The sequence below is a fragment of the Gymnoscopelus microlampas genome, assembly GCF_963454915.1.
Source record: "Gymnoscopelus microlampas genome assembly, chromosome: 11".
Lineage (NCBI taxonomy): Eukaryota > Metazoa > Chordata > Actinopteri > Myctophiformes > Myctophidae > Gymnoscopelus > Gymnoscopelus microlampas.
The window spans coordinates 31,897,944-32,042,122 of NC_139948.1; the positions used below are offsets into that span (position 1 = coordinate 31,897,944).

The following is a 144,179-nucleotide window of genomic DNA, read 5'->3' on the forward strand; positions in this document are numbered from 1 at the left end:
TACAAGCAGTGGTGGCTTATCCAACGGGCTTGAGGTGCTGAAGCACAGGGCACCAACCTTGGGGGGGGGCACCAAACGGCGTGAAGAAATAGCCCCAGCAGCTTTGAAGGGAAATATGGCATGAAAATATTAAGTTCCATCCTCCGGGACTCTCGAGCTGGGGTGATTTAGTTATAAAGGATGACAACCCTGGGCAAACAAAAAACGTGTTAAACTTGTGGGAAATGTTTCCAGAAGAAAAAAAAATTAAGCAAGAAAAATAGGTCAGAGCAGCTGTACACAGAGGCAGCAACAAGTTCTTGCTTTGTCAAATTTACACCTAAGTCAACTGAATGGCTCGAGGAAATATCACAGAAACACAACCCCAGTGAATCCAAGTGATCAGCAAGGCCCAAAACCAAGTGAAACACGAAGTGAATTAAATCTATAAACAACAGCCAGCTAGAATTACAGTTGGAAATGGCCTTTGGGAGAACTTGTTGTTGAAGGTAGAGAAATAACACATTCTGTCAGAACACACAATGTGCACAATATCGTATTCTCCCTCTTTCAACACAGTATAATACAGTGTTCATTTAGGCCAACAAAGTTAAATGAACACTTTAATGTGCATGTAGTGGCTAATGCTGTTATTCAGTCAAAAAGTCAAAAAACACAAAATGTGATAATCATGGCTACTTGTTTTTACTTCTCAAAGTTAGCAGAGTCAGTTAAATGTACATTATCAAAAAAAGGCCCAACATTTCCACTTCTCCTCAACCTCCAGAGACATACAAAAAAAGGACAACCCAGGACAGTATAAAGCTGCACATTTTTGTACCAGATACTCACAATAATAAAATATGCAATGCTACATTAAGTGGTTAAAAATACAAAGGGGAAAAAGTATATTGATTTTTTTAAAACATCTTTAAAGAATATACAATGTTATTTTTTTCTCAACTAGCCAAGATTTTTAGTAGAAAGTGCATTCTATACAACAAAGAAAAGAGGAGGAGAATCATACAGCCAATTGGAACAAAGACAAGCACAAGACAAGAGGAAACTCCATAAGAGAATCCCAACAAACAGCAGGCTGCACACTCATATCCTCAGTATTGATTTAACTCTGGGAGTTCAATGTCAGTTAAATTAACACTCAGGATTTTACTTATGAATTGCAGAAGAAGCTGGGAGGGACTAGTGTAAAACCACCAAAGCAGCAGGACTGTCACACTATGGGGGCAGGTCCATATTAGAGTGAAAGTAAATTTCTTAATCACTTAAGCACTGTTTTATACATTGGGTATTCAAAAATAGCTGATCTAATCCCCTAAAAGTCAAACATTTTCATCTATAAACATGCCCAAAATAGGGTCCATGTGGTAAAAAAAGAAAGAAAATAAAACTGAAAATAAAAACACATGCACAACCTAAAAGAATTGTCCTTCGTTTGCCACGGCCCCTTCCACACTATCCACCTCCAATCTGATTCTCCTCCTTTTCCCTTTGCCTAAAAACATCCGCTCACCAAATTAATCACCACCACCGCTGTCTCCAATGCAGCCAAAAACATCACTCTCTGCTTCCACAATGCATTGTCAGTCCCTCCCTTCCCTGCGCCTCACTCACGCAGCAGTAAAGTGCAGAGGATACACACAAATGAAAAGTCTTTAAACAAAAAAACAAAACAAGAGACAAAGATCCATACTGCAAAAGAGGCCGAAGCACAGTAGTGAACCAGGACAGGGGACATTTTGATAAGCAAACACTGTGGTATTAAGATCCACAGAAATGGCAGGATACTTGCAGGTCTAAAAACCAGGAGGGACACATAGCTTATCAAGTTTGAACCACTCTAAAGGACTAAATGCCAGCAAGGCAGTAGATAGGTCATGCTGAATTTAATGCTATTGGTCATTTCTGGTATCCCTAACATACACAAATATTGGGGTAAGTTGTGTAAAAGCAGCGCACAAGAGCACCGGGGAGTCAGCCAGACAGACACTGACATACACATGTGCGCACACGCACACACACACACACACACACACACACACACACACGAACAATGCTCATTGTTGCTCCTGAACACTAATCTCTTAACAGCCGCTCCCATCAAGCAACTAAAACCATTCCAAATACTCAAGAGGCCTTTTCTACCATTTCCTCTCATTTTGAACACATAACATTCACACAATTGGGACAGTACATTAATAAAATGTAATTTCTTGTGATGATTTGAGTATGCTATCTATACAAGAAATGTAAGTGTATTAGAAACAATATACAAATTGCCTTTTAATCTCTAACATTTCCTATGATGTGCTAACCACAGTATATCTACACTAGAGATGAGAACCATTCATTAGTTTGAAACTGAGGAGAGCATATTTTCTGAGAATGTAATGTGCTAACCACAGTATATATCTACACTAGAGATGAGAACCATTCAATAGTTTGAAACTGAGGAGAGTAGATTTTCTGAAAAAACATTGTTTCTATAAAACATCGATAAACAGCATCGAGCCTTTGCCATCATTCCAGATAGGAAACATTCAATAGGTTTTGACACATATTTGCCTGTGTGTAAGAAACTGTCAATGGGTGTGTACAGTATACTGTAAGTAAATTAAGAAAGAAAAACTAGATTACATAAAAAAAAGAAAGCCCCACACCAAACTGTGGAACATAGATTGATCAGAATATGCATATTAATCAGTTAAGAACTGTGATGAGTAAAGGTCCCAAGTCTGTGTACTGTATCATGTCAAATGACCTTAAACCCGTATCATTTGGACAGCAGCCAAGGGAAGCAAGGTAGAGGAGAGAGAGTTACGCACAATTTATACTTTGTTGTACAAAAGTTATGTGCCAAAAATTGCTGATCTACAAGCTCACAACGCGTCGTATGGTAGTGTTCAGTATTCAGTCGAGTGAGTGATGTACAGTATTAGGCATTTTCATTGCATGCAGCAATTGTCATTGCCTTTCAGCTTTCACATGGGCTCACATCTGCTAAATGTAGGTTCACCTCATTGAGGGATCTGTTAATTTGTCAAGTATCCTGTGGTTTTGGTCAGTTGATGTTCAACAGTTACTCAGTTTTGAGTAACTGTGTGTCTTAGAAAATGTTCATATGGGCCAATATGTAATTAAGTGTACAGAATGAATGACATTAAACATGTCCTTCCTTGTCAATTATTTCCACTATGCACTCTTGAAAAGAGAGACTGCTTAAGAGTTTGTTACATTACCTTGCATTTGGTACTTATCAAATGCAATGCAAATGCTGAAAATCCAAATCCAGTGCAAATACTGAGAATAAAAATACACGTTTGGCAATAATCACCATGCAAAATCTGTTTTGTTTCTCTCTTTCTTATTGTAGCATTGTGCATCCGCAACTCATTGTGAGCTTTTAGATAGGCTACTTTCGGCGTGCGACACCATTGTACGATGGAGCATAAATTGGGCATGAGAGAGTGTGAGAGAAGAGATATCCAAGTGGGGCCATACTGTATGTGTGACCCCCTCACAGTGGCAGTATTTGAGTCACCTGTTATCTAAAAGCAACAGTACTGAAAGCCGAGGTTTGAGAGGCTTGAGTGAGTAAATGTGAGGGTTGTGTGCCTGGGGCTAATTAAGAATCACTATCTCTATTCTTTTGTTCATAAAATATGTCCGTCCAGAGGTGAGCTCAAAATGGAGACTTTAAACCATGTTATACTTCTGTATCATGACGCAATACACATATAATTATATTAATTACACTATGAACCTCGAATGGAAAAGCGAAGTTAAGAACTCTATGCAGTATTGGAATGGAAAGCACCATTACACAATCATATGAATCTCTGTACCAGACTCTGCCTGGACCTAACTAACCCAGGTGTCCTATTAACCCCCCACCCACGTGACCTATAGCACTGCATCTTGTACTACTGCTGTTGACAATCTGAAGAATAGCAGCCCCTGCGTCAAAGGACAGACAGAGGTTCTTGTTAGAAGCGTTTAGGACATTCATCGCACAGAACTGTGGGAATTTACACGCATAACACACTGAGCAAATGCTTGGACTTGCAACCATTAGTTGTACTGATATACTAAGATTAAGGTCTGTTGACCTTACTCACAGGCGCGAATACGAAGGAAAAACTCAACGTTAAACGTTCCCATCTGTTGCGAAAGGAATTCTACTAATGAATCTCATCAGATTTCCTAAGAATGTTCTCATGAAAATGTTTTTCAAAACTGTAAAATACATATATGTCAGTTAAGTGTGGTATCTAAGTAGGCTTCTCAGTTATCTAACGTAACTGAGGTGTACTGAGGGTATATTAGTCTTTCACAAGCACCCAGGTATGTTTACTTTGCATGTAATGTCCCTTGCCATGTTTGAGGGGGGTCATCCAAGTCTAGTGACCGTACAGTTTAAAGGAGCACGTCTTCCATTTTCAACTATATCTTCATATAATTGGTCCTCACTAATGCTTATTATAAAAAGGGGCTTCTGTCTACTTACTCTGCATCTCATTGGTGGGCTATGGACAGTTCAGAAACCTTCCTACCAATGACATCATTGACAGGGGGATTCCAAACTAATAGAAACTACAACCTTTCTCTTCCTGGAAATTTAGCATGCTGAAATATAAGCATTGTCCTTGCATTAATTAAAAAGAAATAAAGTTTGAAATCTTGTTTCAAAAACTTGCCTACCAACGATGATATCACTGGTAGACAGGTTTCTGAACTGTCAACAGCCCTCCTTTGAGACACAGAGCGAGTAGATGGAAAATGTGAGATATCATAGTGAGCATTAGTGAGGCGGACCAACTATAAGATACCGTTTAGAATGGTTGAAGTGCTCCTTTAAGAGAAGCTGAGGCAGGACCAGGTACTGTATGTAAGAAGAAAGAGGTGTGGTCCGGTGTGTGGGCTAGTAGGCCTGGAACATAGTTCAGTGGTGTTGGGGGGCTCCCGGGCCTTTGTCAGGGGGGGGCATGTGGTGCATGTAACCGCCGTCTTCGTGCCCGCAGTGGTTGAGGGGCTCGCTCTTGAAAAGGGCCGGGGGTGGGGGCAAGTGGGAGACAGGGGGCACGGACAGGTGGTGGTGGGGGTGGGGGTGAGGCGGGGCGTGCTGCTGTATGTTCGGGAGGTGCTGCTGGGCTGCGGAAGGGTGCGTGTGATGTTGGGAAGGGGTCGAGTGGAGATGCAGGTGGGAGAAGGGGTGTCCCATGGGGCCTCGATGAGGCACAGCCCCTGCTGACGGACTGAGGCCCAGCGGGATCGGGGCAGCGGCAGCCGAGGGGCCTGGGCCGGAGGACGAGGAGGAGAGGGTGTTGGCAAAGATCCGGAGAGGCACAGGAGGGCCGCCGGCCTGTAAGACCACAGGGCTGGTGACCCGGAAGCACTTCTCCTTGTGGGCCTTGAGCATGTTGGAGAAGCGGAAGCGCTGGCCACAGACCTCGCACGGGTACGGCTTCTCTCCTGTGTGGGTTCGACGATGGCGCTTCATGTTGGGCCGGCTGGTGAAGCTCTTCCCGCAGATCTCACAAATGAAAGGCTTCTCACCTGCAGGGTTTCAGGAAAGGGTAGATAGATGAGGGGGAGATCGGGGAACAGCAGAGATAAAACACAAAATATCCCAGTGAGGGAGAAAACAAAATTGAATGCGTGCCTTGCAATCGACTCCTTTTAGAGTTAAACTAATGGTCTCTGTTAAGGGATATTAAATATAGTCTAACCATAGAGATCATAGGACTCTCACATTACACAATTATGTGGATCCCGGGATCCACATAGAAACAGCATGTCTTTAATGTGGATCTCAGACTTGGCTCCAGTGTGGATCTCAGACTTCATGTGACCAGCGTGTGACATCAGCCATCTTACTATGACATATCTATGAAGTATCACTTTGGACAAGGTTTCAGCTCAATCACAGCCACATTGATGTCCATAATAAAATGTAAGTGAAATATTTCACATATATGCTTGCTGATCGGTCCAGCAGTTTTGAGTCTCCTACTGAGCAGCCACCCGAATGAGTCATCGAATTATTGGCTTAGGAATGCCATAAAAACTAAAAAATCTCCATGAATTCAAGGCTTGATAGGGTGTGCAATTGATAGAAAATAAGTCATTGTGTGGTTGAACTACTCCTTCAAGTGGCTTACTTCATATTACACACACACACACACACACTCTTACGAATTGACTGATTTTAATTTTTTTGGGTGAATTAGTCCTTTAAGCCTTAAATGTTATCACACATCACTTTGCAAAATGACAATATTAAAATCACAAGATAAACCTGGCCAGATTGCACGATGTAAATAGACTGTGCATTTGGCCTGCGAGGCTGACCTTACCACAGTATCAAATCCCTGAACACCCAATTTCTGAACGGTTTCTACCCAGGCTTGTTGAACAAGGCATGAACACTGCCTGCCTGAGGTGTTTTTTAACTATGTGAAATATGTGTTTTTCTTTAGTTTTGTACCCTTTTCTCCCCCATGCAGCACAAACTGGTCTTTGAAACAGCACCTTAAGTAACACTGACAAACACTATATCTGCTGCTATTTCTTTTTACCCATCCTTACGGCATCACCTTATGCACACACCTGCATATGATGCTAATGTTTCTAAAAACAAGCACACATCTGCATATGATGCTGATGTTTCTATGCGAAGCGATGCGAGAGTGCGGTCTAGTCAACACCAACTCTGGACTCCTGAATCGCTGCCTAATGTTTCTAAAAGAAAATATACACACCTGCATATGATGCTAATGTCATTTGCTAATGTTCTAAATATCATGTAACTGCTATCACATCCGTTATCTGTATACTGTACATAACCAAGCTATCTCTTTGCTCTCACTCTGTCCTCTGTTCTTACAGAATACCACAAAATGGAGCATGCACGAGAAAAAAAAGCAACTGTAAACCTGATGTGATGTGACTAATAAAACTGATTCTGAATAACTCTACCTTTATCTATTTCCAATGACAAATCTAGGCAGGTATCTCTGGACAATTGCAGACTGTCACTGGATGCACTTGTTTAGATACCAATGAAATAGCTTGAGTTTACCCATTTGATGGGTCCTCCACCATATGGATTGTGTTTTTTATAAAGAAGGCCACTTCTTGCTAGCCTCGATGTGCCTCCCTGGGAAGTCTCTCACTCAAATTAGAAAGATATGAAAGGTAGTAGATCGCCCTCCCGCCCTTCCAGAACTAAAATCCCGTTGGATCTACATAATTCACATGGATGCCACAATGGCTGGCATATTTTCTATTCAGAACGTTCGAATTTAACCAAAAAGCAGCGAGTTTGTATAGGCCTACGGGGAGGAAGTTAACCCCCCAAAATGAACAGTCTCCCTTACGTTTCTCCATTTAAAATGCTAATGGTTTGCCATCAAAAAATGTCTTTGCCATCAACCCACCCACTTGCAGGAACGCTGTCTTTTATATTCTCTGTGGAGAGGAGATGTGAAAGTGAGCAATGGGGCTCCACTGGAAAACTACTCTCATTAACCTCCCTCTATGGAGTCCTTCAATGTGCCTGCAACCACCCACACCACCATCCCATTGACAGGCTTCTGATGCGCTCTCCAAATGACTTATTCTGAGCTGTGTGTTAGGTGTGAAACTCTTCTAAACGGACAGGGAATATAAAAAAGGTGTTAGTTAATATGGCTGCCTTCTGTGAGTGTTTGACGTGTTCACAAAACAGCTTGAAAAAGCTAGAGGAACTATGGGAGTTTATGTTCATGTTCGTGTGTGTGGGCATGTGTGATGCCTATTACAGAGCATCACTTGGGTGTGTCCCCCCATGGCTGAAGGCTAAATTGGTCGCTAGCAGCAGCGAGAGGAGAGGGTACAGTAATTACACCTCACAAATAGAAGGGTCCACCCACGCCAGGAACGGCTAGAAAAACGCACAGAAGGAGGTGCAGGCAGCGTGCTCGTTCAGCTTTGGAAATAGAACGGGCCATGGGGAAAGAAAACCTGAGGGATGTAATAAAGCATGTGTCCGGGTAGTCATTAAAAGCCGCAATATATGTGAGGCAGCTCTTTGATGCGATACCTCCCTTTCATTATATAAAAAAAAAGACTGGGTGAAGTCTCTGTGCTCCTACCACTGCAGCAGTCTTCTAGTGGACGCCCTGTTTCTTTCCTTTTTTAGATGGGTGCACAGAGACTGGCTGACTGAGAGAGTGACATTGTTTGGCTCAGTATTGGTATCCGAATAATTTCGTAACTCTTGCAGACAAATCCCAAAAAGCAACGTTAGACAGTGGGAGGCTTTCGATATGAAAGAGCCTAAATGCTGCTAGGTGAATGTCTGTCCTTGTGACTTTTCGGCTCACCTGTGTGCGTTTTCATGTGCTCGTCAAAGTACTGCTTCATGTTGAAGTCCTTGCCACACCACTGGCACATGAACTGCTTGTGTCCGATGTGAATGCTCATGTGTGAGCGCAGCTGGTACTTGTACTGGAACCGCTCGTCACAGTTCTATAAGAGATCCAGATAACACTAAAATGTTAAGGACACACAGTCTCAAGGTCACATTCAAATATCAATATAGAACCGTATAACCATGCATGCAGCACCTTCAAGCACCTCTTTACGCTTCTTCTTTCTTGCCAATGCTGCTATTCTTTATCATGTCTTTGCTATGGTTTAATAATGCTTCTACAAGGTTGAGGAACCAAAACCAAAGAATGTTACTCTTGTGTACTCGTATTTAAGATGTAACAATAAAAATATTGAATCTTAGAGCAGACCCAGACCTGTTTAGCTTTGACCTTCCATTCCAGTAGCCTGCTAGGGTGCTCATTTGAGAATGGACTTTATGCTTACATTACTTTAATTACTACTTAGAGAAGACCTTCTGAGGAAAGACAGAGGGAACTATACCACCAGATACCCCTTAACAGGCATGCAATCAGATACAGTGGAATCCCTTAAAGTGTACAACCACAGAAACACACATCAGGGAGTAGTCGGCCACACATGTTCTCTACCCCACTACCCGTTCATGTGGTTCAACCACATGAATTGAAGGCCTTGGGTGGGTGAAACATCCTCTATATGTTAAAAGGCTTCTGCAGAACTGAAGTATTTGGACACAAGTATATTATCAACCATTATGAGCAGGAAAAAAATGGCTTGGAAAACATTCATCCTCCTCAACATGGTCGAAACGCATCCAGAACCCAGGCTGGGGTCCAATGACAAGAATGTCTATTTAATTTATCTAAAGTCCCAGTGAATTGGTACGCCATGTGTGTATTCATGGTCTAGTAATGTTTGACCTGGGAACAGACTTCGGAGCACACATCTGCTCTGAATACATAACAGTACAATGAAACATTATGCAAGGGACACTGTACAGACGAAAGACTATTTTAGGAGCAGTTACAAACAACCACACAGTACAAGTGTCCCCTCTTACTGCCTATTTTCAAGCATGAATCTCCTTTTGTAACAAATGCACATTCAAACAGACTGCAAGGATCTGCCAGTCAATGTTTGAGTACCGAGTTCAATGCCAACAGATACATTACACAACGGTACACAACTTAGCATGGTATACCTTCAACAAATATGAGGGTGTTGTCCATTTGTGTGTGAACACACACACACACACACACACACACACACACACACACACACACACACACACACACACACACACACACACACACACACACACACACACACACACACACACACACACACACACACACACACACACAGGAATGTGTGTGTGTGTAACTGTACTGTATACGTTCATTCAGTCCATCAATCCAGTTGAACAGGATTAAAGGCAAGGCTTGGCAAAATGTGTATGCATTATGAGTGTATGTATTGGTAAAATAAAAAGACCCAACTATTATACATGGATAGGTTGCCTGAAATCTGCATAGTTATTGCTTTATATCTAGACCGCTCAGATTTCAGTCCTCTGCACTGAATGTTATGTCAATCACTTTTAATACAGCAACTACTCAGATAATTTTGACAGCAGCTGTGCAACATGGAAGAGGGAGACAGTGAGGGAGGGAAAGAGATACATTGTGTTTCTCACCTCACAACGAAAGGGCTTTTCCCCAGAGTGCTGGAGAGAGTGAACCTTTAACGACATACTGCGTTTAAAGGACTTCCCGCATGTCTCACATGTAAAAGGCATGTCCTTGGTGTGAGCTAGAGAAGGGGGTGGGGGTTGAAAGAAGAGAGGACAAAGACACAAATATTGAGCCCTGGATAATGCAGAACTCGATCCAATTCCAGAAAATGTATACAAATGAAGACACTGGTGTCTAGCTAGTCCCCGTTTCAATTCCCGGGCCAGTTGGACCATTTGCTGCATGTCACTTCCCTACTCTCTCTCGTTTCCTGTCTCTCTACACTGTACTATCAATAAAAGCAGAAAGGATTTAATAATAATAATAATATGAACCCTTGATGCTGACATGAGCTCAATCTCCAAACTATGTGCACTATTGTCCATTTCTGGGGACAGGGGAAACTTTAGTTAAAAAAAAACATGGATCAAGGTTACTTTATGAGAAACTAGACATAGGAAATGAAATGAAAATGACATAGGATGAAATGAACACTTTATTAATTGAATGTCTGGAATTGGACGGTTATGCTAGCTGATGAGGTATGTTTTTGGCAAAAGTTAGCATTACATTGTCGCATGAGGGAAATAAAGTAAAAAGTATTAAGCATAAAAGTACAATAATGCAACAATCACATTAAAAAACAACAATATACAGGCACCAGGTATTGATTCTTTCATTAAGCTCTGTCAAAAGCAATCAAATAAAGGTTCAAGAAAATGAAGATGAATTCTCAAAAGCATTAAATGTAATCTCATCCTGGATTAATCTGACCCAATATCCCCATATGGATAAATAGTCTAATTACATTTATCATCCACTGTGTGTAATGTTCATTCTCAACAGTGTGAGAAAAAAGGTGTAATAACATTAGTGATATAACACAGTCTAAAAACACAGCAGTGCAAGGCATATTAAGAAATGCAATATTATTTTAAAGTGATAATGATAATATCACACCAATTCCTAGTTCAGACCAGAGATTCACAATGAGACAGAACCGTTTTAGGCCGTTGCAAAAGAATAATCACAGAGGTCTGAATTACCATGTTGCAGGGCAGCTGATGCCGGCTGATTTTCCCTGATGAGATTCAACTTATCAAATCACAAGCAACAAGTTTCAGAACGTAACATAAATAATGATCATCATATCTGTTGCTCTCACAACTGTTATACATATTCTGCAGGGACGCCTTTCCAAAATCTGAGCACTGAGGTCCCCCCCAAATGGCATCCCAACAAGTGCATGGCTAGTGCACAATATCTTATAGGGAAATACTATCCGATTTTTCACGCATGCATGATAATGGTTGTTCCCATACTTGGAAGGGACGGGCCTGTCGGCTGTTTACTGTATATCCCGTCGCCCGGAATAGAGGTAAATAGAACAGGAAAAGATGATGTGCTGTCAGGTACTGGAGTTTGTGCAGAACGGAAGTAGGCCGACATGACGTGCAAGAGTTGTTGCTGTGGAAACGGCAATCGGTCTCATCTAATCGCCTTTGATGTGGACTGTCCAGTTTTATAATGTTGCAATTTCTGTTGAAAGTGGTTGCAAGGTTCAGCTTGGCTCATCACAAATCTTTGGTCTGAACTAGGCTTACGAGCCCCTTTATGATCCCATTGGGGTGTGGGAGGTTTAGCATAAAGCTGCGCACTGCCCACTGAGCACAGCAGGACAGAACGAGCCTCCACTTACCAACCATGTGCTTGCGGACATGAGCCATTGTGTAGAACTTCTTCTCACATATCTCACAAGAGAACTTCTTCTCAGCATAGCCGTGCACAATCTTAATGTGCTCATGTAGAGACCACAGCTTCTTGAAAGATTTATTGCAAGAGACGCACTGAAGAGGACACAAAACACACACACAAAAAAACAAGAAACAAGTAGAACCAGTTAGTAAAAATGAGTTTCATGGCTGTTTTGTAACCCTACAACAGGTCCACCAGACACCATGGCAGTAGATGGTTCCCATTTGCCTCAGCTGTTTTATTATGCTCTGACTCCCTCTGCTGGCCAAATTGTTTCCTACATCTTCACCAATTAAACCTTCAGATGCCTGGAATAGTCCCTATGCATCTTCAACCTTCAGTAGACCAAATGGTTTAACAGAACAGCAGGCATTTCAAGGCTGGCAAAAGGAAAAAAGGCAGGATGCCTTGCACTGTGGGACTGATACATAAATACAAATTGCCCACAGCAGCCACACGAATGAAGCATGCTTGTTTATTTAATCAATCTCATGATTCTCTTGATAAAACAAGTCAGGGTCAGCTTCCCTGTGGATCTCTGACCTCATATTGATAATGACAGTCTTGCCCAAATGTGGAACAGTGGATCTGAGATTATGAATTTACAAAATGTGAAAACTATTCACAAAAAAAAGAGAAATACTTCACAAATCTGACCATCTGCTATGCCAAGTTTATGTGGTTCACCCTAGAGGTACACTGACATCATCCAGGGATCCAACAACTGAATTTAATCTGGTTCAGGGTGTAACCGTTTTGTAGTAATTACAGGGACAAGATTGGAACACAATAGAGTACAGAAGTCCTGACGTCACTTGTTCATCCCCAGGTTCGTAAAGTAATTTTGCTATGGAGAATAACATGGGGTCATCTTAGAATCGTCTCATATAAGAATTGTGGTCCAAAAATAAACAAACTGTCCTGGCGATATTGTCAGGGAGGAGGTTCTGTATCGTTTATGATAGTCAGTCACTTATATTTGATACAGTGTTTCTGGCAAAAATGTAACTAATTCGGCGGAAGTAACATTATCGTTTTCTCACCGTCGGTTCATGCTTCATATCCATCCATAAGAGTAAAACCGCCAGGGTCATTTGTTTATTTTTGGAACACAGTTCTTATTTGACGCAATATTAAATACGTCTATGGGGATTCAGAATGGGGGTGGAAAACCGCAAACCAGGTAGACAAACCTAGGATGTGTAAATTACGTCAGACTTTGGTGCTCTATAGTGGTTATTTGGCATTTTCCCCTACGTGTTTTTGAGGTATTTAAAATATATATTATATTTTTTCATGCACTTTCACTAATGTAAGGGATAATAAACTGACAAATCCTCTACTGAATTGCCCCCGCGGGATCAATAAAGGTCCATCAATCTATCTACTGCTTCTTCCTACTGGCCAAAGAAGTATTTAATTTCTTCACGTTTAAAATGTTTTAAAATATTTAACAAAATGTTTTAATGAAAGTTAATGAAATGAGATCATAATGAAATGTGCACCGTTGTATTGTATAAATCAAGGAACTTTCAGAGAAAACAAAGACGGATACATCACAAACGATGCAACACAAGTTATATCGGCCCAGGGGCTAACATGCAACATTACCTGAATGTTCTTCTCACAGTCAGTCTGCTGGTGCAAGGCCAGCTCACTCTCCAGGACGAACTTCTTGCCACACTTGTCACAGATCTGCATGCGCCTGTGTGTGACATTCATGTGCTTCTCCAGGTACCAGCGCGTGTTGAACACACGGGGGCACTTCTCGCATATCAGCACCTCCTTCTCCTCGCCGTCCATCTTCCCCCCCGCGGTGGAGCCAGCAGAAGAGGGAGTGGCCCTGGCTGGCCTCCGCTTCCTCTTGGGCTGCGGGCCGCGCTTCCGCCTCCCTCTGGTGGCCATGCCGGCGGCAGGCGTGCTCAGGGCCGATCGCAGGCTCTTCCTCCGCGGCAGGCTGGGCACTGTAGCGCTGCTAGCTGCACGACGCGCCCTCTTGGATCTCGTTCTTCGACTTTCAATTTCCTCCTCCTTGCCCTCCTCTCTTTCATCGTCAGGACTCACTCCCTCCTCCTCTAAATCCTCTTCATCACTCAAGGGTGAGCTATCTGCTGGTGGTGCCGCCTTGTTGTCCCCTTTGGATACATGGAGGGTCTGATTGTTCAAGTTGACCTCGACGATGATCTGCGCACGCTTGAAGTTCTCCTGCTCTACCTCGCCATCCTCATCTTCTTCCTCCTCTTCTTCGTCCTCCTCAGAGTTCTCAGGCGTTCCCCCGTTTCCGGCCTGGGACCCCTGCGCCCCAACCTCCAGCCCTGCTCCTCCCTCTCTGTAATACTGCTGCTGTTGTTGCTGTGGGGTCACATGCTGAGTGGGCAACTGGCCAAGGGTCTGTTCTCCCATGGTGGTCTTGGTCGCAATTTTATTGTCCACCAGCACAGAGTAAGGCTTACCTACACCTTCACGCTTATTCAGGTTGCTTGGCAGGTCCAGATCTTGGTTAGGGGAGTGAAAGTAGGATTGGGAGACCTGTGTCCTGCGGCCTTCCTCCTGAGACATACCGCCAAGGCTATGGACAGACGCCTCTTCCTTGAGGCTCTGGCAGGATGTCATGAAGAGAAAGGGCGAGCAGATGGGAGATGAAAACAGGCAGGGGACGAGAAATAATGCAGCGTTGCCTTGTTAAGACTCGCTTAGTCTATGAGGAGGGGTAGGGGGGACAACACCGGTCCCCCACCCCTCCCACTACTGGAGAGAAAGGAAGGAGAGGATGAGGGCAAGATAAATTCAACCAGACTCAAAAAGGGCCTCCATGTTTTCCAAGGTAGGTAAGACAGCTGGAAAGACATGCAGTTTGTTGCAGAGCTTTTCCCATACGTCTAAGAATCAGACTTCAGAATCTGAGTTTTGGTTTCTCTGATAATGAACATTTGAAGCTCCACTTATTTTCCGATGGTTTAAGCCTCACAGATTTGGTTTTCCTCTTCAGGTGGTTAATGTGCAGAATGCCTGTCTCTTTACACCTCAGAGCAGAGCAGGTAAAGATGGGCTTTAATGCCAGACGCTGAGCTGCAACTAGGATTTCTGTCTTGTTTCAGGAGCCATTTACCAAGTGTGACCTAGGAAATAAGAAATACATGAGACACAAGTTAGAAATGGTTTTCCGTTCTACGTAAGAGGTTGTCTCTGAAACTACAGCCAATATAAAATGTTGCAAACCAAGATTCAGCACTACAAACCAAGATTCAGCGCTACACTTCACCGCAAGAGTTTCAGTGTTGTGTGTGAGTCATAACCACAGGCTTCACAAGTGTATGAGGTGAAAGAGGCTTCCTGATTATGTATTGGGGCTCGTAACCTGAGTGTAAAATCAAATGTAATGCTGGCAACTGCATTAATACACAATCATTACACGCAATCTTTAATTGAACATTTTTTGGATGGTGGTTTGATGAGTGTAAGACCAGAACATTGTTAATTACGTTACGAAAATTAAGGCTATACAATGTTGAAATGAGCCAATTTTACAAATACTATAAAATTCAAAAGCTCTAAAAGAGACAAACAGATCAAAAAACAGTATAATTATGCATTTACAAATTTATGTCATTCAGAACTTCTATTGGGTGCATGGTCTCAGAACTTTTTCTCAGAACTCCCACACACCCAGATGTCCTGTCTCTCAGAAATTGTTCGGAAAGCTTGTCCGAAACAACATTTTTTTCTGCCGTCATAAGGAGCATGTATTGACCTTTATTTTGTCTGGCTGGTTAAAATAGGTTGTATAATTCTGTATGTAATAATATTCATAGCCATGTGGTTTGAAGTTTCAAACACTCAATGATATAGAATAATTGACCACATTAAATATATTTAAAAAATAATAATGTAAGCTACCAACAGTTTTATCTAATTACTTAAAGGTAGGGTAAGTGATTTTCTTTGGTTAAAAATAAGTGTTAAATAGCTCTATATTCTGATAGTACTCATTGCTATAGAGTGTTTGTTCAGTAAAAGGAGTCTCCTTGTCTCTCCAGCTCTTTATAAAACAGAAAATGGATTTTCGTTTCAGTTTCATTTCAATTTTATCCAATCAGGATAGAGAACTCAATCAGGATATAGATTAAACAAGTGAAAATTTAAGGGATGACACTAAGAAATGAGCAGGCAAAATTGGAACTGGAACAGGTAAAAATGGGTACTTTCTCCTGATTGGCTGAGATTTTGACACCTACCGGAAAATGTATTTTCTGTTTATTAAAGAGCTGGAGAGACGGGGAGACTCCTGTTACTGAACAAACACTCTATAGCAATAACTATTGCTATAGAATGACTATTACTATCAGAATATAGTGATTTAACCTTTTAACAAAATAGTTTTTGTTTTAACCCAAAAATATCACTTACCCTACCTTTAAGATTTCTGCAAATTTATTGGATCTGTATTGCCTCACAAGCACACACATTTTCACTGTTACAGAACGGAATGTAACCACAGTTATGCAGAAATCATCGCAAGAACCATCACAGGAAATTGCATATCAATTTTCCTATGAGTAATGTGAGCAGATACACACACAATAAAATAGTTGAGTAGGCCAATACTATACGTTGTTTTATTTATTCACCACATTCATAGCTGAGTAAAGTGGACAGAAACAGATTACCAATTTGGTATGCATAAATACATCACTTCATTTTGGTGATGATATTGTTTCTGATGGTATTGCAAATGTATTCATGTAACCAATAATCTGCACCTGGGTACTGCTCTATGACTCGGTGTCCTGAGTGACAGTTGGTTGACCCCAAAACCACTAGCAGCCAAAATACTATGTGCACACTAGGGCGGTTTCTGTATTTGCAACCACTCCGAGGAGCACAAACACATTTCCTTTATCAAAGACAACAAACATCCTCTCGTCTCAAGACAGACACATGCCTTCACTTTGCCTCAATCTATTCTCTCCAATCTAAAAGACTAACAGATATAAGCTGAGGCCATTTCAAAATTATTTCCATTTACCCCAACCATTAACAACATTTCTCTTCTAATTTACAGTGAAGGTAGATAAAAAAGAACAATGACCGAGAAACAGAGAAATCAAGCAAACTGACACATTGGATGTTAGCCAGATTTTAATCCCCAGTCTTATCAGTATAGCTTGCCAAGCCCCCAAGACAGTCCAAATCAGTTTTCAATTCTTAACATGTAACAACATAACACAACAAGGTAAGCCAAGTGAGTCTTCCTCTACAAGTCCCAAACTACTGATGGTTTCTGAGAGCCTTACTCCTCCTGTCCTTTGATCTTGTTGGAAGGCAATAAACAAGAGTGAAAAACAGGCATTAATAATATAAATAACATCAGCGACACAGTATATGCTAAGCTTAAGTCAAAAGATGCATATTGAATCTTACAAACTTGCATGCACGCAGTGCTGTGGTTAAACGATTTCTAATTTGTTCTACACAAAGTACTCTCATGCCGAGATGCACCTGTCTTCCTGTGCATGTTCACTCTGATCCTTTCCAAGAACTGGACAGCAGCTCTGAGAGCATTAACCCATTTAGACCTGAGGCCAATTCTAAAAACGCCTTTGAAATCCTGACCTAAGTTTTCGGGAAAACAAATGTATGCATGTTGCTATACTGTACATAGCAACAAGAACCCCAAAAGGGGTTCCCGTCCTGAAAGGTATAGTCACAAATAGGGGTTCCCGCCCAAAATGGGGCAAACTGTGTACTGACAGAGCAACTCAACTCACATGGCTGCCTGAGACACAAAAGTCTAACAGTTTATCCTGTGTGTGGATGATTGAATAATACATAATAGTATGAGAAACTATAACAGCCAAAAACGTACTGCTTCTGCCATTCTATGTTCGGATTAACTGCATGCTCGCTCACTCAAGTACTTTTGCTCATGGACTACTAGTATCATAATTAGAGGCATGCTTAGGCTAACTGCTGTAAATATTTTATCGTCAATATATTAGTATGAGTAATCCTCATTATATTAACTTTAGATTGACTGTACAATACATATCCATATTCAACACAACTTCAAGTTTATTGTTGCATCATTTTGTAGGTGTTAAAAGATTGGGTAAAATAATAGTTAGCACAAGCCCCCAATTTTTTTCAGTATCAAAAGTAGTCAAACTATTTGAGAATAGAGAATGAAACAAGGGCATACATTCAATTCAGATACCAAGAATCTATATCAAATATACCAGGTGCAAGGTCAAAACAGAAAATAAAGGCAGACTATAGTATCTATCTATCAGTCTCCTTCGCAAGTAAAGACATTAGCAGCAGGTACGATATATAGAACCATCATCTCTTGTGCAAGTGAGAGACATTTAGCAAGAAATATCACTTGTTCAACAGCCTGATTCCCAAGGCGTTGCTGTTGGACACTGTATATCAGCCTTACATATCCACTCTCGATAGTCTGTACATGATGATACAGGCCTAGATGCTTTCATGGATAAAAGTAGTATGCAATGCATGGGCATACTTTTTCATCCATGAAAGCATCTAGGCTTAATGGTGATATATTATAGTTACTTTTGCCTATATTTATTTGCATTTATAGCTCATATTATGCTAACCGATCAGTCCAAGTGCAGATGGCCAGGCCAGAACCTTATTATTCATCTTATCTGGCTTAATATTTTGTTTTTGTTTTATTCTTGAATCCTACCTGAATCTGTACTGTGTTTCAAGCCTACTGCAGTGCTGCTATGACACCTGAATTTCCCTTGTGACATCAATAAAAGTCTGTCTGTTTATCCATCCATCCATCCAGTTAAACACAACATCAATCAACTTTGTTGCGGATTACCCCAGGTTAGTAAAACTTAAATGGATCAAGAGTGATGAATTCACCGACAAACATTCACAACTGTCAAAACACACACACGCAAACACACACACACACACACACATAACAGCACGGTTATGTAACCCAAGTTTGGTAGAATTCTTGCACCCGCTGCTTATCGTTGGCCGTGATGAGTCATGTCACAGTTTCACTCACAGTGAAACAACTCTTTCGTTTGATGTGGGAAGTAGGGAGGCAACAGACTTCTCAATATCGGTACTAATTAGCCTACGCCATTATATTGTCAGATCCTGAGGTCAAACATAGTTGAATGATAATGATTTGCAATTGGCCTTTTCAGTTTGGACAGCTTTCAGAGATTAATTTTGCTCCATATATGATAAAACAAAAACAAATAAAGAATCAGCAACCCTTTGGTCAACAAAACAGTCTAATTTCACACTAAATGAGCATTAATTACACTTGATCTTTTAACCCCTATATACACTTCATTGACCATTCCCCCTATACTAGGCCCCCTCCTTCAATCTACACCAAACCTCTTGGCCGAAAATAGACGATCTACAAGCTCACAATGCTTCACGCTGCGATGCGTTGTGAGCTAGATCTGCTATTTTTTACTAAATGTTCGCCCTAGAATAGGGATGGTAGGGTTCATGTTGGAAAAGATAACAAGTAGCCCAATCCTCATTTATTTTCTGTATCACACAAAGCTCAACAGATGCTAGGCTCAGACTTGCATGGCAGAGGGGACCAGACTTTCCTAAAAAACAAAACTATAAATACCAAGGGAAAGGACGCGCTAAATACAAGTCTCAGTGGCTGACAGTACATTTGAAGCATTCAAATGCACCACCTTCACCATGTACTATCATACACCCTGCTCCCTCTTAGTATAAACTTTAATAATGAGCTTTCCATTTCACAACTTAGAGAGTAACATGTGAGGGTTCACATTCCTGACTCCATCCCAACTCATAAGACCTTAAACAGCACACTGTGTGGTGCGCTGCAGGGGTGCTCCATGCCCATGGAGGTATTTCACCCTACTCTACTGACTCGGGTAGCGCCTAAATATTTTGGCTGCCTCTAGAGCAGTGGTTCTCCATGTGGATTCCAGGCACTCTCTGGGTTCCTTTGGGGGGTCTAAATTGACCCTTAGAGGTCTGTAACTCTGGAACCAAGTTAAGGGGAGACCTTGAAATGTAAGTTTGAGAACCATTGCTCTAGAGTAATGCCAACAAGTCTGAGGCATCATGGGAAACCAAAAACTACAATGTCAATTATAATTGTCTTGCATAGGCTATCAAATGTGTCCAGATACACTACAAAGAAATAGATGGAGAGATTAAAGATTCATGCAGAGTTCAATTTGTTCACTACCAGACAGCTCATTCAGGAAAAAGAAAATGGCAACATTCCAGAAAGGATATTCCTGGTGTAAATAATTCAAAAAATGTACTTGATCAAAGAAAGAACAAATAAATACGGTATACACATTTAGAAGAAAATACACACCTTTTCTTCTAAAGCACTTGCATTAACACAAAGGAAAACGGACTGTAATGTCTGTATGATTTGACTACAAGGACCAACCTTTTGACCTGCGCTAGTCTTACGAGTGTGGCGCTGTGTGCAGCAAAGAAAGGGTTAAACCAAAAAGGCAACATTGAAGCATATTCTGAAGACCAGTAACATTCTGCAGGCCTGAGCAACTTGGGCTAGTTAGCCAGCTAGCAATACAACTACTAACTGCACGCACATGACATGCTAATTTGGCCATATATATTGTATTAGCTTGAGGTGGTTATGAGACTTTGAGTCATATAACATCAGACACCCTGTAAAACAATAATGTAATTGTGCATCATACCTTCACAAAGGTATTGTTAGCCCACTTGCATTAGCTTACCAAAGCTAAACGACTTTCACTTTTTTTGGTGCCCAAAACCGCCCCAGATCATAGCTAGCTAGCTTTTAGCTAGCATTGATCTTTATGTAACATTCACAGCCAATGTTGCACCTTTATTTTAAACCAGTGACGATCGTCTGGCACCCACGAAAGTAGAAGAAAATCCGATGTCAAGCTTCGTTAGCCGGGGTAGCTAGCTTGTCGTGCAAGATAAAAAAAAGCCCCGCTTTCCTAACAAAAAGCAGACTGTGCTGTGCTGTGACAAACCCACTGAACTCGACTGTCACAAAGTCAATATTACCTTCAGCTCACACGCCATTCACATCGAAGCTACGACCCCCCCAGCCTCCGTGTGCACGTTTTTCGCATTAACTAGCATCGTACAGGATCGTCATATATGTGTATAAATAAATAAAACAAGTTAACGTTCAGTGTGTGGTGCTGCTGGTTGGCTTACCTTCGCAGAGAGCGCCCTCCCTCTTGCATGATGTGCAATCAGAGTTGCACAGATTCAGCGTTGCACGCGCCTTTCTGGCTGGCATTCTGCATCCACCTACTTTACGTGTGTTCATGTGGAGCAGTGTAATACCAGACAGAGCTGGTTATATACGAGCTATAAACATGTAAGTATGTGTGTTTGTTATTGTGTACGTATGGTATGTGCACCCTCAACACCACTGGAACCCTATCTATCGCTACGTGGCCCGGCCAAGGTCTCGCGGGTACGCTACGTTACGCACCAGTCCCGCGCTCATAGGACCTGCAGCGTTCAGGCGCTGTCTGTCTGTCTGTCTGGTTTGGAGGCGCGCGGCACCATGTCTACCCCCCCCCCCCGTACCAGACAGGGCACGACGCGCGTGCACGCTGTGAGATTAATTAATTGACCGCGACGTGAATTGAAATGTAGGGGCAGCCATCACACAACTATAATAACAAACAGTTAACTTGGCTTACGTCCTATGGAATGTGATACAAAAAAATAAACAGAATATAAGCAGTGTGTGTAAGCACTGAAGATAGATTTTTTTTGCCATCATTGTGAATGTATTATTTAAGATTTCATATTAAACCCACTAACTTCTTGCTTTTATTCAAAACAAGTTTGACATTTTCAATTTAAAAAATCATTCAATTTGGAGAAACAAAAGACTATCTGCAGTTGATCATTATCAGCCAAAGACTAAAGGTAGTGTGTGTCATTACTTTCTAAGAGTAGATTTTACTTTCGTCGCTGCTCAAATGTTCAATCAACATAAACATTTCTCATTGATAAGTGATCACATTTTGCATGGGTGGAAAAGGTGCATTCTTTGTTCTTGCACAGAAAAAGCTATGCATTTTCAAATGCCACACCATCATAATCTGACAAAAATGTACCAAGAGATGAAGGTATATATTAAATAGTAAAGTCTAATATTTTTAGTATGAGGTCAGAAAGTCATAAGTGAACCTGGAATAGGTCTTCCATTTGTCTTACATGTGATGTTCTCTTCAGTACATTAACACTATTTAGTATACCACTATAGCTAAAATGTATTGTACTGTATCCCAATTTAAAAAAAACATGCTATTGATATGGATCACCCATTCCATCTTCATGCTCTAATTGACAAGGAACTAACCTGAAGAGCTCAGTACTTGTGTTCTCAATAAAGGAATAGAAACAGTAGGCATGTGGCGCTCTCTTGTTGTGAGTAAATCAGCTTATACCATGAAACCAATAGAACATGATTATTTGAATTAAAGTCTTCTATATGTTTTCAATCCACAATGACAAAATCTAATCATAAACAAAATTGGGACCATTATAGCACCACGTGGACTTACAATTAACAGTATGTATTGGTGTATAAGCCTATTTAAGGAAGATGTAAAGAAAAAGTAATTAATTGGATGTAGAAAGACAATTTTATTGCTAAATAGAGGCATTTTGGTACATATCCTCCACCCAAGGTAAAGACATACCAACTGTAAACTATAAAGAATTTATACCGCTCTGACGCGCATGCTGCATGTTCTTTGAATCAAACAAGCTATTGATAATGAAATAATTTGCAGCCTTCTTTCTAGCATGTGCAACAGTAATCTTCCAATTTCAAGAGATATTTCTAATTGTTGATAATTTCCCTAGAGAGAGTGAATGCAATGGCTTCAAACTTTTAGCCAACTTTGAGAGGTGTGAATATATTCATACAATACTCTGACAAGCTTGTCTAAGAGAACACAACTGTTTAATGGCTTTGTTGTCATTACACTAGTGAAGTATTTAATATATCAGCCAGCAAGTATCAGACTTTAATATAACCCCAACTTTTTTGACTGTAAATTGAAACAATCACTTTTTCATTTCCTTCTTTTCCACATCACAAACTCCACACAACAACATGCAGGTGCTTTGCATCTGCGACGATATAAACAAAAAACAAATCTTACCAGTATCTTATTATGAACTTTTTACCAATATAAAGCAATAGGTGTAAGTTACCATACATGGACGAATCAACGCCCTCCACTCTTCCACACACACACACCTAGGACTTCATCATATCCTCATCCTTCCACTCACTCTCTCACCCCACCATGTCAACAGTGCCCAGTCTGTAGTTGTTTGGAGAACGAGTGGAAGGAATTAGTGTGAGAGAAGTTGGAGAGTCCTCATCAAGCCTCCCCTCCATCGCCAAGGTGACAGCTGGTGACAGGAAGAGGGTGTATACAGGGGTGTGGCGCTATCATTGAGGCAGCTGGAGCAATGTACCCTGGCCCGAGGGAAGGTACGTGATGTTGCGAGAACGAGATAGCTGGAAAGCGATGTCCTCAGCAGCCTCTAGCTTACGCAGCTCTACCAAGCCATCACCAGCCTCCTGCAAGGAGTTGGCAATGAGTAAGGCAGCCTGGGAGTCTCCCTCTGCTGAGATGATGGCCGCCTGCTTCTGCTGCTCTGCCTATAAAAGATGAACAGAAATGTTGATACGTTAAGTGTATTTTTAAACATTTATGGTCCTTAAACATTGGGAGCATTTTTTTTGTTGACCAATGCATTTTTAAATTGTTTATTGTCATGCTCCCAGTGTGCAAGTCCTTTAAGTTTGGAACCTCCCTGTTCATTTTAAATATGCTGCGTACTAGCTTTAAAACGAAATGTAGGCATGTTGTTTTTTCAGGCGTTTCTTGCCTTTATTGATTGTTACAGTGTAGAGAGACAGGAAATAGGGAGAGTGAGTCAGGGAGTGACATACAACAAAGGTCCGCTGGGCCCGGGAATCAAGCCGGGGACTCGCTGCCAGGCATCAGAGCCTATGTGGTACTTACCTTAACCACTCTTATAACATAGGAGGTGAAGATATTTTTCACCTCGCTTCAATCCCGATGTAAAATATTCAGATTGTTTATTAGTCACATTCCCGGTGGGTTAGGATCTTTAATTTGGAACCTTTAAAGTAATACTAGGTAGCTTTTTCAACAAAACTGAAGTTAAATTGTATATCTTTTATGAGTGGCAAATGTTTCACAACACCCACTCCATGAATTTCACCCCCGAAAGCCTTTTATAAACAATGTTCTATTGAAACGGTGGCTAGGGTAGTCATTCCCACGAAAATGACGAAAACGGAAACGGAAATACACCGGTTTCCTGTTTGGCCAGGAACTACCGCACCGGTTTCCTGTTTGGCCAGGAACTACCGCGCTAATAACAAAAAGGAATCTCACGCTGTTTTTAAGAGATTGTAGGATTTGAAGATCGAAAAACAACAGCAAAAGAAAACACAGCTCACGGTAACTAAAGCTCCACTGGCTAAGAGCAACGATCCACAGATAGTATAAAACAATTAAAAGAACGCTTTTTGAAACGCTTCCGTCTTCCGGTGAAAACAAAGGAATTCTGGGTAATGCAGGAATAAACGAACGACCTGCAGTGACGGTAATGACCAGCAGAGGCGGCTAAAAATCGTTATTTGTGGACCTGCATCATAAAACTGAATGTCAGGTACTATGACCATGCATCTTTGTTGTCTTTTTTCTTTTATACTTTATTGAGTCAAAACATGTTAAGACAATACCTGATTAATACATTTTCTGTTAATAGACATTTTGACCCGACATTTTGTGTGCATATATACTTAAAAAGACTAAAATCCCTTCATCTATACAAAAAGGGGGACAATGTATCATTGATGACCTCTTTTTATGTGAAGCTGCGTTCACACGGGAAGACATCGCCCAAGTTGGGATATTTAAACTTGAGCGAAGACGAAGAAGAGATACATTTAGTGCAGTCACATAGTCGAGTTCGCCTCATTCGCGTCGTCCGAGGTAACATCGCAAAATCTTGTTATCACGCCGCACAAAACATCTTCGCCTCCTGTGTGAATGCAACTGAACACAAATTTTCATTACCTTTTCCACCACAAATCGGGCTCTCTCTGCCTCCTGCTGGGCCACCTGCTTCATTTCAACAGCTTCTGTGAATTCCTTGCCAAAGGTTAAGTGTGTCTGTTGGAAGAACATAGTAAAAGGAAAAATCAATTGGAGAGAAAATCTCCAAAAGTAAGGAAATTAAGTTTTTTTTAGGGGTCCTTGGGGGCCTTTTGGGTGGACCTTTACGGTTATGTTATTACAACTTCACACCAGAAAAGCAGTTACATGTCTAATGCTAATGGGAGCAATATGATCACGATAACTTGATCTATGTTGTCATTTAAGTAACAGACTAGAATGAGGTAACACACTTACTCTTGTGTCAGCCCCACACCGCCCCCCCCCCATCCCCAAATACAAAACAAATAAATTCAGATTTGCATATAAAATGCATATGTAAATGTCCATTTATGAAAAGGAGCAGATCTGCAGAAGTCTTTCATCTCTGATTAGCCACCTACAGGGCAAAATCAATTTGACAGCATTAAATAATTTTTACCAACTGGGTCATACCAAGGAAACATCATCCAAGATGAGACCAAAGGTGGAGGCTCTTTCAGTCAGGTCCTCACTGACCTGCCGGGACACTAGCTCTCTCTGGGTGATGAGCTCACCAGCATCAAACCGAGCCTGCAAGGTACACAGAATCACAATACAAGTTCAGTTAACAGTAAAAAAGAATTTAGCGGCCAAGTGCACAAATCTGGTTGGACATGTTGACATATCTATTAGGGCTGCAAATGTTGATTATTTTCTTAATATATAATATGTTATATGCCAACAAATAAAACTGACTTTTTATAATAGACTAGATCGATTAGTCCAGTTAACCACTTATGCCCTATTCTACAATTCATTGCACAAAAGTTTTGTTATGTACAATTCAATATCACAATGCTGCTGATTACATACACACACAGTCACTATATGTACATACACACACCCCTCGGATTGTATTAAAATCTATTATCGATTATTTTGAATAATGAATTACATAAATTAGTTCAATTAACTGTTGCATCCCTAAGAACTATTTCTAAATATTTTTAATACGCACCACTACAGCCTTCAGGACTTCTGTAGTAATAGAGGGCAACACCCGCTCATCGTAGTCCTCTCCAATGCTTGTGAAGATCCGTGGAAGCTGGCCAGTCACCGGCCTGAACAGGATACGCAGCGTGATGTTTACATTCTGCAGATCTGTGCGGTTTATGGTTGAAAGATAAGAGTTCAGATAATGAGATTAACTATGTGAGACTCAATTAAGTTAACTTGGGCAAAATTTGAACAAATTAACTGCCTACATACAGCCAATAAACTTCCGATGCATCCAATTTGAAGGTCATATGACTTGGAGTCTTACCTGTTCGCCTCTGAAATTAGCCAAAGAGACTTACATATTGTTTTAAGTACTTGTGACTTAGCCCCACCCTACAAATACACTGTAAAACAATTGTGTGCATGTATAGACAGGTTTCTTGTTTACAGTACAAACTAGCAATACAGCTACATGATAGACAGGCTGACTTCCCTGCAACACATTTTAGGACATAATGCACTTAAAGGGTAAGACCACTTTGGTAGAGGTTTGGGTTTTGTATTTAGCTTGCCATGATGTAACTCCAAAGGTGGGCAAGAAATAAAAAATAATTGCTCCATTGATTAGAAATTGATAATTCAAAATATGCTCCTCATTGACTTACATTGTACCGTAAAACAGCTCTCAAAGTCACTCTTTTAGCACATAAATGAAACCAAACATAGCTGATTCAGACAATATAGAGCATCACCAAACCCAGTACTGTTTTGTTTTTTTTATACAAATGTGAACTTCCTGTTGATTTTACTATTTGAAGATCTGGATCCGGATCCGCTGATCCAGTCCGGGTATTCTACTTGTTAAAAATGGCAAAATCAACAGGAAGTTAACATTTTTATTTAAAAAAAAAACAGTACTGGGTTTGGTGATGTTCTATATTGTCTGAATCAACTTTGTTTGTGTTCGTTTTTGTGCTAAAAGAGTGACTTTGAGAGCAGTTTTACCGTACAATGTAAGTCAATGAGGAGCATATTTTGAATTATCAATTTCTAATCAATGGAGCAATTATTTTTTATTTCTTGCCCACCTTTGGAGTTACATCATGGCAAGCTAAATACACAACCCAAACCTCTACCAAAGTGGTCTTACCCTTTAAGACCAAACGGTGAAAAGTTCACATTACTAATAGTAGTAGTAAAACAAAAACATATATATAAAAACATATATAAAACATAAACATATATATAAATCGTGTACATTGGGAGGATTTTTTAAATTCAGTTATTTTCCACAAGTGACACAGTCTTGCGACGAACGAGCAAAACAGAAGGCCAGGACTACAAAAGCTATTGTTTATTAGAGTTATGATTGTACCTTTGCTACCAGTGATGACAGGCACATTGCGAGGGCGGGAACGGCAGTCAAAGATGATGGGCTTCTGGACCCAGGGGATGAGGAAGTGTGTTCCCTCACCAACCACAGCGTCTTGCACTCCTCTGAACCTGTCAAATATGACTGCACGATGGCCTGCGTCCACTGTGGCAAAAAGAATAGTTGCACTTTACATTTGAAGGTCTGACTACAGCACTGTACACAACTTCCAAAAACCGAGCCGATCTACTATCTGTGAAATTGAGGATCTATCTTTAATATTTTCGCACAACGTTGTTGTGCAACAAAGTATGAAACAGGGCTTAAGCTGTTAATTGATTTGTTTCTATTTTTTTTTTTTTATAAAAGCCCTTCTCAATTATTTGATTCATAATAATCAACACATATGACATCCTTTTAGGATTTAGGACAATTTAAAAGCATAATATGCTTTTAAATTGTCATGAAGCCTGTGCCAGTGCAAGGACTAAGGTACCCCTACTGCATCTTAGATGTAGAGAATTAGCTGATGCCTTTACCCAGAAATACTTTAATCTGCACTCACCATTGAAAAGGGCAGAGTTCACCACACCTCCACCAACCGCTAAGGCCAGACCCAACTTTCCAATGGACTCGAACAGTTTTGCCATGATAGCAATGAAGTGACACTGCAAGAAAGGCAAAGCGATTTCACAAAATTACACCTTCATGACAAACTCAATTCTGTACATAAAAACATTTCATATTATCAGTTATTCCACCTTTCAACTTAGCCGCAAGCAGCTCTTAGATTCCATTTTTAATATCTGGAATCTAGAGTTGCAATACCAACCCTTGACAGCCCATACATCCTAACAGAAACATCCGATCTGAGTAAACTCACCAACATTGCAGCTGTGCGTAAAGCTTGAATTAGTCTCCTATCAGCAAAGTTTTTGTTTCATAAAAATCCACCGTGGACATGTTATGAGCTATTTTCTGTCAAGAAATTCCGTGCAGGTGATATTTTTTTGTTTGGAAGCGCTCGTTTTCAATAACGAAACGTCCTACCGCCTCCTGCATTATGTGCCATTTCGAAACAGGTGTTATGAAGGACCGTTGAGTGATTACCAACGAGCGCTTCCAAACTTCACCTGCACAGAATGAATTCAGAAAGTAGCTCATAACATGTCTATGGTGGATCTTTGACACAAAAACTTTGCAGATAGAAAGAGGATAATTCAAGCTTTCCGTACAGCTGCAATGTTGGTCAGTTTAACGTCGTGTAATACTATCAGATCGGACATTTCTGGTTGGATGTATGGGCTGTCAAGGGTTGGTATTGCAACGCTAGATTCCAGATATTAAAAATAGAATCTAAGAGTTGCTTGCAGCTACTTTTAACTTATAGTTTTGCTTTGGCCTTGAGGGTAGGTGATGCCATTACTGAAGATATTAGCCAACTAGCTTGTCGGGTACAACAACTAGCATGTACCCCAAAAGGATACGCGGTCTAACCAGGTTAAATGTACGTTGTAGCGGTCATGTGTAAACATAAGTACCGTTATGAATTATGACGGCTCGACAGCTCATGTCATTGATTCGGATCAAACTGACGTTAGCTCTTAACTGCACGTACGCATGTACATTATTCAACCACCGGTCTGGACATGAGTGCGCAGTCACTGTCCGAGTTACTTAATCTATCTACGTCGTAAAGTGTATTTAATAACGCGTCAGATAAACATCACGTATTATTAGATCGAGTATTTTAGCAGCTGCTATGCAATGAAACACACATTAGAGCTGTGAACTCAGATGCACTCACTCACCTAGCGTTTAGATCAGAGTATAATGTGACCTCCACCGACGCAATCAGAACACATGAGATGTGGGGTTTCAGAGCGCATGTGCGGCATTTTGTAACATCCTCTTCACCCATTGGACAGGCGGGATTCAGTCTTGGAGTATATCTTACTGTCATTGGTGCCCGAGAGACCAGGCACCAGAGCGGATACGGAAACAAAGTGTGCGTGTATGTACCAGGGTTGCCATGTCCGCTTATTATAAGCGATTTTGGGCTTGTTCTTAAGTCGCTTGTACATTTTGGTAGCTTGCGGTTTTTGGGGCTCGTTTCTAAAGTGTAGAACTTTACTTATTTGGGCTTGTTTCCCAGTGTTGTTTAAATCAGTGGTTCTTAAACGTTTTCATGTCAAGGACCCCCAACTTAATATATATTTGTCCATCTGAAAATATTTTGTGCCAGGGACAAGATTTGTGTTGCTATCTTGTTTTTCCCAAGATAATTATTTGTTATTTTTGTTAAAAATAGCAGATTTACAAGCTCATCGCGACGCGTTGTGAGCTTTAAGGTCGGTTATTTAATTTCAAATAGCCGTAGGCGTAGGCTAATAGTCGCTTATTCTGGTTGCTTATTTCTCTCGTAGAATCTGGCAACAATAGAATGCGCGTGCAAATGACCGGATACAGTAGGCGGGCTCTAGACCGAATCCATAGAGGTATAATAACGACCGAATCGGAATCACATCACATCATCGCACTGGTCTGGTTCATTGGAAACCAGACTTTCTACAGTGAAAAGCCCGTTGAGGTTCCAAACTGGGCTAATTGACGCGACGAAGTTCTGAGCAATGTCTATCCCCGAACCTAGTATGTGATGAAAACACATTGACATCTAATTCAAGCACATTTGAGATGGTCTACTGTTATTATTTGAATCCACAAACAAATTATCCTCTTAATATTTTGCGTCGCCACCCCTGCCTCACCACACACAGAACGTGGTCGCCCCCTGGCGTGAGGCCAAGGCACGACACCATTATCATGTAGTTTCACTTTTCTTCCATGTTTTGCACTGACTGAAGACTGAGCGAACGACAGATTTTCGGCAAAAGAAGACATGAGAAGTGTGTGAGGTAAGATAAGCTTAAGCTATTAACATGTCATTTGGTTGAATCAAACGTTCATTCCGTAGGGGGGCTTATAACAGGTCCTGATAAATCAGTTACAGCAACATTCACGATGTCTTCGACTGTTGCACAGCAGCACTTCCTTAAATGTCACGTTACATTCAGTAACATCGTTGTCATTGCGTAGATCGCTATTCGCTCCTAAACATGTACGCAGCAGTGGTGGAAAAGGTACTCACATTTTGTACTTAAGTAAAAGTATCAATACTGCAATCTAGAAATACTCAGCTGTTACAAGTAAAAGTCCGGAATTCAAAATGTACTTGAATAAAAGTACTGGTATTTGTTTTGACTTAAAGTACCAAAAGTAGAAAGTAGCCTACTGATTATGCAGAATCTCCCATTTCACACGTTTTAAAATGTATACAAATCTTTTGAAAATAGCAGATCTAGAAGGCAAGCTCACAATGCTTCGCGGCAACACATTGTGAGCTTGTAGATCGGCTATTTTCCAATGGCCGAAATGGTTAATGTATGTTTTGTAATTATAATCTAAATCTACAAAGTTAGTAACTAAAGTTTCAAATAATAGTGGAGTAAAAGTACAATATTTGTCTCTAAGATGTAGTGGAGTACAAGTAAAAGTACTGTATTGTACTTTACACATCGGTGGTACACAGCTTGCTGTTGTACAGTTGGTGTGGTGGCACACACATTTTCGTTCAATCATAGTCGATTTAAGTTTTATACATAATAAATGACAAATCCGTGATGGAAGATCACAGAGTGTGGTTTAGAAAAAATATGTTTACTAAACATTAGTAATGTACTGGTAACCTTTGTTGCAAACAGCTCATTGATGGTGGATGCATTAAGATGTTTTAGGGGTTTGTTTGGTATAGTTCAGATTAAGAGAGAGGTAATAATTTCCCAGAATGGGGTTTAATTAACTGCAAGTTCCTTTTCAACACTAATCCTTATGTGTTGGTGCAATGTTGTAGCAACCTCCAACAGAGGGTGTTGTGCTGTCAAATATGTGCACAATACAGCCCTTCATATTTGATTAAATAGTCATTTTGTATAGATGCAGGTATTCCATTTCCCCCCTTAAATTATAGCTACACAGAGGGGCTTTGTGATCTGGCTCATGGCCATCAAGGTGTCAGAGGTTCCTCTCACTCACTGGCATCATCCCAGAATCGTTCCATGTTGATATTGATGAAAAGTCATACAGGCTCAGATTTGTTGTCAGTACTTACAGTAACAATCCTGTTTCCCCCACCAGATGGCAGAACAGTGCCGGACAGTAAGAGTGGGGGGCCTTCCGACAGACATTGAGGATGACAGATTGACAGACAAGCTGTGTATCCACTTCCTGAGATCCAAGAATGGAGGAGGGGAAATAGCTTCTGTAACCATTGTGGAGGCAGCACCTGGTGGCACCTCTGCCCTCATTACCTTTGAGGACAGCAGAGGTCAGTCGAGTGTGTATGCATGTGTGAACCAATTTTATACACGGAAGGGGTTTTGTTTGTATACTTTATTCATTTCTGTGAATCGAAATATATTTTCTCTATTGTGTAATATAGGTGTTATTAGTCGATTATAACTAGGCCTATTGCACATTATTATGTTATCTACACTGTACACATCCCCAAATTCAGTTTGCATTAATTTGCAAAGTATTAACTGTACAGTATTTTTGCTTTACTGCCTGTCACCATCGATTTACACTGAGCTCAAGTGTTGGCATCCATTTCAATGGAAAGGCTAGTGGTGAAAGTGCTTAGTCAGTTAGTATACCTCACAGGCTGAGATTGATTTCCCTCTGCTGACCTCACTCACACAGTGGCACAGAGAGTTATTCAACGTGGACAACACATTTTCCAAGTGGACAGGAAGAAGTATGAACTGACCATAACTGAGCACCATGACAGTCTGGATCCTGATAAGGTATTATGCACACTGAATCAGTAGCAGAGGCAGGATTGGCATTTCGGTTTGGCATGCAAAAGTGATGGGTGGGGTTGGGGTAATATCGGCCTATGATCATTAAAACTCACACCGCTGGTGGGCGATATGTCTATCGCAGAATTATTAAGACTTCATACAACAAAAAAGTTTTTATTACACAAATGATCACAAAAGGTATTACAGATACCTATTAGGTCTATTCATTCTCAACTCATCACACTAGTCGACATTACAGGCAGATAAATGCAAACGTGTCCTGCACAAATTATTATCCATTTCACTCAGTGGGCAAGTGCTTAAAGCGGGTGGGCCTTTGCATGTCCCCCACTCCTACTGCACAGAATATTGGAAAATATTATTGTCAAAATCTATCTTCGGATGTTAGACAAAAGAAAAACACTGAATGTTTATGCATCTCCCCTATTCCCTGTCTCTAGGTAATCGTGAGCATGTCAGTATCTGTCGACTACAGTCAGCTTCCTCAGAGACGAACGACAGTAACAAGCCTTCATAAGAGCCACCCTGATGTTCAGATAAGCTTCAATACTCATGAGGAGCTGTGCACACTGCGGGGAGCGTATTCACAGGTTCAGGCTGCCTTAGCACAGCTGCTTGGGCTTGCTAGAGGTCCAAAATCTGTGAAAAACATGGAGACCCTTCACCCCTCTGCCAGTGTCTCTGTAGGTCTCCCCACTGTGCAAAGTCCTTATAGTCAGGAGTCAGGAGATTGTAACAGGAGACTAAATGAGCGGGGGGAACACAGGGAGCAAGTCCACACTGGAGATGTCAACCCAAGTTCTCAGGGACATGTGATATCTGAAGGTCACAGTTTTGATGACATAGGCCTGGCAGAGGGTGGTGCCGTGGCTCAAGATCCCACCTCAGAGGACGACTTCTCACTGATCATGGACGCAGACCTCTTCCAGTATCTGCAGAAACACTGTAAGGAGAAATACCAGCATATCCTCCGTATGTATGGCGTGGAGGTCGTGGATGTGACCACTCAGGGACTGACAACTCTGTTTCTGCAGAGTTCACCAGGGGTGGATGATGCCGGCCATGAGTTAGAGCGCCTGAGATTGGCAAGTGGTGAGTTAAGTCGGCTTTACCAGGAGAATGAGACCAAGATCCGTCGAGCTCAACTACCAAAGAGCATCCTCTACCCAAGAGGTGGCCTGCAGAGGGTGATTGATAACTTAGGCGTCAGACTCCCTAAGCTCCTCCTGAGTGAAGATGAAAGGAACATATACATTGTCGGGAGCAGTAGTGATGTGTCCGAGGCAAAGCAGTTTCTGCTCCTGGACCAGGGTAAAGACATGGGTGTGGCTGGGCTTCTGAGGTCACCGTCATCTGAACTAGGCTCATCAAAAGGAGCTGATGAGGAGACATTCATGCCTGCCGTCTCCCCTGTTGGATCTCTTGATCGTAGCTTAGATAAGATGTTGAAGGCAGAAGGGGATGAGGGGAGAGCTGAGGGAACCAGGAGGTATAAGCTAGCAGCTCGATTCAAAGACTCAGGGTTGGGCGGGTTAGGGAACCGACCAGGAGACTTAACAACGAGGGTTTCATCGTCCAGTAGACATACAGGACCCGTTTTGGGCCATGGCAGCCTCTCAGAGATACCAGGCTTTGCCAATAGAGGGTTCTCCTCCACAGGGGCGCAAAACACTGGAGGTGACATTTTGTTTAAGACTGGAGATGCTTCACTTTCTTCAACATTAACAAACACTTCTCAGAAATTCACCACAGGCTCCCTTAGCACAAGTGAGTCCACTTGGTCAGGGAGCACAATAGGCTCAACTGCTGGGTCCGGGTCCAACTTGAGGCGATCCAGTAGTTTCTCAGGTACTACCAGGCCCAAGGCCCAGGCGATAGAGCAGCGTGACATTCAAGAGGACTCTGGGAAAGCCACTTCCAGAGCCAGAAACAGGTCAAGTAGCTTCAGTAGCCAAACATCAAGGGACAAGAAGGAACGGTATACTGCAGAGATAACAGTTCCTAGACTGATGTGGTGCTACATAAAAGAGGCATATGGCATTCGCCTGGAAGACTTGACCAGTGATCTTCAAATGAAGGAGAGCCACTCAGAACCCAGTGGTCCTTTGACTGTGATCTTGACAGGGGCGGACTCCTTGAAAGTGAGTTCTTGTCAGCTGGGCTTACAGAGGCTAGTTGCCATGGTTACTGCAGATTTCTGCGTACAGGAGCTATGTCTGTCGGAGTTGGGCGTGGCAGACCCGGCTGATGAAACTCTAGGGGTGTGCTGTGAGGAAGTTCGGAGCCGGTTTAAGAAAGTCTCCGTCCGGATTATGAAGGAGACCATATATCTAATGGGCCCCAAACATTTATGCTCCCAGGTGGGTGCTGCACTGAGAGAGGTGTTTTCCGGAGAATCATACCAGACAGGTAGACAGAAGGATTTCTCTAATCCCACCTCCACTTTTAATCAGTCCTTCCGTCCACAACTGATCAGCAACCAAAACACAGCTCTCTACAATAACACACATCAACAGCTAGATAGACAAAAGGGGGGAGATAATATGACTGGTGGCAATCAGGAAAGGGATGACTCTACCGAGAGACAGAGAAACGGTGAGCTAGAGCACACAAATGGATCTGTGAGCCAACAGCTAATTAGGAAAGACCCTGTCATTAAAGTAAATGTGATGAGGGCAGATGCAGTGCATTTAGATGGAGGCAAGAGTAATCCATTCAACAGCCACTCTGAAAAAGGAAACAATAGAAATGTCCGACCTGTCAATGGTGTTGGCTCGATGGTGGCACACGCCCGTGAAGATGCCCCAAAACCCCCAAAGGAGAGTAACAAACACTGCAAGGTGAAGAACAATAGAGAGCACGGAGATCCAGAGGGCCAAGAGAATCCAGGGGGGTCGCTCATTCGCTCCAGTTCTGGCAGGTCCAGTCTAAGAGGTATGGGAGGCATCTGTGTATGTGGGGAGAGCGGGGCATCAGTGAAGAGGACAGACTGTGGCGTGACCTTGTGCCCAAAGTGCTTGGTCAGAGTGCACGTGCACTGTAGGGTCTGTCCTAAGACAGAGTCTTTGCCCCAAGGCATTCAGGGCAGCGTGAGCTACAGTGAGATGCCGGTCAGCCTGCAAGGTCATACCAGGGACTCCACTCTGAAGATCACCTACTCCATCCCTGATGGCATCCAAGGGGTGAGAGGTTTATTTTATTGTGGATATTTAAGGAGACTGGAGTTTCCACTCATTACATTAGTATTTCTTAACATTGATTTTTAACAGTGATTTTTGTTTCCTCTCCACACAGGAGGGCCACCCCTTTCCTGGTTGTCCTTTCAAAGGAGGAGTATTTGAGGCTTACCTTCCTCTCTGTGATAGGACACGGAAGCTGCTGCCCAGGCTAGAGAGAGCCTTCAGGTTGGGGCTCACCTTCACTGTCACTGGCAAAGAGACAGGGGCCAGGGTCACTTGGGATTGCATCCCACACAAGACCAGCCTACAGGGAGGCAAATCAGGGTGAGTGACACAATGTGGATCGGATTCTATAAGACCCATATAAACCCCATACAGTAAATGTTCATTAATGTTCACAATAATAATACATAAATAAAATCATATTAAAATATATAGATTTCTGTGGTGTGGCTGTAGGGGGCGAGCCCTCTAGAAGTGTTTGTGTGTGTGTCTGTGTGTGTGACTGTCCGTGGCTGTTCTTGCAAACCACTGGCCAGATCAGTGTGAAGTTTCTTGTGCAGACTGCCAGTAGGCAAATCCCCAAATATTTCTCACATATTAATAGAATAAACTTAGAATAATCTTTTTCTGTGTGTGTGAATATCTTTCAAATTATTTAATACATAATATCAGATCCACTGTCCCGCTGTCTGTCCGTATTTGGGCAAAACTGATGTAATCAACATGACATCAGAGACTCACGTGGAAGCCATGCTGTTATTAGACCATGTCTTGTTTCAGTATCGGAAGTAGACAGTTCTGATGACTAAGATAATGTGTTTTATTGTCCCTGTTTTTGTCTCTTTCAGAAACGGATACCCAGACTCCAACTATTTGACTTGGTTATCTGAAGTCTTGGCTTCTCATGGAATCGAGGAGACACCAGCCAAGTCCCAAGATTTAAAAAAATGACTGAGAAGTTAAGAAAACCCACTTGTCTTATATAAAAAAACACAAGTTTTTCTTTTTATTATAGTAAAGTCATATGCACTGTATTTATATGTTGATGAATGATGAATGTTAAGTTTACTCTTTTTTTGGTACACGGCTGACTAATGCATGCAAAAACTGAAACGCTGAATTGTCTTTCTGATAATGTGCACTCTTACATAGGCGTCGTGTGAGTTTGATTTAAATAGTTGAAACATTCCATGTCTTCTTTTATTAACATCGCTTGATCAGTTTTAAATTGCGTTTATTGTTGCATCGGCATACATTCCTACACCAATTCACTTCAGCTCTGTTGTGAAGCAGTACATTTGATATAGTTTGTATATTTTATAGATATATACGTATTTGTATACACTTGTCATGATTAGTGGATGATCTTCTGTTGAAATGATCTTCAGTTGTAGACTAATATCTGCTCCAGGGAAACTGTACTTTGTGTGTCTGTATGCGTGCGTGTGTGCTCAAATGTTGTGTTTTGCACAAGTTTGTGGAATATGAGGCAGAAAAAGATTGGTTATTCTTGTTAAAAAAAAACTAATGTGGAACAAAACTACAATAGGACAGTTTGATCCTATTAAGTTCTGTATACAGTAGGTGTTCAGGCAGAACACTGAAGTCATACAAGGCTACAGAAATAAAAGCACATTTGTTTCGGTTTTCTTTCTTTTGTTATGCTTTTTTATTAGTCCTGGAAAACATGTAAGGCATATGGTAACATTACACACTGAAGCGTTACAAGCTCTAGAGTCCATGTGGACAACATGGCACCACGCAGTAAACCCAGAGTCAAGCACAGAAGCAGCATCAATTCAAAGGGTTTAAAAAACAAAGTAGAGACAAGAAGAAAGGTTGGGATTGGGAGACATCACCAAGGAGAGAGTGCACAGTCAAATCCTCAGTGTTAACTTAACTCTGAGAGTGTACAAATATAACCAAATGGACCCTTACTCTCAGAGTTCCAAATGGATAAATCAACACAGAGGACTTGACTTTGTAGAGGAAAGCTTGTTTACAAATCAACCTGTTGGAAATGCCTTGTAGAAAATCACCAGGGGTGACTGAACTGTAACAAGAGGTGTCTTGCAGGGTGAAGCATTCCCAGAGATAGGTTAATGTGTGTTATGTGTGTACCAGCTGACCCTGTCAGTGCCGTTTCTTCTGAAGCCGAGGGTGGCACAAGGGGCAGTGGGTTGGCTGCAGTTGGCACCATGATCAGACTGGAAAGACATTCCCTGCTGCACCAGACCACATTACTACTAAACTACTGTGGAAGAGATAGTGAGTGATGCATACACACATGCCCTTATTTCCCTGCCCATCTACTCATGAATCCTAGTAGTCTAAAAGACAAGCCCAGCCAAGCACTTTCTCAGCATCTCTGCAATGTTGTGGCGTTGCAGGATTGCAACAGTTACAAATGATTGCTAAGGAACAGCCAGCCACAGGCAGAAATTGTTTTGTTTTAGGGAAGGGTGTGTTTGTGTTCTTCGAATTGGATGAGTGGATGTGGCAATAATCCTCAGACAGATCCCGCTCATTCTGACTTAGAACACCATAGCTTACTTCAAACACTGATAATGTGCAGTAGAATCAGGTGTGCAGCAATTTCTGTAACATTGTGAAACACAAAAATATGTCATCGCTAACTAGGGCATTAAAGTTGTCTTATAAAAGGGAAACTGCTGTTTGGAATGACTTGTGAGAAACCACTTAAAAGAAAACAATGTCATTTCAAAGCTGGATGGTGGTGGTCTGTGAGGGAGTCAAGGCAGAAAACTAGCCATTGGAAATACTATGTACTATGAGCACATTGTTCACAGAGCTAGAATTAAGAATATCACCAATTGATGCATTTGTCTGTGCTCCTTTCCTTTCCATCTCTGAGCTGTGCTCTTGCATAAGAATGTCTGTCTGACTGGAATAGCATTTCAAGATGACATACGTCGTAGCTCCTCCATAGTGGAAAAAACTATCAGGCAGCACGCCCGAGTAGGAAGGGGTGGGCTAAACACTCCAACCCTAGACATGTAACACCCACCCCATTGACTTGAGTTCATCTCAAAGGCATCTTCAAAAGTGCCACTGGGGGGAATCTTTTTCACATGCCTATGAATGCAGGCAATTTCATTCCAGATGTCAAAGTAATGTTTTATCCAGTACGTATGTCTATAGAGGGGAAATGTGGAGCTTTGTCAGGCTGATAATTGACTGCAACCACTGCAGCAGCCAAGTCGCTCTGGGGATGCAACACAGGAAAAGTGAATTTGACTCAAAAATGTCTTGAAATCTTTAAGTGAACTGAGGTCAGCTATATGGCGGAAATGTTACGTCTGGGACCAGTCGTGGCTGATCTGAGATCAGCCAATAAGTTGTGCAGCTGCGCTACAGCAATGTCATCCCTACCACAGCTGTGTGAAAACATCTGTTCCCTCACTTGCAATACAAACCATTTGGAAACAGGCTTAAAGAAATAGAAACGTGGAGCATTGAATAACGAAAAAAAGAAAAGGCTGTGGAGCATGAGGAACTCTTTTCAAATTCTATGCATCTATATGTCTTTTGGTGGCGTTTTGAACAATCTTGTTTACAATATCTTGTCCACTTACTGTTCACTGTGATACTGACATTTTTTAGAACACTGTGGAGGAATCTTCCATATGGATATGGAGGGAGGCACCTCAGAATGAGGTATGCTGTGTGCAATGACTGAGGTACAGTGTAGGCCTACACTCAAAGACTGTAAAATCCTGAATGTAAATTTAACTCTGAAAATGTACAAATTAATAAATTAACACTAAGGATTTTACTGTGCAGGAGCAAGGAGCAATGCTGCGACCAATCAAAAGCTACACATTGTTAAACCGTTTTGTAAACTGCAGCAAAATTCGATCAGTACTCGTTGGGGATACAAATCTCGGACATAGTGAAAACTTTTTTGTATTTTAGTTTTTCTACAAGGTCAAGGAAACGTATCCATAAAAGGGATTTTCTTCTTTTTTTTTCTTCATAGTTTTATGCAGTGTTTATATTCAACGCAATGACAGAGGAATACATACAGTATAATTTGGCACAAATGGCTTGGACAACATAAAGAGTCATCACGTTTCAAAGGAATGCATGTTAACAGGTCCCCATAAGAGTAATGAACTTTGAACTTTAAACCCTTGGATAACAAAAAAAAAGAAAAACAACAACAACAAAACAAAAAACTATAAAAAGGTAACATAAAATAAGATAAACATTAAGTAAAACATCCTTTTACTGAAGCATGTTTCTCACATGGCACTCGGAACAGAAGCACCATCCACAGGTACACAAAGGGAGCCCAGCAGATTAGAACAGAACACTACCAGAGGCTGACGGAACACAGTCACTCCCCACACCAGCGTGGTAGTCACACTCCAGCCCGGTGTGGCATCAGAACCCACTTCCACGTTTTACTCATCCCAGTCAAGGATGGATGAGCACTTTGATTTCGGCTGCCACCCAGGAGAACTTGGCCACGGCAGATGTTGGCAAAGCAGAGAATGAGTGGACCTTTGGGTCTTTTGTGTGTCTGTGTGTCACCTGCGCTTTCATTGAGCTTAAGCAGAGATGTCTCGAAGGGTGCTGTTGAGAGACAGGCTGAAACCCCGGTGGGGTGGTCGGGAGGGTCAAAGCCTGCTGGACTGGAGTGCGACTGTCATGCTTATAAGTGCATTTTGCTTAATTTATAAGCCGTCATACGACGGTGTCATTTGCCCAAAATAGCAGATCTACAAGCTTGTGAGCTTGTAAATAGGCTATTTTCGGTGAGAGACAGTATCGTATGACCAAGAATAAATCAGGCTTTAAGATCAGCGAGCAGAGTGCAAAATACCAATACCAACTGTCCTCATGACACAGGCCTCTTGTCAGCCAAGGAGCAACAAAGATCCAATAATGGTGAAGGGTTTGGGCCAGCGCTACGTCATGTTGTAGCAGAGTATTGTGAAGGGAAAATATTGGGGGGGGGGGTTCCTTTTTTAAAATCTGACAAACGACCTGAGGACACACATCTTCACACACAATGACACACCACACACACAACACATGAGGGAGGCCACTCATGCTAACACAACAACTCTTTTTTTTACAAAGTCCTAGTCACCATCTGAGTCTCAACAGTAAAGCCAGACTCACAGACAGACGGGCAGGGAGATAAATGGAAAGAAGCGTAAAATGACGCCCTCCCACGTAACAGATTTACAGTCCACCCAGGGGGATTTGTGGGAAGACTTCTGGCCCAGCCCAAAGGATTATACTCAATAGACCTCTGGCATGATAGCAGTCAGACAGGATTCATATTGTGGGATATTGGCCATTAGGGGGAGCGGTGTACCTTTTTGCTGGAGCCAGCAATAATAGCAACAGGCCACCGTTTGGTGCTTCAGATGAGTAGTCAATGAATTGAAATTTCAGGATCATAATAAAAAGGAAAGAAAACACATTGGGAATTTCAAAGCCAATGTCTCCAAATTCATAATAGATGTTGTTGTGCAACGCCGGACCACAGCACCAACTGTTGGCAAACAGAGAGTTGGGGAGGTAGAAAAGAGAGGGAGAAACGGAGAGAGTGGGAGAAACAGACCACAGTGCCATCTCTGATGAGCCTACCGCCTGTTGCTATGCCGACCATAGAGAGGGAGATCGGGAGAGGAGGGAGGGAGGGAGAGAGAGTGGGTAGAGTGGAGAGGCTAAGTATGTACGCCAGCTTGAATTTAATTCTCCTCTCCCAGGTCAAGGCGAACGACAGGCGAACGGTCACTGTGAATGGAGCGGAATGTCACAGAATGCCAAGGGAGGACGAGTGCCTGATCTCAAGGCAAAGGATTGGTGTTCACATCCTTTTGCTCATTTCAGATACTTTAGTATCTACACATCATGACAGTGCCTCTTTCATAACATTCATTGTGCGTGTGTGCGTGCGTACATGCGTGTGTGTGTTTGTGGCCTCTTTGAACAGAAACAAATTCTCCCTTAATTGGCACTGTACACTTCTTGCCAACAGTTGGTCAGCTAGAAAAATCTGTAACTATGAAGCTAGGCAATGAGTTCCCTCTCCCTATTCAATACTGGATAGAAAGGCTCATTAGGAGGGAATTTCATATTCAAACTAGTGCAAAACTGCCGGCTTCTATGTGCTATGCTAACGTGTTGGAAATTTTGCTGTCACATCGAAAGTTTCTGTGAGAGAATATCTGTTTAGGTTTCAGCTTTCGATGCATATTCTGTATCCATATGATACTTTTGATATGTGAGATCTACAGTATATCGATCTGGTATTGTCCGATCTATACGGATCCTGTGTTGATATTTCTACTGTGAGCTAGGCTAAACGTCACATGCATCTCTGACTCATCCTTAGTGATATAACTAAGGATTGGAACTTGAAAGAGGATGCGTGGGTGTGGTCCTTCATTGATCTGCCTGTCCGTCCATCCGTCTGTCTAGTCTACGGGTCTGGACCATAAGGAATGCGGGGACTCAGTAGAGTGAGTGGAAGGGAGAAGGTGGCAAAATGGAAGTCAGAGCAGAACAATTTAGCACAGTGGGAATGGAGATAAAGAGAGGCATGGGGTGGGGGTGGTTGGTTAGGGGTTTGGAGAGTTGGGAGGCACAGGGGCACCGTGTGAGCTGGAGTGGGAGTGGGTATTATGGTCGTCAAGGAAACAGCTATCTGCCCCAGCCCTGGACAGTACCCATAATAGCTCTCCGACTCTGCAAGTCTCAATAAGCAAACCTTTTAGGCAAAGGTCAGCATAGTGGTTATTTTCTTCTTACTAATGAGGCAAGAAGCGGAGTTAGGAGCCTCAGTTAATGTGCACTAGGTGTTGGTGGGATAAGAGCGAGTGAATTTTTGGGGGTGTGTGGAATAAAAACAAGGGATGAAAGGGAGGAGTTGGAGGGTGGACCCAGGCCTGAGTAATCAATCACTGCTGTAGTTGAACTAGTGGACTGAAGAGAAGGTGGGAGGAGAGGTTGCTGAGAGGTGAATTAAATGATGGATAGATCGCCATTTGATAACGCGAGAACCCCGCCCCCATTAACTCTTTCCCACCCTCGCTCACCTTCCTGCCCCCCAACCACTGCACCCCTCCTCTCTGCTCCCTCATCCCAGCCCCTTCCATTTCCAATGCAGCCACCACCCCCCCCCCCCCCCCACCACACACACACACACACATTACCCCACCCCCCCTCCCGCTCCCAGGACATATGCTCCCCGCTGGTCTGCTTGACTTGTTCTGTTCCTCCCCGCTCACTTCTCCTCTTTCTTGGGTTCCTCCTTCTTCTCCTCTTCCTTCTTGGGCTCCTCCTTCTTTTTGTCGTCCTTCTTCTCCTCCTTCTTGGCGTCGTCCTTCTTCTTGTCATCCTTCTTCTTGTCATCCTTCTTCTTCTCCTCTTTCTTGTCCTCCTTCTTGGGCTCCTCTTTCTTCTCCTCCTCGGGCATGGGGTCTGTGATGAGGACCACCTTTCCAATGTTGCTTCTCTCCTGCATCTTCCGCATGGCGTCACCCACCTGTAAGTCGGAGGGAAGAAACATGAGATTACATACGGTAAGAGGCAGCACTTAAAAGTGGTGTTGAACCTTTGATAGAATTGGGTTGGATTAGCTACCTGGGCATGATATAAGACAAATATTATCTTTATATTTTGTTTTCTGTACTTTGTGAACCTAGACTCGTAACGGGAACAAAGCGGATTTGGCCAATATGGTACATTAAAAGGCAAATCTTGGTTTGGGAATTTGGGGAAGCAAAATGGATGGATTCATGTTTTGTTACCCTTGATGGTAGTCCTCTAACGCAACAAAAATCGATAGGTGGCAATATCAGTGTAACACGAGCACCGCCACTACCAGTAGGCAAAACAGATGGTAACAAATTACATACTAGGACTTGTTTTTGTATATTGGTAGAATCTGCTAGATCAGTTTCACCATGCAATAAGAGTGAAAAGTGGCCACTTCCGGTTCACAACTCACAATCGATAATATATGGACAAAGACATGTACATTATAACATGGCCAGGTAGCTATACAAACCACGGTTCTTCCAAAATACAACATCACTTTGAATAAAGTGAGGTGAGGATGTGGGTGCTGAGAGAAGAGCTCAAACTCATCTGCTAGTGATAAATGATCTATTCACAGAGCAACGTACTAGTAGCCCGTTTATGATCTGCCAACGCATGTTTGAGGCGATAAATAAAAACTCTGGCATTCTTTAATTCTATCCCTCCCACAGTAAAATGAAGTTGATGCCAGGCACTGCCAAGTGCCAACATAAATTGTCTAGGCTTCTTCTACTCCCCAAAAACCTCACTTTATTTATATACACATCATGCTATGAATGGGATACATAGAGAGAAAGAATGAAAGTGTCCCGTTCAAACTGGGGGGAAAAGCCTGCTATAGGAAAGAGGGGAGTTCAGCAAAAGCTCATTATTATTTATTATTTATGCTCACCTGGCTGGTACATCATCATATATGCAAACACTGCTAAAAATCAAATGTGTTTACATTTGTAAATCTCATGTAACCATATATTTATATAACAATGTTTATTGAAAGCTCAGGGAAATACCGCAAGGACAAACTGGCTACATGGTAGTGTTGTGTCACATTACCATTATTGACTGAATGGAAGGCTGCTTGTTCAGTCACAGGTGAGACCTCAGGATGGCGACAGCCCCTGGTTTAATGATTGATCGACCCACTTGGGCCACACTGGCTGTCCGTCACAGTGACACAGGGGAGGATCACAGCCTGTCTAACCCAACCCTCCTGCCGTCTGTTCCTGTGTCCATCTTTTGCTCCCCTTCATCTCACTTTCCTCTCCCTTCCTCCTATCCCACCATCCCTGCCTGCCTGCGCAGGCAGGCAGACCACCTAACGACCAATGCCACGGCAACGGAGGGCCATCTCCTAGCAACGCAAAGCCTTGCCGAAGCCCAGCCCTGACAACTGGGACGCACACAGACACATGGGCGGAGGGGGTGGGAGTTCACAAGGGGTAACTGGTGTGTCTTTTGGGTTGCGAGAATGTCCAACTAAATAAAGGAAGCAAAAAAAGGGTGCAGCTGAGCACAGTAACAGAATAGTGTGATGGTTGAATCTGTGAACTACTCACTAGGCCTTGAATGTGAAAGGAAATCACACTATTTAATGAAGCACTTTAATTGCTTTGTCCACCTACCCCACTTCTGTGTGCTTACTGCCTATGTCTCCGTCTCCCAGACATCTTTACTATGAAGATAACCCCATGTGAGGCAGACTACCTGCAGTTACAGCATTATCGGCATACATTAATCTGGACAGGGTAGACACACATGATAGGGATGGAGATTGAACTGACAGATACCACATATCAGTGATCATGCCTTATTCAAAAGATGTACTCCACACATGTTCATTGATTAATGGACATGGAGAATGACAGGATAGGTTGGAGGAGGGTTGTTCAAGAGTGTGGCATTTACATTTAGCCTCAAGGCGATCAATATTATCTTGCTAATTAAGTTTCAGCAGCATTGTTTGTCCTTTTCAAAAATACACAAACAACCACAAGAGATCATACGAACAATGTCATAAAAATAATACCCAGTATATAACACTTGCTCTATATCTCTTACCAAACTTTATACTAAATGGCTGTGCAATCTCCCCTTTTCATCCCTCTGTATTCTCATGCTCTGCCTTTCTCATACATCAGGCCCCTCCCTAAGACAGATGCACACGCAGACTATGGGAGGTCACCATAGCAACAAGAAAGAAAAAGAGAAAAAGATACACTGAGAGGAAGGAAAGGAGATTTGGGGAGTGGAGTACATAAAGAGAGAGACAGAAAGAGAGAGGGAGAGAGAGAGAGAAAGAGCGAGAGACAGATAGACACACAGACAGACAGTCAATATCCTAAACAGAGATTTAGTGTGATCTAAATAAGAGCCGGATGTAAAAGGCAGAGAAAGAGTGTCAGATGGCGTAGACAGAAGGACACTAGGACAGTGGGCATTTCTTTCAGGCCGGAACACTGACCGGTCTTGGCTTTGATACTGTAGCTGAAGACTTAGGCCTGGCACCACTGACTCTTGTCGTACTCTCGCTTTCCTTTCATGCCGTCTCTATTACTATCTGTCAACCGTGTTAATTTTCCCTCAACAGTCTAAGTCTGTCTAGAGTTGGGTTGAAGGGCGACAGTGATTCCATTCGACACATGATGCCTGGTGAATGAATATGTGTATGGCCACGCCCATGTCATGTGGGACCCAGGTTTTGTAAACTTTTGGGGACATTGCATTGATTCCATATTGCAGTACCCTAACCTTTACCCTACAGAAGAACAGTCACAGGACCAACCATAACACTTAGCCTAACCCTATGAAACTAACTACAACATAACGGTAATCAGATTTCACAATTTGACATGCCGTCCCCAATCAACTGGTTTAACACCCAACATCTGCCCAAAAATGTGGACTATGTCACAACAATAACACACACAATGGATGTCACATGCCGCTGTTGAAGTCAATAAATATCACAGCAATGACAGAGGATTGTGTCCCGCATGCGGAGGAATTTGCCTCTACAATAACCGCCCCCATCACACACACACACACACACACACACACACACACACACACACACACACACACACACACACACACACAGATAAGCACACACCTGCTCAAGATGCCAGGTTGAGTCAATGCGGGGTTTGACTTTTCCCTGACTATACAGGTCCAGGATGACGCTCATGGCCTGACTGATGAGCTCCGTCTCCCCGTCCAGATAGCCCAGGTGGAAGCCACACACTGACTTGTTCCCCTGGATCAGGCTGAGCGTGTGGATGGAGAACTGGTGGTACCAGGTCTTAGCCACTGCTAACAGGTTCTTCTTCTGGCCCGCCAGCATGTTGGCTGCACCTGACAGATGTGGGAGAGAAAGGGTTACATGGGGCGAGGCTGAGAGAGAGAGCGAGAGCGAGCGAGAGAGAGAGAGAGAGAGAGCGAGAGCGAGAGCGAGAGCGAGAGAGAGAGAGAGAGACACAGACAGACAGAGACAGACAGAGAGCCTGAAAGAGAGAGAGGTGTGTGAAGTGAAGAAGAGGGGGGCTGTATATTCTCAAACTGAGGGGCAGTCTCCCAGACTGTGTGTAATTGATTCACGGATGAAGCATTGTTTGGTAGTCTACTCTGGACCGGTTCATTTACTGCGACATTATCTACCCCAGCTCTCTTTTCTCCCTTTTATTGTTTAATGCTAACATTCCTAGCTAACTGATTCTTTTCCATTCTCACCCAAGCTTTAACTTCCACATCTAGCTAATCTGTGGGTCTGTCTCAGTTTTGGTTGAAGAGCGCTCTTGCTGGCATGGCATAATAGGTACAGAGGCTCCCCACGTGACAACGGTTTCACTTCTCATGTGAGGTTTTCATGACGCTTCACATCCCCTTTACGGTTGCTCTGCCTGTTGTGAATCCTGAAACTCTCACTGTCCTCACACCCCCCAGACTCAGCCCTACTGTGTTCTCAAAGGACCCCAACAGTATCACTCTCTCCGTCTCTCTCGCTCCCTCTTTACATCTCTCTCCTGCAGAGGGACACAGGGACACAAGTGTGCTCTGAGAGAGGGGAGGGCTGCTGGAGAAGGACCCAGTCTGCTACATTCAGACACATTCCAGGTTCCGTGTGGATAGAACGCCCATTGTTCCAACCACGCATACTTCTGATAAGCTGGATGAGAAGTAGCCGGCAAAGAGGGACGTGGAGAGCAGAGGACTTGCGGGCAGGGAGAGCAGAGAGCCAACGATGGAGGGATGGAACGGAGGGAGGGATGTACTGTAGCGCTGCAAGGGTGAATAGATGAGGATGGGGACGGGGACGGGGGGACGGGGGGGGTCGGGCACCATGCTGGGTAGTGGGATCGTTTTTTTTATGACATGCAAAGTAAAGGCCCTGTTCTCCATGGATGCCGACCCTGCCCACTGTTGCATGCACGCTGGTCGCCGATTGGCATGGTCACAGAGAGAGTGTATGGGCCTTCCCACGCACAACACAGAGCACGTTTGAGGACATGGGCCTCAACAGGGAGGCCAGCAACCGGGTGCACGCTGCCCACTTGGAAGAAGCTCATCTGGTAGCTAGCATGGGAACCCGTGGGCGTTTTGTCCAGTGTATCAATTTGCTTTTGATATTTTGCTAACAAGGTCATACTAACACCCTCTCATACTGTACAACACTTCTGACCATTTTTTAAGGTTCACCAATTCAAAGTTGTCACAAGCGAGACTGCATACGCAGTAAAAGTCTGAGGATTCATTTAACAATCTGGATTTTGTGGTGTACCACATAGACAGTTGATGGCTGTCACCCATCACAACAGACGACAGATATTTATTTTCTTACCGTAGGTGATAAGCTTGCCCATAGGTTTGAGCAGATTGTAGGCCTTATGAGTGTCTGAGCCTCCAAGAGGGTCCAATACTATGTCCAAACCTAGGGAGGAAAGAAGAAGAAGAAGAAGAGTTATCAGTGTGTGTCAAATGGAGAGGAGAGGAGGAGGAAGAGGAGAGAGGAGGATGGCATTTTTCATGTGAATGATAAGACGAGGGGGATAAAATGTTTCTCTGAGTTTAGTTTTTCTAGAGAAAATAAATAACCGATCTCTGGGCAGAGAGCTATGGTAACCCGACCGTAAGGGTTTCTCTGTGGCTTATTAATGTCTAGCCATGTAGGCTCAGACTTAACGAATGATGCTTCTTTCCGTCCGGAGGGGCTTCTTAAAGCAGACTGGCCCCTCCTTGTTCTGTTAAACCCCTGGTTCTATCGATTCTAGCATGGCTCACAGCAGGGTTCTGCTCTGACCACACCACACAAGCATTGACAGACAGACAAGAGACAGAGGCACAGATAGAGAGCAGAGCTTCATTGATCCAGACATCTAATTAGATGGGTTCTGTCTATCAGTCTGTCAGCTCTCTCTTCTCCCCGTCTCTCTCTGCTACAGAGGAGAGGCGTTGGGCGGGGGACTTCAAAATGAGCTTGTAGTGTAATATAACATTCTCCACTCTGCTAGGAACACAGCAGTAGGTGAGCGGCAAGGGCCGTTTTGATTTAGAGACAAACATCGTGTGCTATTTGTGTCGCCGCTACTGAGGGGTCTTTGGGGATGTATAATAGATGTTGATGTGATCCAGACGGAGTTACTATACTCACTGCTTACTAAAAGGAGTTGTGCACTTATCTAGGAAAGTAACTGCCTTAAAAGCTGTCAGTCTCAAATATGTGACCGCCAAATGTAGTTCGCTGTGAACTCTGTCAAGAAAAGTGCATGGGGGGAAGAAAATCATCAACTTTTTTGATGAATAGTGCTAGTGGGAGCTAATGGGGCTAGAGTATTCACGTTCAGAATCAATCCCAGAGCAGCACACCAGAATGTGGTGATTATTACTGTAATCACTAGTCTTATATTCCAGGTTTATTGATTTTACAGCAGAAAAGAACGTGACATTTTGTGAAATTAGACTTCATTTCATACAGTCGTCTGCATCTAACATCTAGTGCTTACTGCTTATAGGCTCTGTGCATGACTGTGGGTTTTCCAAAGATGGCATATCTTCTGTTACCAGTTCAGTTTCCCATAGCTTCACTTGATCGGCACGACAGCAAGTTTAAACCGGAAACGCATGATGGTGTCATATGTGTTTCCGGTTTAAGTCTGCAGCCGTGCCAATCACGCAAAGCTATGGGAAACTGAACAGGAAACGGATATGCCACCTTCGGGCATACCCGAAGACATTCATCTTTTATAAGATTCCTGAACTTCCTGAACAGCGACATGGACAATATGGATTATAACTCCCTTACATATCACCAAATAAATACACAACATCTTTTATTACATTCCTTTTAAGTCTTCACTACATATCTGATACATTCTGGACAGACACAGATGTAAACTGCAATTGGTAGGCACAGGCATACTAACCGTCCGTGGTGCGTTATTTCAATCTTATTTAGCTTTTGTCACAGACTATTTGTACAAGGTGCCACAGCTGAATTCTAATATACTACGTTGTGCATGATGTCGCGTAACAAAAATAGTGCTGCGACACATTGTGAGACTGTACATCTGCCATTTTCGGTCCGCGAGACGCCGGGCACACAACGTAGCTTATAAAGTGTCTCACCTTTGGGACTGATCTTGCGGACCTCTTCAACATAGTCCTTAGTGCGGTAGTCGATTGGGTGCGTGACTCCACTCTGGCTGATGGTCTCATGCTTACTGGCAGACGCCGTGCCAAACACAGTCACATCCTTCACCGTCTGACACAGCTGGGTGGCTGCGGTGCCCACACCACCTGTGGAAAAAGGGGAGGCAAGTTTAATGTACAGGTACACCTGATTCATTGTAAAACCTAATAACCTATGTACTGTATTTAAAAGTCATCAGATGAATACGATTGAAACGCAGCAATTGCACGAACTGGATTAGGGAGAGCCTGAGGGATTTATGCCTCTCAATCTTCAGTCATAGAAATGGTCGCTCAGGGGACACCTGAGTAGAAATGATACTCGGCATACAGGGAGCACTTGCTAAAGGCACCCCAAAATCCCATTTAACAAGTGTTTTCTATGGCAGGAAAATGTAATTTGCATTATTTATTGTCCCAGGCAGGACTTAGTCAATAACAGCATGGCTGTGCACAGGGCTCAGGGGTAAATAAGAGCATTAAACACAATCACATTACCTCTGCAGCCCTGGGGAGAATAGACAGACACCCACACACAGATGTACACGCAGACATCCAACTCTGGAGAAACTGGCCATTGTGCATCGAATGACACTACTTTGGTTTTTATTCAAGCCAACCTGCCTAAAATTCCACAAGAGATATTTGACTCATTTTTATTCAAGACAACCTGCCTAAAATTCCACAAGAGATATTTGACTCAGCTAAGGTTTCTGTTTGCTAGTAAAGGCGAGATGGATTTCATTGACTCCATAAATTACATACGCATAACTGCTTATAACAGTGCCACTGGAAATAAAAATGTATGCAGAATCAGCAATGCATTGTGCAAAATGACCTTTGAAGGAAAAGTGTTTTGAAAATGTGCTTCCTGAGCTGTTTTGGGTATCTGCGTTTGCATTGACTGTATTTGAACATGTGTGGTAAATGTCTGAGCCAGTGTTTGTTAAGGCAGCCACAGCAAGGAGTAATAGGTTACTGATAAGCAGGGGTCTGTTTGAGATGGAAGCTAGCTGACTTGAGGACTAGAACTGAAAGGCGTCCATAAAGGTCATTCATGCCTCACCAAATAAAGGGCACATCTTATCTGATGCCAGAGAGAATAAAGCAACACAAATGGAGCACTCACAGCATGTGCATTTAAATGAGATCTATTCTTAATGGCATAACTGAGCTGCTGAACTGTAGCACTCGCCATGTTTTCATCAAGTCGTGATCTACTGGCTTGGTTGTGGAAGCATGCACACACTCCTACTCTCCCAAGCATACAAAGACACTACGATCCAGTCGGGCAGTCAACCACATACAGTAGGTAGGCGCACGGACCGAATGCACGCACTCGCGTTTGTTCACATGAGTCGATACGTGGACTGTTGAGTAGTCTTGCATAAAAGTAACCAAAGATGACATATCTTTCAATTAAATTACAATGAATTTCTGGTAGTTACCAAGAAGAATAGGCTGTCCTCTCCCTGCAGATTTCTAAATTGATAACAAACACTGTCAATAGGTTCAACTTGGCACCTTTGTGGATTCTTGCAGGTCAGGATAAAGTGCAATGTTGGTGTTATTTTCTTTTATGTCAATCCCATTTTTAGAGCTTGAGCTTGTGTGGTTCTACCTAGACCTTTCTAAACAAAACGGCCAACTTTGGCTGAAGACCCACAAGGCTACAAGACTACTACACAGTAAAATCATTGTCAGTGTACAATGTAAGAATAAAAAATTTAAAAAAAGTCACAAGATCATCAAATTAACAGAACAGTGTGAATACAGGTGAGGTCACTGGGAAGCTATCTGGAAAACAATATGAAATAAAAAATGTTTGAGTCAAGAATGTTTATCTTTTGGGGTCAAGATCTAGACAATATCTGTTAATGTACAATCAAAATATGGTTCCTTTTCTAAAGGTTAAAGACAGGATGGCATTCTCGATTCCAAGCCCTGGTCTGAGAGGACCTTAAGTTCAAAAGCACTGAATAGACACCTCCACCTTAAAGCCTGATTTATACTTAGTCGTGTGCCTGTGACACACCTCTGCACAACTACATGTAACTCAGGCGGTCTATTATTTACTTTGTCGTACAGCCGAGTTGCTCACGCAAAAATAATTGTGTTTTTCACTTGAACATCTGTATTTCTGGTGAGCGATGCGGCCGTACCACAAAGCATAAATTACTCTGCTCTTCCTTGCTGACGGAAAAAGTAAGACGTGAAGAAATAACAAGATCAAGGCTGTTTTCTGTTGTCTGGCAGTGTTGTTGAGCCAGCTTTATAATATCACTATCTTTCCTTGTCCTCGGAGAGAAACCAAGTTTGTGTTGCCAAGGAAACCGGGGCCAAACTGCCTGCGATGACTGAGCAAGGGGAACCATTTTGTTTCATTGGCTGCTCCTCCATTGGCCATATAGAAGTCATTCGATGGCACATCATGAGCTTGTCGCCAGGTTATCTTTGACAGACCAGCTATAGTAATATCAATCTCTTCAAAGCCTCATACTGCCAGCCATCTATGAGTATGTGCAAGTAAGGCTTGTATACCGGTACTTGAATGTGCACAAGCGGAGGGAGTATATCTACAAACGTATCTCTGCATATATACACATATAATATGACATAACAAATATGTTTTAATACATGTACATACTGTATGTGTGAATGTGATATATGGAGGAAAACATAATGCCATAAAGCTCTGTTTTCAGTACCATACTGAAGATCATCGCTGTCAGGTGGAAACCTTGTATGTCCAATATCATTACTGTTCAGGAAATGGAAAAAATAACCTGTGTTAGTGATTCTAATGTAGTTATTATTTAGTCACAAGCTCTTGTTAATACTTTTCATTGGTAAATATTTACAGCACAACCTACAGACAGACTTGACCATCACTTTCAACCTGGCGTCCCTGTTTTGGGCATGTCATAATTGGCAAAGAATGCAAATAAATTCTTCATAAATAGCAAAAAGCCAATCTATATTGGCTATCAGTATCAGCTATATTGTGAGACACTGTCATACGATGTAGCAGAAATTGTAATTAATTAATGGGAAAAAAACATAGAAAAAGTCGAAATATGGAGATATAAGGTTTCTGCATGACAGCAACAATATATTCTGTGTGCCTAGGGCTATAATGAGCACCTCTACCCAATTGAACACTTTCATATACAGCACAGACAGCATCTAATTAGACTAGAGTAGATTAGTCTAGTGTAAAGTAACGTACAGTAACATCGATCAATTACACATATGTGCTCTAACATTAGTGTTCACACATTACTGTAAACTATAAAGTATGCTCCTCTCATACAGCAAGTCATTCATCTTGTAATTAGCTCAGCCTTATTTAGCATACTGAACAAATCTGAAAATAAGCAGCTCCTGGTTCAGTCTACACCCATTTAAAAAAACTTGAGATGATCTTAACAGAAGAGATTATGCCTTAAAATGGTGTGCACAGGGTATCTTACCCTAGAATGTGGGTTATGACTGTTGCATCTCCCCAAAGAACGATACTGTACCCTGCCCAAGTTATCTTCTAGATCATGGGTTTTCAACTGATTATGAACCAGGGACCACCACCCTGACTGAGAATCAACCTGGGGACCACTGTTGTGTTGGGAGTGGGGATATGGGTGTGGTGTGGGGGGAAAAAGCTTGAAATTAAATAAAGGCCTTAAATCAAGCCCTTAACAGTCATTATTTAACTGAGATATGCTAGTGGTCCAGAGCTCAGAAAAGATTGAGAACCACTGATCCATTCCTTTCCCGTGGTTGCCCTTATTCTGTTCTCTTAACCTTCCATATTAAACTCATGTAAACTGATTCATTGCAACATATGTATGAGCAAGCACATGCGATTGATATGGGCACAGCACACTGTTTCTCAACTATAGTGGTCGATAAAATTAAATATAATACAAATCTTTACTTTCCTACATTACTAAATGCATGGTCAGGGACCACATGCAATACCTTCACGGACCACCAGTTGAAAACCCATGTTCTTGATAGTGGGAGAATGAGGACACCTGTGCCATGATCCCCTGAGAACCAGCTCCACAATGCTGGCCTTAAGACTGGACCCTGATCACAAGACCAAATAGCTCTGCCAAGAGCCCCTCCACACACACACACACACACACACACACACACACACACACACACACACACACACACACACACACACACACACACACACACACACACACACACACACACACACACACACACACACACACACACACACACACACACGTGAGGGAGATCGCAGCATGGAGCAGATGAGAAAGGTTCTTGGTATCTGCAAATCTTACCAAATATGTGAACAGATTCAAATATTAAACCGCCTTTAATCCATTAATTTAGCATCCAATGCTCCTTTGGCTTCCTGATTTGATTTCCCTATAGCTTAGCACACCTCCCATGTGCCCCTTCTCTCTATGCCTTTCCCAAGAGATGAGATTCCCAGGGTGACTTAAGGTCATCCCTGAACACTAACCCCATTCCTTGGGCCAAGGACAAAGTTGCAACTCAACGAAATTCTTGAGACTAATTCCATTTGTTCTCAACCAGATTCAATTGAATTGTTTACACTGGGAAATTAGGGAATGTCAAAGGCACCAATCTAATCTATTTAGTAAGTCTCTCGGGGCGGGCATGCAGGGAGAAATGAGACACACACACACACAGGGCTCTTGTCTCCCTCACATATCCTCACACACATACTCACATTTTGGCACCGGTTGCACTTGGCCTGCATAACATGACTCTTAAGAGAGAAGAGGAATTTTCCCCAAAACACAGTGGAATCCAGCCTGACATTGGGGCCACTGTTGGTGTTCCACACCCTGTGTTCAACAACCAGGGGTGGGTGGGGACAACAGCAATGTTTTTCAGACTTACAAAAAAGTGGAAGGATAACACTTGAACCTCACACCAATAAATCCATGCGCTCTCTCTCTCTCGCTCACACACACACACACACACACACACACACACACACACACCTACTTCCACACAGGTTTTAGTCACATGAACCCTAGCACCCCTATTCTGCAGCGTACATTCAATGAAAATAGTAGATCTATAAGCTCGCATTTTGAGCTTATAGATCTAAGCTCGCATTTTGAGCTTATAGATCTGCTATTTCCACCAAAGAGATTTAATATAGAGGGGACCACGTACAGAGCCCCAACGAACTGTATAGGTTTTTTAAAACAAAAAGGAATAAGATCTCACATTGTGTGGTATTTATTATGCCTCTGCTGTGCCGCGATCCCAGGTGTGGGGTAAAGGTCAGCGCCCACTGGCCACTGTGCCAACAACACCAGCGAGATTGAATGGTCCCCCGTTTCATAGCTCCTTGCTCGTTTTCAGTGTGACTTCCCGTGCTTATTTTCAGGTTTCTTCCACCAGTTCTCCTCTTCCTCACCCTATCATTAGGCTGTGGCCGACAAAGTATGGAATACAAACACAGGCCCAAGAATCCCTTCCTACCCAAACTAGCAGTGGATCCGCGACAACGTCAACAAGACGGATAAAATAAATGACCGTTGAGGAATGTTGGTGGCGTTGCTCTTTCCGATGGCTAGGTTATATAGACAGCAGCGCTCATGTACTACAGTACCCATCCAAATAGATAGGGTTTGTGGTTGACTGTGAATGTCTGCTTTTGAGGTATTACTATTCATTATGTAACCTTGTGTTTTTACTGGGCTGCCTGCGTGTGTGTATGTGTGCGTGTACGCTGTGGACTTGTACGGCGGTTTAATATGCTCACTCTCTCTCTCTCTCTCTCTCCGGTGGTAGATTTCACTCTGTGCGGCATAGAGGAAACCCATTTTTAGTTACTGGGTGTGAGGAGGCAGTCCCTGCGATTTCCTGACCGAGAACTCTCACAATGCTTGTTAGCACAAACACTCACACGTACGTGCACACAAACAACAAAGAGCACAGAAACACCCCAGGCAGTCAGAAAAAGGAAATATTTGTTAACATAAACTCCAAGATATAACCGCATGCAAACAAGCACATTCTTCCTACCATAAACTCCCTCCAAAATATGCACAAACTGGTGCATACACATTCTTTGGTGCAACACACACACACACACACACACACACACACACGCACACCAGCGCACACACGCACGCACAGACAGAGAAAGTCAGTGTACCGAGCACAGTTTGGAGGTTTTCTTCTCAAACACACCTGTGCGTGTGTGTGTGTGCTTGCAGGGAAGGGAGGGGGGGGGGGGATGGGGTCGTGTGTCAACGGTTGTAGCGGTGATGAGTGCATAAAAGAGCGATGTGATTGGTGGGTACACTGGAAGTTGCCCTCATTTCCCTCTCCTATCAGTGCAGCTGATCTGCCTCTGGGTAATGCCAGGCCCAGAGAACACAGAGAGACGGTTCAACTGCACAGCCGAGACTCCTGTTCAGCGGTCAGCTTGAATTAGCATTCTCTAAACTAGCGTACGACCTCCTGAGTTGACAGACTGGGGGAGAGAACAGGAAACCGCTTTGAAGGCATAGACTTTACATTTTTTCCATCATGGCTGCCGAGAATTATGGATCTATAAGAGTTGAGAGATGTACTGAACTACAATCAAGCTACTGTAACGTTTGAAGAGCTTTGTTATCGATTGAATAATGAATGAAAGCTACAGGCGTGGAGGGAAACAAGTGATGATATGTTTTAAAAATGCATTTCTTTGCTTTTCCTTGAATTAATTTCATATTCACTCTCCCAAATGTATTACCTCAGCTCCCCCTCTGTTTCTAGCAGATTACATTGTTTACAGATTTTCCAGTCATCCCTGTATGGTTTTTAGTTTGTTTGTGTTTGTAGTGTGTGTGTGTCACTGTGTGTCTAGATAATAGTAAAATCGCATATCTTCAAGTTGCTGTTTCTGCACTGAAGCCTGACACTTGGTTGTGCGCCAGTGTTGCGCATCAAAAATAGCAGATCTCGCAAAGCGTCAGAGTGAGATGCATATTGAGCTTGCAGATCGGACATTTTCCTGCATGACATGGGCCACGTATAAATTTGGCTTGAGGGCACACTGAGGGAACATATACCGGAAACTCTTCTGTCATGATTCACATAAGATTGAGACCACAGCTGGACTCTCAAGTCAATATCCTCAAGACAAAAGCTCCTGTGCCAGTGGAGTTCCAGCATCAATGATAAACCTCTCTGAACGATTGCTTGCTGGAGTAACTGTCAAGGATTCCTCAAAGATTGCTGAAGCTGAGGAGACTAAAGCACTTTCAGCTTTGTTTAGTAGATTTGAGTAATGGATCCTCCCTGACAAGGACCTTGGACTCTACACTGTTACACTTCTGTCATCCCATGGATGTGAAGTTGAGATCCATGTTCTACCCACTTTACCATTGCAGGACCACATGAAAGCCAAGGCCCTGTGAAGCACAAGAAAGATGTCCGAGACTGTGACTCTAGGAATTAACTCGGTTCATAGTTTATACATGGACCATCTGCAAGGAAATGTAGGGCTCTTCCACTTTTTTCTTTTTAGCCCACCCAATAACTCACAGATAAAAGAGACACGGACGTCATCATTGGATGCATCGGAGTACCATAAGCATGAAGAATGTGTAGTGTGTGGGCGTGGTGGCAGGGCTGCTGGCCAGGTCCATAAACACTGGGCCCGGTTCATGGACAGGTCATAGGAAAGGCTTTTGGCTGGTCACAGCCAAATTTCACTGCACTTCATTCTACCCCGACTCTCTGGAGAAAACACTGGGGAAACACGTGTGTGTGCGTTCCCCAGACGACAAGGAGTCGGCACGGGAATAGCAGGGTCATCTTGAGCCCTTGGAGGGCGGGAGGGTTTCGGGGTGGCGGGTGTGGAGAGGTGGGGGTTATGGAGTGGTGTGGGGGGGGGGTGCGTAGGATGGGAGGATGCAGATGTACAGTCCAGTAGAGTAGGCAGGCGGGATGGAAGGACAAACAATAAGCTATTGTTTGGAGAGAGAAGATAGGAGTGACCCACGAGAGAGGCAGCTGAGCACTCGTCAGCGACGCCAGGATTCAAACACACCACACGCACGTATGCGCGCACACACACACGGGAATGACTGACTGACTAAGTGTAAGCACCATCAGCCAGCCATTGTGTATTGGTCATCTGACCCTCAAGAGCAAAGTTTTTACAATTTTGTACAATGCCATATAAGTTGAATGGCATCACCTGCCACGGCCACAATGATAGGTCAGGGTCACACCATTATATGACAATGGCTCACACAACCTTAAGCGCTGTGTCAAGGGCCTTACTGAGAAATGTTATATTTGCACAATAGAGCCATCATTGTGCAACGTTATATACAGTAGATCCATGATCATTTCTCAGCTTGCTCCTCCCGACCAAGTGGATTGTACTGGGTTTATAAATATATAGGGCTAAATATAAATTATAATAATTGATCAGACTGATGCACAGAGAAAGTTATTCATCAAAAGATTTGCCCATGGCTGTTGTGATAAGAGGATCCATGACCCTTAAGGGTCACTTTTTTGTGAATTTGACACTCTGGATTTTGCTGTATTCAGGAACATTCCAGGCTGTGAGTCAAGCCACCTGCGTGATACTGTTACTTGTCGCCAATAGTAAATCTTGTTTTGCTAAACACTTGTCACATCTTGGTCGAATGTTATGTTGATACAGTTACCAGACCAAACCAGTGGAACCACAGAATTACATAAAGAACGCTGTGGTTGCAGTATATTTCATTATCACAAAAGCATTTTCAAAACACCTGCTGAATAAACAGCCTGAATAAGACAGGCACACAGACATGCTCCCTTTTCCTGGGGTTCATCATTGCAGGTATCTCTGATCTTCTGACATTAATCAGGGACTAACGACATTAAGGAGATGTTAGGAACTATGAGGTGACATGTACATCTCTAGGACTAGTAATATAATTATTAGCTTATTACCATGGTACTGCTATCATTACATCATCTGCAGTTACAGTGGGTAACTGTATATCACGGCAGAAATACATGTATTACAAATTAATGAGCCAGGACTGACTGCACATAAATGGTGTAAACAGCGGGCAAGTGAATGAGAGGGCCATGGTGATTTACAGAAATAAACAGTGACAGAGGGGTTCTATAGTATGTGCATTTTTTTCCTTCTTTCATTATGGTTATTACATATATTCTTTGTGCTTTTTAATAATCATAATAATGTCAGCAGGTGAGCAAAGACTGACAGGCTGCCCTGAGAAACAAGAGAAGCTGCCTTAAATGAACCAGGGGGGAGAGCCAGGGGGGGAAAGACTAGGACACCACACTTCCATATTAATCTGCCTACAAGAAACATACACAACCTCTTCCCCCCCCCCCTCCCCTGACAATATGAGATTCACATGGATGTCATCTCTGCTGTTGAATGACATAAACCAAATGATATGGGGAAAACAAGCACTTGTAGATTCCTTTGTGGGCCGTTAATCTATGAGTAACTGCAGTACAATCCCACTGGTGAATGAGCCTGTTTGTGAACACTGCACTTGTCCTGGTAATGTCACAAATCAAGGTTCATTACTGAAACTGCTGTGACGGTCAAGAGCCACTAGGGACACCACACCTGGACTGGAAGCCTTCCAGTGTTCAGGGAAAGGGACTGACATTTTCTCTTGCAGAGAGAGCATAGTTGTAGAGCTCATCTGTGCTAAGTTCTCCTTGCCATTAACACCCACATGTACTATTCCAAAAAGCAAGGCATGTCTTTTGCGGTCTGGAATCATCAACGCTTACAGTATGCACTGCAGTGAAAGCAAAAGAGAGACAGAGAGAGAGTGCGCGCAAGAGAGAGATCAATTTCTTTTGGATAATGGCTCTCCGATTCTGTCCAGCTGGCCTGCTCATGTATACACAGTAACTAAAATCACTGATTCTCACGCTCAATGCATCACACACTCCCCCCCACCACATTCAAGGTTCCAGGTGCTCCATGACCATACATCATGCTGGACAGCAGGATACTCTCCAACTGCCATGATTCATATAGAAAAGGTATGCATAAACAGGGACAGCAGAACAATACGTTTGGCAGTGTAAACGGTCTAGGGCGTTTCCTTGGACACATATTCAAGCATCCTTGTTCTGAATCTGAACTACAATATTATGATGCATTGACTCTAGACGCATATACAAGCTAAAGGCTGCAGCATACTTCTTGCGGAAATTTAGTTTGATGAGGTCGTGAAAACAAGATGACGTAATTACGGATAAAACAAATGAACGCATTCACTTGCCAAAGTTCTTTTCAGCAATTCCTGCATCTCAGATTTTCTAACTAGCTGAACATCACCGCAGATTACACCAATGAGGAAGGGCGAATAAGGCAGAATATTGTGGTGGGGACAGGGTCTAACATTCAGCGCTCAAAGTGTAGCCGCAATTTGTATATAACAATTTTGTCTGCAGAGAACTTGTTTGGTTTTGGGCAAACAGAAAAACCTTCTACTTAGCTTTTGCTGAAAGCACCATGGAATCACACGATTCATTGGATCTCACAAAGTAGCTGAATGTTTGTGTTTGTATGCATTTTGCCCATATCTTGTATTGCTTTATTTGCTTATTTCTTGCACATCCCAATCTTTTAGACTCCAGTCTATTTGTTTGCTGCTCCATACCTGCAGCAGCGTGGATGAGAATGCTCTGATTGGACCGGAGGTTGCCAAAGTCAAACAGCATCAAGTAGGCGGTGACATAGTTGACAGGTACAGCAGCTGCCTCCTCGAAGCTCATTCCCTCTGGGATGAGGAAGGTGTGGGTAGCCGGCACCACCGCCACCTCCTGCCACATCCCACAGCGGCTCAGCACCATCACTTTGTCGCCCACCTGGGAAAAAAAGACAAAATAACCATAACACTTTAAGTATTGGTGTAATAATAATGCATCAAAGCAAACAAGAGCCATTTTATATATGATCATGCAGTATGTCATTGGTGTTTTGTCAAAGCACAAGGAAGATGTTACATAATCACTATTCCACATTATTGCACTGTACGTTCCCAACCACTGTTGTCACAATGGACAAGCCACCGTTGAAGTCAATAAACATCACAGCAACGACAGAGGATTGTGTGCAGTATGCTGCACACACACACACACACACACACACACACACACACACACACACACACACAGTCTCTCATATTTTTTGGTTGCTGTGTCCCCATGTCCTGAATGGGCTATATCAGGACAGAATCCTCCAATCTTTGAGGACGAGCCACTATTGTCACCTCCCACCCCACTGCAGCACCGTCCAATCAGAAGAGAACACTTTGAGGGATACAGGAAACAGAGACAACCACAGCATTATAATTCACTTCCTGTTTTCTTTCTACTCATCCTCCACCCCAACCCACTCCCAAATCTATGTCGCAACTCCTCGGCTCTTCCCTTCTTTCGCTCTTCTTTTTTTTTACTTCCTGACTCCATTCCACGGCACTACGTTAGAAGGTCTTCCTTCCCTTTCTCCATTCCCCCGTCTCATCCTGTCTGCGTTTGTTTCCCGTCCCCTCCTTCCCCCGCCCTCCACCTTCTACGATTGGTCCCTCTCCCCTCATCCCCTTCCTTCTCGCTCTCCCTCTGTGTCTCACTTTCTACAGCACATAGCTTACTCCCAGCTCCCTCCATCCATCCATCCCTCCCTCCGTGAGGAGTGTCCTGTATCCCCTCTTTCTCATCAGTGACACAGGACAATGGGCCCCATCCTCTCCCCCTGGCTGCTCTCCACTCATCAGTGGCCCTGCCAGATTCTTCCCCATGGCTGAGCACAAGACAAGCCCTCTCCTCCTGGGAACATACCCACTCCGCCCGGGCCTCCCTAATGGCCCGGAGGGAGCCATGCGCCTCGCTGTCTATCCACTCCAATTAGAGAGAATCTCCCTTTCTATCCTTCTCACTCTTCCCTGTTTTATACCCCCCCCCCCCCTCTCTCTCTATGAGGTTGATTCATTTATTTTCCCTATACTTTCACTCCAAAACTTCTCCTTTTTGAGTTTGTTGCAGCATTTAATCCGTCTGCCCCTGTCCGGCTTGTTTCCTTCCCTTTATTATTTATGCTGTTGACTTTTCCTTTGCTTTTCTTTCTTCAGAGCTTACAAACTCACCAGCTTCACCAGTGTAATTCGAGGTACAGTGTGGCACAATCAATAGTTGGGGCTTCACAGGAAACACACACACACACACACACACACACACACACACACACACACACACACACACACACACACACACACACACACACACACACACACACACACACACACACACACACACACACACACACACACACACACACACACACACACACACACACACACACACACAATGACGCATGTATCACATTCACCAGCATTTATTCTTCTGAGCCCACGGAAGCCATGTGAGATGCTGTCATACACACACACACATCCACCCACGCGCACATCCACCCACGCGCACAAACACACAGTCAAGGCCAGACGATCAAGCCTTGTGACACTTTTGTTACAACATATTCACTGTCTGACCCCCCCCCCTTCCTATTTCCTACATGTCCCTTGTTAATTCTCGCGTTCCAATTCAATTTTGGACATTTCAATATAGGCGGAATTCTTTTTGAATGTTAGTTTATTTTATATCAGAACTACAAGCTTACAACATGTCCCACTGCCACCATGACATGTTGTGAGCTTGTAGATCGGCTATTTTTGAGGTTGAGTGATTAAGCCTTCACTCTACTGCATGAACTGTACACAGTAAATCCTTGGTGTTAATTTAACTCTTGAGAAGTGTACAAACGGAAACAGAACCAAATGGATGCTTAAGGGTCTTTTGTTTTCTTTTTTTTTTACTGTGTAGTAGCACTGAGGCTGTTGGGTATGGTGTGGTCAGGGGGAGAACAAAGACATGTCCAGTTAGCATGCACGCAAATGGAATTAATCAGATGGTGATTCAGGTTTTGGGCATGTTGAACACAAGTGAGTAGATGTGTGGTTTTGATGACCTTAGCAAAAAGATCTTTGAGGAGAGAAAAACTAAATTCAGCAAAATGTCTGTTTAAGTATTCTCAAGGGAGACAATGTTCAAGATAAGGGCTAATTGTGACTCCAACAATGCCCTTGTCCTGCAAATGTAATTAAAAGGCAGCATAACATTGTCCTGGTGTCACCGTGCTGTTGTCCCTCATCACGCTAACTCGGTTAGCGTGATGTGGACGGTAGCACCAAAGCCACGCCCTGTTCATGCATCTGTCATAGCCTCCTGGCAACAAAATGTGGCCAAAGGGGAAGTTATCTTTTTTTTTTTCTCAGCGTTACGTTATTACATGGCAAATAGTGTTACCTTGATTCAGCTATGTATTTTCTAAATGAAAAGTTTCCATGATTCATCAAGCAAACCCCCTGTGTATGGGCCAAAAGAGGACAAAATAAAACAGAGAGCTTTTGGAATATTTTGAGGCCTGTTTATCTTCAAGTTAGTCAGGGTCTGATCTTCTCCTCTCTGTGCAGTTTATGGCCAATCGTCATCAGGCTCTGTAAGTGAAGCTATAAGGGTAATCTTGTGGTTAAAAAAAACAAAAACAAGTAGGAAACAACTGCCAGAGAGATGGTAGGCCTGTGGGATGTAAGGAATAGGATAGACGTCAAACACATAAGGATGAAGGATGAGGGGACAGGGACAGTGTGTGTGTGTGTGTGTGTGTGTGGGGGGGGGGGTAGATAGATCATGATATGATGAGGGGCGAGATGGAGATAAAAATAGAGGAAGGGATAGATAGATGGGAGGAAAAAACGATGGTACAAAGAAAGGGAGATGGAGGATTTGAAGGTGGAATTGAAAGAGAAAGGGGGAGACAAATAGAAATAATAAAGGGATCAAATGATGTTAGTAGGATAGGAGGTGTGGAGGGATGGAAGTATAAAGAGGTGGTGGGATGGAGGGAGGGAAGGAGGAAATACCAGACTGACAATGTGGGCCGGAGGAAGATAATTGAGAACATATGGGTCAGATCCTACTAAAACGTACCAAAAGAAAATGGGGGGGGGGGGGGGGGGGTCTGCAGAAGAAATTGCTGACGTTTAGTGTCAAGGGTGCTTTGATGTGATTTGGCATGCCTGCCCTCTTTTCTAACTTAGTCACTGTTATACCCCCCCCCACACACACACACACTCAACTCCTTGGGTCATTTAGGGTGATGTCACTACTGCAGTATTGCTCTGGTCTCGTGTTCAACGTACAAACTGTCTACCTCTTAGTAAGCATTTTCAGAGTACGGAACTGTCCGAGGTCGAATACTTGGTAGTTTCACATGGTCAGACTCACTGTCCTACATCATCAATTCCAGCAACGGAGGGTCTGAATCACAAATCAGCATGTCCGGGTTTTGACACAGAAAGTCAGGTACGCCTTAGATTTGCTGCATGGGCTATAACATGGTTGGCCTAAGGACGTCCATGGTTGGTCAATTTCTATGTCTGTCATGCGTTTTTTGTGAAGGTGGAGGTACTTAATCAATTTTCAATGGTTGGGCCCCAGACGTTAGATATCTGTAATAGTCAGATGAGAATAAATACTGTGTAAATTAAGTGTCAAGACAAATAGAAGACAACACACATGTTAGTGTTTAGTACAATGCTGATGGGATGAGATTGTGTTCATACTTTTTGCATTCCTACACTACAACATATGTGTGAAATTGCAGACACTGTGTCTGTCTGTCTGACAGACAGAAACATAGAGAGAGGGCTGCAGTGAGCTGTGAGCCTCCCAAAAACTCTCTGCCACCAGGCCAGGGTCAGCACATTCCCTCCGTGATTGCTGCCAAAACACAGAGATCTCAGAGGTCTCTATCCATTAGGAAGATTGGCTCTTTATTTCTGTGAACCAGGGGCTGAGGGAAGATGGGGAAGTGTAAATCCTGTGAGGATAAGATGCCTCTCTCTGTCTGTCAGTCTGTCTGTCTGTCTGTCTGTCTGTCTGTCTGTCTGTCTGTCTGTCTGTCTGTGTGTCTGTGTGTGTGTGTGTGTGTGTGTGTGTGTGTGTGTGTGTGTGTGCAGGCATGCATGCCATGAGTGTCAGTGAATGTGTCTGACCTTTAAATCCAATCTACATGACTGACAAACTGAAAAGAGGTTATAAAGCATTTAATAAGCCTGGGTCATAGGGTTTATATGGCTACTGGACCGTTGAGGACCAACGTCATTCTCTATTCAAGTCTTCAATATTCAACCCAATGAATTCATTCCCAATGTATGCTTTGTCAGTTGTCCAAAATAACTGTATGCCTTGAGTCCATCAAGTAATCAAGCAACAAAGTATAAATTAGGATTTACTCTTGACAGGCATGTGCCACTCCCAGCTAGACTAGCTTTAGCCTATATGTAAAGACTCACTCAAGTTAAGGGATCAGCATGGAATTACTCACAGATTATTTCATTGCAGTTGGGGAAATGTGGCATAACTGTATTACAGAAAACATTGAATGACTCATCCTTGACTGATGTGTAGCCGAACATTATGCGTTCATATTCTCGTTGCATTGTAAAAGGCGTTACCGTGGTGATGCCATCCAAGTTGCGGTCATAGGCTACATGACTCATCATGTCATCTATATGGAAGTGAGAGGCAACACTTTTCAATCGTCATTTCAGGGTTATCAATGATGTACTTCAATTCTAACTAGAAACCTTTCCTAATTATACACAAATAATAGCCTATCTATGCTATTTCATTTTGTGTGGCATAAGAGAGCTTAATTGCAGTAACATAATTTCTTCGGAACTTAAAACACTTTAGGCTATTGATTGAGGATTGACAAATTCATCATGAGCAGCAAAGAAATATCTGTTGACAAAGAGCGCGTGTGCTGATCACATTTCTCATATCATGCTGTAGCGCCTCGCCCTTTCCGTTCGGTGCGTGCACGGTGCGTGCGTGCGCCAGTGTCGCTCTCGATAACAAAGGCATCGGTGACTGTAATGTCTCCGGTGCCGTTGCTCACACATCACATCTAAAGCACAACAGAGTGCGCTGTAAAAGGTATAAAGTACGTCGTATAGTCCGCATATTTGCATGCGTCTGTCTGGACAACAGTTAACTCAAAATGTACACTTGGAATTGTGCTTGTGAAATGAATGGATCCATTTGATCTGCAACGCCCCTCGCGGCAGGTAACGGCTCCTAAACTTAGAGCTGTCAATCTTGTGCGCAGAGGGAACGCATTTTGATTAAAGACGGTCGAGGGGCGCTGCCGCCTCACTACTGGCCTCACTGAACTCTACCCAGTCACTGCCAATGAAACACTTTGGTAATCAATCAATAACAAGAGTGAAAACATACGCTTGGCATACTTCATGGTTTAATTATTATTATCACTTTTGGCCCAAATTAGCCGGGACAGGCAGGCAGCAAACTGCTCTCAGATTACACACCTGTGAATGAATGGCTGAGTTAACCAAATCGTTATAAAACGCAGCCTGGCGTACAACTATTATTAACTCAGCCATACTTTTTTTTTATTGTTCAGTGAAATCTTAAAAAAGGTATATGCTTACAGGTTAAATCACAACATTGTTGACGAATGAGTTTAATACCAGCCTCTTACGAATTGATTGATTAATAATACCAACCTCCTATGAATTGAATATACAGGACCCCAGTGGAGACAAGCCACAGTGCTTTCTTTTCAATCCATTTAGCATTGTATTTGTCGGGTTTAAACTGTACTTTGTGCTTTTTTTGCAAACTGTTAATAACGTATTCAATCAATCAATCATTGATCCCAAAATATTGGGCAGGCTGCTCCATTATCAAGCTAGCCAGAATGACACGCCCATGGCTGTAGTAGCATTATGAGACATTTTGAAAGAACTTAATACTCCAGACGATGAATGAAACGGGGCTTAGATGGCAAAAGAACAAAGCTGACGAGGGAATGAGAGCTTTAAAGAGATGCGGCTTACTTTTCTCTCCGTCACCTCTTCGCCCACAGCCTCCACCACGCCGGAACACTCCATGCCGGGTGTGACGGGCGGGGACGGCAGCCGGTCGTAGAGACCCTGTCGGGCCAGGAGGTCGGCAAAGTTCAGGCCGCACGCCTTGACCCGCACCTGGACCTCTCCGGCTTTCAGTGCGGGCTTCCCCTTCTTCACCTGCAGCTTCACTTTGTCATAGCCTCCGTAGCCGGTGAGCACCAGGGAGCGGTAGGTGAACGTGTCCTCCTCGGGAGCCTCCTTCTCCTTCTCGGCCGCTGCTGCGGGTGTTGCCGCTGCAGCCTCGGCGGCAGGTGGTGGTGATTCCGCCTTGGCATCAGTTTTGGGCTCTTCACTGGGTTTGGTCTCTTGCTTCTGTTCCACGTCGTTCTGCTGCTGAGCAGGTGCGTCTTCTCCAGACATTGCAGCAGTGTTTGTTAAGACAAAGTGATAAGTCTTGAAATATAAACTTGCGTTTTTGTTACCTTAAGAGAGGGGCTTTTTTTTGTTGTTTTGTTTTACTGCCTAGCCTTTGCAGAGCGAGGAGCAAATGAAGAGAAAAATGTTAAAGTCGGAGCCTATTCACCAGTCTTGCATGGAGACACTACACACCCCAGACAGTGAAGAGAGAGAGAGAGCAGTCTGCCTCACAACGGATTCAGTGGCTACAGTGGCTGGCTGTCAATGCTGTGAGCTGACAAAGACTGTGGTGCTGAGTGGGACGAGACATGGGCGGGCTGGAAAACATGGAGCGAGAGTTTTGAATGGAAGCGTTGGTATCAATGTCTATGATTGGATGATTTAGGATTTTAGGGTGGGTACTGGGACTGGGTAGGTCTATATTATATAGACCTACCCAGTGTGCACCCTAAAATCCATCCATAGACTCTATAACATTGGCCCACCACACAAAAATGTTTACCTGATTGGATATAGCCTAAAACAATGCTGAAACATTGGGTCTCATTTTAAATGTATTTGTAGGCTATACATTCACCCATTTTCAACCTTTCTTCATATAATTGGTCGTCATTAACACTCATCATAAAATGGTATTTAAAAAATCTAGGCGGTCTGTGTCTCATAGGAGGGCTGTGGACACTTCAGAAACTGCCTACCAATGACATCATCGTTAGCCATGTTTTTTTTATCAAACAATATTTCAAGTTTTTTATTTTTATTAACGAAAGAACAGTGACTTCTATTATAGCATGCTCATTTTTCAGGAATATAAAGCCTGCAGTTTCTATTAGCTTGGATTCCCCATCGATGATGTCACTGGTAGGCGGGTTTCTGAACTGTCCACAGCCCTCCTCTGAGACACAGAGTGAGTAGACAAAAATGGTACCATATTATAATGAACATTATTGAGAACCAAATATATGAAGATAGGTTGAAAATGGGTCAAATCGTCCTTTAAGGACGCACACGTAATAGTGGTCATGCAGATGTGTCTATTTATACAGCCTTTTGTTTTCCGGAACTTTCAGAATTAAGATTGTTACAATTACAATTTCCCGATAGAGGCTGTTCAGAAAATAAGACAGAGCATATGTTTATCCTGCCACCTGTTCATCAAAATATATTAACCTCTTCTGGACATATGAGGCAAAGCAGCTAAATGGCCAAATATTTTCCTATCAAATGAGTGATCAAATTGATCAAATGCATGATGAGATAAGACCACTTGCATTGGTTATATAGAGGATATGCGCATGCTTAAAGTGAATGGCACATCGAGTGGCAAAGCGAGTGGCAAAGCAAAATATGACTTTTCTGTTTGGATGCATGGGCTGTCAAGGCCAGAAAGTATTTTTTTGACACTCAGTAGGCATTCCTGCATAACTTCCGGGTTTGATGATGATGTCACAAGCATATCCTCTATTCACTGCTTATGTCATGAACAAAGCCTAATAGATTCATCATGGATATTAGAATGTAAGGAATCTTGGTTGCTTAAGTGAAAGCAGTGAGCATTTGCTCCTATAGAAAGGCAGATTCACTCTCAACTCATGCTGTCAGATCCCCTGACAGCATGAGAACCCTGACTCAGAGGGTTCAGTATGTGGAACTGAGAGATGAGCTCAGTCACATAGGGAGATATGACCACAACAGGGAGTGGTGAGACACCTTGTGGCCAGGAAGTGCTACTCAGCACTTCTGGGACCAAAGGCAGCAATATCGCAGATCAATACCCCACTGGGACTTAATGCTGTAGGACGCAGGCGTTATTAATCATCGGCTTTGACATTGACAAAGGGTTCCGAGATTGTCTGTGCTTCACTAATCTGGTTTGTGTTCTCACCAATATACTACACAGAGCTACTCTCTGTGTGCCTATGCACCCTCAACCCTTGACAGGGTTCAATTAAATTATCCTACACCCCAGTCCACTTAATTACTTAGTCTTGCCTCTACACTTGCTTTTGCTTGAGTATTGTTTACTTGATCTTGACTTTTACTGCCATAGCATATCTTTTTTTCTCTCAGCACTCTAGTCCAAGGCTGCTATTTCTGTTAGGCTGTCATGGCACGTACTACTCTGGCCTTGCACTTTTGTAAGTCGCTCTGATTAATGTGTCTGATAAATGCCTATAAGTTCTAATTGTAAATTGTACATCAGAATGCTGTGGGTGCTTTTTGAGTGCATCTCCTCATTAGCACTGGCATGCACAGTAAACAGGACCATCGTAAAAGTATATAAGATAAAGTAACTATTAGAAGGCTTAGAGGATCAGCTCCAGTAAAGAGACAGCTTTTGATCATCCATTCATCATCTGAAATGTCAAAAGAACACATGACACCCAGTATAGGCCTCCAGATGCACTCCCATGGTCACCTGGCATGCTTAAAGGGCAAGACCACTTTGGTAGAGGTTTGGGTTGTGTATTTACCTTGCCATGATGTAACTCCAAAGGTGGGCACGAAATCAAAAATAATTGCTCCATTGATTAGAAATGGATAATTCAAAATATGCTCCTCATTGACTTACATTGTACGGTAAAATAGCTCTCAAAGTCACTCTTTTAGCACAAAAACGAACGCAAACAAAGTTGATTCAGACAATATAGAACATCACCAAACCCAGTACTGTTTTTTTTTTTAAATAAAAATGTCAACTTCCTGTTGATTTTGCCATTTTTAGTAGAAAAGTAGAAAACCAGGACTGGATCGGCGGATCCGGATCCAGATCTCCAAATAGTAAAATAAACAGGAAGCTGACATTTTTATTAAAAAAAAAAACAGTACTGGGTTTGGTGATACTCTATATTGTCTGAATCAACTTTGTTTGGGTTCATTTACATGTTAAAAGAGTGACTTTGAGAGCTGTTTTACCATACAATGTAAGTCAATGAGGAGCATATTTTGAATTATCAATTTCTAATCAATGGAGCAATTTTTTTTGATTTCTTGCCCACCTTTGGAGTTACATCATGGCAAGGTAACTACACAACCCAAACCTCTACCAAAGTGGTCTTACCCTTTAAGCCGGATTTATACTTAGTTGTGTACCGGTGTCGTACACCGAAAATTACCGATCTACAAGCGTCGCAGCAGGACGCATTGTGAGCTTAGATGTACTAGATCTGCTATCTTCGGTGCGTGACACCCCACGCAACGGAAGCATATCAAGCCCTTTAGGAGAGTTCTTGTATTTTGTAAGTAGGTTACTGAATACACAACATTGTATGCTGGTGTAATTTGGCCTGGATAAAGCACTGTGCCCCGAGTAGAGCTGTCTGCCAGGCAAATTGGCTGAGTCTGCAAGGAGGTCAGAAGGCTGGTCTCTGGAGGTTTGTGTCTGACTATACAGGGATATTTCTCATTTCCACCGGTGTTGGACCCACACTGGAGCCATGTGATCACAGCATTTCACATTTCAGCATATGCATGGGCATGCACACACACACACACACACACACACACACACACACACACACACACACACACACACACACACACACACACACACACACACACACACACACACACACACACACACACACACACACACACACACACACACACACTGCAGATACACTGCATCTACACATGCCCATTTTTCCTACCAGTGGTGTGGACACCTCACTGGGAGGTTACTACTTGGGACCACACTTTTCTTAATGAAATACATATAGTTTCAACTCACAATTTTATCCCTCAAATCAGTTCAAATATAAACATTGTGTGCATGTTCAATGTTATCACAACTGGGCTGTATTTTAAAGGACAATCTTTCCAATGAAAAATGGCAATAAAAGTAAGTAAAGGAAAGTCAACCGAAGAACAAGACGTTTGAGCAGGATATTATTGTTGGTCAGTAGGAATACACTGAGGACACTAGCTGGAGCACTCATCCAATGCCATATAGACTATGCATGCACCTCATGGTGCTATAGCACTACAAAGGCATTACAAACAAGAGTTCAGACCTCTCAAAACAAACTGGTCAGGTTACGACTTGGCCTCATACCTAGAACTGCACTCAAACTTTTTGGGAAAAGTCCTCACAAAGTGTAAAATACCGCCCTCTAGTGACTGGTAGCCGTCTGCCCGTGGGGACGTTGATTTTGGTCCTCATGGTGACACGAATCCCCCACAGGGGTTGGTGTGCATCCAGGTCAGAGTCCCACCATGATACAAAAATGAGTGCACATGCTCACACATGCACACATGTGCATTGAACATTAATGTTTTCATTTCAATTAGTTATTTTTATACATCAGAATTAATTGCTATATATGTTGAAAAGTTAAACTAATTGCATGCAATGCAAAGTTAAAGGTAGGTTATGTATTACTGATGACCTACAAGGCGCCCAAGGGCATGACCTCCATACCTGTAGGATATGATCCAGCCCTACACCCCTTCCCGCACACTTCAGTCAGCAAACACGGGATGTCTGTCCCTTTGACACCCGGCCTAGCCAACCCTCCAAGCATCCTAGACTCCTAGACTCCCTCCTGGTTCCAAGCTGTGGCACAATGACCTCCCGCCCTCCGTCAGTCAGGACTGCAAACTCACTCCTCATTTCCTACGACTGAAAACAGTGTCACCTCTTTCGGCTCATCCCCCTAGAACTCGTTGTATCTTTGTATCTGTACTTGTTGTCTATTTAGATAATAGTTACTGTATGTTATTCAGATGTCCGTTGGTTACTTGTTCATATATGCTAAGTATGCTATTTAGACAGTGGTGGACAGTAACTAAGTAGATTTACTTGAGTGAACTGTACTTGAGTAAATATTTTGAGTAGTATGTGTATATATATTTATTTTTCTTTTTGGGGTGGGGGATTTCTTTTGACATTTCCTAGATTTCAATGAAAAAAACTAAAATACAAAGTAATTATGTTATACTCAAGAACGTACTCAAATACTGGGGATGAGTACTTTGTCCACCACTGAATTTAAACCGATGCACTGTTTGCTTGTCCACAGATGCTAAGATGCTAGATTTGATATTTACCTGCTGTCCTCATTACTTTGTAGAATATACTTGTTTCCATATCTTGTTAATTACTCAACCACTTACCCTGGCCTGGCCTGTTGGTTTTCATAATGCAAATTGCATGCTTTAAGTCTCTCTGGATTGGAGTGTCTGCCAAATTGCAATGAAAATTGTACTGGACTTTTAAAGAGCTCACAGCAGCAAAGCATGATGCTTGTGAGCTTGTGGATCGGCTATTTTTGGCATGTAACACTGTTATGCGACAAAGCTACAGCCACACTCCTAGGAGAGGTGAAAGGTGAAACAAGCAACATTTTCAGTGAGAGGTTCTGCTGAACAACAGTTTCCCAATATGCAATAACCACAATCCCACTTGATCTGGTTCTCCAGTTGCAATCACAGTCCATTGATTTGGCAGCCATTTGTAACCAGGCACTCATTTCCATTGAAACCACCACAGTAGCAGACCTAGGAGAAACAAAAAGACTCAAGAATGACTGGAGATTTATTTTTTTGCATTTTATTTTATTAGTGAAGACAAAGACAGGACATGCAGACAGAGAGCAGAGGAAAGACACAGGTAATCGCTTGGCCAGCCAGGAGTTGAACCGAGGATACACTGATGAGGGCATTCTGCGAATATGCGGTCATGTGGTATATGCACTAGCCGTTCGGCTATCAGACCACCCCGAATGGCTGTTAACTTGATATACCCATATATATTTGCACTTGGTTGTACTGACACCATTCAAGCCTTCAAGGGCTAATAGAATTACATATGGGTGGGTCAGAGTGTTATGGAAACCCAAACTGGAGAATCAATTCCTGTTCAGATCATGCATACCATCAGGGCATGGATAATGGATTTAATTAAACTTTATATCCATTGCTGTTAATTTGTCCTGCATAAATGCATTAAAAACTAAAGGCAGCTTGGCGCCTCCCTTGGATGGTATGCCATTGTAAAAGCCTGTATTCCCTGGGGTTATTAGTGGAGACCTTTAGCAACCTGCTAGCATGGCAGCATGCGGTTAAATGCGGCCTCATCACTTTCTGCTGGCCAATCTTTCCGGCGACCTTTGGATGTATGTAGCCCTATTGCCAGCAGGCGAGGTTGGCATCTTTGGAGAGTCTTTCTTCCAGCGCCATTTCGCTCTCTTCCACCATGAATGAGCCTTTGCCCATTGGGGGGCACCCCAGTAGCGGCATCCTTTTTGCCTCTTCCCCGTCTTTTCCTTGGGAAGCGTAAGCGTAACCGTTGGTCTCTTCCAACTTGGCCACCCCACTTCTGACACCAATGTAATGACCGATGGTAGTAATGATGAAGTAAGAGCTATGACAATGACTCTTTTTTTATTAAAACTCCACACTCCACACAAAAAGCCCCGAAAAACTAAAATACATGACATTCAGAGTGTTCCACATACAACATAATTGACGTAATGTAAAGCACATCAGTCTCCTTCAACACATTCCCATTATAAACAATAACTGAAATAAATGACAATAAAACATTACACAAAAGTGTGTACAACCCGGAACATGCTGGAAAGTCTCTAAAGTCAACCCCAATGATTTGCAACGCAACTACTTGCAACCACTTGCCACCACTTGCAACCACTTGCAACAGTATCCCACTACGCCGACCTGCAACGGGTCAACTCAGACCACTGCAAGTGGTTGCAAGTAGTTGCATAACATCATTGGTGTGGACTGGGCTTAACACTAGCTAATACTGTAGTTTTTATTAATAAGTTGGCAATGCCTCTAAACTGCCCTTCTTTCTGCCTAAATTAGTCACAATGCACAACACAATTGTCACCTAGATACACCATAAGATGCCATTATGCCATGTCATGTGCATGTGCATGTGCATGTGCATGTGCATGTGCATGTGCATGTGCATGTGCATGTGCATGTGCATGTGCACGTCACGTGATAAATGTATCATATACAGAATTTTGATATACCATACCAATTGGTTATAGTTGGATTCCAAAGTTTGTCGGAGGGGGACTCCAAAATGTAATCATATAGTCCTATTGAGAGGCTCCTAAACAATGAAGAGCCAAAAGCTATTTCACTTAAAAAACATGAAAAAGTGCAAACTATTAAGTTCGGCAAACACACTAAATACAAAATTACTTATGGCATCACCATGTACACAAAGAGTATCTTTTTATTTATTTAATAACGTTATTTTTATTAAAGGAGTATCCTACTGACTATTGATTGATTGATTGATTGATGTACTTTATTTAGTAAGACATGAGAACAACAGTACATGGAAGTACAAATTCACGATACAAGGTCTACTAAACTGGAAGACTCATTAAGCACTGAGCTTGTTTAAGATGAGATCCCCATGCACACAAATCATGATGACATATAAGAGACAGACAGATATACACACTACTATACAGAATGTCATACAATCAGCTTACAGGTTACTGGTATGAAGAGTGAAAATATGTACAAGAGAAGAAAAAGAAAAGGGGGGGGGGGGGGGTAGGGGGGTAGGTTAAGACTTAGACAGGGGCCATTTTCGAATTGCAGCCTCCTGAAGGTGTATCTTTAGGGCAGTTTTGAAAGTGAGTAGGGTTTTACACTCCTTTACTCCTTTTGGTAGGGCATTCCACATTTTTGATGAATAGCATGAGAACGAGTTCATTCCCTTTGTTGAGACAAATCTGGGTTGAACATGATTTGTGGAGCTGCCTCTGGTGTTATGATCGTGGACTTCCTTACAGAACATATCTGTGTTAAAGTCACCAAGAACTATTGTCTCTGCATGGTCCACCTATCTATCTGTCTATCTGTCTATCTATCTATCTATCTATCTATCTATCTATCTATCTATCTATCTATCTATCTATCTATCTATCTATCTATCTATCTATCTATCTATCTATCTATCTATATTGACACTATATACAGTAGATTGATCTATCTTTATATATTTCTTTATTTTCTCTTGATAAGTACCCAATTAAGAGTGTGCTGGTTCAGTGACATGCAATATGTTAAACAATTAAATACTCTCTCAAATATTGCTCTATGAATGGAAATTGTGTTATCCTTTTAGCATCATTGTATAATCGTACTGTTTTGCAAACTGTTAATAAAGTATTCAATCAATCAATCAAAAGTTACTCCATGAAATATACCAGCCAAAGCTTGTGCAAATTCAGATTTATTTTTTATGGGAATTTCCCCATCATTGCATTGCACACATGGATGTAGTGAATTACTCGTTACACTTTTGACACCCAATCTGATCCAAAAAAAGGAGAAAAAAATAGTATTGTTTTTTTTAGAGAGAGAGAGAGAAATTACTTCTTACCAGAAGGAGGCGGTGTTGGCGTTTCAGTAAGAAGATTAGGCCTGATCATTGTGATCAAGCAGTTTTGGGATTCGGATCTGTAATAGATTGCACCGCTGGATTGTCCTTCAGAACCAGAAGAACATTGGCAGCACTTCTAATGAATAGTTAACTTACTACCAACCCTGTATGACTCATATAGCTTACCGTTACCGACTAGTAGGCCTACTAACTAACCGAGTTAGTCAGTGCTCTGCGAGGTCTTTGAAGAGCCAGCCTATTATTCCAGCCATCATCAGGCCATTCCAACTTATACATTTTGTTTAATGAATCTCTAACTGTATCTAATATATAGCCTATGCCTACCTACAACAAATTAGTCAGCAAGACCGATCTAGGAGTTGTGTGTGTGTGTGTGTGTGTGTGTGTGTGTGTGTGTGTGTGTGTGTGTGTGTGTGTGTGTGCGTGCGTGCGTGCGTGCGTGCGTGTGTGTGGGGGGGGGGTCTACTGTCAAGAACCTATGTAACATGGGTTCTGAAGAAAAAGGAGTGGACGTCAATATTGGGAAGGCGTGGCTAATAAAAGTACGGGAGTTTTCAGGCAGGGAACAGTGTTGCCATGTCGGCTTATTATAAGCGACTTTGGGCTTCCTTTTCTGTAAAGTTGCTTGTAAGAATTGGTAGTTGGCTGCGAGTTGCGTTTTTTTTAAAAAGTGTACACCTGCTTCATTTAGGCTTCCTTCCAAAACAAATCATTATTATTTAAAAAAGTGGTTCTCAAATGTTTCATGAAAATGTTTTGTGCCGGGGAGCATTTGTTAGAAGAATGTTTCAAAATATTCCAAATACGGTATTCCACGTTTTATTGCAAGAGTTTTTGAAAATAGCAGATCTACAAGCTCACAACGCGTTGTGAGCTTGTAGATCAGATATTTTTAAATTGCCAATGTATAGGAATAGGGTTAGAGCGAGGCAAGCGCTCATGTCGCTTCTTTTGAGCTTGTTTTCATAGACCTGGTTGCTTATTTCCCTCACAAAACCTGGCAACACTGGCAGGGATCTGCTGTGATCGGGGTTAACAGGCTGTCACAAGGCAGGAGCCTGTAACAGTAGTGGGAGTCAGTGTTGTTGTGTCTGGGACAAGAAAGGAGGACCGACTCTTTTTTCATCAATTCTGCCCTGAAGTGTGTTATCTCTTACCGAATGGTGAATGAAACCTGTCTCCGTCCGCCTCAAGAATAGATTCTGACGGGCAAAAAATAATGGATAGTCAAGGCAGCCGATGTAAAATTGTGGTGGTCGGGGACACACAATGTGGTAAAACGGCATTGCTGCACGTTTTTGCGAAGGACTGCTATCCAGAGGTAGGTGTCCTGAAAGTGTGTGCTTTGTTTATACTTCATAGTTACGATCTGACTTTAGTTACTATGTCTGGAAACTGAGATCACACTCACACACCACGAGCTTGTGATTGACTGCAGTACTGCAGTATGTGAATGATCTTTGGACACTTAAACTTTTAGACGTAGGCTATTTAACAAATTACCAGTGGTGTAAAGTAACTAAGTACATGTAATCAAGTACTGTACTTATGTACAATTTTGAGGTATTTTTACTTTGCTGGAGTATATCCATATTTCTGTACTTTTTTTTACATCTCAGAGGAAAATATTGTATTTTTACTCCACTACAATTATTTGAAAATTGTATTTAGATACTTTGTAGATTTGGATTATTAACCACTTCACATTTCAGCCATTTGAAAAAGCTCACTATGCCTAGATGCATTTTGAGCTTGTAGATATGCTATTTTCAAAAGTTTGTACACATTTTATATACATACATTTGGAAACTTGTGAAATGGACCATTCTGCCGAATTAGTACTTTCTACTTTTGATGATTTAAGTACATTTTGATACCAATACCTTTGTACTTTTACTCAAGTAAAATTTGAATACCGGACTTTTACTTGTTATACAGTATTTCTACATTGCAGCATTGATACTTTTACTTAAGTAAATGTGAGTACTTCATCCACCACTGCTGGAAACTGTGAACACACACACACACACACACACACGCACACACGCACACACGCACACACGATGAGTTTGTGATTGACTGCAGTACTGCAGTAGGACGGTCTTTGGACAGTTCAACTTTTAGACCTTATTTAACAGATTTACATTCCACCTGTCGAGAGGTTTTTATTGTTATTGTGATGACAAACTAGGTCATCACGTCATTATATGTTATTCATTTAGTAGCTTCATTAATGCTGGTGTAATTATTTTTCAATGTATACATTACAAATGCCCAGATGTCTTGTGGAACCATTACACTAGCCTACTGCACACAATCCAAGAATCTCTTGTCTGTCTCATTTTCAGAACTATGTTCCCACGGTATTTGAAAACTACACAGCCAGCTTTGAAATTGACAAGCAACGGATTGAGCTGAATATGTGGGACACATCAGGTAAGAGGACTAAACAATGACAAGTCATTCAACATCTCTTCCGTTAGAACACACGCTGTAGAAGCTACTGTGGTGACTGTCCCATTAAACCTTTTAAACAGTCATCATCTCTGACAAATTGCTTTAACCTTGGCAAGTTATGATGACGGACATATTTGTGCTCAGGGCATATCTGCAATTTATGACTGCTGTCTCTGCTGGAAACTGCTGTGGCAGTCATGCCTCTCAGAGAGAGCACTCTGTTTGCATTCCTCTCTGTGCAGCGCTCTGGTTATTCCCATGATCTGCCTGGAGGGTCAGGAGTCTCTAGGGTGGGTCAGAACTGATTCAGACAGGACACCCCTAAAGCAAATCTGATCTACAGATCTCCAACTGTTGCTGTTTTTAAATTCCCACACAATCAAATAGGTCAGCAACAGAATCAATCGAGTGCCGTAAAAGCGTAAACAGACTATTAAGAGTTTATGGAAACTAATAGCCCTTTGTCTTGCTGATAGCTGAATTCACATTTAAAGGCCTTTTGTATATGGATATGGTTCTCAGGCTCAGTGGGAAAGTCATTTTGGGATGCCTCCCATTAAGTGGCTCCCAAGAGACACATTTTCTCTACAAGTAGAGTATACTTGTAATGCCCAGCTTGGTGGAATGCCATGCTCTACCTTCAATTCTCAGGATGGATTGTTTTTTTTACTGAGATCTGTCCTCCTGATATTCTGCATCTCTCATGCATATCTCTACCCAGTGGTATTGGCTTATCTGACCATACATGTCCTGAATAGCCTAGGCTATCTGTATCTCATCATTCCCATCTTTGACTAAAGCCCAGAGTAAGCAACTTGCCCAGGGGAAATTCCTAAAATTGACATAAACATTCCCAAACTTATATTTCCAGTAAATGATGGGGTATTTTTGTTTTAGTTATATGGTCTTATAAGCCTGAAGGAATGTTGTTTTTGCTTGTACCTTGTGGTGACCCAGAGAGTAAATCTACTTTGTCTGTCATTCGGGGCCAGAGGTCAGGGTGCTTTGCGGCTAGGAGACACCACTCAGATGGGTTCATTTTATCTTGGCTAATTATGCACTGGGAGCCCATCTTTAAATCCCTACACTACCACCTCTGGCAATGCTAGACTTTTATTTTCAACCAAGAGCCCCCACCACTATAAACATGATGTCACCCTACCCATAGGGTACTTTTGTGTGTGTGTGTGTGTGTGTGTGTGTGTGTGTGTGTGTGTGTGTGTGTGTGTGTGTGTGTGTGTGTGTGTGTGTGTGTGTGTGTGTGTGTGTGTGTGTGTGTGTGTGTGTGTGTGTGTGTGTGTGTGTTTTCGTAGCTTCGTCTCTGCACTATTATTCAGTGATTCATATCAAACACAGATGTTCATATTTTCTCAACGTGAACATTAATTAGCTCACATTTAGTGGCTTTCATCTGAATAAAAGGCAAGCCTCCTATCTTTCCTCTCTGCATTTTTAGTGTACACCACTCACTTCCTCTGTGGTTCCATGTCTCTCATGTTCGGTGGCAGCAGCAGCAATTTACTGCCCAGGGCCACTTCAGCTGCTGGTGCTCTATCTGAACCCACTACTGCAGTCACTGTGGAGATACATTTGCATTAGTCAATCCCCCATTGACCTTCATAAGACAAAACCATAACCACCACAAATATGTTTTTTCCCCTTTCTAGTGCACAGTAACATCCTGAGTGTTAATTTAACTCTGAGAGTGTACACATGTAATAAACATAATAACAAACATAAAAGCCACTTTGAGTACTCAGAAAAGCATATGTATTATTATTATTAACACTCGGGATTTTACAGTATGAAGATAACTTTCATCCTCTTTGTGGATTTTTCACTGAGGTTTTCTCTTCCTGTTAGGAATTATTTGTGGTGATGGTGGCCTGCTGCGGTTAACTCCATTTAGAAAGCATTATTGCTTATTATTTGAGGTGAGATTATTTCAGGAACTCGTGCTCAGCCTCACTCACACTCCTGATGTGGAAGGATATGTATTGCCATTAACAAAGCCTCTGGCTTATTGTCTCAGCACGGAAGCAGACCATTGATTAGTTTAGGCTCATTGATTGTGTTTACTTCTGAAGGTCTTGCACTCTAGCTCTCTTAGGACAGGCGAGAAGAAGGGTATCGTGTTGATCTAATTGAGGTCATTTCTTTGGGGGGGGGGGGGGGGGCTTAACTCTGTGTGTGTTATGTGTTTGTTTGTGAGACACTTGAATGGAATGTTTATTTTAAGAAGCATTAACCAAAACAAAGGCCTTATGGCTTCTAGGGACCAGAGGGCAACTTTCAGTACTGTTTTGTATTCTGCTCTGCATTCAACTTTGGACCATCTGGAGAATTAAGTCAATTAGAAACTAATTGAATGGAATTTAAATTAGAAAACATGTGTGTGTGTGTGTGTGTGTGTGTGTGTGTGTGTGTGTGTGTGTGTGTGTGTGTGTGTGTGTGTGTGTGTGTGTGTGTGTGTGTGTGTGTGTTAGATGGGGTAATCTATTTCATGCAGCACAGCTATCTTTTGAATTGAGTAACACATTGAGGTAGTTGCTGACATTTTTTTTTTTTTTTTTTCTGGCCAAGTGTCAGAACATTTTGGTCAGTATCAACATCTTCAAGCAACAGTTACAGAATGGCTATGGGCCAATCAGCAATAATTGGTGCTCATTTGGTCTCACTGGTTGCCAGTTTAGCTACAATGTCTACTTTCTCTCTTCCTGAAATGGCTGTTTTCTGGGAAATATTTAGACTGACCATGCCTCTGTTAAGCTCCCACTGACCCGTGGGAGGGATGTCTCAAGTCCTGACAGGCTGGGTTTGTGCAAGGTCCTTACAGCAATTCCATCATGTCTCCTTCTGTTTCTGATATCCTGTGTACTCATGCCCGGCCCCATTGTAATTTAAAAGTGGAAGTGTAAAACATCATGCTTTTGGAGTATGCTACTTTCTGACCAAGTGTTGTGTGACGTGACACTAGACAAGAAATAAAAATAAAACGTCAGTTGGAAATATGTTTAGGTTTAAGTCTCTTTCTAAACAGCCCTCCTTATTCTATGCTTTCCCTTTACACCTTGCAAATGGCAGATCTGCATGCAATTCATAGACATTGGGATTGTTGTTTTCACTCGAGATAATGACAAGACACGGTGCTGTTCCATCAACTACATGCCAGAGCTCTGGCAAGTTTGCTGTATTTTAACACACACACACACGCACACGCACACACACACACACACACACACACACACACACACACACACACACACACACACACACACACACACACACACACACACACACACACACACACACACACACACACACTTCCACATTCCTTTGGTGTCTATGTGTTCATTAAACTCAACATTCTGAGTGCACTGGACCAGTAGGCCATCCAGAGGGCTGTAAAAACAAGCTTTAGTTTGGAAGGCCTTCCATTCCTCAACCCTTTCCACTTGATTAATCTTTAATGGAGAGTGAGTGAACTACAACCGCTATGCAGGGATGAAATAAAACCAACAGACACCCCCCCCCTCCCCTCCCCCGTTTCGACCCATAACTCTAGTCTGTATCCCTCTGGAGCTGGGGGGGGGGGACGCCGACGCTTTGCTCAGCTCAGAAAGTACTTTCAGGCTTGATATCATCTGAGCAGCAAACATGCTGATCAGAGGAGATCAGGTGGGATTATACAATTATTGACTAGCTGCAGCTTTTGCCAAATTTATTTTCTCTCTGCATTTCTGGATCCCTGCCTGGATATTACTTTAGAATTTTTAAAAGCACAGGATTTTAATATACCTAAGGTTACTTTTTTTTGTGGGGATCATGAATGGGATGCTGTTGTAGGCAATGATGACAAAAAAGAAAAGCTTTACATTTATTTCTCACCATCCTCAAATGAGGTTGATGTCTTCTTATGAGCTGCTATTTACAGTTATTAATATACGCATTGTGCTCAAGCCATGTACTAACTGTACATAATACTCCCAGCGTTCTATTTGACCAACTTATGGCAATAAGTGCCTAAATAGACCTGTTTTGATCATTCATAGTTGAATTGCAGGCACACCTCTGACCTCCGTGTTAAGGAAAGAGCATCAGGATGTTTTTGGGTCATTCGTAACCAAAGAATGCTACAATATTTTCAGAATATGACCCCTGGACTTCATTGAATCCGCAATGACGTAAAACCTCTTTTGTAGAAAGCCCCTCTCTATACCCACAGAAACCAGTTCATCCCTTTGCACAGGTGATAAGATAATGTGCTTCATACTGTCATTATACCACCATTAGAGTGCTGCATTTGGCACACAAATGTATTGTAAAGGGGCTTTATATCTATTGTTTCAACACTACTTCCCTAGGAGGCTCATTACTGATAATGGGAAGGATGCAGCCCATACTATTTTTAGGGCATGTCAAGCATAATATTGAGAGCACTTCACATGCATTGAATTACTGAAAGGGACCCGCTGTATAAAAACGTATGTGGGTTCCTGTTTTCGAAAGCCACCTCGTTGGGCAACAATCGCTTGTTGAATTGTGTTCAAATACAGAAAAAGTGAAAACAGGAGAGGGTCTCTAATAACACAGTCACTGCCATGTTGGCTTTTAGCAGGAGTTGGAAATAAACCAATGCTGTTGTCAGGTCTCCAGTCTCCATAGATAGTGTTAGGATGCCTGTGGTGGTATTTTTGGACACAGAGGGTTGACCGTGTTCTCTGCTGTGGCCCTGGGCTCTCAACAGTTATAGGGGGAATATAGTATGCCATCTCTCCCTCAAAGCTCTCAGCCCACGGCTTGGCAGTTTTGGGATAAGCATGTAGCCTCTCTGTCAGGCAGTGCTAGGGCTTAGATCATTCTATCAATGACTTTCTCGATTAATCAAATAATCGAGAAGCATGTTTTTTTTATACAGTTTTTACGTTTTTATATATAGCAATGAGTCGACATCAACTGATTAACCACTTAAGCCCTATTTTATACTTTGTTGCACAACGGTGTCACACAAAATAGTAAACATAGCAGATCACATATCTTCTTATAGAGCTGCTATTTTTGATCTGCTTGGCTATTTTTGCTGTTGTAAAAAAAATAACAAAAAGCAAACAAGTAAGTGGTGTCCACAATGTACGAGCATTGGAAGCGCAGCATTTGTTTGTATCATAGGCCTACAGTATGCTGTACTAATAGAAAGACTAATACAGCTACACAACTAGATAATGTGATGAGGATTTTTTTATTTTTTATTTTTATTTAATCAGCAATTATACTTTGAAACAAAAGGGAGAAGGGCACACACCGGTATTGGTGAGGTGCTGCTGACCGTGGTAAATAAATATGAGAGTAAAGAAAAGGCTGCACACTTGTAGCCACGATGCAGGATTTATTTGAATGACAAATCAATGTTTCAAACTCGCAAAGTCTTCTTCAGGGAATAACACAGTAGAGAAAACAACCTCACATTTATAGGGGAGGTCACAGGTGATCTCCATTGGAGGTGTGCTTTCAATCAAGATTCAATCAGGTAGCCTTAACTGGGCAGGTAACACATGCACTTGTCAAATGTTAAAGACCCACAATGTGGGTACATATTAAAGATATTATCGCAAGTCCATGATGTGTAATAATACATTTAAAACTTTTTGAGTAATCATAATTAATACACATTTCACAAATATCTACCAAAAACATTTAATAAATATTTCACAAATATTTAAGGACATCTGAAAAGCCTAGAGACAACAGAGAATAGTATAATAGCAAGACCCTTTTAAAGGGATAGCAAAAGGCACTATGTGAATTGTAAAAAAAAGTGAGAAAACACAGGGAAGTTCCAAGGTCAAACTCCTGAAAGAGAGAAGGCCAGATTAATAAGGAACCTGATGAAGGTCTATTAATGACCTATACAAATTACAATTACATTGGACATGCATCAACTGTTTTGGGACGCAGTGCATTCAGATTGAGAATACAAAGTCAAAGGGTATTGTATATACATCAAAAAACAAACATAATTGGGTACAGATACTGTACTTCCACAAACATACATTAAATGAAATTAAGGGACAGAAGTAGAGGGAAATAGGTTTGAAAGAAGAGGGTCGCCCCCTCTTCTGTTGACAGAGACTTTTTCGATACCTACATAACGAATAGCAGAGATGTGATGGCCGGCCTCGAAGTGCGCGGCAACAGGATAGGCAATATTTTTGCACCTATTAGAGCTGCGGTGCTCAGCAATGTGAGTCTTCAGGGCATAATACTTGCCACGGGGCAATAGATTATGTATAGTATATCACCCCTTTTGTGGTACACGTAATAATACTTTTGATGGGAATGAGTTTTCCCTGAATGAGGGTGCTCATGCACGCACGCACGCACGCAAGCACGCACGCACGCACGCACGCACGCACGCACGCACGCACGCACGCACGCACGCATGCACACACACCCGGTGTGGTTAAGCATGTCAGTGTATGGGAATTTAAACAGCCCTGACCCCCCTCACCCACCCCCCTCCCTATTGTGCCTCAGCAATTATACTTGACATACCTTTCCAGAAAACATGTTTTCAATGTATGATTATTTTGGGGTATTTCACCCTTTCTGAACAATCTTAACCACTTTCAATCTGACATTCCTATTTTGAGCATGTCATTATAACCGGCTATTTTCACTCTTCATCGTATGGCAAAGTATATAGGGCATAAGTGGTACATTTCCAGCCATTCTAACGTACATTGTTACCTACTCCACTGCACCATGCCCTGATGAGCGCCCGTGGCTTTGCAGAGAAAAGCCGTAATCCAGCCTGCTGGGCTGGACGTCTTACTGCTCAGAAACATCCTGGGTGGGCAACCTGCTACGCCTCTGTCCCAGGAGCCCTGGAAGGCTCTCTGATTCATACACCATTTATTACAAGAAGGTCATGGTGCTCAAGGGGAACTACTACTACAACAATAATAATTCCATATTTGCAAGGTGTTATAGGAAAGCATAGAATAAAGTGGGCTGTTTAGAAATAAGAGAATACCAGCACTCTGCAGGGCAGACAGAACAAATGTACATTTTGGCATCAAGCCATCATCACCGTATCTTATAGTGTTTCTTACAACGCTGATGAAGGCTTGATAAATAATAGTGCCTTAAAGGACACTTCCGTGAGTGCTGGTATTCTCTTATAGAGAATTATAATTGGAAAGTAACTCTTCTAGATTCTGCACCCGGTAAGAAAGCTCAGTAATATTGAAACGAGTTGGAGTCGTGCTCGCACCCTTTGTGTAAAGAAGTACTACTAAAAAGCCATAGGTTTCTGAACGCGAAAGTGACAAAAGGTTGCACTGCAAAATCCTGAATGTTAATTTAACTCCTGACCTAATAGTGTAGAAATGGACCCCCTGAGTGTTAAATGAACTACGGTAAAGTAAACGCACCAGAGCTTTCTGTCAGGCTGCAGTTTGCCAGGCTGTGTGCAATGGCAAAAAAAGTGTCTCTCTCTCTCTTTTATCCTCTGTTCTTTTCCTTCATCTGTGTTCCCCGTCGCTGTGATAGCTCATTAGTCAGGGTGGCTGGTGAAGCACGGGGCTGAGCTGACCCGGAGTCAGGGACAAAGTGAAGCGGAGGGAGGTGTGGGTACGAGCTCTGTGTGAGAGACCCAATCACTGACGGGAACACATATGTATAGGCTATAATTAACCCATTTAGACCTGGAAAGCATCTGTGTCATTTTAGATCTCAGCTAAGTATATAGCAACATAGTCTTTTCAGAAAACTGTTAGGATTTAGAAGGCATTTCGTTGCTGTCGGGCAGAAACCTCTTATCTCCATTTTCAGTCTGATCTCACACAATTTAGTATACATTGCACGGACCCAGTGCACGTCATTCCGTGCATAGTCGCCTAGAAAACCCGAAAATCTGCGCATATGTACGGCGAGTCCCGTGGTGGGCGTAACCGGTTGCAACCTGGAAGCAGAGCAGTCCCCACAACACAATTTACGATTCTGTGCCTATCGGAACATAACTCAAACGGCACTGAGTAGGCTCAAGCGAACGTCGCAACGCTCGGGACGCCAACTCGTTCGCTTTAGCTCACTCGGTGGTCCCTCACGTGGCTCCAGTTCGCTCGAGACTGTGCGCCTCAAAAATGGTTTAGTCAATGGGGGAGATGCAAGGCGGCTATGCACGGAATGACACTCCGTGCAATGTATACCTACTCCACTGCACTCACAAAATAAGTTGTGTGAGATCGGGTTGCTATTTTCTAACTTTTTGCGTTTTTTTCCCGTAAATGAATGCCCTACTTGATCATACTACGTCACACAAAAGTACCTAAAATAGCAGATCTACAAGCTCGAAACACGGCTGGAAACGCCTCTGGAAAGCAGCACGAAGCGACGCGTTTTGAGCTTGTTGATCTGCTACTTTTGCTATTTTAGAATTTTAATCCTGAAAAGTAACAGTGTAGGTTTCCACCTGACAGACACGATTTGTAGAATCGGTCTCAGGGCTAAATGGGTTAACGCACCAAATATCTAGTCTCAGAGGCACATAAAAGCACACACACGCACACACACACACACTCGCACACACACACACACACACACACACACACACACACACACACACACACACACACACACACACACACACACACACACACACACACACACACACACACACACACACACACACACACACACACACACACACACACACACACACTCTCACACTTACACATCTATGCCTCACGTGCACGCTGACACAACCATGCAAAGCTGCTTAGCGCCACCTGGTCCACGCAGGGCACACACCCAAAGGTTCTGCTCATCTCCATGTGTCTACAAAGCATCACACATGTTGTTTACCCGCCTGTACAGTCACTGCAGCTCAGGGTGGATATCTTAAGATAGCCCTCCAATCGTGTATGAACTCTTATATTGTCGCAGTCAGGCAGAAGCCATCTATGTCCAAAACCACTACTTTTAAGGAAATAGGAAAAAATGAACCAGTGTTCCAATGGATCCAATGTAGTTATTAAGCTCTTGTTAATAATTTGCATTGGTTAAATATTTATACAACCACTTTAAACCTGGCTTCCCTATTTTGGGCATAGGCAAAGGAATTTCAAATTCTTCCAAATTTGTAAAAAATATAAAATAAAAACAAATTGCAAAAATAGAAGATATAGAGCGTGCCAAAAATCCTGAAGGGGGCGTCAACAAGTGTCTTTTGGTAGCAGCGGACATCTTTGAGGGGTATAAACCAGGTTGACTTAACATTGCCCAAAACAAACATGTCTGCGCTACTATGCCGCGCCCCCCCGGTGGTGACGACGCGTTGGCACGCTCTATAGAGTGAGTTTGTAGATTGGGTATTTTTGCTGCCTTTTCTTGAAACTATCATACGACAAACTATAAAATAAAAAAAGAGAATTAATTTATAGAAAAAAAAGATGAAATATGGCGATTCAAGGTTTCTGCCAGACAACAATATCTAGTACAAGAGGAGACGGTGACCATGGATACGGCAGCAAGCCTCATGCTGCATGATGCAGTCTCAAGCCTAATTTATGCTCCGTCATGCCATAGTGTGGCGTGCTGAGAATAGCAGACTTACAAGCTCAAGCCCAAACGTGTTGTGAGCTTGTAGGTCGGCTATTCTCGGCACGAGACACTGCCGTGTGACGAAGTATATGAATCAGGCCTCAAACTGCATCCCACTGTGCCAAAGCTCGGTAATTTGTTTTAATACCATGTCCAGTGCTGAACAGCTCTGCACACTGCTGATAGCGAGGAGTAATCGTAACAAGTAGTTATTAGCGATTGAACATTTGGCAGTCATTCCTATAAGGCGCACTTGGGTTTTGTAATGTTGAGAAAAAGAGTACTTAAGGGTTTTTAATTAGCTCTCATTGACGGAGACTGCGGAGCTCTGCGGTATAATAGGACTATTATAATGAGTGACAGACAGTAATTAAAGTTGTTACATACAGTAAAATCCAGAGTGTTCATGTAACTCTGAGACACTAGTACAGAGTACACTCTCAGAGTAAAAATGGATACATTTAAACACTGAGGGTTTTACTGTGCATGGGGATGCCACGTGCTCCTTTTGGGTTGTGAGGACCCAAGTTTGAATCTGCCTCCCAGTGTCATGTTTTACATGTCTGTCTGTCCTCCATCTCTCTGCACAATATGACAAAAAGTAAAAGTTGTATATCATACAGACATGTGTTTCATTGACAAGCAAGAGGAAAGGGGCAGAAACAACTAAATAGAAATACTTGTATTTATTATTATATTTGTAATTATAGAAATATATAAGTATACAATATTCGTGTGTGTGTGTGTGTGTGTGTGTGTGTGTGTGTGTGTGTGTGTGTGTGTGTGTGTGTGTGTGTGTGTGTGTGTGTGTGTGTGTGTGTGTGTGTGTGTGTGTGTGTGTGTGTGTGTGTGTGTGTGTGTGTGTGTGACACTGTGTGGTTAAGCCAGTGTATGGGAATTTCAACAGCCCTGACCCCCCCTCACCCACCCCCCTCCCTATTGTGCCTCAGCTGACCAGAGGCGGGATGGGGGGTTGATGAGTAGCTCTTGGAAATTATTTAGTTTTTTTGGGAGGGGGGCACAATGATGTTGGGAAGCACAACAGCTGCCTGGACCAATAGGCTAGGGTATAAAGGGGTGGGTGGGGGAGTAGGTGGATGGGATGATGGGTGAAGCGGAGGGGGGGTGCGTATGAGTGCATGTAGACCATGCTATAAGAGGAGCTAGTGTTCAAGCCCATTGAAAAGTGGGAAACGGAGACAGAAGGAGAGGTGTACATCTGTGCCTATTCCCTTACAGCCCTGCTGAACCCGAGCCCTCGGGCTTTGTGTCGCATTGTGGTTCAGGTTTGATGGTGGCACCTGGGAGACTTGACCCACCCGGGTCCTCCGGGAACATGGGCCGCACAAAAACTGACTGTGTTGTTTCCCCCCCCCAACACTCAGTCTCAGAGCTTAATATACACATCCTTCCTATAGCTTGTTTGAAATGACAAAACCTGCTTACTGTTGATCATGTCACTGGTAGGCAGGTCGGTGAACTGCCCACAGCTCTCCTCTGATACACAAAGTGAGCAGACAGAAATGGTGCCATCTTATAATGAACATTGGTGAGGACCAATTATATGAGGCTAAAGGTTGACACAGAAAACTTTCTGTGTAGCTGTTGTCACTTATAGTTCATTGAATGCTGTCAGGTTAACTCCCACTCATTGGCAGTATTTCCATGCAGCAGCATCCATTGAGCGATTGAGTCATGCGGGACTCACACGGGGAGCTATGGAAATCTCTCTCTCTCACCATCCCTCCCTCTGGACCGGTCCCTCTGGCGAGTTGCTTCAGAACCCACAGCGATGGCCAGCTTTGATCAGCCCACTTCAAACTGCTGCATTGACTGGCTGTGTCTGTATAGGCTCCCAGGGGCGGTGTCCGTCCCGCCTTCCACCTCCACGAGAGCGAAGCCCCTCTCGGCGTTCACCCAGCCGACCGTAAGGGGATCAGGGCCTGCTGGTCGGGTCTCTCACCTCCCCTCCTTCACCAGCCCCTCAATCGGGTCCCCTCTGCCTGCAATGTCCCCCGTGCACCACAGCCTCAATCATTTATGCATGACTTTATTTATATACTTTCTCTTTGCCGCTGCTTTTGTGGAAGTAGAATTGCACTTGGATGAAGTGGCCTGTTCTTCCTGAGGGCCTCCCCAGGGAGCTGCACAGTGGGCTGGGGATGGATAGGGCTATGATAGGGATGTGTTTGGATTGTGGGTTTTATGATGGGGGAAGGAAGGGTGGGCGTAGATAGACCAGGGGAATGTCCTTTTTCACTCTTCACAAGTTCTCTATTAATTTGCTCATAACATGTTTCCTGAATACGCTTCTCCCCTGTCAGAGAGATAGCTGGAGACCAGAAAGCCTCTTTCAATGTCACTACTCTAATGAAAGTCCTCAGCCAGGGACATGAGATTAAAAAAGAGAGAGAGAGAAAATTAATGACGGAGAATTGAGAGCAAGGCGACCGTGAAAGTAAAGCATCCGATCTCTGCTGTTTTACAGCCGAAAGAAAATTTAAAAGGTGACAATGTAAATGTTTCCTTTGCAAGTGTGTGTGTGTGTGTGTGTGTGTGTTTGAGTACAAGGGCCTTTTCAGAACAGAACTGAATCAATTGCTGCACAGTAATCCACCTCCTTCTCATTTTAAGTAAATGGCGACCCAGCCTTCAAACGTCACTTTTTCTTAGTTTTTACATATTTTTGTGTGTCTTCTACCCCTCAAAAAGAAGAAAAAGAAAATAATTTTGAACACACTTTTTTGTGGTCTGGTTATTTCTTAAAATGTGTACATGAACAGGCTGTTTGATTTGCTGACCATAGTTACAGTGTGTAAATAGGGGCTGCTTGTAATAATCCCATCCGGCAAGGATGTACTCTGCCGTGAATTTGTATTTTATTTGTTTATCTGTGAATATAAAAATATACATTTTTCAGCTAATCTCTTAGTTACACCAACATTGGTGTAACCAGCACCGTTGTGAAGCAGTTTGTTTAATATGCTAAATGATGAAAATGATAAAGATCGCTTCGTGTATTTTGATTAACCCTTTGGGTCCGGTAATTTTTGAAGCTTTTCCCACTCAAAGGTTTCAATGAAGGCACAATGAAGCTTTGCCCACAGTCAAGCACAGCCTTACCGTATTTGGTAAAGCTCTTCCCGCAGCGTGGGAAAAGCAAAAATAAATAAAGTGCCTTCATTGAAAATTCCCCAAACAGCCAAGAACAGGTTGTTTGCCGTTGCAGCTGAAAAGGGTAGTGTTTTTTTTTTTTAAAGCTAAAACCTTTTATAACAATGGCCCTTATCAAATACAATATATTTTTGAATAACAGCATAAAATTGACCTGTGTGTGGTATACTCAGTATTTTGCTGGGTATCCTTTTACGGACCCACTCCTGGGAGGCGAGCTCACAACCTGTTTCCTGATGTCCTTTGTCTGATCTCATCAGTTCACTTAAGCTTTCCCATAACACAGAAATGCATACTATTTCACTTTCAAAATATGCAGGAATTGGCCAAAACATATTTGGGAATACAATTTGGAGTCTTTTTGCAGATAGGTTTGAAATACATTTTAGCCACAAAATATATCTTTTTACATATCGGAGTATCCAAATTATGTACCATTTCTTATGTATTTTATAGAATAGAAAAGGATGAAACTGGATATTACACTTCCCCCACCCCTTCTCAAGACCACCAGTAATGACTTCTCTGCATCCTAGACGACCTAAAATATGAACTTATGATATGACGTTTTTGGAGTCTAAGTTGGGAATGTTGCAATGAACCAGAATCCTATACTCACTGACAAGTTGAAGTGGTTGTGTGTGTGCAAAAGAACAATTTAATTGCTTGCGTCTTTTTTTGAATGGTGTTATTTGGTGTATCTTGTCTAAACATTTTGATGCTGCAGCTGCTTTCAGTAGTCTGGATTTGAAGGCTGCTGCGCTGAGAGGAAACAGAACACAGACAAATAAAAAGAAGAAAAAAATAGAATTGGCTTGGTATTCCGTAGAGTTGACTGCAAGCCAGCCGTTCGCACAGCCATTTGATTTCCTCATATGAAGAATAATTCTTACAGTGGACTCTTCAATAATTCCAGAGAAGGAATGGTGTCAAGGTGCTTTGGTTCATTGGTTGTAACAATAAATGGGCAAAATAAGACATTTCAATAATTCCTGAGAATGCATAATCCAAACTGCTCTGGTTGCACAGATAAATAATCGTAAGAATAAGGGAAACTTACATCTAAACACAGAAATCTCCTTGGAATAACTGGAGTTTGGATCAGTACACCATCAAACCATAACATCTCAAGAGAAAACAGGCAATTGTATAAAAAGCTGCAAGGGGCAAACCAATGAACAGGGAGGATTCTTGTTTTTGTGCGTGTGTGAGCGTGTTCTTTTTCGAACAGGGAAGAGAAAGCTATGGACAGAGACGGGAGCATGGAGTGACAACAGAAACAGCATGATCTGATATTTAAAGGAAGCGAGTCACAGCGTGAACCTGAGCCTGAGACAGACACACAGATCAAACAGCAGGAGATGAAATGCATAGCTATTTCTCAGGTGGAATGACGTGTGGGGGGGGGGTAGGGGCCGGGGTTGGGGGGGGGGGGGGCGGCAAAGAGGAAAGAGACAGAGGACACACACTCCATCATCACCATATCCCCAGGGGCAGCTGAGACTGGCGGTAACGGGCTGTGTCCCCTCCCTACGTTGTCGGAGGTGGGTGGGCCAGCAGCTTCTTTTCAACCTGCACACGGAGGAGACACACGGGTATTAACTCCTCTACAGTAATGTTAGGCCTTTGAGAAGATCTGTCTGCTGTCGGCCCATCAAAGGCTGCGTTTGTGAACTGAAGCGAGGGGGGTTGGGGGGGGGGTGGCATTGGGCTTTGATCGATATCCCCTCTGAGGAGGCTGCAGATATGGAAGGTTAAATGCCATTTAACCCGCTGTCACCCCTGCTGTCCCACCTGTGTGCTGATGCCTTTGAAAACCTGACATAGCCATCTCTATTACAGATCAGCGACTTTGTGTGTGTGTGTGTGTGTGTGTGTGTGTGTGTGTGTGTGTGTGTGTGTGTGTGTGTGTGTGTGTGTGTGTGTGTGTGTGTGTGTGTGTGTGTGTGTGTGTGTGTGTGTGTGTGTGTGTGTGTGTGTGTGTGTGTGTGTGTGTGTGTGTGTGTGTGTGTGTGTGTGTGCGTGCGTGCGTGCGTGCGTGCGCATTCGTGATGCATATCCTCTTATATTTGACATGAAAATGTAACCTGGGACTCAGAGCTTCTATCCAATAGTTACTCAAAGCACTACTCTTAAGCATTGTATATTTGGTCAAATTTTTATTTTGCTGGGCGGAGGGCTTATTTTTGATATGCAAATTAATTGACTGATGGAATGGGACTCAACTGACATGAGTTTGTGTTAGACTATTTTGGAAGGTTCAACTTCAAATTATGTATTAGTTTTTGTTCATATTATTTCTAAAGGCCAGATGAAAACTGGCCTGTGTTGACAGTCAGATCTTAAAGTTGCACATGTCTGACTGTCAACATTGTGCTTGTCAACATGATGACTTAATATACTGTTTTATATGCCAACGCGGTCGCACACAGGGCAGCAGTAACTACACATTCTCACCGATGGTGTTTTGGCAGCATACTCTTGTTTCTCCCCTTGCTTTGTCTCTGTAAAATCACACTTTGAGATTTGTTTCCGTGTTGACCTGAAAGAGTAATAGCCTTGCGAATTTACAACACAAAGTTCCTCCTCTGTCCAATGCGGGACGTTGTTGGTAATGAAAGGGCTCCATAGCCTGTTAAAGGTTGGAGCCCCGATTCCTCTCTCTCTCTACCCTTTTTCAGTGGCCTCTTAACCATCAATACACCAGAGTCATTAGTGGACACATTTCTCCTAACTCAGGTTCCCTCACTCCTTCGCTCTCTCTGCGGCTCTCTTGCTCTCTTCCTCCTTCACTTCCTTTCATTGCCTCACAAAGGAACCATTTGCATCCCTCCAGGTTGCTACGATACTCGACCACTGCAACCTGAAATGTTGTACTGTTCTTTGAAGGTGGATTTCAAGAAGCAAACAGCTGCAGGGCAGAGAAAGTAGCAGACATACTGGATGTGGTGTTAAATGTGTTTGTGTTTATAGGCTGTGGCTAACTCGATCGCACTGTCTGTCACCATTCCATCTCTTTATTTGGGCTTGTATGAGAGAGTTTGCTTCTTTATGCCATGTCTCTACGTGGCTGTTTTTTTGTGTGCATGAGTGTGTATTTGGCCTAATGAGGCTGTTTGTTGCCATGGACTCCCTGCCATATGTGCATGAACACATTAGAGAGCCTCTGGGCTTTTCCCTCACAATGGTCTGCTGTTCAGCTGCTCCTGTAGTGCACTAGGCATGTACCAAGTGGAGGAATATTCTTACAAAAATACTGTGACAAAACAAATAGCTGCAGATGCAAATGCTTTACTCCATTACTCTTGATCTGGCATGTTCTTTTCACTCTTTGAAGCCAAAGGGGGCCGAACTTGACGCAGGGCACTTCCGACAAGTGTTGCAACTCGTTCAGTATAAATTATGTATTTTCAAGTTGTTCATTTTTGTCGAGTGACATCTCTCAGAACGGTTGTGTGGCGAAGTACTGTGTAGGAGTGGATTTGTCAGGCATAAATAATGTCACATGATGGCACACCCTCAGGCCTTATTACCTTTACATCACACACCATTACGTTCTTGTCCATCTCAACATCCTGTGAGATATTTGTGTCCTTTGACAACGCTCTGCTGACTTTTTGGGCAGAGTAGCACTTTACTGCCACCTTTGCTCAGAGAACCTCCCACACGGCACCTAATTAGCAGAGTGGAAATATGATAGCCTGGCCATCCTCTCTCACTGTCAGAGTTTTTTTTTTGTGAGTGGTATTTTATGTGCTTGTCCTTGTAACAGTAGGGCAGGGACCAACTCCTTGGTGGGCCGGGGTGTGCCAGGCAGGCATGACAGTCAGTTTAGTGGGACTGCCAGGCTACGCCCATTCTTCCTCCTCCTCTTCTTCCACCTCCTACTCCTTCTCACTGTGTCTCCCCATCCTGCCCTATCCATCTCATCCTGTCTCTGTCTGGAATTCAATTGACCTTTTGTTCTAGTGCACAGTGAATGGGCACAAGCCAAATCCATCCATAGCCAAGACGGAGCTTTCATACCTCTTTATTTGATCTGTCCTGCTGAGCCTAGGCCTTTCATTACCTACCCAAACACACACTGCCCGCCATGTCTGCACCACTCCCCCATAGCTCCGCCCGCTTTTATCTTGCTTGGTTTATGGGGGGGGGCTCTTTTTCTTTATCTCCTTCTTGATGGTTGTGGTGATTGGCTTTTATTTGTGCTTGCTTGGCTTGTTTTACACGCAGCAGTTTTCTCCTCTGCTCTTTCATTCCCTCAGAGGACTTTCTCTCTTTTTTTTTTCTTTGCAGAAGTGCTGAGATGGCCACTCTGTCGCTCAGGGCAGAAGAGCTGTAAATTGCTGTGCTGTGACATGGCCCACTGTGCACGTGGCATGCCACTCATTTTGATCTGTAGGATTGACAAATTGATCCCGGAGGCCCCTTTATACTGTCTAATTGCGCCTCTAAAGTCTCCATTTTTCTTCTTATGACATCTCTCAGTCCCTTCGTCACCTGATCTCTCTCTGCACCCTGCCCTTGCCACCATAGTCAAAGTCATTCAATCTTCCTTCTCCCATGCTCCCAGTCTGCTGCACTCTGATACATAGCAAAGACAGCCATCGTGCTCCCAGTCCAGGTCTGCAGCACTGTGATACATACAGTAGAAAAAGAGTAACACCACCCTCAGCAGCATCAGCATCTCATGTGTGACCACTTCTAATCAGAGCCTGCTGTTGTACTGGCATACGTGAGATTGCAATTTTGTGGCTGTCTGCGTGTCTATGTACTTGTGTAACTTGTCCTGTTCTCTCAGAAATACTAAATATTGATACACTTGTAGACTACCAGGTGCTCAACAGAGAGTAAAGTAATAAATAAAAGTATTGATGTTGCTCCTGGATCAGCAAAACAATAGAAAAAACAAAGGAAAGATCCAGGCACTCAAAAAACAGGAGCTAAGAGGAAGAATAATAAAAACATGTCATCAGGGTAGACTGCTTGAAAATCTTATTTTAATAATATAGAAGCGTAAGGTCTGGAACGTCTTCATATTGTGAATCTGGATTGTTTCTTCTTTGATATTTCTCCTGACTGGGTGAGAAAAAGGGACATTTCTTTTATTTAGGCTAAAATAGATTTTTCTTCCTCTGTTTCCCTCGAGAAGGATCAATACTTGCTCTCGCTGGACAATTAAATGAACAAACAAGTATTATAGATAGCTTCTTGACAGATATTGCTACACTTGTTGGAGATTTGATTACTCTGACACATCCTTTTATTCTGTCAGATGAACAAAAGCCATCCATCTTCAAATATGCAGCCTGGGGCGCTGTGAGAGGACGCCTGTTGCATTGTTCTCACTGGGGCGGGCATTGGCGGGGGGGTCAGGATGGGACTGCCAGCTCAATGACTGGGGCTACGGCCGCGTGCAGCCATTGTTGCAGCCCATTCCTATTATTAACAAAGGGAACATAGTAATGCTAGAGCAGGCCGTGTGGCCATTGTGTAGACTCCATTGCCCCTGTCAGACAAAAAATATGGGGCACTTTTAACTGGCTGGTCTGCCATTGTGTCAGATATGGCTATAAGTGTGGTAATGGCAATAGTATGAGAATAATTTATGGCTTTTATAGCCATAAGCTGCAGCTAAAATAACTCGATAAGTGTAAGGCCATCTATGTGGTTCACACATTTCTGCCTCTTTCTAGCAGTCATAACAGAATCTGTTACTTTGCTGCTGTTCCCTGAGAGTTTTCATGCCACTAAGTTGATGTGGCCAGGGTGCAGTTCCCATCCAGCTGTAAGAGCAGTACTTCAGAACGTCTCTCAGGGAGACCCCCCCCCCCCCAGCCCTCCACCCCCACCACTGGCATGTTCCCAGAGAGCCCAGATATTTTTACGAGCCTCCTAATGAGAGCAGCGGGGAAACGTGGTAACACAGAGAGTCTCGTGAATGCACCGTGGCACAGAAATGACACAGAAATGAAAGCAAGGACGAATGTGGGGAGAGAGAGATGTGCGAGTGCAAGCCACTGGCTTCTAAATGAAACATGGAAGGCTTTAAACTTAAAGGGACAGGACGAAAGCAGAGAGCAGGGAATGAAGGGGTTCAACCTTTTGTTTGGCCTTTGCACTGACACTGTCAATTGAAGATTATAGATTGTGCAGTGCACAAACACCTCTCTGCGTGCGTGCGTGCGTGCGTGCGTGTATACTCTGAGGAGAACCCCCTCCACTCCGCCTAAACTCTGATTAAGAGCTGCCACAGCTGTATGCATGTGTAAGCCCAAGAGACCAACATACTCCAACATTCAACCACAGCTGCTAAAAACCAACACACGTTGATATCAGCACAACGCCAATACTCATCACAGTCCATAAGGGCATAGAGCTCCTAATTCTCCTCAGTTTGTAATTTTACCATGAGAGTGCAGAGATGTAACCAAATGGGAACAGGTCAAAAATGTGGTCTTGTAACAGGGTTGAAATCAGGTTCACACTGACAGTTCTTCAAAGAGAACATGACCATGACTGTCACGATCATGAAACTTTACTTGACGACTAATTGTCATTCAAATAATTGCAATTAATGACTTACTTGTGTCTTTGGCATTGAACATTGAAAATGACATTAAATGTACAAAGAAATGCCTGACATATTTAATATATTTATATATTTTTTACAAAATAGACACAAATACATCTGCTATTTAAAAAGAATAATCTTTGAACATGAAATAAATTCAACATGGAAACGATTATGATGATTCTTATGATTATGCAAAATAATTGTGATTATCTCACATAATTTCAATTAAGCGATTATGTAATAATTGTGACAGGCCTAAACATGACCTTATTGCCATATGTTGATGTGTATCCATCCACAGGTTCCTCCTACTATGACAACGTGCGGCCGCTAGCGTATCCGGACTCTGACGCGGTCCTCATCTGCTTCGACATCAGCCGCCCAGAGACTTTGGACAGTGTCATGAAAAAGGTTGGTGCTTTTCTTTTTTTGTTCTTTCTATTGAAAATGTTATGTTGATTGATAGTATTTTCATTTATGTACTGTATTTCAGTTGAAAACTCTTGAGTCCAGATCAAACACACAGTATCCTAACATTTGTTATAACATGGGAAAGGTAACCAACAAAATTCAAGCATTTTCCTCATCATTGCCTTATATTCAGTATATCGTTGCTGTCAGCCAGAAACATCTCCATTCTCCATATTTCAACTTTAATGTTTTTTCGTAATTTAATGCCCTACTTCATCATACAACAGTGTCTCACAAAAGTGGCAAAATAACCGATGCGTTGTGACGCAGTGTGAGCTTGTAGATCTGATATTTTTGGCTATTTGTGCCTTTTCTTTCTTTTTCAAGTGAAGGTGAAAGTGGTGAAGTGTGTGGGTTTTATAAATATTTAACCAATGAAAAGTATTACAAGAGTGTGTGACTAAATAATAACTACTGTATATTAAATCCATTTGGAACACAGGTTATTTTTTATATTTTCTAAAAAGTTAACAGTTTTGGACATACACGTTTTCCACCTGAGCGACGATATTCTTCCGAGCCAGCAGAGAGCATTCTTATGGCTCAACAATAGAGTAAGTCACCAGAAAGGAGGTTTGAGCCTTCCATTCCTTTATCCCATCAAAACATCCATGGATACTTGACCCCTGGCTCTCTGGGGAGTGGAAGGTCAGAGGCAAGAATGAGGGGAAAGATCTTGGGAGCCTGGAGTGGAATATCGTGGCAAATTAGCCACGCCAACTCAATCAAAGACCAGCTGTTGCAGGTCCTTGTTTATGGGTACACACAGTGAAATCCTCAGTGTTCATTTAACTCAGAGAGGGTACAAATGTAACCAAATGCACCCGAAAGGGTCCATTTGGTTACATTTGTACCCTCTCAGAGTTACAAGTAGATTCACTGAGGAATTTCACTGTGTTTTAAATGTGAGTTTCACTCATAATGGGAAGACAGATGATGCTCATTAACATTTGTAATGGTGGTTCGTATGGTCGTGATGTTCTGATGATGCTGGAGTTGGGTTAGTGGTGGCAAAAGTGCGGTACGGTAGGGTGGAGTGATTGAATGTGGTCTGGTCATCATGGGCAGTGGGCACGCTTTTTACTACCACTGGCAGACTGTCAGTTTGTGTGGGGGAGGTGCACACACGCATTAGAGCGTCAGCATTGTGAAACATCTATTGTACAGTACTATGCGAGGAAACACCCCTCTTAATTAGTTTGTTTGTGCGTGCGTGCCATGTAGAATAGCCTGTGCCACGGCTCAGCGCTCTCTCATCTTGAGGCCATGTGTGGCTGTTTTCCCTTTGAACACGCCTCGTCTTACGAGTCAAAGACATTCCCACGGCAGGCCTGTTGACGTGTTTAGTGGTAAAGAGGGGAGCTGCTAAAACGCTCCCACAGACTTTATAGATCTAACCCTAGACACCTTCTTTTTTTTTATTTTGTACCCACGAGTCTCTCGCAAGCCTCGCTGCACCCTGTCAACAGAGGGAAGGCGTTCTGCCATCAGGCTTTGGGTTTTCCCATGAATCCCCTGGCAGGGGGCTGCAGTGACCTTTGCCCACTAGCTGTCACCCTGGTAATCTTTGAAACTTGGGGCACATGGAAAACCTGTTGCACAATCACCGTCCCAAATTAGACTGTTGACCTCCAGGGGCTGACGTGTCACCGGGGTCGCTGGATGACAGCTGGGGGAGGGGATAGAGAGGAGAGGGTTAAACAATCAAAGTTTTTGAATGGGTGATTTGGAATGAACAGGGGTAGGATTGAAAGGTCAAAGGTGTTTCACCACTTGAGGGATGAATGAATGCACATGCCCGTGTTCTGCACATGGCATCTGGAGTATTTGAAGCATTTGCAGTTGTTGTCTGTTGTTTACGTGTTGCGGGGAAAATATTGCATGTTGGTGCTGCTGAGTTTCAGTGGTGATGCCAAGCCTCAGGTGGAGACGTGCAACCTTTTCCTGTGCACAACTTCTGAAATAGATTTGTTGATGAAGACTGTATGCCTGACCCTGACCTAAATGCAGCAAGAATAGCCTAAATTATCACATTTTCTTGTTCAAAGTGTCCACACAAATACACACACATCAGCAGCACACATTGTTGAACAGAAAAACAAACTCAGTCCATACAAAATATATAGGACTGAACATCAGCTATTCATTCAGTCTCGGAAATGGAAGTAACACAAGATGTACTGTAGTACAGGAAAAATGTATATCCAAAAGCAATATTTTCACTACTTTCAATCTGGCATGCCTATTTTGGTCATTGTATAGTAGGTGAAACATTTTCACCGTTGTTTTAAACAATATACAAGCTCATAATGTGTCACATTGCATCATATGACTAAGTATATGGGGCTTAAGTGGTTCAGTATATTGAACTAGTAATATATTTCATAATGACCTTTTAAGTGAAACAGAAGAGAGTCTCTCCCCTGGTTAATCCAGCTCAGGTCACCTACTGGTCTCTATGGTCTCAGGGTATCCATGGCCAGGGAGTGGAAACTTCTTTTCAATGTAGCCTTGTTTCACTGGTCAACTCGACAACCCACCAACTACTCGCCCACCCAACTCACAGCAACCCCAGCAGTGGATTTCACAGTATTTAGCATGGCAACTGTGGGTGAAACCACTAATGTTGTTCTTTCTGCCTGTTCGTCTATCCGTCCACAGTGGCAGGGGGAGACTCAGGAGTTCTGTCCCAATGCCAAAGTGGTCCTGGTGGGCTGCAAGCTGGACATGAGGACTGATGTCAGCACACTGAGGGAACTGTCCAAGCAGCGCCTCATCCCCGTCACACATGAGCAGGTGAGTGGGAGCGCTTGATGGATATCAGACAGGGAAGACGGAGGCTGATAGATAATGAGAAAGAGATACGGGGTGGAGAGGAAGAGGGAAATGGAGAAGCCAGTCGGAAGGAAACGGGGATAGAAGAACAACAAGGGACACAAGAAAGGAAATTAGAAGCCAATCCAGCAATAATATGCAGTTTTTCCAACGTGGATCAGCAATGCCATTGCCTCCCTCAGGAGGGGAGTGTGAGAGGAGGCTCTCGCAACGCAATCAACTACAGTAGAGTAAGAGCTGCATGAAACCCCTCTGGACATATTGCTGGGGTTGGCGTTTTGACTGCAATTTGCTGACAGTGATGTAAGGTTGCTTATGTTGAGGGCCGACGTGTGTGTGTGTGTGTGTGTGTGTGTGTGTGTGTGTGTGTGTGTGTGTGTGTGTGTGTGTGTGTGTGTGTGTGTGTGTGTGTGTGCGTGTGCGCGTGCGTGTGTATAACACATTTTCCCCCCTCTCTGAAATGAAATATTCATGCAGATTTAGGGATTTTCAAAATGTGTGTTGAATAGAAAATGGACGTTGATAAATGAATGAGCCCTTTTATCACATGCTGCCATGACCTCTAAGCCAAGGGAATAGGGAGAAGAGGGCTCGGGGGTTGATAAACGGTCCTGTAAATCCGTGAATTTTAATCAGCTTTTTGCATGTTCATTTTGTGCGCTCCCGTGTACGACACACAAAAAGTGGAGGGGCTTATTCGCCCCCTCCGAACAAAGGCCTGCAGAACAAAGAGGTCTTTTTTCATCGCTGTCTCTGAGCTTGCCTGGAGGCTAAATGAACACTCCCAAAAATCAGCTGCTGGGAAAAAATACAGTTACTGTAAATAAGAGGCATAAACAAAAGATAGAGTTGCAAGCCATGAAGCTAATGTTAAATAGCTGGGGACCGGTTTTGCAACAAGACTTATTATGAGGCCATTGTTTTGTCAGACTCTATTTTTGTCTGAAGCAGCTACTCAAGTATTACCCACTAATACAGGCAGGCAATATGTGTCACACACCAGACGCCAAAGCTTTGGCCAATAAACTGCATTGGGCGTTCCAATCCAATAGCTTGCATCCTTATCCTATAGCCAATCTCAAATTGAATTCCACCAGAGCCAGGAGTCACAGGCAAGAATGACCACCCTGTGAACTCCGGACGTGAGATCTGAAAGAGCTTTTTTTGTGCTTGTCACCACAGTTTCTCTTCTTACCCCCCCCACACACACACACACACACACACACACACACCACCACCACCGCGCCACTGCAAACTGAATCTAAATCCACCGTTCCACCTAATGAGAGCTATGCTTCTCATACGTATATGTAACCTCGATAAAAATCAAACCAGGCCCCAAGGGTATGAAAAGCTCTCTCTGTGTTTGAGTGCATGCAATCCCAGGAGAGGGGGTCATGGGAAATGGTGTCCCTGTCTCATCTGTCACTGCATTAGTGCATGTTGATGCAGTGTGAATAAAGACTAAAGTCAAATAGTGAAACGAGAGATGAAGATTTACTGTAGAAATGGAAGGGGAGAGAGGGGATCTGGAAATTACATTTTGCTCGCTGATTTGATCTCAAGCAAACATTTTACACCCTCAATTAACCGGCTATTGTGACATTGCCCTGGGCGAATTCTTATGGAGGTTTGTCTATTCTCTCTAAATAGCCATATACTGTAGATAATGTTTTTCCCGGCCCGGAAGACTCTACGCCGCTCCAGTTCCTCTTTAATACCACAGTCAGTCAGCACCAGACTGAAGAGGCAGGGGTTCTGCATTATTCATGCCTCAGATAGAGTGGCTTCATTTGTCTCTTGACATGTTTAGATTAACATCTTGGTCTCTGAATCGTTGCCTCTCCTGGTGTCCTTAGGCTTTCACTGTAGCTATGTGATCCGGCATATGGTAAGGTACAGTGAAGGTCACTGTGTGTGTGTGTCAAGAAATTTGACATTCTTTAGAAATGCACGCATACTACACTTTAACACACACAAGTGTGCTTGACAGGACGGCTAAAAGCCGGAGTGCAGGAGACGAATGCACCATGGTGCAGTCAAAAGTAATGTTATGACATTGGTCTGTCAAGGTCAGTGATGTCTGTCATCTGTGGGTATCAGAGAGGGAGCAATAGATACAAATAAAGACCACAACCACCAAAAAGAGAAACCTCAATGCGATATGTGATGATATAAACACATCTAACACACAGTTATGATCTAATTGCTAATACATTAATAATAATAATAATAATAATGATGAAATGTTTGTTTTTTGAAAAGAAAAAATAATAATCTTGAAATCAGTTTGAAAAACTGTTTAAAGTTTCTATTGGACAACATTTAACTTAGAAGCAAGCAAATAAATAGAAATATGTACACTGTGATCTCCATATCATCTCTGTCAGGTGGAAACCTCATATGTCCAAAACTGTTTCAGGATTGAAATAAAACAAATAGCAAAAGTAGCAGATCTACAAGCTCACGTTTCGAGCTTGTGGATCTGCTACTTTTGATACTTTTGTGTAACGCTGTAGTATGATCAAGTACATTTATGAGAAAACACAAAAAGTAAAAGATATGGAGATTAGAGGGTTCTGCTGACAGCAACGATAGAGAGATCTATTGGCGCACATCGGTTCTGGACAGCCGCCGATTTGACCCACTTCCCACTTGGCACATCACTCCCACAGGCACGTTTGAAGTTGATCAGTCAGCTGTTACTCACTCACTAATGCCCGTTGGGAACGATGCCTGTTGTAAATCCATTTGGAAAATGTTTTGATTGATTGAACACTTTATGAGTCAGAAATATAAACAGCAGAAGGTACAGTCAGATATTTAGGCTATAAGGATAACACAAAAAAGCCCTGGGGACTTGTTTCCATTGTGGTCCTATATAGTTCACCCAAAGACATGACAATGTTTCGCTTAATTTACTGACATGCCCAACGCAGAGACACCAGGTTGAAAGTGGTAAAAAACTGGACACATTGACTACATAATTGCTGATACCGATGTTGTCAAAGAATGGCCACGATGTATTGGCCAAACTGATATATATCGGTTGGGCTTTACTGATGAAAATCACGAACGTCGTTCATCCCATCTAATCCACCCGTTTTTGCTCCATCTGTCTGTCTGGGCGTTGCAGGGCAGTACGATAGCTCGACAGATGGGAGCGGTGGCCTACGTGGAGTGCACCTCCAAGGTTTCCGAGAACAGCGTGCGGGACGTGTTCCATGTCACCACACTGGCATCGGTGAGGCGGCCGCACAAGCCCCAGCTGAAACGCAGCAGTTCTCGGAGGGGGCTGAAGCGAGTGTCCCAGCTGACCCTACCAACCCTACCAGGCCGGACTGAACACATGGACCCGGCCCCAGCAATGCGGAAGGACCGGGCCAAGAGCTGTGTGCTCATGTAGAGACCAGTCGATATAAATATATATATATATACAGTATATATGGAAATATATAACAGAGGAACTCTATTTATTGTTTTTTTTATTTTTTATCTCTTTCTCATTTTTTGCACTGCTGAGGACTAAGGAAAAACAAGAAAATACACATTGTGGAAACAAATGCTTTGTGTGTGTGGGGGTGTACGTGTGTGTGCGCTTATTTTCTAAGCTGTTTGCATAATTGTTTTGTTTTGAACCGGTGGCAAAGCGGACTAACCCTCTGGACGAGAAGATACTGGCATTGTGCTGCAGAGTTCTGGATATCAGCAAAGAAATGACTTCCCAAATCCTCTCCAACAAGAGGCCAGCTCCCGGGCTGTAACAAAGAGAGCGACATGGAGGAATATATTGAATTTGGATGTTTGAGGATAAAGCTCAGACACAATCTCATCGAACACTGGTTACTGTTGCCTAGCTGTACTGTACTCTGTGAAGTCACTTCCTGTTGCCATATTTCAGAGGCAAACCTGTGCTATGTACCATAGTGCTGAAAAGGGATCTTGGTGAGAAGGCCTAAAATGGGACAAACTGGCGTAGGAAAGCCAAGGGCCTGAAATTGCTTTTTGTAAGGATTGAAATGAATATTGTGAAGGTCTTCGTGAAGTTTTACAACCACAAGTGCATTTTAGAAAAAGAAAAGTCACAACATATCTTTTTTTAAACTTAACTATATCCTTCTCATCAACTCAAATCAAATCACTTTGACCTTGATTTTACTCAAATCATTGCAGTTATTGCTATATTAATAGCAGCAACAGTCGTATTTATTTGTGGAAAATATAGCATTAAAATGTTAGGGCTACTTTGCTGTGTTTTCACTTACTGAGTCTAAAATAAAGCAACAGCTTGTCTGCATAGGGAGATGAGAATTCCTGCCTGAAGTTTTTTGATTAATTGTAGTCTTTCCATTTCACCAGTGTGGCCTTGCCATGCACAGTTATTGCAGTCTGTGACTAATTGTCTCATTATTACTGAATTGGAACAAACCAGCATCCATCTTTTCCTCACAGCTTCACGTTGGATGTATTTATCTGTGTGCGTGTTCCATCAGCCATCCTGCTAATGTCACGCCTATAAGCATCAGTTGGCAGTTTCCAAGGTTACCACTAACCCTGTGTCCACATAGCCATAGAGATGTACGGCTGCTAATAAACAGACCTGTTTTCGCTAAATTGACTTCAGATGCTATGCATCAATACCAGTACAAAAAAAAACCCAATCAATGATTCAGAGGAGCTTTACGTCACATGATGTCGGCGGAAACCTTGTATCTATCTATCTACATATTTTTTTAATTGATTTCTTAAATGTTTTTACTATAGACAAATGAATGGCCTATGTTATGCTTCGTTGTATGACACTCTTGTGTAAAAGTAGCAAAAATAGCTGATCAACAAGCCCAGAAGCATGAGCTTGTAGATTGGATAGTTCTGTATTTTTTATTCATTTGTTTAAGAATTTGAAAAGCTTCACCTGTAATGACATTCCCAAAATAGGGACATCAAGTGGTTAAGTCTGTCTGTGGGTTTTGTAAATATTCAACCAATTTGATCAATTTCCTGAAAATTAACGGCTTTGGACATACAAGGTTTCAGTGGCGACGACATGCTCGTTCTGTCCTCTGAGGAAAAACAACATTCTCTGGATCTCGGGTTATTTTTATTTTATTGTCTCTCAGCTGCATGTGTAAAGCAGGCTGTTGGTCAGTCAGGATGTCAGCCAACCTGTCTGCACAAAGCCACTTGGTCCGTGTGGCATCACAGACGTTGGGTTGGTGTGGCGCAGCAGTCCTGCATATATATGGGTGGAGGTGGGCTTGGACCCAGCGTGATATAACTATGAGAGTGACGACACTAGCGTTGACTCCCAATGCAAGAATGGAATGCGGAAGTTCTCTTTTCCATCTCAGTGAGGAAGTTCCAATGTTTGGAACTACAGGAGGCAACATCGGGCTTTGCGGCGAGATCGAAGCGTGACGCAACTCTCTCTTCTACACTCTGCTTGGACCTACTAAATATGACATACTGTAGCACTCTGGCCTTAATCCGTTAAGACCGGGAACACATCTGTGTCATTTTAAGATTTCTTTGGCTATTCAAAAATAGCAGATCTACAAGCTCATAGCGTGGCACAGAGTGCCACGCTATGACCCCATAAGACCCCCATAAGATCCCATAACCCTGTGAGTGTGCAAATGGAACCAGTAACGGTCCATTTGGTTCCATTTGCACACTCTCAGAGTTACAGACCTGTAAGGGTCCCATTTGGAACCCCTAAAGGAACCCTTAGGGTTCACTGGAACTCACTGTGAGAACCACTGCATTAGATCAGACGATATATGTAAAATTATTCAAACATGTAGATATGTTACGTCACATAGTGGAAAGAAATGGAAAGAGAATCTAGATGTGGAAAAAGTGGAAAGAAAATCTAGATGTGAAGTGCAGGCCCTTAGCCTTCACATCTCCATTCTAGATACATGGTGTATAACACTACCCTGCTGCAATAGTATATTGTACATAAAGATATATATAATAATTAAGGATAAAACACAATAAAGACAAAATACTCTCATTTTAACAAATGAACAATGAGGATTTTACAGGTGGCACACAGGTGGAAATAGATCATTTAGAAAGGTCATGGGCGGATGAGTATACAATATTTACTCTGCTGGAGAAACAAACACACAACACAAAAAAAGTGAACACAAACAAAGGATACAGGATTCTAGTGAAGAGGTTCAAGAATTCAAGATTTGTGAGGAAGCAAAAAGCACATTAAAGACGGTGAAAGGACAGAAGGTATCTAGAGGAGTATCAGCAGAGGAAAACTGTGGGTGATTTTTGGGCTGAGAGAAGCTGGGATGGTGTCACCGAGGCCAGGAAATGAACAGTCACAAGGAGGCGGGCCCCACAGCAGGGGCATGGGACCCACTGTGGCCCTACAGTTCAGACTGACACTTAAGAGGATTAGTCTTGTGGTGTCTCTGTGTGTGCGTGCGTGTGTGCGTACGTGCGTGCGAGAAATTTAGAATGTATTCGTGACCATTTGTGTGTGTGTGTGTGTGTGAGAGAGTGAGAGAGAGAGAGGGAGAAATAATCGAATGTGTACATGACCATTTGTTTGCATGTGTGCATGTCTTAATATTTGTCTTAATATTGAACTTCTGCGAGGGTGTAGCTGTAGCACCATCAGCCTCCGACTCATATAATACACAACAAAAAATATATATTTTTTGTCTTGCATTTTAGTTTTTATTCACAGGCTTAAAAGCAGGTTTATTACTGTTAGCCTATAGCTATCTAAGCAAACTGATCAGCATTAATTGCCCTTTTCCGTCAGGACACTGTAAGGATTATACAGTAGATACCTTCATGAGTTCATCGTGGGTTTCTGCATTCTCAAGTTCCTTCCGCTTTTGTGATCTTATACCAGCACTGTGACAAACAAAGACAGCCATAACTGACACATTACCACAGGAAATGCTTAGTCATAGACATCCAAGGAAGGCCAAGCTGAATTTGTTGATATTATGAATGGGGCTTCTGTTCTCAGAAATGTCTGGGACATGTATAATAAACACATGCATGCATAGAGTAGTCTACAATGCATGCACAGAAAGAGAGAGAGAGAGAGAGAGAGAGAGAATTTGACAGTCTGCTTACAAAAGGCTATTGAGGAGACACAAATTGCATACAGTCATGAGATGATTTGTAATGAGAAGCAGCGTGTGACCAACTTCCCCCACACACGCACACACACACACACACACACACACACACACACACACACACACACACACACACACACACACACACAAACAAACACGTACACGTACACGCACGAAAGCCAATATTGCAGATAATGATTGGCATTCCACCTTCTGGTTCTGGGAATTAACCACTAATGTACTGCACAGTCAATTGACTCCAACAGCGTATTAATTTGAGGACGTTTCCCCCGTCACCTCTTAAGATTTCCAACTTTATTGTTTCCTGTCTCCCAGCAGATAAACTCAGCCAAGTGAAGACTGACCTGGCCTCTCCCTGAGGTGGACTAGCAAAGGAAAACACAGACTGTGGAGATTAATTAGCCTATACAGTTTAGTGCTTTCCCCACTATGAAACAGTGCAGCTAATTAAAATGTATGAGCATGTGCGTTCAAGTTTATGGGCTGAGTGTCCGTGTCTGTATATGGGTGTGTCCTCATGCACTTCTGAGGACAGGGAAGCATAAGAAAAGAGCTTCTCATATCTTCTTAGGTCAAAAAGAGATCAAGGAAAGACTTGACTGAGACGAGGAGTTGATATTCTGGCAGATAGCATTTTTGTTTTCTCCATCTGTTGTCTGGGGTACGCAGATGCATTTCTCAAAGAGGGTTTATGTTTATGTATGCATAGCATACCCTACGTGACTGAGGTGTAAGAGAAGAGTCGTGTTCTCTGACAAGTCCTGATAAGAGGAGGAGGTGGGATTATTGGACGAGGTATTCAATGACTCTACCCGACCTGTACATCGGTGGAGGGATTGCAGAGGATCCAATGAGAATTAAATGACTTCATCTGTCATTCTTGAGTCCTGTGGAAAGACAGGGAGCAGTGCAAACATTTACACACCCACACCTGGGAGTTCCCCTTTACCGGCTCGGTGTTGTGCCAGTGGCTATAGAGCTGTTCTATTACAGCAGCAATGGTTCAGTGGCTTGATCAAGGGCACAGTTAACTGTTGAGGGAAGGGAAGACAGTACCAAATCAAAACCCATACAGATTCTTCCTTTCGACTCTACGTTCAAATAATGAAATCTGAGGGAGCATCCACGCAACATCCTACTTGTTCTAATTGTTTGAATATGTCATGGGGAACAGTCCTGCTGATACCTATCGGTGCTGTTCCAATTGAAGCAGAATAAGAGCCATTTAAAAAATACAGGAGAGAGGAAGACTCGTCTCTCTGAAGGTGTTTGTGATTGCTCCAAACCGTACCCCCCACGGGTAGTGACTAGTGAGTCTCTCGGGTTTTGCATCTCTGTAGGGGTGATTACTGTGTAATTAAAACCATGTCAGCTCTTGTATTACCCTCCAGGTCTGTCTGGCTGGCTAATACAAATCCCAGCTGAAATCCCTGCTATGGCTCACATAATACATTAGGTTCTCTGATGTGCAATAAAGAGCTCGGTCTGACCAATTAAACACATATTAGTGAGCCAATCAGGTGTTTTTTTCACTGCCGTTGGGTTTTCATTTCCAAATGCAAATGGTCATGTCCCACGAGGGTACAGTATGTGAACCTGTTAAAGCAGTTTAGATTATTACATTATGTATCCAACAGAGGGTAACAGTAATAGGAATTTTCCATCAAGGTCATTATCAGGCTAGAATGCAGACCAAATATTAAAATAGCATTGTCTAATAAATAGGATGAGATGAATAGTAATATGATGCCAGCGGAATGAGAATCTGACCCCGGTGCCTGAATGAGTTTCCACAGAAACACTGACGTCACGGTAGCCATTGGGGGAACGTCGCAGCATGTTAATGAACTTGCCGATGTCCAAGACCTGCTGTGTCAGTTAACAGGTAACTGACAGCAGGTCTTGGATATCAGCAGTGAGGAAACTGTTAACTCACTGTCACTGAGGTGAGGTGAGTCACTCACAGACATACAAAACACACAGTGGTGGAAGAACTACTTCAATTTGTTACTTAAGTAAAAGTAGCAATGCCACAATGTAGAAATACTCTGTTACAAGTAAAAGTGTAAATACTCAAGTAAAGTAAAAGTACCTCAAAATTGTACACAAGTAAAGTACTTGAGTAAATGTACTTAGTTGCTCTCCACCACTGCACATCTCTGTAAAAAATATCTGGGGGAGGGCAGGGTTCTTTGCAGGGCCAGCAGGATGAAAGATGAAAGAAAAAGGGAACAGCATGGCACTGAGAGAGGAAAAGAACCAGAGATGAGAGTGGGAGAGAGATGCTTAATATATGCTTTTTCATACGACGAAGTATAAATCAGGCTGGACACAGGGATTGGCCGATTTTTGGCCTATCCAGATTGGACTCTGATTGGTTTATCAAGTCTGAACAGCAAAAGACCACATGGAAACTGATCTTTTTCTAATCAGCGGTATAAAAGGCAGTTGTGAAAAATGCAGGGTGGAGGTTTTTCCTTGGCCTCTAGTGAGTGTGCTTGATAGTTTCACGCCAATTGGTCCAGTTATAGGTTTAAACGCGAATCGGCCTATTATAGCACCACCATGAGGCTGATTTGAATACAACAGGGCATTTCTTCCTTGGCCTAGTGGGAATGTGCGTGCAAAGTTTCACGGCAATCGCACGCTGCGTTCATGGTTTGAGGCATTTTGTTCGGACAACTCCTGCTAACTTTGGAAGACAATCTTAGCCAATTAGGATGGAATATGAAAGATCCCACAGATCCGTCTTGATCACTTGACCATAGAGATAATGTGTACTGATTTGCCAGATTTTTGGACAAAAAATGTGTTCGAGTAATAGCCAAAAATTCGTTTTGTAAAAATCGGCCTGGTGGTGGCGCTATAACAAGCCGATGTGAAACATTTGGGCAACTGGTTCTGCTCTGGCCTCCAAGGAGTGTGCGTGCACAGTTTCATGGCGATCGGTTCAACAGTGCCGGAGATTAGCTGTTAACATACGGACGGACACGGACGGACGGACGGGGGCGAAAACATAGTCTCGGCCACGCCTTCAGCCTGGTGGAGACAATAAATAATAAACTGGTAAAGTGTCCACAGTGTGGACAGTCAGTCCTAGATCGTATTTCAGAAACAAATCATGTTTGCCTGCAGTCTGAACAAAGCCAGAGACAGTGATCCAGACAGAGGCAGATGGAGACCAACAGAGACAGGATGGGTAGTTTACGGGAAGAGGAGAAACTCGAGCTGTTCCTAATCACACCCATGCAGCCCTGAGCACACACTACAAGATGATGCAAAGGCAGGAGTGCCTACCGCTTAATTTTTTACTCTTGTCATACGATGTTGCCGCTCGCCGAAAATAGCCAATCTTGCTCCAACGTGATGAAAGGTCACTGCTGTTGTCCTTTCTCTTCTTGTTGGTATTCAGAACACTGTCACGCCAATGGGACAGGCTTCAAACTAGAAGCACTGAGGCTCTGAGGAGCTTTGTGTGTGTGTGTGTGTGTGTGTGTGTGTGTGTGTGTGTGTGTGTGTGTGTGTGTGTGTGTGCGTGTGCGTGTGCGTGTGCGTGTGCGTGTGCGTGTGCGTGTGCGTGCACGCTATATACATTTACAGTATGTGGTGGCCGTGGCTGAGGTGCATGCCTGTTCTGGTGTGCACTACAGTATGTGCATGTGCATACTGAATACATAAATGCACACTGTATGTATGCTACTATGCATGAAGCTTGCAAGTCCAGCTGTGCATTGCTCAGTGAACCTAGTAGTTTATGAATGGGAATATGTTGGTTAGGATCCAATTCTAGGTATTTATGACTATGCAGTTGGAAATTAAAACTAATTCCTACTGCCTGTAACACCTTTGTATTTAATGATTCAAGAGTGTAAAGGCAAGACGTGACAGCTTTCAAGACAATGAGCGCCAAGGCAAATTTTTTTTACACACTCCTATGCGCAAACCAAATCCAGTCCATTAAGTACTCTGCTTCACTCTGTTTGGAATGACAGTCCCCCCAGCTCCCCCCAAGTCTGTGTCTTTCTGATAAGGACAGATGTAAACATCATTAATTCACAAGAAATACTGTATACTTTACAGAGTCTCCTAATAAGTGACACAACGTATTGCTAATTATTTCATTTACTCCCATTAAAGTGGAAATTGACGTTACACATTTCTGTTTTGTTTTAGATAAAATACTCGTAGGGGAGGGGGGGGACTTTTGTTGGACTGCTCGAGTGGTGGTCTAACTGAGCATATTTATGCTCAGGCAGACGACATACATGTGTATGCCTATACATACACATGTATGTGCTTCCATGTTTATTTATGCTCCGTGGAAATGCATACTTCTCTTCTGCCTCTGCCAAACCTAGTTTATGCCTTGCTTTGGTCCACCTTCAAAGTGAGCATGGTGTTTGGGCGGACATGCAGTAACTCCTGTTGATTGTGTCAGCAAGATGTGTAGCCTCCTTCCTGCATGGCACATAAATCACCTCCTCCACCAGAGGAGAGTCTTAAACCACACGTCATTAACACAAAACAAACAAAACAACATTCACAAATGTATTTTCTTTTTCAACGTATTTTCTAACAATTTCCTTTGACTGAAATTCAAATTTCAATTAAGTGAACGGCTATGCAGTTGACAATTAGTTGAATAGAAGAGCTAAATTGCATTATAAAACAAAATGCCAGACGTCAGGGGATTGTCACACATGATCTGGCCAAAGGGTATTTAAGATATGTACAGATAGTCTGTACAGCTCCTATAGGTGCATACATTTTCTAAATCTAAATTTAAATCTATCCCAGAAGGAATTGAGCTCATGACAGGAGTGCTCCAGCTATTGACACATAGACGGTTTCAACTGAACACTGTCATGTTGCAAGGATACAAGCCAGAACCCTTGGGCACAATCTGTGAGTAATTCTTTACATAATATTATCTTGAGATTTCAAAAGCATGGGCAATTGTTTTTGCCCTCATTTTACAGTACCTTAGTCAGCATAAGCTAACAGAACGTCATAGGTTGGAACATTCATTGTCAGTTAGAAACCATCTAGCTTAAAGAGTACAGTAGATGGTTATCTTCATCATCATCATCATCATCACCACAAATCTACTAGTAGCCTATTTTTTAAACATTGAGTTACAGTGTTTTCACATAGGCTGCTGACGGTCCGGGTACTGTATACATGATTACAAAGACATTGCTGTATGGCTAAGTGAAATGCAAATATTTTATTATGCATCCAGCACATAATCTCTCTCGGTCCGAGCCAGATAGGCCTTGTAAATGCAAGGGCAGAGAGAGCCCTCATACCTCAGCACAGAATGTGCCTGCCAAGGAAAATCTAGGTGTTTAAAAATAAATTGCCTGTTTAAAAAGCATGTAAAAGTACTAAACTGCGCTCCTCAGATCTCCATGAGGCTGATTTGAAAAATCAATGGTTCTTCCTTGGCCTACTGGGAGTATGTGTGCAAAGTTAAGACATAATGGCAGCGTTACTCGTTACTTCATAGAAATGAGCCGACAACTTCAGAGAATTAAAGGTTCATTATGATCCGACTTCTACTCTCACACTATAGCTGTGTCTGTGACTTCCCCCTCCGCTTGCCACAGCTGCGAGCAACAGGGCTACTCACTCAGCTCAACTGTTGTGTGGGGACGATCGGCGCAATCAATTTTGACCTTTTTCTGTATTGTATCAAAAAAGGAAAGGTATAATCCTGTTATACTACAGATGCCTGTAGTTCAGACCGTTTGGAAAAAAGTTTTCGATGGGTTAAAACAACCGTTTAAACCGTTTTTAGCCAGCCTGCAATGTCTGCTCCAGTCTAGAGCCAGGCAGAATTAAAATGACATGGTTGCAATGTTGTTGTTAAAGACATTATTTATTCCTATCTACTAGTTTTCATCACAATGAGCTACAATAGATGAAAGTTGAGAGTTATCACCTTGTGCTTCAGCAACACGAAAAATAAAAAGTAAAAGTAACGCAAAAGTAACTAGTTACTTTTTTTGAGCAGTAAACTAGTTACTTTTTTAACTTTCCTAACACTGGTTATACATACTGTGTTAAACTGTACTTTGTACAATATTGGCCTATAAATGTACATTGTTAAGATCTAGCATTCAAAACCAACTATATTTGAAATACTCTGCTGTTAAACATAACATTAAATGTTATCATCATCATCATCATCATCATCATCATCCTTTTAGTGCCCTTGAGATCTGAGTCACACATTGCTTCCACTGGTCTCTGTAGCTCATTGCTACACCAAGTTCATTCACAGTCAATACTGCTATCCCTGCTCAGAGCATCCGGAAATGTGAGTGGTTTGCTTCCATCATCATCATCATCATCTAATGTATTTTGATGATACAAGTGTCCCTGGATTTTTATTGAGTGGTGTGGTCAAGCAGCATCAAGGTAATACTAATTGTCTCCGACGGGCCGAAGGCGTGGCCAAGACTATGTTTCCGCCCAATGCATTCTTCGCCCCTGTCTGTCCGTCCGTTTGTCTGTCTGTGTACAGCCTGATCGATGTCAAACTGTGCACACACATTCCCTGGAGGCCAGAGCTGAACCTCTGTCCCAAAACTTTCACATCGGCCTGTTATAGCGCCACCAGGTGACGGTACACATTATCGGTACACATTATCTCTAAAGTCACGTGATCAAGATCTGGCCGATATTTCATATTCCATCCTGATTGGCTAAGATTGGCTTCTAAAGTTTGCAGGAGTGGCCCATTTTGAACAAAATGCCTAAACATCATGAACGCAGCTGACGATTGCGGTGAAACATTGCTGGCCCACAATAAGCTACCTGCCCTGGTTCCACTCTTAATGTCACAACCTTTAAGTAACCTATGGGAAATGTTGGGGGAGGGGCAGATTCAACTATCAAAACGATTTCCACAATGTATATAACATATTTATTGTTTATGAGAATGCCAAATTATGACAGAGGCACTGTTTTTTCACATTAGTTGAATTTTCAGCATTTAAAATGACATTGCCCTGTCTTTAATGTGACAATGAACATGACAATATACATCGGCATGCATTATTATGCATGTATACAGTATACTGTGCTCACATAAAATGATATGGATACACATCCACGCAAGCGCACTCACGCACCACGCATATGCACGCGCGCACACGCACGCACGCACGCACGCACGCACGCACGCACGCACGCACGCACGCACGCACGCACGCACGCACGCACGCACGCACGCACACACACACACACACACACACACACACACACACACACACACACACACACACACACACAGGAGTTAGTGGATCTCTGGGTAAGACTGACAGCTGACCATTTCATACCTGGACATTAACTGGCTAAAGCAGTTCTCAATCATCATTAATGGCACATATAATCATCATATAATGTGTCGAGTTGTAATTTGGCTGAATGGTCCACATGCGGACACGAGCACGCTAACTTTGACATCCTCTCAACAGGCTTGTATCATGAAACTGAGACAAAGACAGACACCGTGCCATCGCTCACCTTTGAAAGCACAACCAGGGAGGAAGAGAGACCGAGACAGCAGGAGAGTGACAAAGCAGCAATGATACAAGTGAGCCTTGAGCTTGACATCAATATTTGCTATTGATTTCCCTTTTGTCCTCACACAGAACAACACATTTCACGACAGTAGACAGTCGCTCTCCATCTTCCGCTCCTATTTGCTCCTGTCCCTTATAGCTCTTCATTCTCACTGTGCTTTTTGTGCTGAGTTTGGAAATAATAGACATTCAGTAATAGCTGCAGTTCCTCTGGGTAATTTCCTTTTCCTGGGTCACATCCTTCCAGAGCCAGAGGTCATTCGGGATCAAGGACAAGAATCCAAAGAGCCAAGAACAAGCCAGGAGATTTAGATGACTGATGATACAAATCTGTTCTTTCCCCAAGTTGAAGTAAACGCTCAAGCAACAATGCACAGTATGTGAATTGTTTCAAAAGCAAATGCATCCACAAATATCATAGACCTCCTGGCTACAGTTTACAATTCTATTGTACAGGTTCCATTCTTAATCATTGACACAGTGTAATCAAGTTCCAAGATTGGACACAGTGTAACGTGTCCGCTGCCTCGAGCTGTCAGTATGAATCGCAACAGTAGGAATATGCAGTTTTGACATCATATCCATGCTCCAAAACCCATTGTCTTAAGGGAGTTGATAACATGCCTTTGAAAGGGTTCAAAGGAACAGGCCTTTGTCTATTAAATATACATTTGCACCTTAGCTTGTCAATTCCAAACCTCTAAAATGAAAAAAAAGAGGCCAGTCATACAATGGTATTTCCTAATGCTTTGTTTATCTCCAAAAATAATATAAATGCACATGGAGAAGTTGTCACAGTGATGGAGAAGTGGCCAAATGTTTATTCTGGATTGCCAGTGTACACTCTAAATGCAAGCTAGGGTCAAGATGAGGAGGCGGTGGCTCTGGGAATGTGGTTATGGAATGTATTATTCAGTGTGTGTTTTATTGGTATTCTAAAGGCAAAGAGGCAGAACACTTCTAATGGGCCTCCCCCAGAGCCCCGGAGAGATTAAAGACGCGAGAATTAAATCAAATTAGGTGATAAACAAAGAGGCATCCAAACAGAATCTGAAAAGTGAAGCGTCCAATCTTTGGTTACTGGCAAACGTACAACTCCTCCTGATAGGAGGAGCAGGAGGAGGGAGGAGGTGGGCCTTCATTCCTCTTGTGGTCACAACAAAAACAAGTTGAACCAAGGACTTCAAAGCACTCGCACGCGCGCGCGCGCGCGCGCGCACACACACACACACACACACACACACACACACACACACACACACACACACACACACACACACACACACACACACACACACACACACACACACACACACACACACACACACACACACACACACACACACACACATGCATACAGACAGAAGCACAAAGGTTCTGTCTGAGACATCTCCGGTCATGTGACAGCGGGCCAGGTGCACTCTGACTGGGTCCTTGGCAAGGCTCCTCACTCGTTGCCCCTGTCCATCTTGAGCCGCAGCCAATCAGAGCCTCTCCCTCCGTTGGGGCGGCTGCGTCGGGGTGCGCAGGCAGCCTCCCAGATTGGCTGGGCACCCGCTGCTTTCCAATATGCCCACCCGCTCCCCACAGTGTCACAACAGGCCTCTCATTCACACTCGCTCTGCCCCTGCAATCCACCCCCCCCTCCCTCTATCTCCCCCTGCCAGGTGGGACCAAACACATGCCCGCTGTCTCATAAACACCAAGACGTGCCAACATGGGCCAGTTTGCAGCGAGGACTCCTGAGAGACATCCAACTACTATCACAGGAACGAAGGTAGAGCCAAATGGTTCTGGGGAACCAGACAGGCAATAAACAGAACAAATCCTCACACAACTTTAACGAAAAACAACAGCGCGCGCGCGCGCGCGCACACACACACACACACACACACACACACACACACACACACACACACACACACACACACACACACACACTGAGTGATTAATAACACAAAGAACAAGCCAACAAAAGGAAGCATGATGAAACAGAAAAGACGGAGCACTGGCAGGCAGTCAACATCCAAACACATCGAAAAAGTAAAGAGCCCTAATGAAAGATTTTCAGCATGAATAAACATAATAGAGAAAATCTCAACTCTGTGTTTCTAGGCAAGAGGACAGGGGTGATGGGGGTGGGGGAGTTTGCGTTGAAGGGGAGAGCAAACAAGAAATTGCCTTCCCCTCCTCTCCACTCACACATTCATTTCCTCTGAGAAGGCAATGATGACCGGTAATCTTTGTCCATAAAGTTGAAGCGCCTTCCTGCAGATAACAATGTGATGCATTTGAAAACAGCATTAGGAGCTATACCTGATCCCTGACAGAGCCCCCCCCCCCCCCCCCCCCCCCCATCCAACATGCGAGACCCGCGAGGGAAATCAAGCCAATCACACACACGCTCACCTCTCCTCCACATCCCCTCTAAATATCCACAGTTTTTTCCCCTCCGTCAATCGGTCAGTCTGTCTGTTTCTCCCTCTTGACTCTCTCTCCCTCTCTTGCTCTCTTTCTCATTCTATTGCTATGCCGATGTCTTAACCAGTCCCTCTCAGCAGAACAGCGCAGCCAGACAGTCTACCCTCTCCACTTCCACTAAGCTCTGATTGGGGCACTCACACTGGAAAATGATATTCTAACACTGAATTAATGTCAGTTTTAATGGGTTGAATGGGTGGAAATTCAATTGAAAACACCAGTTATATTCTAAGTCAACGGAACATATCTGTCACAGACAAAAATCGTAACACAATTTCTTTTGTGATGCTGACAGCTGCAATTTGTAGTGGCAATGGCAAAAGCTCAAGTTTTGGTTTGTCCCGTTCACCCGTCCCCCCCGCACCACCTCACTCCTTCTGCTGTCTACTCTCAGACAGATTAAGTTTTAGATGGAAGAGATGACCTGTAAAAATGGAGATCATTGAGAGAGATAACATTGCTTGCTACTACAAATGAGAGCCTTTGAATACTTGCACCTGTGTTCCATGAAACGGAGAGTATAAGAATGAGAGGGAAACTAAGTGAGAGAAGGTGTACCCATGTGCACAAGTGGAATGATAGATGGCACCCTGACCAGTCAATAGTGTTGAAGTAAATATATATACACTCTCCAAGCCCTGTATATATATATATTAAGAAAACATAAGGCTAATTATCTCTGTCAAGCTCGGAGTCGGACATGATGTTTTTGCCCCGGTCTGTACATGTGTGTGTTTGTATGTGTGTATTTGCACAGCTACTGTAATGTCACTGAACCGATGGGGGTCAATCTTGCATGCACACTCCCAGTAGGTCAAGGTTTTGATATTCCATACTGTTTGCCTGAAACTGTCTTGAAACATATTTCAGGACCTAATTCTTTATAATTTCATATATCATGAACGCAACATCCAATCAACCCCAAATTGGAATCACATGTTGGGGTCCTCTATCCTCCGAAAGCACCTTCACTTCTGCCCACTAATGTGCAAAGTTGCACCATATGTCATAGAAACGCTATTTTATTTCCCCATGCAACCCATGACTTACGCAGCCCTGGCTAGGCAACCCAGCCTTGGCAGAGATACATGCTCCATGGAGTGCCCTTTTGTAGTTTATACTTCCGTCACTTGGCCATGTCTCATGACAAAATAACATACATACAGTAGAGTCATCCATTTATAGAATCAAAAATGTTTCTTTTTAAGACATCATCTACACAGCAATTTTATTTCAGAGGTTAACTCAATTTTCCAAGGTCAGCTTTTGTTACGTTCCACGTAGTCTGTTTTGTTGTCTGGGATTTGTGTGTTCCTCCCCCTGTCTCTCCCCTCTATCATTCACTACAGGTCTGAAGTCACCAACCCATCAGCTGTCAATCAAACTGTTACCTGGCTCCACCTTCATCCAATCACCACCATCTGCTGCCTATAAAACGCTGGGTTCCACCTCAGCTCATTTTCTCCCCAACCTTTCACCTGTTTGCATCCACACTCCCAGAGGTAACTTTAGCAATTTAGAAAGTGTTCTACATATAACCTGCTTTGTGTATGCTGCTGCCTTGGGACAGGAAAGACAGAGGCCTCTATAGGGCATCGCAGTTCCCGCCCACTTCCTGGTTCCACTTAAAAATACTCAATGCATTTTTCCCATTGACATTTCCAAAAATATTTATATCAATTAATTTAAGCCTAGAATCAAGCCATCCAGGGTCCTGGTGAATCATGACCATAAAACATTTTTTTCTGTGATTTATTTTATTTTATATTTAATTATATGATATACTATATTTAATAAATACCCTTTGTTTTGCCGTTTTCAATTTTTTTTTCACAGAATCAAACGTTTCATGATTCACCAGGACCCTGGATGGCTTGATTCTAGGCTTAAATTTTGCAGTGGAACCCGGAAGTGGCCGCAACTGCGAGGCCCTACATAGCCATCACGTAGGAAGAACATTGTTAAGCACACTAGGTAAGGGGTGTTTGCCACCTATGTATTTTGACACTGGTCATTGTTAGTGTAGTTAGGTAGGCAGTCTTTTGTTTTGTACTAGTTACAATTAAGTTAGGTAGTTAAGCTGTCTTTTGTTTCCCTAGCTGCTTTGTTATTTTGGCAACACCCGAGTCCCCTGGTAGTGGCTTACTTTTCTTTTGGTTAATCTAATGCCCTGTGCATTATGTTTATGTAAGTATTGTAAATATTATTCTGCTTGAAGAGTAAAAGCACACAGCACCTTTTAATGTGTGGCAAATAATGTGTGGCCTCCATTATTTGCACTTCCTATGCTCAACAACCCCTTTACCATCATTGAGTTGCAAACCCAACCCTAGACCCTACAGGGTTTCGTAACAGCTTTAAACAGAGTCAGAGGTTACAAATAGTTTGATATTATCTACACTGCTTTTCTACACAGTAAAATCCTCAGTTTATTTTTTATCTTGTGTACAAATATGCCCAAATGACTGATGATGAATGCCTTCAAGTAGTGTGTGTGGCAGTGTAATGTATGTTGAAATTGGAGCTAATAAAAAAAATCACACTTCGTGAAGTCCGAGTATCACAAGTGTAGCATAATTCCCAGTGACTCTCACAGCTGTCAGAGACACCATCTGTCTGCCTTGCAAACAGTGTGCCAGCTTCCTGCTCTGAGATCAGCCACTGCACTCTGTACTGTACCTGCACTTCCCTCCCTGTCTGTGTCTCTGTCCATACTCTGCCTCAGTGGTTCATATCAAGGACCCCCATATGTATTTTTCCGTGGACCCCCATCTAAAAAGATTTCAGACCCCCATATGAGAAGATTTGTGTTGTTAAATATGTTCAAAATTCATAAAATATTTAAGACCCCCCCCCCCCCCCCCCAAAAAAAAATAGCTGAAGTATAAAATAGGGTTAAAGTGGTTAAACTGATTTTCATGCCATATTAAACTAACAGGCTTAGACAGTAAATTAAGCTTTTGGTAAATTATTCATCAGCTGTGTCCAGCAGGTTATATACTGTAGTCTCCTCTCATAATGGACATGAACCTCCAATAATACGTTTGTGTTTTAATCAACCAAATGAATTAGTTGTAGTTCTTCCAGTACAGTCAATAATGATGTTCTGCTATGCTGTAACACATGGTTAAACAGAAAACAGCAGGCATTCCAAACAGAAATTCCACCATTAATTAGTTTGTTTACGCAAACCCCAAAGTCTTACAGATAAATAAGAAAAGATAGTTGAATTAGAAATGTTGCCATTGTTGTTACCTTGATTTTGATACATTAACCAAACACTGGCGTATGTGAGAGCAGGCAAATGAGCCTTATTGTCTGATGGCTCATTTCTGGCGGCTGTGCTGTGGATTTGCACAGCTCATTAAAATGAGGCACTGATAATGCGAATAAGTTTGATTATCTGGCTAATGACATGTCTCACAGAGAAACCGGGGAGCTGAGCAATAAGCCTGTCACACACAGTATGGGGATTAACTATAGTTTAACACTGGGCTGCCTAAAATATTCTAAGATCGACTGTAAGATTATATTGTTCCATTTCAAGCCAATGGCCAATGGTAATACACTTCACTATAAGCCAGGCGCTGAGCTGGTTTGAGATAGAGTACTGTATCAGTGTAGTACATTACGTGCAACATTTTGTGTAAGACCCTAAAGCCACTGCTTGGATCAATCCCTTTTTTGATACAAAACAACTTTTCCCCAGTCTGCTTGGTTTGTTTCACCACACAACACCACCACAGCTTTCTACAGCAGGTTCCTGTTGGAGGGGCCACAATTATAGCACAATAAGCTTCCATTGACTGAAAGGCTGCAGTGGCTGTGTGCCCAGGAGCAGAGGTGATATGCGTGTGTGTGTGTGTGTGTGTGTGTGTGTGTGTGTGTGTGCCCACGCATGTGTCTGCTGGTGTGTGGTTTCTCTTTCTCTAACACAGATCCACTATTGTGATGCTGTTGGCACTCTGCAGTAACATTTGACTGGGGGGCTTTTGGCAGTTTCCAGACTGGGTTTCTGCAGTCTGAAAAAGAAAGACAGGTGAAAAAGCACACCCTGAATTAATTCTTTATGTACTAATCAGTAGTGCAAGTAAAATAAAGAATTTCAGGCACAATTTCACTTTGTATATTGTTATGTGCTTGCACATGCACACCTCAGTCTACAGCAATACTATTATTATTTGTTCACTAATACTTCTTCTGTCTCTGGTTTAGTGACTACACTGCCTTGCTGTTGGCTCTGCTGCTCTGGTCCATGGCTAGACACTCACCTGTGCTGTATTTATTGTGATTGCTCTGACTGCCCCTCCCTGTAAGTATTGTTTGGCGTTTCTTTCTTTACTGGTTAGTTTAGTTTAGTTTAGTTTGTTGTTTTGGTGGTTTATGGGAGTCTGGTGAGACGACGGCACATAGTGCTTGGCTCACCAGACTTCCCACTCTTTTATTCTGGCCAACCCATCTGTTTCTTGTTGTTTAGGATGTTGGTTAGGTCTTAGTTTTCTTTCACTCTTATTTTCATCTGCAGTTGCACTCAGTATTGTGTTGTATGCAAAGAAAATAAACACACTTGATGTGTTATTTATTTTGAATTGTTAGATAGACGTCTGCCAGGTGATGTGAAGTCTCAAGACCTGCCCTACTCTTTCTCTCATTTGTGGTTGTTCTGCGGGTGGGTAATCCAGAGGCGGAGTAGAAATGACATCTCACATTGTGCTTTTTAAAACTATATTATTTATTTCCCAGTGAAAACCGGTAAATGTTTAAAATGTGTCAATTTGAAAACAAATACAGTAGATTGATACAAATTACATAAAAAATCTATCCAAATGACAAAATACAAAAGTATGTGGAAAAACATATTTCAAATTCATGTCAATAATCAGCAGGGAGGAGACAATGGGTTTCACACTGGTCCAGAGGACGACCTCGACTATGCAGATGACATTACCCTAGTCTCAAACACAGCAGAGAAAGTAAGGGAATTGATACTGGCAGTAGAAATGGAGTGCAGGAAGATCGGCCTCAATGCCAAACTATCGTGGCATTTAACACTGAGGAGAACAAAACCATTGCTACTGCCAGCGGGCTGGAGCTCGAGCTTGAGTCTCTGTGCCTGGACTTCCTCGACAGGATCTGAAAGTCTGGTGGGCACTTGCCTGGAATGTCTTGTATGAGATGAGGAGAGTGTGGAAATCTGACATGGAAGATGACCTCGATGTGGCTGTACAGTGGAATCGGTACTGCTGTATGGGGCTGAGACATGGACCCTCACAACAATGTTACGAGGTGGACCACATCAGAGAGGCCCACAGACAAGATATATATTGTTTTTATCTGGTCACAGAGTTTAAAAAAATTATGAATGTTTTCGATGATGACGTTTAGATGATTGGGCATTCATGCCCAATCATGCAGAGTGTGTTTTAGATGAGCACCTTGTGTTTTCAGCTGGGATAATACGCTTTGGTGGACACACGGCCTTGAGGTATCATCAGCATAACATCTCCGGTGTGTGATAGAGCTGTTCACATTTTAAAGGATGTCTTTCCTGCAGCCCACCTATTTTGTTTGGAGAGCATTCCACTCAGAGGCACCGAGCCAAAAGATCAAGTGTCAGCCAAGGTGAATTTCCTTCCTGTTCACCCAGCACCTGCCGTAAGCCAGTGGCACCCTCACGCGTCAGTCATCCTCACTTCCAGCTGAGTGACAGCTCTGTCGACAAGTGTGGAGCGAAGAGCATGAGTGAGTCCAGTCACATCTGTTGTTTTATAGGCAGCTTGCGTTCAGCCCCAGGGATCTCATTATAACCCAGTCTGTCGAGAGTATCGCTCACAAAACACTCACACACACTGATACACACACGCTCGCATCTATGCTTTTAGATAAAAAAAAGGCAGGCATGAATGAACATCAACACATCAGCATGATTGGCTGAAACACGCATACAGAGCCCACACACACACACACACACACACACACACACACACACACACACACACACACACACACACACACACACACACACACACACACACACACACACACACACACACAGCCCTTCAATGCAGGAATGTTTACAAGTTTGAATGCAAGCTAAGTATCATGTGTGTGTCTATGCGCACGTGTGTGATTGTGACGTCATTAAAATAGCACTCCCAACACTAAAACAAGATGGATCTTGGACTTCATGTGGCAGGTTTGTGGTGGTCAGTCACCTATGACATACTGTATCTATGACGTATGACTCCATATTCAGGCCTCTTGTGTTCTCGTGCCCTGCCGTGGTGTCTTTTTCCGGCTTGTTTTGAAGACTGGGGAGATGTCATGTTATTAGAGGTGAATACACTTATGTCATTATGTTTGCTGCAAACACATGCATTCACATATGTATTCTCTCAGCTGGATCGCTAGCAAAGTGAGTAGCCTTGTATTGTGATCCAGTCTGTAATAAAACATTGTATAGGTAGAATTACAAAGTAGACAAGTGGAGTCAAACAGACAAACTACGGCATCCCTGCGTGCTCGGTGAGTTGCAGGTGCACACTCAAGCATGACATTCAAGTGCCACCAGCCGCGAGGTCAGACGAGTTCATCACTTCCTACTATCGTTTGCATGAGCTTGTGTTCACAGTGTGTTGCCCTGTCGGCCATTCTGTGTTGGCCTACGCATGGAAGGGGCTGTTGCCATAACTGGATGGTCATATATATATCTTTGGAACCTCTCTTGGCCAAACACTAACATCCTAGGCAATATCCAACACTCAGTCTGTCATGGACCTTGATGCATAGGCCACTAACTAACTACCGGCATAAAAGACAACACAGGTCCCCACCCTGGAGATGTTGCGACTGTGGTCAATGCTCTTACCATTATTACACTATGGCAGCACCCCACAGCTTTCCTTGCTTTTAGCAAACAGAGCCTGTCTTGCTCCCCTGTGCCTATTTTGTTGTGACTCCATGCATAATGGAAGTATGTCAGTGTTTTAGTGCTGGAGAATAGATTTCCAGACCAGGCCTGTGGCTAAAAAAACACATAAACATTAAAATCCATAAAGCATGCCTGTATAGGAGAAAAAGAGATCTGTATAGGAGAAAGAGATGAGATAATAAACACACAGGATAAGGTTGACATGTCAGGCAGTGACAACATGCCCTTGATTAAAACAGCTTCACTGCCTTCTCAACCAGGATCAGAGGAATTTTATTTTGACTTAGACTAGCAGAGTTGCCCTGCAGAAGACCTGGAATTAAACATTCTATTCTGTGAGATGGAACCGTGCCTCAGTATTCAGGATGCTGGCACTGAGGATGTTCAGTGCGGTGACAAAGCTGGGCTTTGTTTTGGCACCGCTTGGTACAGCTCTCTTAAGCCTGATTTTGTAGTTGTGACGACTTGTGGCGAGCAACACTGTCATACGATGGAGTATAAAATGAGCATTAGTCAAGCCAAAACAGCTGTCTTTTCCAAAGACTGGAGGAAGCTTTCCGAACAACCGGTGTGGTTTTTGCTCTCTAAATACAACAGATAAACCTGCTAGCGAATGCTGATCACACAGGGAAGCCAACTTGAAGAGCTTTAGCTAGAACAGGCCTGGTTGAAGTGCCTACCCATGCAGGGCTGTGTCAGTTGTGGGGTGCATCTGTAAGGACACAAGGAAGCTGTTTTTATGACAGACTGCAACTTTTCATATTTGTGGCGCTCCCTTTGGGCAGAAGTAGAAGGTTTTGGCGGTGTGCTCTATAGAGGATATGCGTGTGACATCATCATCAAACCCGGTAGTTATGCAGGAATGCCTACTGAGTGTCAAAAAAATACTTTCTGGCCTTGACAGCCCATGCATCCAAACAGAAAAGTCCTATCTGATTGTATTAAACAACATTAAAGAATGTTAAACTCACTTTGCATGTTGCTTTGCCACTCGATGTGCCATTCACTTTAAGCATGCGCATATCCTCTATATTAGAGGCCCCTCATCATGGGATTCCAATTTGGGTTTGGATGTTGTGTTCATGATATTACAGGTATGGAATACCCTAAGCCTGTTCTAGTGCTAACATGAGGCAGATTTTAACACATTGGAGTAGTGGTTCTTCCTTGGCCTACTGGGAGTTTGTTTGCAAAGTTTCATGCCAATTGGTCCAGCATCCGAGATTTAGTAAAGCAGTGTTAAAAGCAAATTGGTTAATGAAAACATGCATCTCCAGTGTTTATCTGTGTAAAGCAGCTTTACACAGATAAGCACTGGAGTTGCATGTTTTCATTGACCAATTTTTCACAGTGTTAAGACACTCTCTACATGTTCCCAAAGTCCTGGGTTCAAGACTATTGGTATCAATTGATAGCCGACTTAAAGCAAGGTATGGGGAGAAAGTAGAGAGGGATGTTTTGAAGACTAACATCCATAATAACACTTAACGCACAAGGAAAAATGTTTTGAAACAAGGAGCTTGGTGGCTCACTGTATTAAGCTGCCAGCTACATGATCCCTAGGTCCTGGGTTCAAATTCCACCAAAGGTAGCCTCAAAATGGGGAAAAGTAATTTGCCATACTAAATAGGATGTGATTTCGGACAGGGCCCCGGAATGTAGTATGCATCTCACATACTATTTAGTAGCTACTAAGCTTTCGGACATACTAACAAGTAATCAAATACCACAACAATGTAGAAATAATCTGTTAGAAGTACTCTGTTACAAGAATTGGGACATATGCAGAATGTCCCATTTCACAAGTTTTCGAAGTCCTATATTAAAATTGCAATTAAAAAAAAGTGTTGAACCTATCCTGTCCACTATACTAAACAGCTCATTCAAGTCTTTCAATCGAAAATCTATCCTTCATTCAAGTTCACGTTCATTTTTGTATCAGTTTTAGTATGCATCTGACATACTATTTAGTAGCTACTAAGCTTTCGGACATACTAAAAAGTAATCAAATACCACAATGTAGAAATAATCAACAAAAGTAAAATTCTAAATGTATTAAGTACAAAAGTATTCAAAAGTATTCAGTTTAAATGTTAGCACTGCAGTGCAATGAAATGCTTACTAGCAAATATATACATTAGTCATAGTCTGCTTGAATTGATCCATTCAGTTTTGTTTTGTTTGTAACAAATTGAACGTTTGCGAAGCATTACATGAATAATTAAGGCTTTGCAGTGTTGTATAAGGCAGAGCCATGGAGACATGAGCTTTTATTAAGTTTGCAATGACCTTATTGATTATATTAGGTCTACAATGACCTTATTGATTTTCTCTCGAGCTGTGCCTGCCATAATAATGAAGATGGTGGATGTCAGTGCCACTGAAGAGTAATGAGTTTATTTTGAAACACCCTCTCTCCAAGTGATGAAAATGATAAAGACTTGCATGCAGCTGCCTGTCAGTTGTGAGGGATTACAGGTTGATACAGTCATGTAATGAAACAAATACAATTTCAGTTTGGATATTCAGATATACAGTACAGAGACATCACCAGTATTTGAAGTGCATATTTTATCGAAATAGTATCTTCTGAAGTGTTTTGCATAATAAACAAAATTAGTGATGTAACAATTTATTATCATTATTTTGTGTAATCAGCAAAAGAAAGATAATGATACATAATCAACATCGTCAACACAAAGCGCTTCATATGTATGCTTGTCTTTTGCAGTGCAGAGATGTCAAGTCACACAGTTATCATCACGCAGGCACTGACGCACACACGCAGAGGATACAAACATTCCCACACATTCAAAACTTGTGGACTTTTAATTGATATTGACATTGGCCATTTCTATGTAAATGTGCAGCCGTTCCTTGGCATTACCACTGCTACAGCAATAGTGGGAACAGAGAGACTTTGATCCAGCTGAATACAAATTATGCTCAAGAATCATTCTATATAGCAACACCACTGTCAAAGGCCGACTCCATTTGGATACCCATTGGTAAGAACCCCGTGGAGTCCACAAAACACGCATGCAGAATTGTTTTCTATGCCAATTCTACTGTCACCTTATAGAAAACAGATTACAGTGACCACAAATGAGTGCAGATAATTGAGCAAAACAATTACATCAACAAACTGGAGTTGAGTCCAGATTCAACTGACTTAATAGGTTCTTTACTTATACTGTATACACACAGCACCTCCTTCTGGGATGAGTTTTACTTTGAGCCGATCATGAAAATGAAATATAAATAATCAGAACGCACCTCCTCTACTCCCTCTACTCCCTGTACATGCACAGCCACGCACAGCTCCAATGTCATCATCAAGTATGCTGACAACATGACAGTGATAGGCCAGACGAGTCCGCCTACAGGGACTATTAAGTTTGCATTAAACATTGCATATGAAGCACAAACAACAACACTTCACTTTGAATTACAACATAATACTGCCAGACTCCCTGGCTGGCCTCTGAAGAACAGAGGGGCCTCTCCTATACTTCAGCGGCACAGCTGTACCACTTTCTCCCCATACCTTGCTATATAAGTCGGCTATCAATTGATAACTCTGAGTCCTTCCCAAATCCCAATAGTCAGATATCACCTCTCACTAGATGTCTCAACCACTTCTCACCAGTCGGGTTTGCCTCCCTGCATCATTATCTCCCCCTCCAACCTCTCTCTACATTTGTACCTCCTACCTATGTCTTCTCTCTCTACTGTACATCTTTCTCTGTTTCTCTGCCTCTCCCTCATTTGACTCCCTCCTCCTCTGTGCTCTCTTGCCCAGCCCGCCCCACGGTCTCAGACGGAGAAACTCATTATAGCTAAGGATTAGATCGATCAATATGGGGGGGGGGGGGGGGGGGGGAGTGGAGAGGCAGCCAGGCTGGGCCAAGCAATTTATGCCAACAATGGAGCGCATCTCTGCCTCCTTACTGCCTCACTGGTGGGAAAAACTCTGCAGTGACTCACAGCGTGACACACCCACGCACACGCACACACACTTACAAATGAACACACACATAACATAGCCTTTTTTTCACCAAGTAATTAGACTGAGAATAATTGTGTACAGTATTTAAAGCAATGCCCAAGGGGAACTGTGGGAAGGAGTTGCTACTAGGACAACCTTGGTGTTCTCGTCGGTCACTGAACAGATGTCGGTTAAATATTGCTCAAAGGCACTTTCACTTTAAATACTGAAGGGGGATAAAATCCTCTCCTGGTCCACAAATTCAAACCAGCACTATAACACAAGTGTTCATTTATAGCACGCACGCACTGGAAAATATGAAACTTTGTCTTTGTCGGATGGAAACCTTGTATGTCCAAAACTGTTACTATTCAGGAAATAGAAAAAATAACCTGTGTTCCAATGGATCCATTGCATTATTTCAACTCTCACAAGCTCTTTTTAATTGGGTCAATATTCATAAAACCCAGACACACCTAACCACATTTCACTTTCACTTAAAAATAAATATTCTAAAATGGCAAAAATAGCAGATCTACAAGGTCACAATGCGTCGCGTAATATGAATATAGTATATTGTAGCCAGTGACGTTCATACAGTAAGGTCAGGTTCTGATGATGCGCATCAGTAATTGAATATATTGTATGTATTTCCCCCACAACATTTAATTTTCAAGGGAAATGGTCTTTTCTGGAGTGTGGAGTTAATGCCTCTGCAGGAAAAGCAGAACCTCTTTTGCCCACTGCTGCCATTGCCCTGGAAACCAGGAGGAGTAAACAGGAGTGGGATTGGCTTGTTGCTGTGTGCTGTCTTCCTGCATCCTCCCCCTATCTTTATTTCCCAGAGGAGTCTCAAATACTGCACTGCCATTCAGCTCAATGAACAGTTGGCTTTGCTACTTTGTAACCCTGACTCAGGATTCTATACCCCCTTAGAGCAGTGGCTCTCAAAGTGGGGTCCAGGGACCCCCAGGGGTCCTTGAGTGGGTTTTAGGGGGTCCCCAGCACAATTGGTTAATGCAACATTAAAAAAATCAGTTTAACCCTCTATACATCGGCTATTTAAAAATGGCTGATCTATTATAAGCTCACAGCGTTTGATATTGTGAGCTTGTACTGTAGATCAGCAAGTTATTTCAAAACTCTTGAAAAATGTGAAAAATTTGGAATACTTTTGAAACATTTAACAAAACAAATCTTGTATGGGGGTTTCTGGCTCAAAATATTGAGAGAGTCTGCGGACAAATACATATTAATGATGGGGGTCCTTGACATAAAAAGGTTTGAGAACCACTGTCTAAAGGTTACGTACAGTATATGTGTGTGAGTATGCTCAATGTATGCAAATACATCATTTCCATGTGTGGGGACGGCCATAGCTGAGTGGTTAGTGAGCCCGCCTGGGCAGCCAGAGCTCCTGGTTGTCCCAGGTACAATTCCAGACCAGGCCAGCAATGTGTCAACGTGTGTCCCTGAGCAAGACTCTTAACCCCTAATTGCTCCCCGAGTGCTGCTCACTTCTCCTAATGACTATAGGATGGGTAAAACGCAGAGGACAAATTTCACATGTGCAAATATACAGTGACAAATAATACATTACATTACATTACATCATGTAGCACGTGGACTGTATACAGTATGCATGTGTGCACATGGCTTGTGCTGAGGAGTTAATAAAGGATCAATCAAAGCATGCACTGAGCAGTTGAGTAGTTCAAGCTTTCCATACATTTTTGTTTCTATTAGGTCCTCATTTATGATTCTTGATTATTTTTGAGTGGAAATCCATGCAAATGACAACATGTCTAATCCTGTCCCTGTTTATGGGCGATAATGCTGCCTTTTGTTGTTTGTCTGTTTGTTTTTGGGGAAAAAAGGAAGCAATCCATGTATATGAACAGAAATGTATAATCCTATCCTGTGCTTCACAATAAAAAAATATTTGCAACAGTGAGGAATTATCCTCATACAGGTGGCAGAGTGGACACCTGGTAATCTATTCTGTCACTGGAAACTAAAACTACTGTATGTCGCTGTACTTCCATGGCTTGAGCTATTGCTACTACATTAAACAATGTGGAAAGTAAAAGACTGGAAATGGATCCAAAATAAATCAATGTTGATAAATTGCAAGATAAACATGGGTTATTCGTCATACTATATGCACAGATGTCTCTGTGCAATGAGCCATTTTTTGTCTGCCCCACGATCGATTTATCATCATCCGTATATAAAAGCCATAACCCCTTTAACAATACAAATGCTGCCCTTGCCTTGAGAGAGAGAGCAGCATCCCAAAGGCAAAGACATGTTCTCATCTGCACAGAGGAGATAACTGTACCACACCCAGCCCTCCATGCCCCCCGCCCCAACCCTGCCTGTGTGCAACCACTTACTGGCTGGCCCCCCATGCTGTCCCCTACCTCTGCACAGTGCACACTCACACGCGCGCACGCACACACACACACACACACACACACACACACACACACACACACACACACACACACACACACACACACACACACACACACACACACACACACACACACACACACACACACACACACACACACACACACACACACACACACACACACACACTGCCAAAACAAGCCTACTGGAGAGACAAGAAGGCAGAAGAGGGATGGAACTTCAAATGAGTTTAGACAGCAAAGTAAGAGCAATGCATTTTGCCTCGTGCTCTGCAGTTTTGCTCTGCGTCTGTGCTCATCCTGCCACTTTGAAGTCTGTAGGCCTTGATTTTGCTGTATAGATTAGTGCAGTGGTGCAAATACCCACATTTGAGGAACACTGGATTAGGGGATTAGGGATTGCATACAGGGGTTGTTTTCAATCATTTTGACTGAAAATCAATGGCATCTTCCAGATAGGGTATTGTAAGCTGTGGGTGAGTAGCGTGTCTCAGGGTGTTCGACTTGATGAACACTTAGATTCTAAATTAATGTTTGTGTCCCACTGGGGGAAGGAGCTAATAAATTGAATTAACATGATTCACAGGGGTGTTCATTGATGACAAACATCTAGCAATGACAACAGGAGGCCTTAGACCTGTAACAGTGCACACTGCGCAGTGACAGCATGTCAACAGTAATCTCTGCCAAGGGCTCTTGCCATTGACCACGAGGCAGGTGCAATGCAGAGTGTACTCAACATGGATAATGTTTTCAACTTGTACTGTAGATAACTCTTGGTGGTACATCAGATAATTCTTGCTAACACTACACATACAGTATACAAATTGTATAATGTCTGTACGCAATGTAGGCTCAGAGAGGGGGAGATAGTTCACTTCTTTGTTTCAATAGAGAATAACTAAAACTCTCCACAAGGACAAACATTTGACAAAATTGACAAATTGAAAGGCCTTATCATCACTTCAATCCTGACTTTCCAATTTTGGTGTCATTGATCTCGAAAGGTTTTTGAAAACGTTTGACAAGTTTTTAGAAATGTGAAGGGGTATTTCACTTTAATACACTTCTGGGATCATTTTACGTCTATTATGGCTTTTGTGTGCACCCCAGACAGGTTTCTTTCCTTTTTCCATTTTCCTTTTCTTTGTTTGAATTTTTTTTTTTTTTTTAAACATTAACCCGGTCAGTCCAAGTACAAATGGCCAGCTCAGTCTTTAGATCTTCAAGTCTAATCACCCATTCTTGAGAATCGGGACAAAACCTTTATTTGTATTAATATTTTAATATATTCTTCAATTATGCCGGGAAAATATATTTTAAAAGATCAAAGTGTTGACTATTAAACCATGTAATGGGCCAACGTCCCACAGTTTTTTTTTTAGATGTCTACGGTCTACTCCATAAGATGGCATATCTGACGGAGTTGACATCTGACGGAGTCTGACGGACTATGTTTTTTTTTCATTCCACAGCACAGTCGTGGTGAGTTGACCATGTATTTTTCAAAGTTGCTTAGGCTCTATTAATCCTTTTTTTTCTTTTTTGGGGGGGATTTAGAAGGACTGACGGAGTTGACATGTTATGGTTGGGACACACCAGATTATTTAGTACATTTATCAAAAACAACGAACTTGGACACAACTTTAAAGGGCAAAAATGTAAAAAAAAAAACATATTGTTACACCTATGTTATCAATACACATGGTTCATTTTTTAAATACTTGTAACAAATACTGTAAATTAATCATTTTTTAAATGTTTGAAGTTGTGGATCCTTGTCTTAGACAAGGGTGTTTTCTGGCACCCTTGTTTAGATTTAAAAAAAAAAGCAAACCAGACCAAAAAAAAGTATAAATCGTATGTAATTCATATACATAAATCCTTGAAGAATATATTTTCACCAAACTTGTTTTTTTAAGTTAGTGTGTTAATAAATAATAATTTGAAATGTTTTGGTAGGACATGATTTCAGTCACAATTCTCAAGAATGGGTGCTACTGTATATATGCCATTTGTATTGGTTATAGAATGAGGGTAGGCCTACCTATGCCGCTATTTCTATTTACTGATGGCATTTAATGTATATGCGTACTTGACTAGCCCAGGCGTGTAGGGCCAGGTTGGATCTTAAGTCGTCTTTTATACATCTATTATATTTTAATTAATGTTACCCTACTACTTATTCTGTACTTGTTCTCTACCCTTGTGTCCTTGTTTCATCCTTACAATGGTGCTCCTATGACAACTGAATTTCCCTCAGGATCAATAAAGGTCTGTCTCTGATAGGACGGATGAATAGACAGACAGACAGACAGACAGACAGACAGACAGACAGACAGACAGACAGACAGACAGACAGACAGACAGACAGACAGGCTTCTCACTTCACTTCAAATGAGATCATTACATTGCTTGTGTTCAGAGGAGAGCAGGAGTGAGGTAACAAGTCTACTCCTCTCTACCATCCCTTCCCCTCTCTCTCTCTCTCTCTCTCTCTCTCTCTCTCTCTCTCTCTCTCTCTCTCTCTCTCTCTCTCCTTCTCCTCCTATGCCAGCCCAACAGCTGCTTTTCTTCTGGCCAGCCTCCAAATGGATGACTGAGAAAAGAGTGAATGGGTTTTTAATTTCACTTGTTAATGGCACTTCCCCCATTTCCTCTCTCATCCCTCAGTGCCAAACTTAGTGTGGGAGCAGAGATAAAGGGGATGTTCAGATCAACAGGAGAGTATAGGTCTGGAGCTTCAGTTGAAGACATATACTGCAATGAGCTGTTTAGACATTTAGTCCTCTTCACTCATTCATTAAGGGTTTCACTGGTATGTTCTCACAGAGGCACTGAGGGATGTTGATATACTCCTGTTTGACTCACAGATCTGAGACCTCCACCACTACAGTTAGTCCAGGGGCCAAGCCATATTTTGGTACCACCTAAGGTGACCGTAAAGTTTTTGTATTTTTGTCTTCCTACATGTCTCTAGTTTATATTTTGGTATGATAACCCTTCCAATCTTGTAGCTTAATGGCAGTTATCACTACCTACCGGCTAATGTATCCGGTAGGAGACACAAAGTAGAATCTTTGTGTCTCCTACCGGAGATACACCCGGGCATCAAATTATTGCGACAAAAAACAAAATATATCCATGTATTCAAGGCTTCATGGGGTGTGCAATTGATAGAAAATAAATCATTTTTTGGGTGAACTCCTCCTTTAAGTTTCCCAGGGGGACTCTCTACCCATTCAGCTACCCTAGACCGAAGGAGGGTCAACTTTTACAAGCTTATGGAAAGCAGTCTTTTTGCAAACACCAAAAATCTGAGAAGTTATCAATTGCACACCCCATGAAGCCTTGAATACATGGATATATTTTGTTTTTTGTCGCAATAATTTGATGCCCGGGTGTATTTCCGGTAGGAGACACAAAGATTCTACTTTGTGTCTCCTACCGGATACATTAGCCGGTAGGTAGTGATAACTGCCATTAAGCTACAAGATTGGAAGGGTTATTATACCAAAATATAAACTAGAGACAGGTAGGAAGACAAAAATACAAAAACTTTACGGTCACCTTAGGTGGTACCAATTTGTGAAAATATCAGTGTTGGCCCCTGGACTAAGTAGGCTATAGTAGGGATGGGAATAGATACCATTTTATTGATAGCAATGTCATTAGTGATTCTGCTTATTGATCCAAATATTTATCGATTCCCTTATAGATTCCTGATAAATTTCCCTGTCTTCTATGGTGCTTCCTATGGTGCTTACCTGTCTTCTATGGTGCTTCCTATGGTGCTTCCTCGTCATCTATGGTGCTATGAAAGTGAATGAAAGAGAGAAAATTATTGTTTTTTTTCCTCTGTATGACATGTTCTATTCAAAAAAAGTGGCACGCTTTCTTCATTATTTGAATATATGGTTGGTGTCTTTGAAGACTGATAACTGTGACTAAGCTACCACTTAGGAAAGGCTATCGTGATCAAATATAATCTAGGGATATAGACCTATTCAAAATACAAAACTAGAATTAGCAAATGTTGCACTTGAGTGACCCCCATTAGTGAAAATGCTGTTCACATCACAACGTGAGGTGTTGTGAGCTTGTAGACATGCCATTTGCTGAATGTTTCAACAACATCCTCTTCTTCATCATTCACCTCTGGCGACATTAAAGCATAATCAATTAATATAAATGGACAGCATATGAAAACAAATCCCAGCCGTTCAAAGGATGTAGAGAATATTGAACTGTTGTTTAGGTTGTTGAGAATCATTTGTAGAGAAAGCATGGATGTTGTCACACTGAACAACTTTTTCTGCAATAAATTATTAGTTTGTGAATAGAAATATGAAAAAGGGATTCAGACATGCAAAAGTGTCACTTTTCAGCTACAGTCACCTTTTTGAACCCAAATAGGGCAATTGTGTGACACCTGACCCGAAAGAAAACAACATGTTGTCACCTTTTTCACCTCGGGGCTGTTTGCATGCCTGATTTGAGTAGCATTGAAAGACAAAACTTGCAAAATCTCTTATACATCACGCAAGGTCTGCCCTCTAGTGGATTATTTTCAACATCACAACTCACATTAATCATTTTTATTAGGGCTATTATTTTCCAAGTTTCTGCACAGAATCACACATTTCTTAGATTTCTATTAATTTGCAAGCTGTTGTTTGAGCAGGTTGGTCATGTAAAATGCAGACTTTTGTAGGGAAATTTCATCATTGCTGAAATTATGAATAAGGAGAGCACTTTAAAGTAAAACCAATTTTCCTCATCCACTATTCTTTGAAGTATGACTTTTTTATGACCATATAGTATGGTGTATTTGTGTAGTATATTATGGCTTATTTTCGACGACAGTGCACTATATAGTATGATGTTAAACCATGCAAAAAGGTCATACTATAGTATTGTTCCCCCAAAAAACTGTTAGGAGCACGTTTCAGGCAATTTAAAGCTGATTGGTAGTGATTTTTTTGTGAATTTTTTTTCCCGTTTCGGTAGTGACGAAAAGTGACGAGTGACGAAAACAGAAAAAAAATTGTTCCCCCAAAAACCTGTTAGGAGCACGTTTCAGGCAATTTAAAGCTGATTGGTAGTGATTTTTTTGTGAATTTTTTTTCCCGTTTCGGTAGTGACGAAAAGTGACGAGTGACGAAAACAGAAAAAAAATTGTTCCCCCAAAAACCTGTTAGGAGCACGTTTCAGGCAATTTAAAGCTGATTGGTAGTGATTTTTTTGTGAATTTTTTTTTCCGTTTCGGTAGTGACGACTAGTGACGAGTGACGAAAACAGAAAAAAAATTGTTCCCCCAAAAACCTGTTAGGAGCACGTTTCAGGCAATTTAAAGCTGATTGGTAGTGATTTTTTTGTGATTTTTTTTTCCCGTTTCGGTAGTGACGAAAAGTGACGAGTGAGGAAAACAGAAAAAAAAATGTTCCCCCAAAAACCTGTTAGGAGCACGTTTCAGGCAATTTAAAGCTGATTGGTAGTGATTTTTTTGTGATTTTTTTTTTCGTTTCGGTAGTGACGAAAAGTGACGAGTGACAAAATCAGAAAAAAAATTGTTCCCCCAAAAACCTGTTAGGAGCACGTTTCAGGCAATTTAAAGCTGATTGGTAGTGATTTTTTTGTGATTTTTTTTTTCCGTTTCGGTAGTGACGAAAAGTGACGAGTGACGAAAACAGAAAAAAAAATGTTCCCCCAAAAACCTGTTAGGAGCACGTTTCAGGCAATTTAAAGCTGATTGGTAGTGATTTTTTTGTGATTTTTTTTTTCCGTTTCGGTAGTGACGACTAATGACGAGTGACGAAAACAGAAAAAAAATTGTTCCCCCAAAAACCTGTTAGGAGCACGTTTCAGGCAATTTAAAGCTGATTGGTAGTGATTTTTTTGTGATTTTTTTTTCCCGTTTCGGTAGTGACGAAAAGTGACGAGTGACGAAAACAGAAAAAAAATTGTTCCCCCAAAAACCTGTTAGGAGCACGTTTCAGGCAATTTAAAGCTGATTGGTAGTGATTTTTTTGTGATTTTTTTTTTCCGTTTCGGTAGTGACGAAAAGTGACGAGTGACGAAAACAGAAAAAAAATTGTTCCCCCAAAAACCTGTTAGGAGCACGTTTCAGGCAATTTAAAGCTGATTGGTAGTGATATTTTTGTGATTTTTCTTTTCACGTTTCGGTAGTGACGAAAAGTGACGAGTGACGAAAACAGAAAAAAAAATGTTCCCCCAAAAACCTGTTAGGAGCACGTTTCAGGCAATTTAAAGCTGATTGGTAGTAGTTTTGGAGATATTTAACTTTAAGCGCCCCATGTATTATCGATGCGGCAATGGACATTTAAAGGCAGGCCTACAACTACATACTTACGCCTAGTAACCTCATTCATACTTTAAAATGTTCATCTTACTGTGAACATGTTTGCCTCAAAAGGAATCTTTGAAATGTTGCATAGTTTTACAATTGTACTCCTTTAAAAGTTCAGAGATTTATAATGGAGGCGGATGGAAGGTTTTGGGACCTCAAAAAAACACTTTCACCTAGAAACTCCATTCACAGTTCAAAAATTACACCTTACTGTGGACATGCATGCTTGAGATTTTTTCTTTGAAATCATTTATAGTTTGGGAGATATTTAACTTTAAGCGCCCCATGTATTGTCGATGCGGCAATGGACATTTAAAGGCAGGCTTACAACTACATACTTACGCCTAGTAACCTCAATCATACTTTAAAATGTTCATCTCATTGTGGACATGTTTGCCTGAAAAGGAATCGTTGAAATGTTTAATAGTTTTAGAATTGTACTCCTTTAAAAGTTCAGAGATTTAGAGGCGGATGGAAGGTTAGGGTTAGGGTTAAGGGACCTCAAAAAAACACTTTCACCTAGAAACTCCATTCACAGTTCATGTTTGCCTGAAAAGGAATCTTTGGTGTTATTAAATATGGCACTTGTATTGCAACTTTTAACTTTATAATGGATCCTATGTAAGTAAAGGCTGATAAAAGTGTCAAACTCACAAAATCCACCAGAATACGTGAAATGACATCTACTCTGTTAAAAATGTCCTGGGGGGGCCCCCCAGCGTGGTCAAGAACTCCCCCCCCCCCCCCTGGGAAAAGATCTCCTGTTAGAAATGTCGTCGGAATCGGATTGGGAGTTGAACCCATGACACGCTGTCAAGCTGTATCACCAGCATATTTGATATGCACCTGGACCGCATAATTGGTCTTGAGGTCCACGGCCAAATTGATTAATTCGGGGGTCCTTGATAATATATATTAAAAGATAAAAAGTTTGCGAACCACTGTACTACACTACACTATACAAAAAAATACAGAATACTATTATTATATCAGTGGGGGGAATGCACTAATTGAGCAAAATGAATGTCAACATGAGACCAGTCACGTGACTCATGAATAATAATATTAATAGTAATACCAGCTAACATCTCTGCCTTGTTGACATAATTATTTTAGCCTGCTTTACATTATGTTCTTTATGGTAGTTAGTTAATAACAATCATATTTGATTTATTGAAGTGAAGGAATATATTCAACAATTTCTTTATACATTTTGCAACGCACTACCCCCACTGTGCGCACAACCATATGATGTCCATACGCTGTCCAAGTCGGACCTCAGTAGTTGCAAAAACACATCCCCTGCGACGTCGTATGGACGTCCAAAACGCCCGAGTCGGATGTCAGTCAGTCAGCTCCTTAATGACTGAGGTCCTGACTCAGACGTCGTTTGGGCGTCCAAAACGGACGTCCATACGACGTCGCAGGGGGCGCTGTTTCCCCCTTTTTTTTTTACATGGGTTCCCAGATTGCCGTATTTGTGCAACGTTGAATTATGGGTTTCATATTGAACTTTTAAGTGTTTACATGGCTTTTCCTAACCTGTAGCCTAAGTAACTCATGAAGACTATTATCTTCTGTATCTGTGATGCCAAAAATAAGGTCATTACAGTGAGGTGACAAAATCCAGCCCTGATTTTTTTAAATCAATGCCAACAAATGATAAAGAACACTTAGTTGATTATTTATCTTTTGACATGCATTGTGTAATCATACACTGACTGAGCTAGTGAGCCCAGTATTAACAGAGTATGATTCAAATGCCAAATGAGCAACCCAAGCAAGTACACTACATATATGCTGGTTATTGGTTTAGGAAATAGATTTAGTGAGAAATTGTATTCTGTGGTGGCCAGTGGTTCTCAAAGTGGGGTCCAGGGACCCCAGGGATCCTTGAGGGGGATAACTCTATGCCTGACATTTTACAAAATCAAAACAATCAAGTCAATAGTTGGTCAATCAAAAAAAAACATCCATTGGCTTTTGTACAAGAGACCTGTGGCCTACTTTACAGCAGGGAGAGATAATTGAATTCGATGGTTTTGAATTTCTTTATGTAAAATAATTGTGATTTCTAACACTATAATCTATAATATAGACACTATTAGTAAGTATATTAGTTAGTTATATATTAGTATTAGTAAGTATATTAGTTATGCGATAGTAGTTAGTTATATATTAGTATTAGTAAGTATATTAGTTAGTTATATATTAGTAAGTATATTAGTTAGTTATATATTAGTATTAGTAAGTATATTAGTTAGTTATATATTAGTAAGTATGTTAGTTAGTTATATATTAGTATTAGTAAGTATATAGAAAAACAAGTTAAAACCGTTTCGGTGAAATACATTTTACCGAAACGAAAATTACCAATCGACTCTAAATTGCCTGAAACGTACTCCTAACAGTTTTTTGGGGGGGCGATTTTGGCCTCCACACTTAGTGATTTTTTCGGATTTAACTTTCGTTTCTGTAAAATAAATTTTACCGAAACGAAAATAACCAATCAACTCTAAATTGCCTGAAACGTACTCCTAACAGGTTTTTGGGGGGAGTATTTTGGCCTCCACACTTAGTGATTTTTTTGGATTTAACTTTCGTTTCGGTAGTGACAAACTTTCGTTTCGGTAGTGACACAATGGTGAAAAAATAAATGTACTAAGTCCAGAGCTCGATGAATGTTAGGGACCAAAAAAAGTCACTACAAAGTACTACCAATCAACTCTAAATTGCCTGAAACGTACTCCTAACAGGTTTTTGGGGGGACGATTTTGGCCTCCACACTTAGTGATTTTTTCGGATTTAACTTTCGTTTCGGTGGTGACCAACTTTAATTTCGGTAGTTTGATTACAAAATGTAAGTTGTGTAAAAAATAATCTGACTATACTAAGTTGTTATTTGTTTGTTTAAGTCAGGCTATACTCTACTCAGAGTCATAAGTTTACAAAATGTACTAAAGTACAGTGAACGTCTGTGCGGTTTGTCTTCATCACTGAAAATAACGTACATGTAAACTGATGTCATGTGCAGTTGGGGTGAAGAAACACAACCATTTCACTCCTAATAATACCTATTTGATTTGACATCCTGACTTGTTGCTGTAGCTGAGGCTTGAACCTGTTACCTGCGGCTCACTAATCAGTGACTCTATCCATTCACCTACAGCTGTTTCCTTGGAATCTGTGGTTCTGAAACGTTTTGTTGTCAACCCCCCAAATTGACATGTATTTGGGCAGTGGACCCCAATGTGAAAAGATGTAGTGTCAGGGCCCCCCATGAAAAAGATTTATATTTATGCTGTAACACATTTTTTTAAAGTTATTTGTCTTGTTTGTTGTTCAAGTCAAAGCACCAGGAAGGCTTTACTTGTCAGCCATCTGTTAGCTCAATGGGTTGAGACGCAGTGTTCATGATCCACAGGCCATGAGTTCAAATCCCATTGATGTCTTTCCTATGATTCTTTCCTTTGCAGACTGGCTTCCAGAAGATCAACTGAAAACTACAAGGAAGGCTATACTTGTCATCCAACTGTTAGCTCAATGGGTTGAGACGCAGTATAGATGATCCAGAGGCCATGAGTTCAAATCCCATTGATGTCTTTCCTATGATTCTTTCCTTTACAGACTGGCTTCCAGAAGATCAAGTGAAAACTACCAGGAAGGCTGTACTTGTCAGCCATCTGTTAGCTCAATGGGTTGAGACGCAGTATTCATGATCCAGAGGCCATGAGTTCAAATCCCATTGATGTCTTTCCTATGATTCTTTCCTTTGCAGACTGGCTTCCAGAACATCAACTGAAAACTACCAGGAAGGCTATATTTGTTATCCAACTGTTAGCTCAATGGGTTGAGACGCAGTATACATGATCCAGAGGCCATGAGTTCAAATCCCATTGATGTCTTTCCTATGATTCTTTCCTTTGCAGACTGGCTTCCAGAAGATCAACTGAAAACTACCAGGAAGGCTATATTTGTCATCCAACTGTTAGCTCAATGGGTTGAGACGCAGTATACATGATCCAGAGGCCATGAGTTCAAATCCCTTTGATGTCTTTCCTATGATTCTTTCCTTTGCAGACTGGCTTCCAGAAGATCAACTGAAAACTACCAGGAAGGCTATATTTGTCATCCAACTGTTAGCTCAATGGGTTGAGACGCAGTATACATGATCCAGAGGCCATGAGTTCAAATCCCATTGATGTCTTTCCTATGATTCTTTCCTTTGCAGACTGGCTTCCAGAAGATCAACTGAAAACTACCAGGAAGGCTATATTTGTCATCCAACTGTTAGCTCAATGGGTTGAGACGCAGTATACATGATCCAGAGGCCATGAGTTCAAATCCCTTTGATGTCTTTCCTATGATTCTTTCCTTTGCAGACTGGCTTCCAGAAGATCAACTGAAAACTACCAGGAAGGCTGTACTTGTCAGCCATCTGTTAGCTCAATGGGTTGAGACGCAGTATTCATGATCTAGAGGCCATGAGTTCAAATCCCATTGATGTCTTTCCTATGATTCTTTCCTTGAGTGGGTTCGATTCCCACTCCGAGTCATGTGTCCCCGGTAACTTGGGGCAACGGATAAATTGACTGATATCCTTCGTGATGCTTCCCTTTGCAGAATAACTTCTAGAACAACAAGTTAAAACCACCAGGAAACCTGTAACTCTCAGCCAACAGCATAGCTCAACTGGTAGAGCGTCTGTCCAATAACATGACTTGACTTGAGTGGGTTCGATTCCCACTCGAGTCAAGTGTCCCTGGTATCTTGGGGCAACGGATAAATTGACTGATATCCTTAGTGTTGCTTCCCTTTGCAGACTAACTTCTAGAAAACAAGTTAAAACCACCAGGAAACCTGTAACTCTCAGCCAACAGCATAGCTCAACTGGTAGAGCGTCTGTCCAATAACATGACTTGACTTGAGTGGGTTCGATTCCCACTCGAGTAAAGTGTCCCTGGTATCTTGGGGCAACGGATACATTGCCTGATATCCTTAGTGTTGCTTCCCTTTGCAGACTAACTTCTAGAAAACAAGTTAAAACCACCAGGAAACCTGTAACTCTCAGCCAACAGCATAGCTCGACTGGTAGAGCGTCTGTCCAATAACATGACTTGACTTGACTTGAGTGGGTTCGATTCCCACTCGAGTCAAGTGTCCCAGGTAACTTGGGGCAACGGATAAATTGACTGATATCTGTAGAATAACTTGTAGGAGTGTGCTGGTTCAAATCCAGTACAACCCTGGACCGAGCGGTCCTGGGCCCTTCTGGGACCTACTCCTACTCCCCGACTATATTCCCTCTTTACTCTACTCACTACTCTACTCCGCCTACTCTACACACCCTCTATCTATCTCAGTAACTGAGACCGAATTGGCCAGATTTGGTTTCAGTTACTAAGGTGGTGACTGGATTTGAACCAGGACACTCCTGCAAGTTATTCTACGGATATCAGTCAATTTATCCGCTGCTCCAATTTACCGGGGACTTGACGTTAGTGGGAATCGAACCCAGGACCGCTCGGTCCTGGGTTGAACTGGATTTGAACCAGCACACTCCTACAAGTTATTCTACGGATATCAGTCAATTTATCCGTTGCCCCAAGTTACCGGGGACACTTGACTCGAGTGGGAATCGAACCCACTCAAGTCAAGTCATGTTATTGGACAGACGCTCTACCAGTTGAGCTATGCTGTTGGCTGAGAGTTACAGGTTTCCTGGTGGTTTTAACTTGTTTTTCTAGAAGTTAGTCTGCAAAGGGAAGCATCACGAAGGATATCAGTCAATTTATCCGTTGCCCCAAGTTACCGGGGACACATGACTCGGAGTGGGAATCGAACCCACTCAAGGAAAGAATCATAGGAAAGACATCAATGGGATTTGAATTCATGGCCTCTGGATCATGAATACTGCGTCTCAACCCATTGAGCTAACAGATGGCTGACAAGTACAGCCTTCCTGGTAGTTTTCAGTTGATCTTCTGGAAGCCAGTCTGCAAAGGAAAGAATCGTAGGAAAGACATCAATGGGATTTGAACTCATGGCATCTGGATCATCTATACTGCGTCTCAACCCATTGAGCTAACAGTTGGATGACAAATATAGCCTTCCTTGTAGTTTTCAGTTGATCTTCTGGAAGCCAGTCTGCAAAGGAAAGAATCATAGGAAAGACATCAATGGGATTTGAACTCATGGCCTCTGGATCATGAACACTGCGTCTCAACCCATTGAGCTAACAGATGGCTGACAAATACAGCCTTCCTGGTGCTTTGACTTGAACAACAAACAAGACAAATAACTTTAAAAAAAATGTGTTACAGCATAAATATAAATCTTTTTCATGGGGGGCCCTGACACTACATCTTTTCACATTGGGGTCCACTGCCCAAATACATGTCAATTTGGGGGGTTGACAACAAAACGTTTCAGAACCACAGATTCCAAGGAAACAGCTGTAGGTGAATGGATAGAGTCACTGACTAGTGAGCCACAGGTAACAGGTTCAAGC

General features: G+C 42.4%; 5 protein-coding genes across 8 annotated transcripts; 2 read left to right on the top strand and 3 right to left on the bottom strand.

Moving 5' to 3' along the window:
- Window positions 1-662: 662 nt before the first annotated feature.
- On the bottom strand, window positions 663-21,376 carry znf652 (zinc finger protein 652). 3 transcript variants are annotated; one of them, XR_014601849.1, is made up of 7 exons: window positions 20,943-21,078; window positions 13,491-14,998; window positions 11,824-11,971; window positions 10,088-10,203; window positions 8,364-8,508; window positions 3,316-5,553; window positions 663-3,236 (listed from the first exon to the last, which is right to left on the bottom strand). XR_014601849.1 is itself a non-coding variant. In XM_084072404.1 (6 exons), the coding sequence occupies exons 2-6, from the start codon at window positions 14,490-14,492 to the stop codon at window positions 4,940-4,942; spliced, it is 2,025 nt and encodes a 674-aa protein (XP_083928530.1). In that variant the 5' UTR covers window positions 14,493-14,998; window positions 21,099-21,376; the 3' UTR covers window positions 663-4,939. The 3 variants fall into 3 exon arrangements, 2 of the variants coding, with proteins under 2 accessions (XP_083928530.1, XP_083928529.1); XM_084072404.1 differs by lacking the exon at window positions 20,943-21,078 and adding an exon at window positions 21,099-21,376 and having other exon boundaries at window positions 663-5,553; XM_084072403.1 differs by having other exon boundaries at window positions 663-5,553.
- A 1,474-nt stretch (window positions 21,377-22,850) lies between these two features.
- phb (prohibitin) lies at window positions 22,851-29,377 on the bottom strand. The gene is made up of 7 exons (XM_084072156.1): window positions 29,279-29,377; window positions 28,033-28,135; window positions 27,471-27,632; window positions 26,115-26,257; window positions 25,571-25,687; window positions 25,037-25,132; window positions 22,851-23,583 (listed from the first exon to the last, which is right to left on the bottom strand). The coding sequence occupies exons 2-7, from the start codon at window positions 28,115-28,117 to the stop codon at window positions 23,371-23,373; spliced, it is 816 nt and encodes a 271-aa protein (XP_083928282.1). The 5' UTR covers window positions 28,118-28,135; window positions 29,279-29,377; the 3' UTR covers window positions 22,851-23,370.
- Window positions 29,378-30,292: 915 nt separating this feature from the next.
- LOC311056079 (uncharacterized protein) lies at window positions 30,293-42,652 on the top strand. 2 transcript variants are annotated; one of them, XM_084072456.1, is made up of 6 exons: window positions 30,293-30,373; window positions 31,662-31,851; window positions 32,226-32,329; window positions 32,788-35,529; window positions 35,642-35,850; window positions 36,378-42,652. In XM_084072456.1, the coding sequence occupies exons 2-6, from the start codon at window positions 31,662-31,664 to the stop codon at window positions 36,478-36,480; spliced, it is 3,348 nt and encodes a 1,115-aa protein (XP_083928582.1). In that variant the 5' UTR covers window positions 30,293-30,373; the 3' UTR covers window positions 36,481-42,652. The 2 variants fall into 2 exon arrangements, with proteins under 2 accessions (XP_083928582.1, XP_083928581.1); XM_084072455.1 differs by having other exon boundaries at window positions 30,303-30,382.
- Window positions 42,653-42,749: 97 nt separating this feature from the next.
- On the bottom strand, window positions 42,750-67,476 carry vat1 (vesicle amine transport 1). Its single transcript, XM_084072153.1, has 6 exons — window positions 66,795-67,476; window positions 60,474-60,681; window positions 49,732-49,902; window positions 47,948-48,037; window positions 46,223-46,464; window positions 42,750-43,057 (listed from the first exon to the last, which is right to left on the bottom strand). Exons 1-6 carry the CDS (start codon window positions 67,224-67,226, stop codon window positions 42,797-42,799), a joined length of 1,404 nt encoding a protein of 467 aa, XP_083928279.1. The 5' UTR covers window positions 67,227-67,476; the 3' UTR covers window positions 42,750-42,796.
- A 9,201-nt stretch (window positions 67,477-76,677) lies between these two features.
- On the top strand, window positions 76,678-105,032 carry rnd2 (Rho family GTPase 2). The gene is made up of 5 exons (XM_084071805.1): window positions 76,678-76,939; window positions 77,967-78,054; window positions 97,731-97,840; window positions 100,562-100,696; window positions 103,872-105,032. The coding sequence occupies exons 1-5, from the start codon at window positions 76,838-76,840 to the stop codon at window positions 104,139-104,141; spliced, it is 705 nt and encodes a 234-aa protein (XP_083927931.1). The 5' UTR covers window positions 76,678-76,837; the 3' UTR covers window positions 104,142-105,032.
- Window positions 105,033-144,179: the final 39,147 nt, after the last annotated feature.

Bases quoted from the DNA above. Each gene is read 5' to 3' on its own strand.
- LOC311056079 (XM_084072456.1), top strand. From the start codon at position 31,662: ATGGCAGAACAGTGCCGGACAGTAAGAGTGGGGGGCCTTCCGACAGAC. The intron at 32,330-32,787 runs GTATTATGCACA...CCCTGTCTCTAG, and splicing joins ACAGTCTGGATCCTGATAAG to GTAATCGTGAGCATGTCAGT. The intron at 35,530-35,641 runs GTGAGAGGTTTA...CTCTCCACACAG, and splicing joins TCCCTGATGGCATCCAAGGG to GAGGGCCACCCCTTTCCTGG.
- znf652 (XM_084072404.1), bottom strand. From the start codon at position 14,492: ATGACATCCTGCCAGAGCCTCAAGGAAGAGGCGTCTGTCCATAGCCTT. The intron at 8,509-10,087 runs GTGAGAAACACA...GATCTCTTATAG, and splicing joins AAAAGCCCTTTCGTTGTGAG to AACTGTGACGAGCGGTTCCA. The intron at 5,554-8,363 runs GTGAGCCGAAAA...GAAACCCTGCAG, and splicing joins GCACATGAAAACGCACACAG to GTGAGAAGCCTTTCATTTGT.
- rnd2 (XM_084071805.1), top strand. From the start codon at position 76,838: ATGGATAGTCAAGGCAGCCGATGTAAAATTGTGGTGGTCGGGGACACA. The intron at 78,055-97,730 runs GTAAGAGGACTA...ATCCATCCACAG, and splicing joins GAATATGTGGGACACATCAG to GTTCCTCCTACTATGACAAC. The intron at 100,697-103,871 runs GTGAGTGGGAGC...TGGGCGTTGCAG, and splicing joins TCCCCGTCACACATGAGCAG to GGCAGTACGATAGCTCGACA.
- phb (XM_084072156.1), bottom strand. From the start codon at position 28,117: ATGGCAAAACTGTTCGAGTCCATTGGAAAGTTGGGTCTGGCCTTAGCG. The intron at 25,688-26,114 runs GTGCGTATTAAA...TGTACCTTGCAG, and splicing joins AAGTCCTGAAGGCTGTAGTG to GCTCGGTTTGATGCTGGTGA. The intron at 23,584-25,036 runs GTAATGAAAATT...CATCTTTTATAG, and splicing joins CCCGATTTGTGGTGGAAAAG to GCAGAGCAGCAGAAGCAGGC.
- vat1 (XM_084072153.1), bottom strand. From the start codon at position 67,226: ATGTCTGGAGAAGACGCACCTGCTCAGCAGCAGAACGACGTGGAACAG. The intron at 49,903-60,473 runs GTATGGAGCAGC...CTTTTTCCACAG, and splicing joins TCTCATCCACGCTGCTGCAG to GTGGTGTGGGCACCGCAGCC. The intron at 48,038-49,731 runs GTGAGACACTTT...TTTCCTCCCTAG, and splicing joins CCGCAAGATCAGTCCCAAAG to GTTTGGACATAGTATTGGAC.